The sequence below is a fragment of the Hypanus sabinus genome, chromosome 30 (assembly GCF_030144855.1).
Source record: "Hypanus sabinus isolate sHypSab1 chromosome 30, sHypSab1.hap1, whole genome shotgun sequence".
In the NCBI taxonomy this organism is placed as follows: Eukaryota; Metazoa; Chordata; class Chondrichthyes; order Myliobatiformes; family Dasyatidae; genus Hypanus; species Hypanus sabinus.
The window spans coordinates 37,878,939-38,023,117 of NC_082735.1; the positions used below are offsets into that span (position 1 = coordinate 37,878,939).

Genomic DNA, 144,179 nt, shown 5'->3' on the forward strand with positions numbered 1-144,179 from the left:
ACTATCTTTGCCCCTCTGCACAGTTCCAATGAAGCTTAAATAAGAACTAATCATCTGTGCAAGTACATCGAATCCCACAATTTCACATTTCCAGCTTTTCAGGTCCACATCAAAATTAGCCAGTTCTGGTATAAGTTCTCCACCTCAGCTCAGTTTTCTCCCTCCTCACTTGCGGCCTGTTCTGCTGAACCTCTCTGACTTTCCAAAATACCTCACTTCACGATACAGTACTGCATCTACTAATACTTTCTCCAACTTTCCACCTAATTGACATCCCTCTCAACCTTTCTCATTATCTACAATACCATCAACTTCCATGCCATCTGCAAATGTACTCTCCAGGTTGTTAATATATATCACAAACGACAAGAGTCCCAGCACTGATTGGGGACTTGAGGACCTGAGGTATAGGGAAAGGTTGAATAGATTAGGTCTTTATTCCCTAGAACGTAGAAGACTGAGGGGAGATTTGATAGAGGTATACAAAATTATGAGGAGTTTTAGCTGGCTAAATGCAAGCAGGCTTTTTCCACTGAGGCTGGGTGGGACAACAACTAAATGTCATGGGTTAAAGGTAAAAAGTGAAAAGTTTTAGGGGAACATGAGGAGAAACTTCTTCACTCAGAGAGTCATGAGAGTGTGGAATGAGCTGCCAGAGCACTGGAGGACGTGGAGTTGATTTCAACATTTAACAGAAATTTGGAGAGGTACATGGGTGGGAAGGGTATGGAGGGCTCTGGTCTGGGTTCAGGTCTATGGGACTAGGCAAATTCTAGTCCCATAGTCCCTTAGTCTGTTTGGGACAGACTAGATGGGCCAAAGGGCTTGTTTCTGTGTTGTTGTAGTGGCTACTCAGACAAACAACTCCACTGCTGGAAACCACATGGGTTGTTATCCTTCTTGACACACCCTTGAATCAATCCAACGATAATGTGCAAAAAGTCGAAGAAATGTAATCAATCCTTTATTAGCAACGAGCAAATCAAACAATCTTGAAGTGATGAAACTTACGAAAGTAAAGCTAGTTATATTAAATGTACTTAAGTGGACTTAAACGAAGTTAAAGAGTGTGAAGTGATTTCAATTGTAATTAAGTGGTCAACAAAAGAAATGATAGCTAGCAGTTCCCAACACTAAAATTAACTAAAATAAGCATGAATTCATAACTTAATCCCTTTGCTTTTACCATGCCCCAACCCAAGTGACTACCTACCAAAATAAACACAACACACAGAATATAATGCAGACAGAAAACAGATGCGTGGCTCCTACAGAACTGTTCTATGACTCAATGATCCCTGTGGTACACCACTGGATACAGATTTGTAATCAGAAAAGGAAATTTCCATCGCCTCGTTCTGCCTTCTGTCACCAGGCCAATTTCTGGATTCGGTTAATCAGTTTGGCCCTGGATCCTATGTGTTTTTAATCATCTGCACTGATCTACCATGTGGAACCTTGTCAAATGCCTTGCTCAGCTCCAGAGAGATTACACTTATCATCCTAACTTCATCAGCCTTCTCAAAAAAACACAATCAGAGGACTTTAACTTGAGGACCAACCTCATTTCTTGAAAGTTATTGAATTAGGCTCACTATTCCCAAAATTTTACCGCACAAACACGTCCACTAGCTGTATAATTTTGATTCCTAAAGTCAAGTTCTGCCTCATCTTTTGTAGGACTCTCTATATATTGCCCCAAAAAACACTCTCAGGTGCATTTAACAAATTTTACTCCCTTTGATACCCCTTGCACTAAAGCCATCCCAGTCAATATTTCAGAAAGTGAAGACCATACTCTACTATAATAATATTCCTCATATATTTATGCAATTTGTTTATATGTCTGCTCCTCTAATTCACACTATTGAGAAGCCTCTAGTATAATATCCACAAAATAATTGCCACAGCACCCCACAACCCCACATTCATCAATTCAATCCAAAATGTCTTAAATGGATGATCCCTCCAGGATAGCCTTTCTGTCTTCTCCTGTGATGCTTTCCCTAATCAGTAGTGTTCTTTTGTGTCTTCCTCTGACAAAGAGTCATTGAACTGAACCTGAAACTCATTTTTTCTCTCCTCAGATGCTGCCTGACTAGTTGAGAACTGCCAGCATATTTCTTTTATATCTTAGACTCCCAGACTCTACTGAGTTTTGATTTTACTGTTGTAATCCCTGTTGATAGGTAGCTAATTCTCTCCAACCTTCTCCCCTGAGGGCATGTTTCTCCCGGAATTTTGATCTTCTTCCAGCACTCTTGAAGTCACATTGCCAAGATAGGGGTCTCAAAGTACAAAGGTCAAAGTACATTTATTCTCAAAATATGTATAAATTATGCAAACTTGAGATTCATCTGCTTACTGGCAGCCACAAAACAAGAAAACCAATTTAAAAAAAGACCAACACACAATGTACAGAGCGAGAGAGAAAAAATACACGAATACTATATACAATAAAAGCAAGTAACAGTATTCAGGACGAAATTGGATCTATAGGCACATAGCACACAGTAGGACAATAGCCTCAATTTCAATTCATCACACAGTGGGGCAAATCACCGTGAACATAAGAACATAATAAATAGGAGCAGGAGTAGGCCATCTGGCCCATCTAGCCTGCCCTGTCATTCAATAAGATCATGGCTGATCTGTCCGTAAACTCAGCTCCATCTACCTTCCTTTTCCCCATAACCCTTAATTCCCTTACTATGTAAAAACTTATCTAACTGTATCTTAAATATATTTAGTGAAAAAGCCTTAATTGCTTCCCTGGGCAGAGAATTCCACAGATTCACCACTGTCTGGGAAAAACAGTTTCTCCTCATCTCCGTCCTAAATCTTCTCCCCTGAACCTTGAGGCAATGTCCCCTAGTTCTAGTCTCACCTACCAATGGAAATAACTTTTCTACTTCTATCTTATCTATCCTTTCAAAATTTTGTATGTTTCTATAAGATCCCCTCACATTCTTCTGAACTCCAGAGTATAGTCCCAGGCGACTCAATCTCTCCTCACAGGTTAACCCCTTCATCACTGGAATCAACCTGGTGAACCTCCTCTGCACTGCCTCCAAAGCCAGTATCTCCTTCCTCAAGTATGGAGACCAGAACTGCACACAGTACTCCAGATGGAGCCTCACCAGTACCCTGTATATTTGCAGCATGACCTCCCTGCTCTTGAATTCAATCCCTCTAGCAATGAAGGCCAACATTCCGTTTGCCTTCTTAATAACCTGTTGTTCCTGCAAGCCAACTTTTTGCGATTCAGGAACAAGCACTCCCAAGTCCCTCTGCACAACAGCATGCTGCAATCTTTCACCATTTAAATAGTAATCTGCTCTTCTATTATTCCTACCAAAGTGGATGATCTCACATTTACCAGCGTTGTATTCCATCTGCCAGACCTTGGCCAACTCACTTAACCTATCTATATCCCTCTGCAGACTCTCCACATCCTCTGTACAATTTGCTTTTCCACACACAAAGCCCAGAGCAGTCTCAGCCACAGACACGTGTTACAACACATCGCAGAAGTCAATCTAGCAAGTATTTACTGTGGATGTGAACTGTGAAGCCTACTGAGCCTCTGTGCTCAGGAATGGCCATCTGCTCTTTGAGGAAGTAACTCAGACCTAAGTCATAAGGATTTCTCTCTTTTTGAGAGTACCTGCTTCAAATTTCACCGTCTGGTACAGTGATGATCTAGTAATATTTAATTTGCCTATCTTTAGGCAGACAAGATCACTGGGGATGTATAGGGTGTCCAGGGAGAGGAAGCATCTCTGGTGAAGGGGCTTGGCATAGCCATTCCTGGACAGCTCACTCATCTTTGATCCTCACCAGACACTCAGCCCTCACTTGCGTCTCCAAGTAGCACGTGACAGTGGCCAGTCCCAGGTACATCGCCTCAACAGTTGGGCTAGACCAGATGAGGGTAGCTGACGGCTACCCAGGTAGGGACATGCCCGTCCCAGCATGCAATGTCAGCTCTGGCGGACTTGGTGGATGAGATCCACAGTGAGAAGGCAGTACTGCAACGTTCTGTGGAGAGCAGACGAGGCACAGAAAACATTATGGTCATCCACTGCAACCAAGGTTTGTTACACTTGTTTGCACCACTAGACTCGGACTCCTGAGTGGAAGTGTCCCAGTGCAATGACCTTTCCACTTTAAAAACTCTCCTGCACAGCTTTTCTATCATCGGCAGACATGACCAAAAACCAGCGTCACCATGATACGCAAGGATAACCCACATTGCTGATCTAGAATCCAGGGTTTTGCACAGACAAGATTCCCCGAGGTAGGGATACCTTGGTAAGCACGCCACTCGGAGTACAGCATAAATGAAGGAAAGACTACTGGCAAAACAGAGCACAATACGCCAAGAAGGCGGGTAAGAGAGAACACAATAATTAGTTGGCTATATCTTTACAAGGGACAGTGCGTAAGCTATCTGAACTGCAGTAAGGGTTCCTTTGTTCCTTATGGTTGATTCCAGAGATGAGGGGGGTAGACTATGAGGAGAGATGAGTCGCCTTGGATTATACTCGCTTGTATTTAGAAGAATGAGAAGCGATCTTATAGAAATATATAAAATTATAAAAGGGATAGATGAGATAGAGGCAGGAAGATTGTTTCCACTGGTAGGTGAGACGAGAACTAGAGGACATAGCCTCAAGATTCGAGGGAGTAGATTTAGGATGGAGATGAGGAGGAACTGTGTTTCCCAGAGGGTGGTAAATCTGTGGAATTCTCTGTCCAGTGAAGCAGAGGGGGCTACATCTGTAAATATATTTAAGACAAGGTTGGATAGATTTTTGCATAGTAGGGGGATTACGGGTTATGGGGAAAAGGAAGATTAGTGGAGATGTGTCTATGATCAGATCAGCCATGATCTTATTGAATGGTGGGGCAGGCTCGACGGGCCAGATGGCCGACTCCTGCTCCTATTTCTTATGTTCATATGTGCCGTGTCATATGATGTGGACGATCCTGGTCTTTCCATGACCATGATTGTTCTTGGAAAATGTTTGCCATTGCCTCCTTCTGGGCTGTCTTTAGAAGAAGGGGGACCCCAGCCATTATCAATGCTCTTCAGACTGTCTGCCTGGCATCAGTGATCACAAAACCAGGACTTGTGATATGCACCAGCTGCTCATACGAACATCCACCACTTAGCTTCATGTGACCCTGAGCGGGGGTCTAAACGTGTGTTACACCTTGCCCAAGAGTGACCTGCAGGCTAGTGAAGGGAAGGAGCTCCTCACACCTCCTTTGGTAGAGATGTATCTCCACCTGCCACCAAGTGAAGGTGACCACACTAAAATCTGTTAGCCACCTTGCACCTTCACTTTAAGAAATAGAGCAAACCTTTAAGCAACACAGATTAGTTTTACCAGTTGGTAGACTTTCACAATTTTAGGCCCTCTATTCAATACTTGCAAGCATTTAAGAAAGCTGATTCGTGCTGATGTATGTTGCAATTCTGCTCATTAGCAGGCTGCATAAAGTTGGCATGGTATTGCATCATGGGTGTGTGTTAATCCTGCACTGTATATCTGTACCTGCTTTTAGGACCAATTGAATTGAACTCTTGTAACTTCAGCTTGTTCCAGCTGATCTTGAAAACATCTTTCATCACACTTGAGCAACCAAAGACTGGGTAAGTTGCTAAATAATGCTGCATCAAAAGCTCATTGCAAAACTCATTTTTACCTAACTTTACAAGATGTATTCAATTCTGCTGTTTCAGCTTATTTACTGCTGGCCAATACCCAGAGTGGATGCCTCCCCATTAATCATCTACATTTCAGGTTATTAGGAGTAGGAATTGATTGTATGCTACTTCACATGAGAAGCAATCAGGTTCTCAGCTTGAAAGAAGAGAACTGCTGAGACCAGTAATTCAAACATGAAGTGAATTCTGGAGGCTCATCACTCAAGGATCATGGGGGAAGTCAGTGAATGAATTGAATATGGGTAGAATGATCATGTCAGAGTCTGACATCTGTTACATGCTCCTGATGTTCTGCAGCTCTTCACAACTAATTAATTATTTTCAAAAGCTAGTCGCTATTCAAATGTGTTAGAGGTTTATAAGATTTTGGGAGACATAGATAGAGTAGACAAGGAGAATCTTCTTCCCGGGGTACAAATGTCTAATACCAGAGGGCATACATAGTAGGTGAGAGGGAGTAGGTTCAAAGGGAATGTGAGGAGTAAGTATTTTTACTCCGAGAGTGGTGGATGCCTGGAATCTGCTGCCTGGTGTGGTGGCAAAGGCAAATACATTAGACATTTTTAAAAGACATTTGGATAGGCACATATATATGAGGAAGATGGAGGGATATGGACATGGTGTAAGTAGGAAGGATTAGTTTTGGGGTTTTTTCTTTTACTTTTTAGCTGGTTCCGTCCAACATCATAGGCCATAGGGCCTGTTCCTGTGCTGTACTTGTCTGTGATCCATGTTAACAAAATAACTAACTTTGACATGACAAAGGAGGAAAATAACCAAGTAACAGTCCAACATCCAAGATCTGCTTTCCTAAATGAGTTAGAAAAATTAGCAGCATAAAGGGGAACATGCAGGAAGTTTAACAAAATACAGGAGGAACTTGTTCTCGTCAGATTAATCTCTCCTCTGTCCTTTGTTGAAAACTCTACATGTTAGTACAATACTTTCACCAAGATTTCTTGTCTGTTCATTGAACCATACGATAACATAGCACTGGAGAAATTCATTCTCCCTGGCTGGAGATGAGCTAAGACAAACCTACATTGAGTTAATGCTGACTGGCAACTCCCGCAATGCTGCTGGTATCAAACTGTATCGGTCTCTCCAGTTCCTTTGGGTTTATCATCTGCATGGAGAGAGGGAGCCTGCTGCATGAGCAATAGGTTGCTCCCCATATAGTACTGCCCTGGCTTGCATATCCATTCCCATTCCAATGTGTCAGTCCATGAGGTCCTCTACTGCCACGATGAGACCACACTCAGCTGGAAGGAGGAACACTTTAAATGCCATCTGGGTAGCTTCCAACCTGACAACATGAATATCAGTTTCTCCAACTTCCAGTAATTTCCTTCTTCTCATTCCCCTTCTCTCCTTTCCATTCCCTTTCAGACTCCAATCTTGCCCCCTCTCTTCTCCCTATCTGTCTATCTCCTCCTCTGGTGCCCGTCCTTATTCCCCTTTCCCCATGGTTCACTCTCCTCTGCTATCACATTCCTCCTTCTTCAGCCCTTTCCTTTTTCCATCCATCGCCTCCCAGCTTTTCAGTACATGGTGACGTATATGTACTTTGATAATAAATTTATTTTGAACTTCATCCTCCTCTTCACCCACATGCCCACCTGGCCCCTCACCTGGTCTCACCTATCACCTTCCAGCAACCCTCCTTCCCCTCCCTTCTTATTCTGCTTTCTTCCCCCTTCTTTTTCAGAACTGATGAAAGATCTTGACCCGAAACGTTGACTCTTTATTCATTTCCACAGACGCTGACTGAACTGCTGAGCTCCTCCAGCATTCTTTTTGTGTTACTAGGCAAATACAATGGCTATGGAGGAATCTGAAAGCATGGATGATTTTTTAAGTAATCAATGGGAGTTAATTCAGGTCAATAAGCATAAGGCCGATAGGATTTGTATTCTGGATTACCTTAAGTCTATAATGGGTGGAAGGAAGGCCGCTTTGAAAGGTACAGTATTGTGATCAGTGTTCTTCAATCAGAAATGGTAGTTCTGTCTCTCATTCCATCTCTCTTCCTCTTGCCTGTTGCTCCTCCCCGCATTCAAATGGTCTCTCTCTCCCTCTCGCTCGATGCCGCCGGAGTCCTGTGTTTTGGGCAAGGTTTAATCGACGCAGTTTATGGATTGGACTCTGTAATTCATGTTATGATGGGTTTGAGGTTCCGGTTGTTCCTTTAGTTTTGCTGTATTGGGTGATTTTTATCAGGGCCGCCCACAGATAACAATCGACATGGTGCTAGCATGAACTGAACTGAGCTGAGCTGAATTTTCAATTACTTTTGTGGTTTGGTGTTTTATATTCTGTGTTTTTTGCTCTGTTTTTGCCATCTGCATGATTTGTCTTTTTTTGTACGTTCGGGGGATGGTTTGTTGTTTTTCTTTGAAGGGGTTCCATGGTTTTCTTTGTTTCATGGCTGTCTAAGAGAAGATGAATCTCAGGGTTGTGTACTGCACACATAGCTGATGAAGGACTGTATTGCCTGGAGTTCATGAGAATGAGGGGGGATCTCATAGAATCATTCCAAATTAAAAGGCCTGAACAGATTAGATATGGCAAAGTTATTTCCATGGGAGGTGATTCTAGGACAAGAGGACACAACTTCAGGATTGAAGGACGTCCATTTAGAACTGAGATGTGGAGAAATTACTTTAGTCAGAGGGTGATAAATCTGTGGAATCTGTTGCCACATGCAGCTGTGGAGGCCAAGTCATTGGCTGTATTTAAGGCAGAGACAGATAGGTTCTTGATTAGCCAGGACATCAAAGGATATGGGGAGAAGGTAGGGGAGTGGGGATGACTGGAAGAATTGGATCAGCCCACGATTGAATGGCAGAGCAGACTCGATGGGCTGAATGGCCTGCTTCTGCTCCAAAATCTAACGGTCTTATGGTCTTATACTTTGATAATAAATGTACTTTGGATCTCTTCCATCGCTGCCTGACCTGCTGTAAAATTCCAGTACTTTTTTGTTTATTTTGCTCTTATTTCAGACTTCCAGCATCTTCAAATTTTTGATTTCCATTCACTGCTTTGGAGCAGTTCCAGGCAAAACTAACAGAGGCATGACAAAGGTTCTAGCTGAAGCAGGGATGAGTGAGCCAGTGCTAAAGAGGTGAATATCTCAGCATGACACAGAAACACAGTCCATGACTGAATAATCAACTTTCAGGATTCTCAGAACACAATTGTAAGGTTGAACACAGTGATTGTTACTCCAGATGTGATGCAGCATAAAAAACATAATAAGTGTAAATATAAAAGCAATCGTATAAAACACAATGTACAAGTGACTGTTTGAATGTGGTGTATATACAATAGATTAGCTTATATACATAGACTGATTGTTCGTACATTCAGTGACGCTAGGTGCAAGGATATCCGTATGTAAGGTGACTGTCAGAAAATGATAAACTGTCAAAGTGACTGCTAGCAAGAAGAACTCTTCTAGGTAGCAGCTGGACAGATGAGAACACAATGGGACAGGGACTGTCAGTGTAGGTTTGAGGTGTGGAGTGTAAGTGTAGAGTGGAAGTGCGTGGGGGGGGGGGGATGAAAGGTGCTGAGGGGTTGTGGAGAGGAGTGGCGGATGTGTATGTAGTGGTGGTGGGTAGGTTAATGATTGGAGCTGTTGGTTAGCCTGACACGGGAGAGAAGTAACTGTTTTTGAGCCCAGTGGTCAGGCAGGGATGTCACGTAGCCACTTCCCTGAAGAATTTGTGAGTCGTCTGCTTCACTTTGTTGCAGAGTCCCTTTCTGTCCTCTGGTGTCGATATTGAAGATCGCTTGGCATTATTCAAATTTCCTTTGATTTCCTGTCCAATACCTATCCATCACTTAACATCACGGAAACGGATCATCTGCCCTCAATCACAGTGCTGACCATAATTTGTGAGGCGCGGGAAGCGGCTGTCACGCCTCCATTCCACAGTACTAGCTGCACTTTATCAGTATAAGTGATAAGTTTTGGGAGGTTGTGAGAGACACAGCATAAGTGCAGCTATCTGATTACATGGAGATGTCACTTCAAGCACTTGAACGTCCCGTCACCAAGCCTGAACCTTCCATCAGCTTCCATCATTAAGGACCCCCATCACCCAGGACATGTCTTGTTCTCATTGCTACCATCAGGGAGGAGGTATAGGAGCCTGAGGGCACACACTCAGCGTTTCAGGAAAAGTTTCTTCCTCTCTGCCATCCAATTTCTGAATGAACTCATGAATTACTTTTTAATTTTAATTTTATTTTTTTATTTCTAGTTTTGCACTACTTACTTAATAGACCGATTTAAATAAATAAATAAATGTTTACTGTAATCCACAGAATTTTTCTCTATAATTATGTGATGCATTGTACTGCTGCCACAAAGACAGCAAATTTCAGGACATTTGCTGGTGATTCTGATTCTGAACTCTAGGGCACCCATTGAAACCCAGCTGGGTGAGTGGATGTAGGTCTGTACCAGGCGGCGCAACCTGCCACTGGGCAGACGCATCAAGCACACCATCACTTTCATGTGTGTTCATCTTATTATGAGGTGTAAATTAGCAAATAACGAAATGGCTAAAATCAGCTTTTTCATTACAGCAACTGCAATTGCCAATGGTAGAGAACAGAACAAAATGAAGTGCTTGTGAAATTCTAATTAGCAATGAATCTTAGCAATGGTTCTCTCTGCAAGCTTATGACTACAAAGAACCAGATGAAATGGAGGCAGTCACCAAATGTTCGTGAGAAAATTATCTTGAAGTGTACATTAAACCCTTTATCTAGTTTTTTTAAAATAGTAAACCACAATGGTTTAGATTAGTAGGATGGTGATGGAGATCCATCAAGAAATAATAATTAGGTACTGTCAAGAAAGTGTTTTGAGGCCTCAGGATCGTTGGATTTCAAACATAAAACAGCCCATTTGACATATTGTGTCTGTAGGGGGCAAAAGTTTAGGGGTAACACGAGGGGGAACTTCTCTACTCAGAGAGTGGTAGCTGTGTGGAACGAGCTTCCAGTAGAAGTGGTAGAGGCAGGTTTGATATTGTCATTTTAAAAAAATTGGATAGGTATATGGACAGGAAAGGAATGGAGGGTTATGGGCTGAGTGCAGGTAGGTGGGACTAGGTGAGAGTAAGCATTCGGCACGGACTAGAAGGGCCGAGATGGCCTGTTTCCGTGCTGTAATTGTTATATGGTTTATATGGTGATATAGTAGCAGCTCTTGGAATAGAGTCCAGTCAGCTCTGTTCCTCTGTTCTATCGTGAACCTATAGGAGCAGGTGGTGGATGGTCGTATGAGCAGCCGGTGCATATCTCAAGTCCTGGTTATGCGAGCACTGACGCCAGGAAATCTCTGAAGAGTCTTGATAATGGCTGGGGTCACCTGTCTTGTAAAGTCACTGCCCAGAAGGTGGCAATGGCAAACCACTTCTGTGGAAGAATTTGCCAAGTACAATCATGGTTATGGAAAGACCATGATCACCCATGTCATACGACACGGCACATAACCATGGTGAAGGTATACAGAAGGTGTAGCAACAACATGGAAGTTAGTAGATTTTTTTCAACAAAGTTTAATGAGTCTGGAATAAATACCTTGTGATATAATGCTTTTACTATTAGCTTGTATTTAGTGAGTCAAGATAAACAATATAAACAGTGTCTGGGAATAAGGGGTAACTAGCTGGAGATATAGTGGGATATCGGGGTCTCACACAGGGACAAAGAAGCATGCATTGATTACAGGGAAACATATAGGACTGTACAGAACACACTGGATTTACAGGTAACACAGGAATATCAGAATCAGGTTTAATACCATCAGCATGTGTTGTGAAATTTGTTAACTTTATGGCAGGAGTATATTGCAATACATTTTTTAAAACTGTGAATTAGTAAGTGTATAAATGAGTGTGTATATATAGATATATATCTATATATAGGCAGAAAGCTTGAAGTTAATAACTCATCTCCTTCTACCTTAGGCCATGAACATATCAATCAGCCCTGATCAGTTATCACTGATGAGTTATTAACTTCAAACTTGCTGCATAATCACTCAAAGAGTTGAACAGCATGTTTGTAACGAGAGCTGTATAACTCATCTCCTTCTACCTTAGGCCATGAACTTATCAATCACCCCGTTTACTTAAATAAGTAGTGCAAAAGAAGGCTCAATTAGAATATTTGCAGGTAACACAGGAATATCACAAACTATCTGCCTGATTTCCACCCCTGACCCATTAAGCACTATCCTGGAAGTGTTTTTTTCATAAAAGGCATCACATATAACTAATATACTACAGGTTTATAGCCAACTAGAACTTCTACCACCCACTGTCTGCCCTACTACAGCCACACAAAGTGGTTTGCTGAATCATAGGAACATAAAATGTAAGAAAAGTGGCAGCAATTAGCACACAGCAAAGAAACTAGGACAACATCTCATATGCTTCTAATCTAAAATTAATATACTTCCCAGTACTGCTCCCATTCTTCTGTGCATTAACATTCATTGAAATCTGAAAATTAACATCTTCAGTACAATGCATCAGGTTTACTAAACTACTTAAGTTATTAAAGTGTGTCAAACCTTTTCCCTTTGTGATGGGGTATGGCTCACGGTTGAGCACAGAATAAATCTTTAAGCCTATCAAAGCAACTTTATTTCATTGTTGTCTTTTATGAAGTCAGTATGTTGTTAAGTATAGAATCAAAATCAGAACAACAGTTCAATATCACCGGCGTGAAATCTGGGGTAACTGTGGCAGCAGTACAATGCAATACATAATCAATGTAGAAAAGCGACTGAATTACAGTTAAGTATATACACTTACATTAAATAGTTAAAATAAGTAGCGAAAGAAACAGAAATAAAGAAGTAGTGAAGTAGTGTGCATAGGTTCAATGTCCATTCAGAAATCAGATGGCAGATGGTAGCAGTGAGATGAGGGCATGTCCTGGTTGGCGGGGGTCCGTAGTAATGGATGCTGTCTTCTGAAGCACTGCTTCCTGAAGATGCCTTGGATACTATTGAGGCTAGTACCCATGAAGCAGCTTACTAATTTTACAACTCTGTTGTGAAGTCTGGTGTTTCTTTTTTAGCGGCAGTACATTGAAGTATGTTACAATTTTAAAAGAAAGATATTGAGTTAGTTTTCCTGGGGTCAATGTCCATTCAGAAATTGGATGGCAGAGGGGAAGAAAGTATTCAGGCTCCTGTACCTCGTCCTTGGTGGTAGCAAGGAGAGGAAGGCATGACCTGGCTGAATGAGCTCCGTAATGATGGATGCTGTCTGTTACGTCTTGCAACTCCAAAAACTAATTGAAAGTAAAATGTAGGAGCTGGGCTATTTGTGTTCTTATTTTTCTTTCTTTTTCTTTTAGTCAGGTGAGCACCTATGACATGATTGCATACTAATGTATTCCATTCACATATAACACATAAGGAATTGTATAAACAAACAAAAAATGCTTAATCAAACAATATATTTACAATATTACTGAAATACTAAATACCACACCATATTTTGGAGGCAGCGCCTTTGAAGATGTCCTCAATGTTGGGGAGGCTGGTGCTTGATGGAGCTGACTGAGTTTAAAACTTCCTGCAGCTCTTCCGATCCTATGCAGTGGCCCCTCCATGCCAGCTGGTGATGCATCCAATTGGAATGCTCTCCCAAGCATGAATCTAAATCCCAGAAACCATGTCGCCACTGCTCAATACACTGCAGCTTACCATTGTCCTGATCTTTACGTAATCACACTTACGGATTTGAAAATAAGAGGGACGTTTAACAAAAGGAATGGATGGATATGGTCTCATACAGGTTACAAAGACAGAGAGCCGGCAAGCATATAGGTGGATCTGAAAACCAAGGTGAATGGCTATAGTTCATGCGGTCCGTTTCCCATTCTGCCCAGTCTGTCTGGACTGAATATAAGGCACCATGGCATCTATTCCAAGTTGCCCCTGCTATTGATTCCTGTCGAGATTGTGCTCTAAAAACTGATAGAAGGAGTCGGCCATCTGGCCCGTCGAACCTGCTCCGACATTCAATAAGATCATGGCTGATCTGGCCATGGACTCATCTCCACCTACCTGCCTTTTCCCCATAACCTTTAGTACCCCGTATCTCACTACTAACGCTTTAAATATACCTTTGGAATGTTGCAGGAAACCACAGCACCCAGAGGAATCCAATGTGGTCATGGGGAGAATATACAATCCCCTTGTAGACATTGGTGGGAATCGAACCCCCAATCTTACGGCAGGCAAAACGATGAGCTAAGAGCTACACTATGCTGCTGTAATCTCCACAGTCTATTGGCTGAAGCTATTGAATCGAGAACAGGTATTAATTGGTTTATTGTATATTCCTGCCTACTTACAGTCTATTTTCCCTGGCCCAGTTACAGATGGACAAGACCCCTTTATTTCAGCATCATTACTTTAACCTCCTGCTGCCCAAACCTGCAGCTACACTAAAGATAATTTTAATAATCAAAATCATCCAAATCATATGTTGCTGGTGTGATGTGTTATTTGATTCTATTATGACTTTATTGAGTATGCCCACAAGAAAATAGATCTCAGGGCTAAATATAGTGAGATATATGTATTTGGATAATAAATTTACTTTGAAGTTTACTCGGTGTCTGCAGGGAGAGAAAAACTGAGTTAGTATTTCAGGTCAATAATGCCTGATAGAAACTGGAAAGGCTGGTTATCTGAAGTTGTTAATTCAGTGTTGCTTTCTGATCACCGCGATGTGCTCAATCAGGACAGACGCTATAGGCTTTGCTTGGCTCATTAATTGATGGAATGTCATAGATTTCATCTCCTATCCACGTCTGTGTCTCTGTGTCTAAATGTAAACAGGCAGCAAACAAAACCCCAGGAAGAGGGGAGGGGAGGGGAGGAGGTACAGAATTTGACCCTTGGATTGTGGTATGGGATGGATGAATATCTTACAGGTTACGTCACCGTCAGATGTGCAGATATTAGGACTATAAATCAATTTTCACCATTCACAATTTACTGCAGGATGCACAATTAGATAAGTGACATAGAAGTGCTAAAATTTGCTTCTGCCATGTTATTTTCCCACATAAGGAGGCAGCCATGACCCTGTGAGTGTATTGTTGCTTTTCTACCTCATGACTCATTGCTCACTTAACATCTGGTATTGCATGTTGATCACTCGCTGAATGTACAAATAACTACTACATGCTGAGATCAGGATTTAGATATTATGTCATTGTTGAAGCATTTTTTCAGTGATGAACCCCCCAGCTCCTCACAGAATTGTGGGGTTGGCTTGAGGAAAGGCATGAAACAGGAGCTTCAGGGATGAGGAGAGAGCGTCAAGTTCATTATCATAGGCAATGCATACACAGGGTATGAACGCCACGAAAATTAGCTTTTGACAATAGCAGCACAGTACATTACAAAGACAAACAACAGAAGTTAATATAAACATAAGTCAACATAAAATATTCACAACTTTCTTAACAAAATAAACATCAGGACATTAGTGTAAACTGAGAACGAGAGAAAGAAATCTGATCCAGTAGCGTTAGGTCCTTTCAGATTGGTTCAACATTCTGAAGACAGTGGGGAAGAAGCTATTGTTGAACCTTGAGGTATGGGTCTTCAAGCTTCTGATGGCAGCATGGCGGTGAGGGCCTGGCTCTTACGTTGGATGTCTCTGATGATGGGTACCATCTTCCTGAGACATCAACTCTTGTAGATGTCCTCAAAGCTGCAGAGAGCTGTACTCTTAATGGAACTGGCTGAGTCCATTACTCTCTGTAGCCTTTCACATTCCCATGGATTGGAGTTTCCACACCAGGCCATGATATAACCAGCAAGAATACAACTGTATAGATATCACAGAGTCAAGCAGCATAGGAGACAGCAGGGCTTCGCTTCCAGATGAGCTCAATGCCTTCTATGCTCACTTTGACCATCAAAACATGGGGGAACCAACTTGAGCTCCCACATCCCCTGATAACCCTATGATTTCATTTTGCAAGTGGCCTTCAGGACAGTGAACCCTCAAAAAGCATTGGCTCACATGGGGCACCTGGCCAAATACTAAAGACCTGTGACACAAATACAAGAAAATCTGCAGATGCTGGAAATCCAAAGCAACGCACACAGAATGCTGGAGGAACTCAGCAGGCCAGGCAGCATCTGTGGAAAAAAGCCAAGTCAACGTTCAGAGCACCAACCCTTCATCAGGACTGAGAAGGAAAGGGGAGAAGTCGGAGTGAGAAGAGTAAGAGTTTTCTGCTCTCTGGTTGAACGTCCTAGTTGTGTGGCTTTCATTGATTCTGTTATGGTTATTATTCTATAGATTTATTGAGTATTCCTGCAAGAAAACAAATCTAAGGGTTGTATATGCTGACATATATGTACCTTGATAAAAAAAATTACTTTGAACTTTGTGTCTTCAATAACATACTGAATCTCATTACAATTCCATGAACGTTGAGAGAGTGGCACATCATTATCATAGTTACATCTATGTGCTGGGCCCAGATTAGGTTCTCTGTGATGTTGACACCCAGGAACTTAAAGTTACTCACCTCTCCATGCAGAACTTTCAATGAGGAGTGGTGTGTGTTTGAAAGGAAACAGACATCATTGTCAACAAACACAAATGGCATAAATGATGAAATCTGATGGTTGATGATTTATATAGACCAGGAATCCTATATTCTTCTTGTCAAAATAAATTTGGGAAAACATTCTGCAAGGCAGTGTTTCAATATTTTCTGGATTTATTTCAGGTTCCAGCAATTTCTTGGGCTTTCATTTAATCCTGGGGGTAGACATAGCCCTAATTTAAAAGTTGATCCAAAAAGTGACATTAATGCCATTATTGAATAACATCACACTTTCAGTGGGATATGGAGGTGTTGTCGCCAACCAACTGGATTCTGAAAACTCATACTTGTTCCCCAATCACATTTTATTTTCTTGAACACAAGGAGAACAGCATGTCACTAAACTGCTCTTAAGTCTAAACAGAGAAATACTATTTTTATACAGAATTGACTGGCATTTATGAATATCGACCATTTGGTATCCTTGTGTATGTTCAAATTCCTGATTTGCAAGATCACAAGGCAGGTGCTAACCTTCAATATAAGCTACCAACTGATGATACATTGAAGTTAGTAAAGTAATTGTCCCTTAGTTGGTTATGTATGGTTTGCATTTATCAATTACACCCTTATCTTGTCTCTGTATGCCAAATGGCTCCAGTTCGCTGCTGTACAAAGAGAAGCTATGCTCTTCAAAGACTTAACTTCAAAGACATCACTTGCCTGGGCAGACTGCACACTATCTACCAGCCGGCCTTGCCTAGACATTATCTTAACTCTTCCCTTGCTGCAACTTCCACAGAAGTGTGAACTGATATCTGTTCTTTTTAACTATTGGAGGTCCTGTCCCTTGAGCAGACTTGGTTCATTATTGTTTTGCCGTTAAGTAGCAGCTTGCCACACACGGTTGTGATGCACGGAGCAATTGCACTTATCTAAATGCACATGGCATTTGTGACAAAACAAACACATCGACAGCACCACCAGAAACGGAGCAGAATGACGTGGTAGCCATCACAAAGGCACGCCTGTATGATGTCAAAGATTGGGTTCTGAGTCTTGAAAGGTACATGACAGTGGGAAGGAGAACAAGCTATGAAAATGTGAAGGAATCACATAATTCTCTTCATTACAATGGACAACAAATTTTTTTGAAAGAGTTGCTTCCTCTCCTCAGAATTTTTTTTTGGTTTATGATAGACCACTTAAAAGAGAACACAAATATAATTTCAGACTATTTGTATCACATATGAATTTGGAGAAATGAGAAAATAAGTTTTATTAAATATAATGTGTTTAATTGTACAATGGTGCTGATGCTTTGCAATATTCAACTACGCTAAAAGTGTTTTGTTGATGATTTTCATTTGTACCCAGTGTCTGAGGCTTTTCATTTAAGTGTCCAACAATAATCAGCCAGCATTGATGGATTCCAGTTGCCCTGATACCATTTCTCCATAACCACAAGATTTGCGAGGAAGAAGCCTAATTGGGAATGCAAGAAAATGACATGTTGCACTTCATGGTTTTGTATGCTTGATGCATGTTGTCAACCAGCTGCACATAATTTGATGCTCTGTGGTTGCCAAGAAAATTTTCAACAACATCCTTGAACACCTTCTATGTAATTTTCTCCAGTCCCACGAGGGTTCTTCAAATTGTCTGTCATTGATGACCAGTTTGATTTGTGGACCAACAAAAATGCCTTCTTTAATCATGGCATCAGTTATTCTGACTTAATTTATGAATTGAAATAACAAATACTGTACAAGGGATATCAAAAAAGGGTACGTGATGGAGAACGTTCATGGTGGTTTTTCTGATCAGCAGCACAAAATCCATAAGATACATGCCAGTGATAAAAAACCTGATTCTGATTCAAAAGTACTCAGGAAATCTTTGTTATCCAGTGTTAATGTTGGCCTTCATGCAGTAGAGAGGAATAACGTTTTGTCAGGAAAGCAGAATGTGCGTAGAAGAAGTTTCAGTAGATGCAATAAATAACTAAGGCAAGCATTCACTTGAGGAAGTGCTGAATGAACTCGTTCACTGTAATCTCTCTGTAGGCGAGGAGATAAATGAAGAAATATTCAGATCTCACAGCAGCAGTCTGTGATTGAATTTTATGTTTGATTTCAGGGAGAGAACTATGGGCCCTACACTAATGTCTTAAACTTATGATGATGATGATGATTAAGCCTGCAATTTACACTGCTGGCATTTAGGGCAACAGTGAAGTTCCTCCACCTTTGTCTGTCCTTGGCCATCTCCTCTATTGTGCCCCAGGTGTGGTACAGGATCTTCATCTCTGCCTCTATGTTTTTTGCCCTTAAACTTCAGTAAAGGCAAAAAACAAGAGTTAACTGAAGTGAAGTTACAAATTAGATTTAGGGATCAGTTAATGGAGATGCAATGAGAGGTATTTCAGGGTACATTTCTGAATGCTTAATTTGATTGAAAAACAGAGGGCTCTGTGGGAGGGAAAGGTGAGGTTGATCTTAGAGTAGATAAAATGTTGACACAACATTGTGGGCCGATGGGCCTACACTAAGATGCAAACAGTCTGGATGTCCTCATACATAGCTGGCAGAAGGCTAGTTTTCACGTACAGCAAGTTCTAAAAATGATATCATCCTTTTACTGAGAGAATTAAATGCCCATGTAGGAAGATTATGTTACGTTTCTATTTTATTGATTAAACCATATGTGCATTGCCCTTCTTACAGAAGGAAGGATGGATTTTCGAAGCAGTTTCCAGACTAATAAGTGGAATAGACAGGTTATCTTATGGGAAAACTTGGGCAGGCAGTGTCTGAGTTTAGAACAGAGGGAGTGAACTTGATTTAAATATTTATGATTCTAGGGATGACAGGGTTATTTAGTCGTAGAGACACGAGGGACTGTTGATGCTGGATTGTGGAACAAAGAGGGAACTGTTAGAGGACCTCCGTGTGAAATATCAGGACTCTTGAAAACAACAACTGGCAATTAGGCAGCTTCAGTGTGCTTCTGGTAAAGGGACGTCATGTTAGGTCAATTTATTTACTGTGGAGGGAAAAGGAGAGCCAAAATTTCAGATCCAATCCAGATGGAGAGTCGCAGCCTGAATTGTCAACGGCCCACTTCCTTCCTCAGATGCTGCCTGATCAACTAAGTTCCTCTGTCAGCTCCTTAATTATTGAATAGGTGCTTCCTCTCATGGGACACAGCAGGTGTTCCCAACCTGGGGTCCATGGACACCTTAGTTAATTATAAGGCCCCATGGCATAAAAAAGGTTGGGAACTCATTATCTAGAGGGAGTAGTTACAGTCTGAAATAAAGCTTCGGCCATTTAAGACAAAGGTGAGGTGAAATATTTTCTCTCGGAGGGTGGTAAAGCCCCGGGACTTTCATCAGTAGGTGGTGGAAGAGGACTTTTTGAATATTTTGAAGACAGGAGGATATATAGTACTGTGCAAAAGACAGGCGCATACACATGGCTAGGATACCTAACACTTTCGTACAGTACTATTTTTGTATGAATTTGTAAATCTGGTGGGAGCAAAGGATGTTCGGTATAGTGAGGATGGAGTGCTACAGGAACATTGCGGGATAGATGGGAGAGAAAGTGTGCTAGGGCAGGAGGGGGCCACAGATGCAGACATACCCAACCCTGAGACACCAGGCAAGGTCATTTGATTCCAAACAATTGGTTTATTGATCATTACAGAATGACTCTCTGGTGCTTCAGTATCCCTCCCCTTTTCCCAACCATGATTTCCCTCTCCCTATCCCCTTCTTGCCCTCAGTCCACAATAGAGACCCATATAAGAATCAGTTTTATCATCACTTACATATGTCATGAAATTTTTTTTGTGGCAATAGTACAGTGCAATATATAAAATAAAATGTGTAAAAGTCTTAGGCACACTAGCTATATGTGCCCAAGGATTTCACACAGTTCTGTAAATTCTTAATTTGCAGGGGTTGAAAGTTCAACAGGATGCAAAGTTGAGGTTAGAAAAATACCAGCCATGATCTTATTAAGTGCAAAGCTTGTTTGAAGGTCTCAGTAGCTTGTTTTCAGAAGGAAGTGTTCAATAGCTGTATAGTATCTTGTCATCTGTGGTTACAGAAGGCTGAATAAAAGAATAACTCTTTCTTTTGTTCATATTTACTTATGTACCTTCTCTGGCATCCATCCCAGTGGCCAATAACATTGCCTTGTTGGATCAGTTCATGTTGATTTTTCCTTCCCTCAATGGATTCCCATAACCTTTTTAAAACTTTTTTTATTGTTCCTTCAAGATGGTTGCTATACCCGAATGCTCCGGATGGCTCTTGATGTGAGTTGGCAACAGCATATGATGAACATCGAGCTCCATGGCGACCTACCAATGCTCACTACTAAAATCGAGGCGAGAAGACTGCAACTAGCGGGGCACTGTCTAGGCCACCCTGAGCTACCTGCCAGCCCAGTCATCACATGGGAGCCCAGGCATGAGAGGATAAACCCTGGGCGCCCTCCCAATACTATGTTCAACACGCTCCTAGAAGATAGCAGGACGGCTAATGTAGATGAACTGAACACTGATGAGGGAGAGAGAGGAGTGGAGAGTCCGTCGTGCCCGACACCGGCCCCCTAGGCCTGAATCGATGTAGTAGAAAAAGTTCAAGATGTTTCATATTCTTAATAAAAATACTTTGAAATATTGTGTGCAATTCTGGTCACCTACCTACAGGAAATATACTAATAAGGTTAAAGAGTACAGGGCAAATTTACAAGGACGTTGGTACAAGAGCCTCAGGACTCACACCACCAGGTTCAAGAACAATTACTATCCCATATTTGCCCATCCACTGAGATGTTCCGCAAACAATGATCTTACTTTAAGGACTTTTTGTTCTGTTGTCTCATGTTCTCATTATTTATTGCTATTTATTTATATTTGCATTTGCACAGTTTGTTGTCTTCTGCACTCTGGTTGATCTTTCATTGATCCTGTTATAGTTAATATTCCATAGATTTGCTGAGTAAACCCACAGGAGAATGAATCTCAGAGCTGTATATGGTGACATATACTGTATGTACTTTGTTAATAACATTGAACTTTGACTTGAGGACTTTAGTTATAGGGAAAGGTCGAATAGGTTAAGATTTTATTCCCCGGAATGTTGGAGTATCATCACCATTATATGCCGGGTCATGGTCACATGACCAAAATTTGGTCTTAGCAATTTTTTCTACAGAAGCAGCTTGCCATTCCCCTCTTCTGGGCACTGTCTTTACAAACCAGGTGACCCTGCCTGACAAGACTCTTCAGAGATTGCCTGCCTGGTATCAGTGGTCACACAACCAGTACTTGTGATATGCACCAGCTGCTCATACGACCATCCACCACCTGTTCCTGTGGTTTCACATAATCCTGCTCTGGGGGTGGGGTGGGGGTGAGGGGGGTGTGCTGAGCAGGTGCTTCACCTTTCCCAAGGGTGACCTGCAGACTAATAGAGGGAAGGAGGGCCTTACATTGGCAGAGATGTATCTCTACTCTGCCACCGAGTAGGAGAATGAAAGGAGATTTGATAGAGGTATACAAAATTATGAGGGGTATATATAGTGCAAATGCAAGCAGTTTTTTCCCCCACTGGGCTTATCCAAGATTAGAACTAGAGGTCATAGGTTAAGGGTGAAAGATTAAATATTTAAGGGGAACATGAGAGTAAACATCTTCACTCAAAGGTAGTGAGAATATGGAATGAGCTGCCAGTGGTGAATTTGGGTTCAATTTCAAAACTTAAGAGAAATTTGGATGGGAGGGATCTGGAGAGTTATGGTCCAGGTGAAGGTCAATGAGACTAAACAGAATAATAGTTCAGCATGGTCAGCGTGGGTCAAAAGGTCTGTTTGTGTGCTGTAGTCCCCTGTGACTTTGAATCTATTTTGCTGAAAGGTTAAGTCACAGGTATGCTTCTGTGACTGACCTGCCTGGCCATGACCACACCATTAGTCAAGTTTGACAGGACCTGCTTCTCTTGACACTGTGTCACCTTCTGGGCTGTGCGTGTTCCAGAATGAACTTGTGGAATAATGAAGGTTGTCTTAGCTTTGCCATTCATTATTGATGATGTTTTTAAACCACAGAACCTTCCCCTGAAGCATTCAAACTCATTTTCAAGGGCTGTGCTTTTCAGAGGCTGGAAAGCAAATCAACATCAACTACAAGGAAAGAGGTTTTGCAATAATTAAGGGAATACAAAACTTTTTCTCTCTGCACTCCCTCTGAAGAGAATTTTTTTTTACTCATTAGTCTCCATTTCCTTTCATCCCACCAAATGCAGCCCTGCCTCAGCTCAAGAACCCCATCTGAAATCATCTGTCTCCTTATGTGTCCTTTCTTCTCAATTAATCCTCAATGCCCAGCCTTTTGATCAATATTTTATCCACTCGACCTACTATCTGTCCCTGTGGCTTTTTGGTGAATTTTATTTGATGGTAATATCATGGTATATTCTGAAAGAAAGATAGAAATGTGGATAGTTATTATTTTATTTTAATTTTAGAGATATAGCACAGAATCTCCCCTTCCAGCCCTTCGAACCACACTGTCCAGCAAACCTTGATTTAATCCTAAACTATTCACAAGACAATTTGCAATGTCCCATTAACCTACTAACCAGTCAGTATGTCTTTGGACTGTGGGAGGAAATTCTCATATTATTTAGCGATTCATTGTGGTATAGGACCTTCTGGCCCTTCAAGCCTTGACAAACCTGATTAACCCTAACCTAACCACTGATTCCATGGGGAGGACATACAGAAACTCCTTATACAACAGCACCAGAATTGAACTTCGAATTTTGGCACCCCAAGCTGTAACCAAAGCACCCGGCGAAAACCCATGCCTTCCATGGAAGGGAAGTACAGGCTCCTCATAGATGATGTCAGAATTGAACTCTGAACTCCGACGCCCGAGCTGTAATAGAGTTGTGCTAAACGTTACATTACTGTGGTGCTCTATTAGTAAACAGAATGCATTAAGTAGTGCTGGCTCAGATCACTATCACCTTTGTTAATGTTTTTACTATAGATTTTGGGAAAGTACCTCATGGAGCTGTTTTCCTTTCTTCACTCAGTGACCATCTAGTCAGACTAAGTCCGCTGCCTGGCTCAGCAGTCTTACCCTCAGAAGATTAATGGTAAAATCCATGCAGAAGGCGCAGGCCTGGTGACTTGGTTCAAGGTTGACACTGTTGTCACTTTTCCTACAAGTTTATTTTTGCATCAGCACATTCCAAATGATGAGAGTCAATAAATTTTGCACCCAAGACTGGAGTACCCAATCTGGGGTCCATAGATCCCTCGCTTAATAGTAGGGGTCCATGGCATAAAAACGGTTGGGAACCCCTGGCCTAATATTGCATTGTAGAATAATACAGCACTGAAAGGCTTTTATTTTGTTGTCCTTTAAAAGCGCTTGTCAAATAATCATTCAAATACCCCTTACTACTTAGCCTGTACACCTGACTGTAAGGCCATAAGACATTGGAGCAGAATTAGGTCATTTAGCTCATTGAGTCTGCTCCACCATTCCATCATGGCTGATTTATTTTCCCTTTCATCTCAATCTCCTGCCTTCTAACCTTTGACACTCCTATTAATCAAGAATTTATTAACATCCACTTTAAATAGTCCCAATAACTTGGTCTCCACAGCCATCTGTGAGAATGGTTTCCACGGATCAGCACCCTCTGGATGAAGAAATTCCTCCTCATCTCTGTTCTACAGGGCTGACCTTTAACTCTGAAGCTGTGCCCTTTGGTCCTAGACTCGCATGCTAATGGAAACTTCTTCTTTATGTACACTTTGTGCAGGGCTTTAAATGTTCAGTAGATTTCAATGAAATCTCCCCCTCATATTTCTAACGTCCAGCAGGTATAGGCCCAGGACTGTACCATCAAATGCTCCTCATATGTTAACCCTTTCATCCCCAGGATCATTCTTGTAAACCTCCTCTGGACTCTCACCAGCGTCAACACATCCCTCCTTAGATATGAGGCCCAAAACTGCTCCAGATGTGGTTTGATCAATGCCTTAGAAAGCCTCAACAATACATGCTTGCCTTTATGTTCTTGTCCTCACAAAATAAATGGTAATATTGTGTTTGCCTTCCTTACCACTGACTCAAACTGCAAGTTAATTTTTAGGGAAAGCTGCAAGATTACTTAAAAGTCCCTTTGTACCTCCAATTTCTGAATTATCTCCCCATTTAGAAAATAGTCTATTTCTTTATACCTTCTACCAAAGTGCATGACCCTACACTTCCCTGAACTATATTCCATCTACCGCTTCCTTAGCCCATTCTGCCAACCTGTCCATGTCCCTCTGCAGACTCCCTGCTTCCTCGACACTACCTGCCCCTCCACCTACCTTTGCATCATCAGCAAATGTGACCACAAAGCCATCATTAACATATAATGTGAATATTAGCAGACCCAACAGTGATCCCTACAGAACAGGACTAGTCACCTAGAGCCAACAAGAAAAAGTGGAGTGACATTTGCAATTTTCCAGTCCTCCGGTACCATTCCCGAATTTAGTGATTCTTCAAGATTATCACTAATGCCTCCATAAGCTCTTCAGCCACCTCTTCCACAACCCTGGAGTTCAGCTTGTCTGGCCCAGGTGACATACACTTTCCCAAGCACCTTGTCTTTAGTAATAGCAACAACATTCACTTTTGCTGCCTGAAACTCTTGAATTTCTGACATGTTGTTGGTGTCTTCTGCAGTACGGAGTGACACAAATGGTCAGTTCATCCACCACTGCATTGTTTTGAATTATCATTGTTCCTGCTGTCACTGGATCACACACACTGGAAGGAGAGTTCTAACAACACTATGCCTTTGAGAGCTATTGAATCCATACCACTCACCTATTCTGATCTCCCTGTCATTTTGTTTTGCTCGCAGATTGTCAAAGAGCACCACAGTACAGAAGTAGGCCATTCATCTAATCTGTGCCTAATTATTAAAATGCCTAGTCCCATCACCCTGCACCTGGACCATAGCCCTCCATACTCCTCTCTCCATGAGCCTACCCAAATTTCCCTTAAATGTTGAAATCAAACCCTCATCCACCACTTGTGCTGACAACTTGTTCCACTCTTCCAACATCTACCTTTTACACTTAATCTCAAAAACCTCCAGTTTTACTCTCAAACATCCCCAGTGGGAAAGCCTGCTTGCATTTACCCGATCTATACCCCTCATAATTTTGTTTACCTCTATCAAATCTCTCTTCACTCCCATACGCTCTACGGTATAAAGTCCCAACCTATTCAACTTTTCCTGATAACTCAGGTCCTCAAGCCATAGCAACATCCTTGTACATTTTCTCTGCAATCTTTCAATCTTATTTACATCAGGACAGTATGCTTCATACTGTCCTCACTAATGTCTAACACAATTTCAACATAACATTCCAACTCCTGTACTCATTACTTTGATTTATGAAGGCCAACGTGCCAAAAGCTTTCTTTATGACCCTATCTACATGTGCTATCACTTTCAAGGAATTCTAAATATGTATCCCAGATCCCTCTGTTCTACCGTACTCCTCAATACCCTACCTCTCACTGTGTTAAGACCTACCCTGGTTGGTCCTCCCAAAGTGTAACACCTCACACTTGTCTGCATTAAACTCCAACTGCCACTTTGCAGCCCATTTTCCAGTTAGTCCAGATCCTGTTGCAAGCTCTGATAGTCTTCTTCACTGTCCACTCCAGTCTTTGTGTCATCCATAAACTTGCTGATACAATTTATGACTTTATCATCCAGATCATTGATACAGATGATAAACAACAATGGACACAGCACCAATCCCTGCAGCACACCATTAGTCATTATCTGTATACTGTAACTCTATGATCGAGGCTGGACTTAGCTTGGCTCTAGAATCAGAACAAATATTGAACAATTTTCTTTTTATCATTTAGATGCTACTCTGGCAGAAGGCTTATTGGAGAATTGCAATAAGAAAGACTGATAAATATGTTGAGAGACAGAGGGGTAACCATCTGCAACCACTCTCTGGCTTTTCCCACAAAGCCAATGTCTAATTTTCTATCTCGTCTTTAATGCCAAGCAACTAAACCTCCCATGTGATACTTACCAAATACCTTGTAGACCAACATCCACTGCCTCGCCTTCATCTGTACTCCCTGAAGAAGGGTTTTGGCCCAACTTTAACTGTTTATTCTTTTCCATAGATGCTGCCTGACCTGTTGAGTTCATCCAGCACTTTGCGTGCATTGCTCAAAACTTACTGCATTGAAATAAACTCAACTCAGAACATTAGTCCCACCATGTTCAATATTTTAATTCTTGAATTTGTACATAGGCTTAAAAACATCTTTCTCCACAACCACTCTACTATCTGTTCTATCTGCTCTATCTAAACCCCTTTTGAAAGTTATGATTGAATGCAGTTTTTCCAGCTTATCAGACAGTACGTTTCAGATGAGAGTTCATGTATTTAGTTCTGTAAATCCTACTGCAATCAGCCTTTTAATTATTAAAATACCACTATCAGCTATCATCTTTTGCATCTTCCCACTAAGCAATCTTGGATGGAGCTAGCTCCTCTCCCTTACCTGATCAGTCTGCCATGTTGTAAACCCATTGAAAAGCAGAAGAAATACTCCTACCCACTACACACATTCAAGATGCAGACTGATCCACATTTGGATCTCAAGGGAACTCATTCAGGACAGTGAAGCTGAGGTAAAAGTTCACCCACAGTCGTTTTGAATGACAGCACAATTTGAAAAGGAAAAATCGTTGAACTACATAGTCAGATTGGTTTATAGATTCTGTGGCCACTTTTATGTGTACTTCCTGTACCTACAGTAACATGACCATGAGTGTATGTTCAACAGTTCCTTTTAACATCAGAGAATATAAACAGCATACAAACTGAAAGTCTTCACAGACATCCATGGGAACAGAAGAGAACCCCAAAGAATGAATGACAGGAAGGTGTTAGAGCCCTAAGGCCCTCCTCTCCCCCTCCCCCAGATATTTCAGCAGCAAGCATCAGTGCCCAGCACCCACCAAGCAAGCAACAGCAAAGCCCTCAAAGAGAGGCATGACTTGCACGTCTTGTTAATGGGAGAGGCCAGAATTTGCACTATTGTTCACCTGATCATTTGATACACCACAGGCTCTCTCCCTCTCACTAACAAGGGACAGAAAGGAGTCGCTCTTTCACAGCGAGAGGAGAGACCAACAAAATAAACAGCTTGCTGATTCCGATGTTACAGTCTGCCACGTGGCATTCCAAGTTTCTCCGACTTGAGAATCGGCAGCAACTCCACCCCCACCATTGAGAAGGGGAGAAAGAGATCGAGCGATTGCCTGAGCACAGAGGCCTCCGACAGCCCTGTCCACTGTTGCAATGTGTTGGTTTGTGAGTGGTTGTGGCTTTCTGCTGTTGTAGCCCATCACTGCAAGGTTGCGCATTCAGAGAAGCTCTTCTGCCCACTGTTGTTGTAATGGATGACTACCGTCACCTTCCTGTCAGCTTGAACCAGTCTGGCCATTCCCTTCTGGCCTCTCCCATTAACAAGGCGCTTTCACCCACAGAACAGCTGTGGTAGGTAGGCATGATGCAATTACCCTTTGGGGCATCAGAATTCAATTTCAGCATCCTCTGTGAGGAGTTTGTTCGCTCACCCTGTCAGTGTGTGGATTTCCCTCTGGGTGCTCCCATTTTTTCCCATAGTACAAGTGTTCAGTAGGTTAATTGGTCACGGTAAATTGTTCTGCAATTAGGCTCGGGTTAAGTAGGTGGGTTGCTGACTATTGCAGCTCTTTGGGCCAGAAGAGCCTGTTCTACAATATATCTCTAAAAAAAATAGAAACTGCTACTCACTGTATGGTTTTCAGTTCACACCATTCTCTGTAAACTTTAGAGATTCTTGTGCATGAAAATCCCAAGAATTCAACACTTTCTGAGATATTTAAACCACTCTGTCTGGCACCAACAATTATTCTATGGTCAAAGTCACTGAGATCACGTTGCTTCCGCATTCTGATATTTGGTCTGAACAACTGAGCCTCTTGACGATGGATGTGTTTATGCATTGAGTTGCAGCCACGTGATTGGCTGATTAGATATTTGCATTAACAAACAGGTGTGCAAGTGTACCTAATCAGGCAGCCACTGAGTTCTCCAAGTTGATGGTCTTGAAATGATTTTTTTCTAATTCTCAGGCAATGCAGTTGCTGATTGATCCATAGTTGACCATTAGCAACTGGTATTGACACTGTTGCAATTTCTTTTCACTTTTCAAAGGTTGTATTTTTGAAGCCAAGTGGCAAAGTTCATATATTGTCAAAAGTCAGTTTACAAATAGAACTTAGTAAATTCCAGTTCACCCATTGTAAGGGTATTTCTTACTTCTAACGTAACACAATGCTAGCAATCACATGTAGCACCTAGGTCAGAGGTCGGCAACCCGTGGTTCCGGAGCCGCAGGCGACTCTTTCATCTCTGTGATGCGGCTCCCCGTGGTTTGTTAGATTTTGAAATGTAATTCGAAATTTGAAGATTATGGTGATCTTGTACAATCTAAAAACTTTGTGGCGACCCATTTCCTGGCACATCCAAACCGGCTCACAATTAGCCACCGTTCCGGCTAAGGGAGATAGCCTACAGGGGTTTGTGAGTACTTGTCTTTTGGAGCATCCACGCCCACGGGGACGGGTTGAGGGAGGCTTTAAATCAAGGCTGTTTAGTTCGAATAAAGCTACCTTTGACTGCAGTGTCTTTATTTTAGCGCTGCGTGTAGCACACCGCTACAACGTGTTTTTTATCGCTATTAATATACATCACCATTGCCAATGCCTGACACCCGCCAGTGTGCGCTTTCTTTTAATTCTTCGATCCAACGTAGGCTAACTATGGAGTAACCTTCAACCCAACGTCTTTTTTTCGGAGTTCAAAATGTTTTTGTTGCATGCAGAAATGTAATTTCGTTTTCTCTGCAGGAGTTCATCAATTTCATAAATGCAACACATTATAGTTTGTTTATACATAGCATAAAGGCAAAAAAAAAAAAACGTTGTATGCAGTATTATTTCATTTTAAATGTCAAACGGGTTTTGTGGCTCCCAGTGTTTTCTTTTCTGTGGGAAATGGGTCCATATTGGCTCTTTCAGTGGTAAACGTTGCCGACCCCTGATCTAGGCACATGTCACTAACATCCTTTGTAAGTAATCCGGTGTTTTAATTAGGTATAAATGATCCCCCTTCATAAATAAGAGGTGGGTTCTCCCACTCATCCTCATTAATACACCCACCCTCGACAATACTTCCCAAAAATGACCATTAAGGGCATTCATCGTTTTCAGGAATCAAAGCAAAACCAATGCTGTGTTTGCTACGAAATATCAGGGGTTCAATCCCAAGTCGTTAACTGAATGTGATGTGCTTGGGATACCTGATAGCATGCAACAGAAACACAAGTTCCTTCTTTTGTGAGCGAATCAATGGTGTTCCTCTTCTAGAAAACTTCACCTTCTGTGATAATAAATCAGGTCACTGAGCTGAACTGCCAACTGTTGTTTCCTACTCTACAGATGTTGCTGAATATTTATAACATTTTTCTGTTTTTATTTCAGATTTCTGGTGGGTTTTTTTTGCTTCCTGACTTGTGTCTAACGTTAGTTTTTAATCAGTTTCCAGGAATGTATGGAATATGTATTCATCATCATCGTCATGTCCTGCGTCATATGACGTGGGTGATCATGATCCTTCCATGACCATGATTGTTCTTGGCACATCTTTCTACAGAAGTTGATTGCCATCGCCTTCTTCTGGGCAGTGTCTTTACAGGATGGGTGACCCCAGCCATTATTAATACTCTTCAGAGGTTGTCTGCCTGTTATAACCAGGGCTCATGATTTGCACCGATTGCTCCTACGACCATCCACCACCTGCTCCGACGGCTTCACGTGACCCTGATCCGGGGGAGTGGGGGATTAATCAGGTGCTACACCTTGCCCAAGGGTGATCTGCAGGCTAGGGGAGGGAAGGAGCTCCTTACACCTCCTTTGGTAGAGACATATCTCCATCCCACCACCCCCAAAAAATGTATTAGAGGCTTATTATGTCAAACTCATTTTTTCAAAATTAAATTTGCAATTCTCAAATCAGAGGAATATTAACTGGACTCATAAATTCAGAAGTAAAGTAAAACCGATGAAAGAAAATTCTTCCTCTATTGGATCAATAGATGGCATGGCAACCAGTTACCATGGGATGTATCACAGTCTATAAAGAACACGAGAGATTCTGCAGATACTGGAAATCCAAAGCAACACACACAAGATGCTGGAGGAATTCAGCAGGTCAGGCAGCATCTATGAAAATGAAGAAGCAGTCAATGTTTCAGGCTGAGACCCTTCCTCAGGACCTGTTGTTGTCGTTCCTTTTTGTGCCTTGTGGCACATCGGGCGGCATCTTTTTGCCGTTTCTGTAGCATTTGACTGTTTTTACGAGTCCAAGTTGCGAGCTCGATGCTCAACCCAGCACCGATGGAAAGCGTGCAAGGAGCCGGTTGGATTTGAACTTGGAACAATGTGACTCAAAGTCCAGTGCTGATGCCTCTACTCCACTGGCCAGCATTCTTCAGGACTGAATGTGCTCATCATGAATGTTTCCCCCAGTAGATTACTTGTCGCTTCAGATTCCAGCTTCTTCAGAGAGAATTTCCCTGCCCACACACCCCTCGCACCCAAAACTCTTAACCAGCGGAGTTCATCCAGCAGATTGTTATTTTTAAGTTTGTTCTTGGGATAGGAGAAAGATAACAAGGCCGTTTTTATTGCCAGTCTGGAACCATCTCAAGATAATGTTAGTTAATACCCTGAATGAACAGGGGCAATGTTTTGTCTTTGACAGCTAGCTCACTGATATAACAAAGTACGTTAGCTGATTGGAATGGCTGTTTCCCAAGAGAGTTGCTCAGAAGCTAAAACAAGTCTAACTGTTCTCTCTTGTCTACTAAGCCAGAGATTGCACAAAGTACAAAGACACAGACCCAGTAAGGGCGCCATATGTTATATAATGTCTCTGGGTTTTTGAAGTGTATGATATGAATAATATACACAGCGAGCAGAGAGCTGGAGAGGAAAAGCTATTGAAGTTTGATGGCTGGGCTACTGATCAAGCAACTTAGCCCTTTCTCCAGGTAAAGCTGGAGCCTGACTCATTCCTAATTAACTCCATTTGTCTGACTTGATCCTTATTGAATTGACAGACTTACACCTATCCTGCCTCACCTTTCATTTCCGTTGTTCGAAAATTCTTGCAGAGCAATGGAGAAGGGAGAGCGAAAGCGAAAGCTGGTGAAATCATTGCAATTTCCCCAATGCAAAAAAAAAAGTAATGTATGAAAGAGCTTGTCTGATGAAGTCTCCAAACACGTAAACTAGCCAGTATCTGATGGGAAGCAGAGTTTGAATGCAAATATGTGAGACTGGCAAACTGCAGTGATTCTCTAATTAGAAGAAAGCCATACAACAGTCTGTCTCAGAATATGAGAGTGATGGGTAGAAGCCTAAGATTTAGCAAAGAGTAAACGACAGAGAAGACACCTTTCCTTTTGAAGAAAGCTGAGAAGTAAGTTTAACAAGAATGCATCCTTAAACTCACTGAAATGAGTCCAATCAGGGTTAAAGCAGCCGAGTCTATCCTACTGGATAATTTCAGTACTTAATTCATTGTATTTTTAAAGCCACATGTCCTCTGAGTGCACTATACCCATCAAAATGAGAATCAGGTTTAATATCACTGCCATATAAGACCAGAAGATATAGGAGCAGAATTAGGCCATTTGGCCCATTGATTCTGCTCCACCATTTCATCATGACTGATTCAATATTCTTCTCAGCCCTAATCTCCTACCTTCTCCACATATCCCTTCATGCCCTGACCAATCAAGAATCTATCAACCTCTGCCTTAAGTATACATACAGCCTCCACAGCTACCTGTGGCAATGAATTCCACAGATTCACCACTCTCTGACTAAACAAATTCCTCCTCACCTCCGTTCTAAAAGGACATCCCTCTATTCTGAAGCCATGTTCTTTGGCCTTAGACCCCTCCACGACAGGAAACATCTGTTCTACATCCTCTCGATCAAGGACTTTCACCATTCTGTAAGTTTCACTGAGGTCACCACTCATTCATTGAATTCCAGTGAGTTCAGGCCCAGAGCCATCAGACACTCTTCATATGACAAGCCATTCAATCCTGGAATAATTTCTGTGAACCTCCTTTGAACCCTCTCCAGTTTCAGAAAAACCTTTCTAAGATAAAGTGCCCAATACTGGTCACAATACTCCAAGTGAGGCCTCACCAGTGCTTTATAAAGTCCCAACGTTACATCCTTGCTTTTATATTCTAGTCCTCTTGAAATGAATGCTAACATTGCATTTGCCTTCCTCGGCACAGACTCAACCTGCAAATTAACCTTTAGAGAATCCTGCACAAAGACTCCTCAGCTTTTTTTGTGTTTTCTCTCCATTTAGAAAATTGGCAACCCTTTCATTTCTTCCACTGAAGTGCATGTCCGTACACTTCACAACACTATATTCTATCAGTCCTTTCTGTGCCAAGCACCAACCTGACTTTCTCAATCTACCTGCTTATTGCAGTCCCCTATTGTAACATTGTCTTTTTGTGCCAAAGAAGAGCTGTGGACCTGCTCAGGCTGCCTCGAGCTTCATGTCTGAGAATTCACTTTCATTCTAAATGTTAGTTGCTTCATTTTATTGTTTGTGCAATTTGTTTCCCTCTCTCTCACTCTCTTTCTACATGTTGGGTGTATGTCAATCTTATATTTTTTAATTCGTTCTTTTGGGTTTCTTGTTTTGTGGCTGTCTGAAAGGAGACAAATCTCAAGATGGTATAATGTGTACGTACTTTGATCATAAATGTACTTTGTACTTTTGAACTTTGAAGTGGTAGATACAGACATATCTAGAGCTGTGCTAATTGGTTCAAGAACTGAATGGTAGCTATTTTTGAACCTGGTGGTGTGGAACTTCAGGCTTCTAAAACAGCCCAGTAGCAGCTGCGAAGAGCTGTATTGGTCTCCGATGTGGCCTGCAGATGCTGGCAGAAAACAGGGGATGGTAAAAATGCAGTTTGGAACCACCAAAATTATCACAGGAAGCTATCTAGTCAAAATCATCCAGAAGGAATTTCAGGAGATATTTTTCACTGAGAAGGTTTTAAGATCTAGAATAAATGTTTTGTCAAGGAGCTGGAGGCAGCTTCAACAGTATTGTTCAAAATGGCGTTGAATGTTTATTTGGAGAATTATTGCAGGGCTGTAGGGAAGAGGTAGAGTAGAGAAGCTGGATTAGTTGAAGAACTCTTTCAAAGATTCAGTACAAGAATGATGTGCCAATTAACCTCCTGTTGAGCTTGTGTTTATGATTTTATGCTCTGGCAAAGTTGGAGCCACACTGTCAATGCAGGTTTGCAGCTTTGCAGCTATGAACCATTTGGTGATGAATGGGTAAAACATATAAATAATCTGTTGCAGCAACATCATAATTCATAGGTGGGAATTAGCATGCAAAGCCTAAACACAATCCCCACTGGTCAGATTACTGTCAAACTCTTTATTAATGTGCTATGTTTAAGATTCTAACTGTGAAAAATTTACTAATTAGTACAACAGAATAGGAATCTCCTTTGGGACTGGTGTCCTTATCTATACTTTGACTATACTTTCTGATTCTACATTCTGACTCAAACTTCCTCTTTACAACTTCTCCCAGCTTATCATAGTCTGCCTGGTACCATAACTGGAGACCACCGGTGTTCTTGTGCAAAGCAAGGTCATTCATTTCCCCCATCAGGAAGGCTGCAGTGCTCTCCACTTTCTTCTAGACAACAGACCTAACAACACCCTCCTCTGTCCTCAATCTCAGCAATTTTTCTTTCATCTCCTCTGTCTTACCCCAAACCCCAGGTGTAGCCATGGGCACCCATATGGGCTCCAACTATGCCATTTTCGTTGCCTGTGTGGAACAGTTCCAACACTACATGGGAACATGCTTGAACTCTTTCTGCACTACATCAACAACTGCATTGGTGCTGGTTCCTGCACCCACACTGAGCTAGTAAATTTTATCAACTTTGGCTCCAACTTCCACCCTGCACTAAAATTAACTTGGTCCAGCTCAGATTCCTCTCACCTTTCTAGATCTCTCTCTTCATCTTAGAGATAAGTATCCAGTGATATCTTTTATAAATCCACTCACCATACAAACCTCTTCCCACTCTGTCACTTTTAAAACTGCTGTTCCCTTTTCTCAGTTCTTGCGCTCAGCCACATCTGCTCTCAGGATGAGGCTTTCCAATTTAGAACATATGAGATAACTTCCTTCAAAATACTGGATTTCCCTTCCTCTGCCATTGATGCAGACCTCATCTATATCTCCTCTGTTTCCCAGTTATCTGACCTCACACCATCTTCTCACTGCCTTAACAGGGATAGAGTTCAACACGGGTCCTGATGAAGGGTCTCGGCCCGAAACGTCGACAGTGCTTCTCCCTATAGATGGTGCCTGGCCTGCCGTGTTCCACCAGCATTTTGTGTGTGTTGTAGGAATAGAGTTCCTCTTGTCCTTACCTACCACCCTGTGAGCTCTCGCTTCCAACGTTTCATTCTCCATAGCTTCCACCACTTTCAATGGGGTCACATCTACCAAGCATATCTTCTAACGCTCCCCCGCCCCACAAGGATCGTTCTCTATTTGAATCCCTTGCCCACTCATCTCTCCCCACAGATCTTCCTCCTGGTGCCTATCCCTGCAAGGAGGATACTTGCCCCTTCACTTCCTCAGCACCTTTCAAGGCACTTGCTTGGCCATTAGACACTGCACTGTCTTTAGAAGGAACAGTTTTTAAATAGCACCAGATGCATGCATTTGTGTTAAAAAGCAGTGATTTTTGTCACTGATAATTAGTGAGAAATGAGCAGTAAGACAATTCAGAACTGTTTCGCTCACTGCGGTTCGGAATGTTCAGACTTGGAGATACCAGAAACAGCTGAGAGTGAAAATGAAACAATTTCGCTACTTCAGCAAGTTAGGAACCATGAAGAATTTGAAGATATCGACAATTATCTTGAATGTTACATGAAAATGCAGTTTTGGAGGATGTAATTATTAAAAGTATTGTATGAAGACAGTCCATTATCAACACTAGAGATCTGCACTGATTTTGTTCATTTACAATCAATCAAAAGAACATGGCAATGTACACTGGATAAATTCTTCCATTGATAACTATTGGGCCAAAATTCTGTATGCTCATCCTGATATGTCCAGATTAATATGAATCTACTGTATATATACTATTGTACAAATGCCTTAGGCATATATATATATCTAAGACTTTTGCACAGCACTGTAGTAATTTTATGTATTGCACTGCATTGCTAGCACAAAAAAAAAATTTCACGACACATATGAGTGATGATAAACCTGATTCTGATGTGGGTCTCTATTGTGGACTGAGAGTGGGAAGGGGGCAGGGAGAGGGGAATCATGGTTGGGAAAAGGGGACGGGAGCAGAAGCAGCAGAGAAACATTCTGTGAGGATCAATAAACTAATTGTTTGGAATCAAATGACCTTGCCTGGTATTTCAGGGCTGGGTGTGTCTGTACCCGCACTGACACCCTCCTCTGGCACTCCTTTTCTGCTATCCGTCTAACACTCCTCCCATGGCACTCCACCCTCACTATTCCCAACATCCTTTGCTCCCACCAGATTTACAGACCCGTTCTCCGCTGCATGTTGAGAAATACAGTACTATGTAAAAGTTTTAGGCAACCTAGCAATATGGATGTGCCTAAGACTTTTGTACTGTGCTGTATATATAGTATAAAATATATATATGTATTATTTATTTATGGTTATAAATATGCATAAATAAGTCCTTATTTATAAAATAAAATAAACACTTTTATTTTTATTAAATTGTATTTAGAGATGTAGCGCAGTAACAAAGTCTTCCAGTTCCAGCCCAGTGAGCCCATGTTACTTGTGTGTGTTGCTCATGCATTGAGATAACACACATTATAAAAAACTGTACAAGGAACGAGGAGAGATGACCAGATGGTTGGTTAAAGGTGGTACTGGACTTCAAAGAAGGTCTTAAAATAAATAAGGGAGGCAGAGATGAAAGTGACCTGAAGGAGCAATTACTGACTTGCTGCCAGCAGTGATGTGAAACCAAAGGGAATTCTGGAGATGCCAGAGTTCGAAGAATAAAGAGGTCTGTGAAGTAGGTTTGGAATGACTGGTACACTGGCAAAATTACAGATTCAGGGAGAAGAGAGGTCAGTAAAGAAGTAACTTTAAATAACGAGTTGCTTGCCGGATTGTATTGATTTCTTTATTGTCAATATTGGTTCATTTTACCTTCTGACGTTGAGCACTTTGAGTTTGAGCATTTCGAGGACAATGAGCCATTGCAGGTTTGCAAGTGTAATCACACCTTGGACAAGGACAAGTTTTGGGCAGTGAAACTCCTGATGAGCTGCATTCTCCGAGGAGAAGATTAAAAGGAATCTTCAAAATCAGGAAGGGCTTTGATGGGATAAATAAGGAGGCATTGGTTCAGTTGTGAGAATGGTCAAAACCAAAGCATACCAATACATTCAATGGCCAGTTAATTAAATACCTCCACTACCTAATAAAGCAGCCACTCAGTGTATCTTTGTGGTCTTCTGCTGATGTAGCCCATCCACTTCAAGGTGCGACATGTTGTGCAGTCAGAGATGCTTTTTTGCAGACCACTGTTGTAACTTGTGGTTATTTGAGTTACCGTCACCTTCCGATCAGTCTGAAACCACATAACCATATAACAATTACAGCAAGGAAATAGGCCATCTCAGCCCGTCTAGTCCGCGCTGAACGCTTACTCTCACCTAGTCCCACTGACCTGCACTCAGCCCATAACCCTCCATTCCTTTCCTGTCCATTTACCTATCCAATTTTACTTTAAATGACAATACCGAACCTGCCTCTACCACTTCTACTGGAAGCTCGTTCCACACAGCTACCACTCTCTGAGTAAAGAAATTGCCCCTCGTGTTACCCTTAAACTTTTGCCCCCTAACTCTCAACTCAGTCTGGCCATTCTCCTCTGTCCTCTCTCGTTAACAAGGTGTTCTCTCCCACAGAACTGCTATTCTCAGGATGTTTTTTTTAAATTCTCCCAACATTCTTCATAAAGTCTGGAGGCTGGTGTGCGTGATAACCCCAGGAGATCAGCAATGTCTGAGACACTCAAACCGCCCCACCTGGATCCAACAATCATTTCACAGACAAAGTCACTTAGATCACATTTCTTCCCCCATTCTGATGTTTGGTCTGAGCAACAAGTGAACATCCATGTCTGCAAGCCTTTATATATTGAGCTGTTGCCACATGATTGGCTGATTAGATATTTGCTTTAATGAACAGGTCTATTGATGTAAAGTGGCCAGCTCGAAAAAGAACCACAGACAGTTTAAGAAAAATTATTTCTTATATATCTAGTATAATCTGGAATGTATTGACTAAAAGAATGAAGGAACAAGATTCAAAAATAATTTGAGAAGGAAATAAATACTTAAAAGAAAATGTCTTAACAGATGTAGTGGAAGAGAAGTTAGATGGAAAAGCAGCTAATAAGAGCTGGCATGTTAGCAGAAAGCCAGCATGGGTTCAGAAAGGGGAAATGATGTTTTACTAATATGTTGGAGTTCTATGAAGAGGCAACTCAAATTTTTGGTAACAATAGCACAATTGATATCATTTACTTGGACTTTCAGAAGGCTTTTAACAATGTACTCCACAAGAGGTTAATAATCAAATTACAGAGGTAGGTGTTGAAGGTAAGGAGTGCGAATGAGTGCAGAATTGGTTGAAAAACAGAAAACAATGAGTTATGGTGAGAGGATCATTTTCACATCTAGATGTTAAAAGTGGGGTTCTGCAGGGATCAGTATTGGGGTCACTGCTGTTTTTAATTTACATTAATGATTTGGATAAGCACATAACAAATAAACTAGTAAAGTTTGCAGATGACACAAATTAGGGGGATGGGCTGATAACATTCAGGCAGCAGAATCAATACAGTTAGATTTAAACAAAATCCAGATGCAGGGAAATAAGTGGCAAATAACATTTACCTACATTAAATTTCAAGTATTATATAGGAAGTAGAAATATTAGATATAAGTATACAACGGGGGTCTTGAGTTAGAAAGTGCACTGAATGAGAGGGATTCAGGCATCCCAGTAGACTCATCACTATCAACGCCTGGACAACGCACATAAGCCATTAGGAAGGCTAACAGAAATGGGCTATATAATGCACTCAGTGGAGTTCAAGTCTGGAGATGTTCTCCTTAAGCTGTATAACGCACTTGTGAGACCACACGTTGAGTACTGTGTACAATTACGATCTCCATATTCTGTAAGGGATGTGAAGGCACTGGAGGGAGTCCAGAGAAAGGTGACGAGACTCATCCCAGGTCTGCAGGGGATGAGCTATGAAGAAAGAATGAAGGAATTAAATCTTTATTAGCCTAAGTAGACATAGAATGAGAGCAGACATGTTAGAAGTGTTCAAAATCATTAAGGGTATAAGTAAGGTGGATGCCGACTGGTACTTCAGAATTAATCCATCAAGGACAGGGAGCCCAAGGTGGAGACTGGTTAAGGAGAGATTTCAGATTAACATCAGGAAGCATTTCTTTACACAGAGAGTTGTGAACAAATAGAACAAACTACCTAGTCATGTAGTTGAGAGTAGTACCTTGGAGACTTTCAAATCTAAACTCGATAGTTATTTCAACACACTTATCTGAATGGGAATTTGGCCAGCATTGTTGGGCCGAATGGCCTGCCCTTGTCAAAATTTTCTAATGTTCTAACTTATTATCTAATTCCCTCATCTGCAATTGCTCTGAGTAAGTTATTGACTAAAGTATAGGGAGTCAGATCAAAGTTCAAAGTAAAATTATTATCAATGTACAAATATTTCACCATATACAACCCCAAGGTTCAGTTTTTTTTTATGGGTAATCACAGAAAGTACAATAACCAATGTGCAAAAGACAACAAACTGTGCAAATACAAAGGAAAAAATAATAAAAAATAAATGAGCTATAAATATGGTGAACATGAGATGAGGAGTCCTTGAAAGCAAGTCCATAGGTTGTGGGAACAGTTCATTGAGGGGGCAAGCAAAGTTGAGTGAAGTTATCTCCTTTGGTTCAAAAGCCTGATGACTGAGGGGTAATCACTGTTTTGGAACATGGTGGTGTAGGTCCTGAGGTTCCTGCACCTTCTTCATGATGGCCACAGCAAGAAGAAAGCATGTCCTGGGTGATGGGGTCTCTGATGATAGGTACTATTTTCCTGTGACAACATACGGTGTAGTGATCTATTTATGGTATCATAGGGTGGTACAATGGAGGAGGCTATACTATCTGTCAACTAACAAGCCAATCTTTCCATTTCTCTTTTTCACGTGCTATAAAAATGTTTTCTTTTTGTATTTATCTATCGTCTACTGTCAGATTAATGAACCAAGTTTCAAACACTCAACCTTGGGAGAAAAATTTGAACAACCGTGCCTTTCAAGAAACCAATTAAAGATCCTTCATTGGGGAAAGAGAAGGGTATTCTGGAAAACAGACAATATTTGACCAATATAGTCAAATAGATTATTTGGCTGTTTGCTTCATTGTTTTTTTCTGGGATATTTCAATGCTTGTTGGCCTGGATAACATAAGTTATTGCATCTGAGAGTATTCAGCATATGAGCAAAACTGGGCATTCGTTGGGTTGTTAAATGTAGTCTGTTATAGACAATACTGAGAACATATACTCAGCTCCCATGGTCACCCAAAAGAAGCATCTAGAATGTGTTGAGTGATTGATTAATTATCAACGACCCATTCAAACCTGAACCTTCTTATTGATACCAGCCAGTAAATCTCACCCCCCTCCCCCAGTAATTGAACCTGAATCATAACTGAATGTTATCTGGACATTTACTTTAAAACTTACACATTCTTAGAAAACATGGTTGAGTTCCTACTAATGTGCTGACTGTGTATCAAATAGTTATGCTCTGCCACCGAGATATTTAGTGTCCATTCTGCTGATTAGAATAGCCTCCTTCATACGACTCCACAGAGAAATCATTTTTTCTGTCATAACAATGTAAAGACTTATTGGCTCTATTATGGGGGACAATAAAGATTCTGTGGCACAAGTAAATGAGATCCCATCTGGAACACCAAAGGAAAGATGGACATGAAATGGATCAGAAATGAGCAGAAATGTTTAGCAAGGTCAGGCAGCATCTGTCAAGATGTAGGAAAGACAACATTTCAAATCAATCACCATTTTGTCAGAACCGGGAGGTTAGAGACAGCTAGTAATTGGTTTATAGTAGTCACACGTACTGAGTTGAAGTGAGAATATTTGTTTTGCATACCTGGTCATTCCAAACATAGAGATAATACAAAAGGAAAAGCAAGAACACAATGCAGAATGTTGTGCTGATTTAGATTTAAATGAGTAGAATGATTACAACAGAAATGAAGGACTGATCTGTTTTCAAAGGGTCACGAACTTTAAGATGCAGTGAAAGAAGAGGCAAGACGAGGCAGAGTAGCAGTCAGTGTGATGCTCTTACAGCCCAGGGCACCAAAGTCCACTGTTCGATTCCCGTGCTGTCCGTGAGGAGTTTGTATGTTCTCCCCGTGAATCTGTGGGCTTCCTCCGGGTGCTCCGATTTCCTCCCTCCCTCCAAAGAGGTCAACTGACAACGACCAATTAACCTACTTAATTTGTCATTGTAAACTGACCTGTGATTAGGCTAGTGATAAATAGGTGGGTTGCTGGGCAGCACGGCTCACTGAGCTGGAAGACCATCCTGTATCTCTAAATAAAAGAACAAAGATGACATTTAAAAGTAGCAGATTAAACCAGTGAATCCATTGCACCTGCTCCACTATTTAATGCAGCACTTCCCAGCGCACCACATCACTTGATGTTTCCAAATTTCCAAAATTTGCATATTTTTAATATAGAAAAATTTCTGTACAGAGTAAGCGAGCCCTCAAAGGTGGAGCTCACTGCTTTCTGAGAAGAATTTCTTCTCATCTCAGACATGCAATACAGCAGAAAGCAGCGAATATTAGGTAATGAATAAAGGAGACAGGCAGCATTTTGCAGAAGTTCACTGACTCCTGGAGTAAGGAATAATGTCTTTTGAAGAAGCATTAAGTAATCCAGGATATATTTCAAGGATTTTCAGGGATAATCCAGGGGTTTTGAAGAACAATATTTATCTCTGCAGAAGCTTCACTAAAAGAGATAATGAGATTATTCATTGCATCCTTTTTCTCTTGTGATTTGCTGTGAATAAATTAGTTTACATGTTTCCAACACGAAGAAAGCTTCTGTCCCATTGGCCTTCATAAATCAAAGTATTGAGTACAGGAGATGGGATGTTATACTGAACTTGTATAAGACATTGGTGAGGCCTGATTTAGAGTGTTGTGTGCAGTTTTGGTCACCTACCTACAGGAAAGATGGAAGTAAGCTTGAAAGAGTGCAGAGAAAATTTCCAAGGATGATGCTGGGTCTGGAGAACCTGAATTACAAGGAAAGAATAGGTTAGGAATTTATTCCTTGGAGCGCAGAAGATTGAGAGGAGACTTGATAGGGGCATACAAAATAATGAAGGGTAGAGATTTGATAAATGCAAGCAGGCTTTTTCCACTGATTTTCCACTTTTTCAAAGTTTGAGAGAAGTTTGGATAGGTACATGGATAGAAGGGGTATGGAGGGCTATGGTCCCAGTGCAAGTCGATGGAGCAAGACAGTTTAAATGGTTTGGCACGGACTTGATGGACAAATGGGCCTGTTTCTGTGCTGTGTTTTTCTATGACTCTATGAATCTAATTCAGTGAAGTCATTTGGGCCATCCAGATATTGAATCATGTGAAATATTGAACTGATAACGATATAAGGGAGCAACAATCTCTTTGTCCCACAATGCTTTAAAGACCTAATTAAACAAAACACTCTGTCTACACAAGTCCATGACTCCACCTGGGAAATTTTTCAATTTGCTTTTGAGATGAGGAAATTAGAAAAAATACTGCAGCTTTCTCACTGTGTGTACTACACCCCAGATGTACAGTTCCACTTTAGACAATAAAGAAAATGACTGTCCTATTGGCAATGATTTTGACTTGATCAGAATTGGATGAAAAATAGCCAAGCACGAAGGCAGCAGTGGTGATGCAGTCAGTGAAACATGTCCAGCAGACTGGACACACTTGGGCATTAGTGAGAACTAAACACCGAATCAATATACTGAGCAGAACAATCAATGGTAATCAATTTTCAGCCAGAACAGTTCTCCCCAACGTCAGAAACATATGATGGGATTGTAGGCAAGTAGGCCATTCTTTGACTTCAGAATCAGGTTTCATATCACTGGCAATTTGCAAAATTTGTTGTTTTGCAGGAACAGTATATTGCAATACATAATAACAAAAACTTAATTACAGTAAGAATATATTTATTAAAAAGCTGTTAAATACATTGTGCAAAAAAAAGTGAGGTAGTGCTCATGGGTTCAATGTCCATCAGGAATCAGATGGCAGAGGGGAAGAAGCTGGTCCTGAGTCATTGAGTGTGTGTCTTCAGGCTTCTCTACCCCCTCCCTGATGGTGGCAATGAGAACAAGGGTGATATGATGGACGCACACTCCTTGAAGATGTCCTGGATGCTGGGGAGCCTGGTCACCATGACGGAGCTGACTGAGTTCACAACTTTTTGCAGCTTATTTCAATCCTGTGCAGTGACTGCCCCCCCCCCCCTCCGCTACCTCCGTACCAAACATGGTACAGCCAGTTAGAATGCTCTCCACAGTACACCTGTAGAAATTTGTGAGCATCTTTGGTGACGTACAAAATCTCCTCAATCTCCTAATGAAATATAGCCACTAGTAACTGCATCAATATGTTGGGATAGATCCTCAGAGATATTGACACACAGTAGTTGCTAAGAGAGCACTTACTAAGTTACTAGTCACTAGACACTAGAACTACAGCACAGTACAGGCCCTTTAGCCCTCCATATTGTGCAGACCCATATATTCCTTTTAAAAAAAAGTCCTAAACCCACACTACCCCGTAACCCTCTATTTTTCCTTCATCTATGTGCCTGTCCAAGAGGCTCTTAAATACCCCTAATGTTTTAGCCTCCACCACCATCCCTGGTAAGTCATTCCAGGCACTCACAACCCTTTGTGTAAAAAAACTTACCCCTGATGTCTCCCCTAAACTTCCCTCCCTTAATTTTGTACATATGCCCTCTGGTGTTTGCTATTGGTGCCCTGGGAAACAGGTACTGACTATCCACCCTATCTATGCCTCTCATAATCTTGTAGACCTCTATCAAGTCCCCCCTCATCCAAAGAGAAAAGTCACAGCTCTGCTAACCTCACATCATAAGACTTGTTTTCCAATCCAGGCAACATCCTGGTAAATCTCCTCTGCACCTTCACCATAGCATCCACATCCTTCCTGTAATGAGGTGACCAGAACTGAACACAATACTCTAAATAAAAACACAAAATGCTGGCAGAACTCAGCAGGCCAAACAGCATCTATGGGTCCTCCAGCAGTGGCGGGATCTCCCTGTGGCCACACACTTCAATTCCACAGACCACTCCCACTCCGATGTCTGTCCATGGCCTCCTCTACCGTCAAAATGAGGCCACACGCAGGTCGATGGAGCAATACCTTATCTCCCGCCTAGGTATCCTCCTACCTGCCGGCATGAACATTCAACTCACAGACCTCCGTTGATACCCCTGCCCTCCCCTTAGCCATCCCTATCTATAATTTTAGTCTGGTTCTCTTTCTCTCTCTTTATCCCCCCTCACTATAATTTCCCCCCAGCCCTACCTTTCTTTCTCTTTTATTTCCCATAATTCTCCACCTTCCCCCTAGCCCATTTCCCTTCAGCCTATCACCTCCCAGCTCTCTACTTCATCTCTCCCCCCACTTCTTATCCCCCCTCGACCATCCCATATTACTTCACTCCTGATGAAGGGTTTCAACCCGAAACGTCGTCACTACCTCCTCCCATAGATGCTGTCTGGCCTGCTGAGTTCTGCCAGCATTTTGTGTTTTTATTTATTTCCAGCATCTGCAGATTCACTCGTGTTGCCTTTGACAATACTCTAAATGTGGTCTCACCAGAGATTTGTAGAGTTGCAACGTAAAGCACTGTAGTCTTGCTTTTTAATTTGATTCAGTGGGCTCTGACCACAGGACATACATACCAACAGCAGAATCACTTGGTTGAACTTAAAATTAACTTAACGTAATTAAAGTAAATGGAGCAGTGAAATAACTTGACGCTGCGAAGAAGGCCCAGCAGCGGATGTACTTCCTGCGGCTCTTGAGGAAATATGGTCTGCCTCAGGAATTGCTGCTGCAGTTCTACACTGCAGTCATTGAGTCCGTCCTGTGCACCTCCATCACTGTGTGGTTTGGAGCCGCCACCAAGCAGGATAGAACCAGACTACAACGCACAGTGAGGACTGCCGAGCGCATCATTGGAGCCTCCCTGCCCTCTATTGTGGACCTGTACTCTTCCAGTTTGAAGAAGAGGGCGGGGAACATCATAAAGGACTCCTTCCATCCTGCGCACGGACTGTTTGAACTGCTTCCGTCTGGTAGGCGCTTCAGATCCCTCCAGACTAAGACTAATAGGCACTGGAGAAGTTTTTTCCCTACTGCGGTCACTTTGCTGAACAGTTAACTGCCGGTTAACTGTTGGCTAACTATTACTTGGATTGCACTACTTGTATGTATAATCTATATTTTCATTCATATTTATCATTATTATTGTTATGAGCAGAGAGACAACATCTGCTGGAAGTAAATTCCTTGTATGTGCACAGGTACTTGGCGATTAAAGTCTGATTCTGATTCTAATAATACTCTGGATTCTTGTAACATTGTGTGTTGGAGTTTCCTGGCACAATATCATAAACACCCCAAGTTAGGGAAATCAGCAGAACCCCTGGCCTAAGTATGGTCAAGGTTATATGGGGCCACTTCAACTAATGGATTAGTTTCCTCAAGCAAAAGCTCTACCCACTGACTCCACCACCACTTTATTATCTCCCATCAGTTTACAGCCTGGCATCACTTTAAGGAGATACAATCAATCTATGTATATATGCTATCCTGTATATTTATATCTATTGTGTGCCTTTTAAATTGTTATTGTGTTCTTTACCTTTGTGGTTTTTTCTGCTGCTTCAGCGGAGCCAGAGTAAGTGTTATTTCAAAGCAACACATTTAAAATGCTGGAGAGACTCAGCAGGCCAGGCAGCATCCATGGAAAAGAGTGAATTGTCGATGTTTTGGGCCGAGACTCTTCATCAGGACTGAAAAAAAAGATGACAAGTCAGAGCAAGAAGGTGGGGAGGGCAGGAAGAAGCACAAGGTGGTAGGTGATAGGTGAAACCAGAGGAGTGATGGGGTGAAGTAAAGAGCTAGGAAGTTGATTAGTAGAAGAGATAAAGGGCTGGAGTGTCATGATCCCTGCGGGCCTCTGCACCTGTACTTGTTCATTGTTGTCTTATTTAGAGTTGTTAAACCCTTGTGCTTTCTGTTTAATCTTGTCAAATATATTTTGACTGGCACGGGTTTTCTGCGTTCCATGATTATTTAAAGTGAACTCCCAATTAGCACTTATTGCAGGTTCCTTGTTTCGAGAATGATTTGTCTCCTGGTAGCTCCATTGAGCTACCAATGTACTGTTGAATAAACTTTAGTTTCTGTCTCTGCATGTCGTTCCTCTGCAGATGAGCTCAGTCCTGTCAGTGCACACTGTGACATTCTCCTGCTCTTCTCCTCCTCTCTCCTTTTCTACTTTTTCAATTTCTCACCCATTCTCATTTTTAAAGATTAAAAATTAGTTTTATTTGCCACATATACATCGAAACATGCAATATTTACATCAACAACAAACACAGTCTGAGGACGTGTGGGAAGCTGCCTGCGAGAGTCACCGCGCTTCCGATGCCAACATAGCATGACTACAGCTTACGAACTCTTTCTAATCTGTACATCTTTAGAATGTAGGAGGAAACTGGAGCACCTGGAGAAAGCTCACTTGGTCACGGAGAGAACTTACAAACTCCTTACAGACAGTGGTGGGAATTGAACTCTTATTTTAAAGTGGGCATTGTAAAGCATTGCACTAACTGCTACACTGCTGTGTTGCCCACTCCTACTCCAATACCTGCTTTGACTCCTACTCTCACCTCTCCAACTCACTCCTCTCTTCTCCCTTTTCCATTCATTACCTTCAGAAATTGATGTTCTGTAAGTCAACAAAGATGAACAAAATGTAATGCACTAAACCACAAAAATTTCTCAACGTGATACCAACAAGAATTCTTTTTTGAATAACACAGCCCTGGTAGCGATTAGCACATTGCTGTTAAAACTTGGAGCAACGGAGTTTGGAGTTCAATCCTGGCTTCCTCTGTAAGGAGTCTGTACCTCCTCCCCGGGGAACGCATGTGTTTCCTCCGGGTGCTCAGGTTTCCTCCCACAGTCCAAAGACTACCAGTTAATCGGTTTATAGGTCATTGTAAATTGGCCTGTGATTAGGCTAGGATTAATCAGGAGCTGCTGGGGATTGCTGGTTATCACAGCTTAAGGGCCAAAAGTCTCTATTCTGCACTGTATTGCTAAATAGATAGATAGATAGATAGATAGATAGATAGATAGATAGATAGCTTTGTTTGACTAAAGGTGAGGGTGATAGAATTAAATTCAGGCCTGGGTTCTCCCCTCCTCCCCAAGACCTTGTGCAGTTACAGATAGGTTCACCCATGTTCACCTGGTGATATTAGAGATGTATGCATATGACGCTCCAGCATTTGACAAATTTAGTTCTACTGTATGCACTAGCATTTCCAAACACATTCCCTCCTAAGCCAGCCAAATCCTCTGGCTAAATTGGGCTGAGATTGCAATTACCCACGTGCAGAACCATTGGCTTTGTTTTCAGTTTGGAACATTGGACTGGAGTTTAACAGATTGCAAAAGCAACCTCACATTTACCCAGTACAGTTCCAATGGAAAGCTTCAGTGTGGGGCTATTTTATTGCACCAACTAATAATACTAATGTGCTGTCACATCCACAGCAAGTGTGATCATTTTAAGAGACTCTAAGCCTATCCTGAAGATATTTTCCATTACTCCTATCATTAAAGTTATAACATGAGCATTTGCATTGAGATTTGTTTAATCTTCATATAGCTTTTTGCATTTCTAAACTAAGAGTATCTGTATTATTTGATTATCAGGCTAAATATTGATTGCTTTATCCAATTAGAGAAGCTATAGTTGTTTATCCTTAGGATTTTCTCTAGAAATTCCTTCTTCCCTTTCTGTTCTCTTTCAATATCTGACCCATTCTCACACTTCTTTTCTTTTTTTAAGATTAAAGATTAGTCTTATTTGCCACGTCATCAAAACATATAGCGAAATGTGTTGTTTTCAACAACAACCAGTACAATCCAAGGATATGCTTGGGTGGCAGCCCACAATTGTTGCCATGATGCCAGCACCAATGTAGCATGCCCACAACCTACTAACCCATGTGTCTTTAGATTGTGGGAGGGAACTGGAGCACCCAGTTGAAACCCAGGCAGTCACGGAAAGAATGTACAAACTCCTTACAGACAGTGGGAGGGATTGGAACCTTGATCTCTGGTGATGTAAAGTGTTATGCAAACGGCTACACTACCGTACCTCAGAAGCTTGGTGAGCTTTGTTGGAAACTTGCCCACATAGTTCCACAACCAGGAGAAAAGCTGCACACCCAACCCGGTCTTTAGCTAATGACTCCCAAAGCCAAGCCTTCCTCTCTCCCAGTGAGCAAGACTCCATCTTTTCAGGGAAAGACATCCTATAAATGCAAAATATCCTCATGACTAGGAAGAGAGCATTGGACCAGTGCCCTTTCAGCACCTTCCACACCTTATCAATCATATCCCTCCATCTCTTTGCCTGAAAAAGGTATCAGTTCCTTAATTCTAATCTGATTCATTGGCCTATTCCAGTCACTTCAATCAGATCTTGAGCATATCTCAAATTATGCAATCTATTTCACTTTCTCAATGCAGTGTGCTGAGTACAATCAAACACAGTATGGAAGGTTTTATGCGTGAATTATGTTGTCCAGTGGGGTGCAGATATGCCTCTATCGAAGGAGGTGAAAGGTTTTGCTTCCCCTCCACTAGTCTGCAAGTCACCCTTGGGCAAAGTGTAGCACCTGCTTTGCCCCCCCCCCCCAAATCAGGGTCAGGTGAAACCATGGGAGCAGGTGGTGGATGGTCGTACGAGCAGCTGGTGCATATCACAAGTGCTGGTTATGTGACCACTGACACCAGGCGGAGAATCTCTGAAGAGTATTGATAACGGCTGGGGTCACCTGTCTTGTAAAGACACGGCCCAGGAGAAGACGATGGCAAACAACTTCCAAAGAACAATCATGGACATGAGATCATGATCGCCCATGTCATACAACACAGCACATGATGAATGTTGTCCAAACACCTATTCCCTTGAGATGTGACTGTTATCTGCTAATTTAACTGCCTTCTGTTTTGTTTGGGGCTGTGGTAAACCAGGTGGCCGTGGATAACACACAAGAGACGGAGAGGTGAAGAACAAATGTGCAGTTTTTTTTATTTTGCTTGTAAGTCATCTACCCAGAATTCCCTCTCCCATGGCGTTCAGTATGTAGCACACAGGGAAACTCGATGGTAACCCATAAGGGTCAAATACACATGACTACATATCAACTTATTTTGATCTTCATTCTTCACACTGGAAGGGCAGGTGTTCAGTGTACATTCCTAGCTCCCACTGAGAGGCTGATAGTGAATCTTATTGAATTACAGAGGCTTTACCATACTATGCAAAAGGCTTAGACACGTACAGCATATGTGCCTAAGACTTTTACACAATGCTGTAGAGATTGCAGACTCTTACATGGCGTGTTGCGAGGGACTTCTAGGATTTTGTTCCAATATCGATGAACTAATGCCATAACCACATGGTGCAAGGTAATTCTGCTGAAAGAACTCAGATGATCAAGCAGCATCTGTAGGAGGAAAGATACTGATGTTTTGGATTGAAACCCTATGGCATTACATAGTTGTCATGGGAGTTAGTGTTTTGATATTTTTGCTGTCAGTTTTTTCTAAGTGGTGGAGAACACAGCTTTATAAAGTGTTGTTGAATAATACTGTGGCAAACATTCGGCCTGTAATCACAAATGAGGAAGTTTGTTTAACTCAACAGCCATTTTCATTGTGATAAACTCAAAAAAACAGACAGGGCGCTACGACCCGGGGAGAGCACCCTCTCAGTCACCTATAGAAGGGGGAAGTTGTCATCACACACCCCGGTTACAGTCGGTGACCCACAAACACACAGGTGAATAACTGTATAGCCCAAACTAGAATGTAACAATAAATGAACTTGAACATCCCACCATAATGCCACAAGAACAATAAACAGCGCTGGGGCGGGCTGTTGACCACTCCACCCTGCTCTCACCTGAGCAGTCACCACAGTGTCCGCAACAAAGTCCAATAGCCCCGGTGGTGGTCAACCCTCCGGCTTTAGGGTTGGGGGCAGTCCGGAGACCCCCAGGGGAGGCACCGTTTGATGAGGCAAGAGGTAGGGCACCCGGAGTATCACTTTCTTCCTCGGCCTCGCTGGTCGGTGCTGGCCAAGGTCCGATACGAGGCCAACCTTCTACCACTCAGGCAACCGCACCCGAGACACCACATCGGGCATGCGGTTGAGCACTTTTCCCTGCCCCTTTCAGTGGCTTCCCAGTTTGGGGGATATTCCCTTCTTCCAAAAGGGGCGGTAGACCACACTGGAACACCACAGTAATGTTCTGTCCCCAACTGCGGGCATCATAAGCCTGTTCTTGGTGGCTGCTGGCTGCCCTTTGTTTCTGCCGATCTGCATCGTGAATGCCCCCTCCCCCCGAGTTGCTGCCTCCCCAGGAATCCCTGGCTTGGGGATGGGCTAACACCAGGTCCACCGGCGTGCACAGCTGGCATACACCTGGTGCCCTCCGGAACTGCTGTCCGGTTCATCCACAATACCAGGGGCAAGTAGCGATGCCAATCGCGCTGGTGGGGGTACGGCAAGCCAGGGTGCGGTTAAACGCTCCGCCAGCCCACCACTTTGCAGGTGAAGGGGGGTGGTCCCGGTTTTCGTGATTCCCAGTCAGCTGCAGACCTCTCCAAACACCTGCGCTCGGAGAGATGCGCCCCCGGTCACTGTGCAGTCCCCCGGTGTTAACGTGGTGTTTTCTACAACCCTCGTCCCGGGCATTCAGGATGGTCCAGGGGCTCCGTCAGCTGCCGCCCCCGGTCACTGTGCAGTCCCCCGGTGTTAACGTGGTGTTTTCTACAACCCTCGTCCCGGGCATTCAGGATGGTCCAGGGGCTCCGTCAGCTGCCGCCCCCGGTCACTGTGCAGTCCCCCGGTGTTAACGTGGCGTTGGACAAGCCCTCGTCCCGGGCATTCAGGATGGTCCAGGGGCTCCGTCAGCTGCCGCCCCCGGTCACTGTGCAGTCCCCCGGTGTTAACGTGGTGTTTTCTACAACCCTCGTCCCGGGCCGTGAGGATGGTCCAGGGGCTCCGTCAGCTGCCGCCCCCGGTCACTGTGCAGTCCCCCGGTGTTAACGTGGTGTTTTCTACAACCCTCGTCCCGGGCCGTGAGGATGGTCCAGGGGCTCCGTCAGCTCCCGCCCCCGGTCACTGTGCAGTCCCCCGGTGTTAACGTGGCGTTGGACAAGCCCTCGTCCCGGGCCGTGAGGATGGTCCAGGGGCTCCGTCAGCTGCCGCCCCCGGTCACTGTGCAGTCCCCCGGTGTTAACCTGGTGTTGGACAAGCCCTCGTCCCGGGCCGTGAGGATGGTCCAGGGGCTCCGTCAGCTGCCGCCCCCGGTCACTGTGCAGTCCCCCGGCGTTAACGTGGTGTTTTCTACAACCCTCGTCCCGGGCATTCAGGATGGTCCAGGGGCTCCGTCAGCTCCCGCCCCCGGTCACTGTGCAGTCCCCCGGTGTTAACGTGGTGTTTTCTACAACCCTCGTCCCGGGCATTCAGGATGGTCCAGGGGCTCCTTCAGCTGCCGCCCCCGGTCACTGTGCAGTCCCCCGGTGTTAACGTGGTGTTGGACAAGCCCTCGTCCCGGGCATTCAGGATGGTCCAGGGGCTCCTTCAGCTGCCGCCCCCGGTCACTGTGCAGTCCCCCGGTGTTAACGTGGTGTTTTCTACAACCCTCGTCCCGGGCCGTGAGGATGGTCCAGGGGCTCCGTCAGCTGCCGCCCCCGGTCACTGTGCAGTCCCCCGGTGTTAACGTGGTGTTTTCTACAACCCTCGTCCCGGGCCGTGAGGATGGTCCAGGGGCTCCGTCAGCTCCCGCCCCCGGTCACTGTGCAGTCCCCCGGTGTTAACGTGGCGTTGGACAAGCCCTCGTCCCGGGCCGTGAGGATGGTCCAGGGGCTCCGTCAGCTGCCGCCCCCGGTCACTGTGCAGTCCCCCGGTGTTAACCTGGTGTTGGACAAGCCCTCGTCCCGGGCCGTGAGGATGATCCAGGGGCTCCGTCAGCTGCCGCCCCCGGTCACTGTGCAGTCCCCCGGCGTTAACGTGGTGTTTTCTACAACCCTCGTCCCGGGCATTCAGGATGGTCCAGGGGCTCCGTCAGCTCCCGCCCCCGGTCACTGTGCAGTCCCCCGGTGTTAACGTGGTGTTTTCTACAACCCTCGTCCCGGGCATTCAGGATGGTCCAGGGGCTCCGTCAGCTGCCGCCCCCGGTCACTGTGCAGTCCCCCGGTGTTAACGTGGTGTTTTCTACAACCCTCGTCCCGGGCATTCAGGATGGTCCAGGGGCTCCGTCAGCTCCCGCCCCCGGTCACTGTGCAGTCCCCCGGTGTTAACGTGGCGTTGGACAAGCCCTCGTCCCGGGCCGTGAGGATGGTCCAGGGGCTCCGTCAGCTGCCGCCCCCGGTCCTAATGCAAGCCCTCAGCACCCGGGCGGCCTCGCTAGAGGGTGCTACCGATGCGGTTACTGGTGACAGGGGCACGGTGCGCTCACTGGGGTGACCAGTGGTGCTTGTTGCCACGTCTGCCTAATCCCCTTCCTGGAACTGCCCCGCCGGGGAGCACAGCAGGTCCAGCCCAATGATGCAGGGCTCCCGGGCTCCCTCCTGCTCCGCCGTACTTTCCCCACTGCCACCCCTTCCCTGTCATGGCCGGTGACCGTGGCCAGCTGGACCCTGGGCGGTGTTGGGGAGGACATGCAGACAGATGAGGCAATTGGTTGATCCCGTGATCCGATGCCCTCCACCACACAGTGACGACCCACCCGGGGGGGCGACAACGGAGGGATTCTGCTGGAGGCTCCGGGGCGACGCTATAGCGCCTTGGGGTGCTACAGTTGCTTCTGTCCTCCCCGCTTCGGCCAGCGATGAAGATGATGTCAGTTGAACAAGTTGCCCCGGCATCAGCGCCTTTACAAAGGGGTGGGTGGCAAACTCTTTGAGCTGTGGGATGGACCGGAGGAGGTCTGCTGCGAACGTCCCCGGGCTTTCTCCCACATGGCGCCATCTGCTTAACACTTCTTCCCCCAACGGCATCGACCGAAAACACGGCTCCAGATCCGCTACAAGGACCCGGTGTTCACGCTGCTCAGCCCGCGTTGGGTCAAGGAGGGCCGGCAGGGCATCTCCTTCCAACACCAGGGCAAGATGCACCACCCGTTTTGCCGCGCAGAAAGTTTGACTTTTGCACCAGTGTATCTGGGTCGCTTCAGAGTGGACCGTGTGGCATGAGGCCCGCTGGCCTTCCTCTTGCCCCGGCAGCGTCGCAGGCCACGAGGGAGATGGGGGAGCCCAGAGGGGTTCCCTGGGAAGGCTCGACTCGGAGCTGCTCGCTCCGGGTTAGCATCCCGATTCAGGGATGCGGGTCGGTCCCTTGGACCCCAGGCCTTAAGGTGCTCTTCCATTCTGCTGTCAATTTCTAATCCTACTCCTGACACCAGTGAGGCGAGCATTCAGCCGATAATGACAGATGAGGAAGCTCGTTTAACTCGACAAACATTTTCATTGTGACAAACACAAAAAAACGGACCGGTCGCCATGAGCCAGGGAGAGAACACAGCCTCTCACATACAGACGGGGGGAGGTGATTATTGCACACCCCACTTACAGTCAGGGTGACCCTCAAACACCAATGATAACTGTATAACCCAAGCTAAAATGTAACAGTAAATGAACTTGAACATTCCTCCCGTAATCCAAGGAAAGCATTTTAACACAAGAACAGTACATAACGCTGAACATTGTTTATCCCAATCTAGATGTTGTGAAGGCTCGCTCCAAGAATTCAGGAAATCTGCACAATTAGATCAATCTACAATCCCTTTTCTCCTCTCCCATCTCCTTTAACTACAACCTCTTTTCCTACCTGTAAGGCTCCATTAGTGCGTTAGTGATTTCCATCATTGATTGGAGACCATCCCACATTCACTCTAAGCTCTTTAGGTTATAATGTAAACTTCCTCTGGTCCCTGAAACTGCTTATAATTATAACCAAGCTTTTGGGCCATCTTCATCAGCCGTATCATTGGCTGGCGGTCAGTTATGCCCCACTGAATACAACCCTTTAAAGCAGGGGTTCCCAACTTGAATTTCACAGACCCCTTGGCTAATGGTAGGGATTCATGGCATAAAAGAAGTTGGGAACCCCTACTTTAAAGCAAGAGAGGAAAATCTGGAAAAGCTCTGCAAGACAGGCAACACCTTTGGAGGGAAGTGAACAGCTGACATTTTGAATTGATATTTCATTCCGACTGAAAGGAAGGTAGCTCGTTTAAAAGGGTGAAGAGAAGGGGTGTAGCCAGAGCTGGCAGGTGATATGTAGATCCAGGAGAGGAAGAATTATAGTTAAATGGAGGAGGTGGTTGGAGAGCAGAAATAATGCCAATAGTGATGGAATTTTTGGTTGCTTTGAAGGTGTTTCATATGTAAAAGCTGTTGTTATTGTTGTAACTGATTTATTCTCCCTCTGGAATTGAGCATGTACTTAGCCACATGCACAGAATGAAATTAGTTTCACAAATACCATTTTTAGTATTAACAAGTTGCATTGGCCCACATCAAAGTTCCAAGGTTCAAAGTAAATTTATTATCAAAGTGCATATACTGTATGTCACCAGATACAATCCTGAGATTCAGTTTCTTGTGGACATTCACAGTAAACACAATAGAATCAATGAAAAAACCACATACAACTAAACAGGCAAACAGCCAAAGTGCAAAAGACAACAAACTGTGCAATACTAAAAGAAAAAAAACTAAATAATACTAAGTCAGGCAGCAACTAAGGAAATGAATAAACATTCGACATTTCAGGCCAATACCCTTCTTCAGAACTGTAAGGGAAGGAGGAAGATGACAGAATACCTTTATTCTGGCGTCTTCCCCTCTTCCTTTCCAGTCCTGAAGAAGGGTATTGGCCTGAAATGTTGACTGTTTATTCATTTCCACAGATGCTGCCTGACCTGCTGAGTTCCTCCAGCATTTTGTGTATTGCTTTGGATTTCCAGCATCTGCAAAATTTCTCATGTTTATAAATAGTAATAATACATAAATAAGCAATAGATATTGAGAACATGAGATGAAGAGTCCTTGAAAGTGAGCCAATAGTTGTTGGAAGAGTTCAGTGTTGGGGTGAGTAAAGTTGAGTGAAATTATCCCCTTTCGCTCAGTAATCAAATCTGCGTTTCCACTGAACAGAAATTCATCAACCATTACCACCAGTAACAACCACTTTCACCCCAGCCACAGCTTGCACCTAAATCCTCTTCTCCTTCAGCCTGAAAGCTTATGCCTGTATCAGCTTATTGTCACTGACGCTTCAGGTCAGTAATCCCTCATCAAAACTGGAAAATCCTAGTAATCAACAGTTTAATGTTGCAGACTAAATAGTTGAGACCAAGAGGGAAAGATCTGTGACAGGTCAGAGTGCAGTCCCATCGTGTCCTGTCCCTCAGTGAGCCAATATAGAATTAATCAGCTGAGGACCACTCTTTGGTTTTCTGGAATGAAATCATAATATAAGACTTTACCTATATGCGTATAATTCAACCATGATTAAAAGTGATGCCTGGAAGATAAAATCCAAAATGAAAATCCTCTTTCTCAGTTCAGATTGAGAAACACATGATGTTCAGTGGAAGCTCTAATGATGTCTTAAAGTTATTAGTAGCAGTCATGATCTTTGAAGACATGAAAATAGTGAAGCCTTCAAGGCATTTTGGACTCTAATGGAAATTTCTCAGAACTCTATTCTGTCTGGAACAGCCTGGAAATATATTAAATTGAAGGAATGATGCTGGAAGACGTTTGCAACCTTTGGAGGTCAGTGTAGTGATGTTAAACCTTGCTCCATATGTTGCTCACTTCCCTTGTCATATCTTATCTGACTCAATCTTTCTTCCCTCATCTGCCGGAGGTATGTTGAAAAAAATCTTTCTGGATTTCACTCTCAAGTGGTCTGACCCTAATCATGTGATTTGTCCTCCTTCCCCGTGTCTGTTAGGCATCAGATGGTAATGCTGAGATGAAGACGAGGCTGGAACACTGAAACCCAGGCTGACACAGAGTCAGTGCTTTGCCGTCTATTCTAATGAGTCAATAACAAAGACCCTAGTGGTTAGCATGACCCTATTACAGCTCGAGGCATTGGGGTTCAGAGTTCAATTCCGATGTCACCTGTAAGGAGTCTGTACGTGGAATGCATGGGATTTCTCCGCAGGCTCCAGTTCCCTCCCATAGTCCAAAGGCGTATCGGTTAGTAGGTTTGTAAATTGTAAATTTATTGTAATAGATCATTGTAAATTGTCCCGTGGGTTAAATCGGGGGTTTCTGGGTGGTGTGACTCAAAGGGCTGAAAGGGCCTGTTCCACACTTTAACTCAAGTAAATAAAGATGGTCATTTGAAGTAAATCTTCCCATGAAGCAGCTAGTTACTCTAGAAGTTAAAACTCTGATGTCCATTCTTCCCTCGACTAAGCTTTCAAATGGTACACTCTTTCAAATGATTTTCAGGTCTTTCTACATGAAGGGAATGGTGGTGATCCGTGTGCTGGTTAGTGAGACTAGGCAGAATACCCATTCAACATGGACTAGATGGGCAAAAGGGCCTCTTTCTGTGCTGCAGTTCCTTATCATGCTATGGCACATCGACCACTCATGGCATTGAATCTCTCTCCAACTTGAGCCAGTCCACATTGGAGGATCAGAGGTAGAAGGGGTCCTCCATTTTATTATTTTGGAGAATCTGTCCAATTACAAGTGCAATTACAGAGAAAGCACAGCAGCACCTCTACTTCCTTAGGAGTTTGCGGAGATTCAGCATGACGTGTAGAGCTTTGGCAAACTTCTATAGATGTATGGTGGAGTGTATATTGACCGGCTGCATCACAGCCTGGTGTGGAAACACCAATACCCTTGAATAGAAAATCCTACCAAAAAATATTGGATGCAGCCTAGTCCGTCACAGGTAAGAAACATAGAAACATAGAACACAGAAAACCTGCAGCACAATACATTCCCTTCGGCCCTCAATGCCGTGCCAAAAATCATTAGGAACATCTATGTACATATAATGCTGTCACAGGAAAGCAGCACCCAGAACATGTTCCTTTCTCACTGCTGCCATCAGAAAGGAGGTAGAAAAGCTTCAGGAACAGTTAATATCCCTCAACCATCAGACTCCTGAACCAAAAGGGATGACTACACTCTACTTGCCCCATCACTGAACTGTTCCCACAACCAATGGACTCACTTTCAAGGACTCTTCATCCTATGTTTTTTGATATTTATTGCTTAGTTATTTAATATTATTAGTTCTTGTATTTGCACAGCTTGATGTCTGCATTCTAGTTGAACACCCTAGATGGGCAGTCTTGCATTGGTTCTGGTATGATTACATTTCTATAGATTTATTGAGTGGAATAACGAATCTCAGGGTTGAATACGATGACATATATGTACTTTGATAATAAATTTACTTTGAACGTTGAACTTCAAACTGTCAGAGATCTTCCCTGTTCTTCCTTCCTCCCCTTCACCGCCCACCCTGCAACTTACAACTTGCTTAATTTCTGACTATTTCCAGTTTTGATGCAAGATCAACAATCTGAAATGTTAGCTCTCTCTCCATCAGGTTAACTTACTCTTTATCCTTCAACCAGCACAAATGAATGATATCCTTCTCGTATCATTGGGCACAGCAGTTTTGTACTGGTTAGAGTTACCAAGCTGGTATCCTACAGACCTGGGATAATGTCACAGACTGGTCCAAATTCCATCATTACAGCTGAGGAATTTAATTTCAGTAAGTGATATAGAATTTCTAAAAACCTAGTCTGAGCAATATATAAATAGCTATAGAATATATAAAAGGCTCCTTAATGTTGTAATAGTTTTACAGTGGATGGTAGTTAGGAACAGCTCCCACTACGTATTAAATGCTCCCAATGGCGTGCGACTCAAATAGCCTCTGACAAACAAATCCAGCTCCTGGCCTTCATGTTAGTTTTAGCGACTAAGCCCAACTTAGTTTTTACTAACACAAAAAGAGGCAAAGGCAGGTTACTGGCACCTGTCATACAGTGCAGATGGGGCTCACCAGCCGGGACTGGCTGCTCATCGAAGGAAAACTCCAATCTCAAACCTCGGTGCCTTGTACTATACCCATTCATAGGGAAGCCTTCAGGAATAAACTCAGAGGAAGAATCTGAAGCTGGAGTCCCTAAGGCAGTCCGACATTGAGTTCAATGCTCTCTGGGGACTCCTACAATGCTGTATTGGACTCTGCCGTTCTTTTGGATTCATCAGATGCGTGGAGAGGGGGAAACTGCTAGATGGGCAACAGCTTGCTTTCTTTGTTGTACTGCCCTGTCTTGTGTATCACGTAGATGGCCAGGACACAACGTTCCAACCAAATAAATTTCACATTCTTTACAAACCTTGTTATTATCTACAAATTACCTATTTGGCTGGAATTCTAATCCCTCTTTGCAATTCATTTTACTCACCACTTTGGACCTAAACTTGAGATCTGGACACGGCACCTTAATGCCAATATTTGACCAGCATTCAGAAATATGATGACATAAAGGATGGAACTTTTCCTAAAACTTTGAGTGTGAGTGTTGAGGCTCCTGTACCTCTTCCCTGAAGGTAGTATTGGGAAGAAGGCATGTCCTGAATGGTGAGGCCGTTCAAAGTTCAAAAGTTCAAGGTAAATTTTATTATCAAAGTACATACATGTCACCATATACAACCTTGAAATTCATTTTCCTGTTGGCATTCTCAGCAAATCTATGCAACTAGAACAAGATCAATGAAAGATCAACCAGAGGACAAAAGACAACAAACTGTGCAAATGTAAATAAATAGCAATAAATAATGAGGACATGAGATAAAGGGCCTTGAAAGTAAGATCATTGTTGACGGGAACATTTCAATCCCGAGCTTGATGGTTGGGGGGTAGTAACTGGACTTGAACCTGGGTGGGGTGAGTTTTGAGGCTCTTGTACCTTCTACCTGATGGCAGCAACAAAAAGAGAACATGTCCTGGGCACTGAGGATCTTTGATGATACAGCTTTCCTACAACAGCATTTCATGTGGATGTGCTCAATTGTAGGGAGGGTTTTACCCATGACGGACTGGGCCAAATCCACCACTTTTTTTTTTGTAGGATTTTCTGTTCAAAGGTTTTGGTGCTTCCATACCAGGCTGTGATGAAGCCAGTCTAGAAACATAGAAAACCTACAGCACAATACAGGCCCTTCGGCTGACAAAGTTGTGCCGAACATGTCCCTACCTTAGAAATTACTAGGCTTACCCATTGCCCTCTATTTTCCTAAGCTCCATGTACCTATCCGAAAGCCCCTTAAAAGACCCTATCGTATCTGCCACCACCACCGTTTCCAGCAGTGCATTCCACGCATTCAACACTCTCCACGTAAAAAACTTACCCTGACATCTCCTCTGTACTTACTCCCCAGCATCTTAAACCTGTGTCCTCTCATAGCAACCATTTCAGCCCTGGGCAACAGCCTCTGACTATACACATGATAAACACCTCTCATCATCTTATACACCTCTATCAGGTCATCTCTTATCCTCCATCGTTCCAAGCAGAAAAGGCTAAGTTCACTCAACCTGTTTTCATAAGGCATGCTCCTCAATCCTCAATCATGCTACTCATCCTTGTAAATCTCCTCTGCACCCTTTCAATGGTTTCCACATCCCTCCTATAGTGAGGTGACCAGAACTGAGAACAGTACTCCAAGTGAGGTCTGACCAGGGTCCTATATAGCTGTAACATTACCTTTCGGCTCCTAAATTCAATTCTACGATTGATGAAGGCCAATCACCGTATGCCTTCTTAACCACAGAGTCAACCTGCACAGCTGCTTTGAGCATCCTATGGACTCGGACCCCAAGATCCCTCTGATCCTCCACATTGCCAAGAGTCTTACCATTACTACTATATTCTGCTATCATAGTTGACCTACCAAAATGAACCACTTCACACTTATCTGGGTTGAACTCTATCTGCCACTTCTCAGCCCAGTTTTGCATCCTATCAATGTCCCGCTGTAACCTCTGACGCTATCCACAACACCTCCAACCTTTGTATCATCAGCAAACTTACTAACCTATCCTTCCACTTCCTCATCCAGGTCACTTAGAAAAAGTATCACAGAACAGATCCCTAAGCACACCACTGTTCACTGCAGCCTTTTGTCTCATTGAAGCAGGGATGGCAAAGTTACTGTACTATATCTGTTCCATTGACAGAAAACGATCACAGTTGAAAATACTGTAAGATGGAAATAATGAAGCATTTGGAAAGAGGTGAGATGCATTCGGTCATTGGAAAAGCGTTAGGCTGCAGTCAGTCACCAATGGGAACAATTTTAAAGGATAAAGTGAGAATAAGTGAGTACAGTATGTGAAAGGCCCTGCCCTGATGAAAGCTACAATTATTACTAAGCAACGTAGTGGTTTAATTTTTGTAATATATACTGTATATTTCTTATGTGAAATATATTTCTTATGTGTTTTATATGCATAGAAAGGTAAAATATATACTATATACCAAGACAAATGTTTGGCTAACTGACGCTAAATAATACCGGATGTACCTATTCCGACTTACGTACAAATCCGACTTAAAGACGGACTCAGGAATGGAACTCGTACGTAACCCGGGGACTGCCTGTATTTGTAACTGCATTGGTCCAGTGAAATAATGGTCACACAACAAACAGATGTCCTTCAAGATTTATTTTATTCCTCTCTCTTTCTTCAGTAGACACCGTGAAAACTACAAGAAAATAAAAGTCATAAAAGGTTTGAAACATACGTCTCTCAGCCTTCTAAAGTCTCTCAAGCTAGTGTCCGCCGATAAACAGGCCCAAACACGTTAGCACAACAGAAGTGTGCTGAAATCAAATAAATCACTAAAAACATATCACACTGTCCATATACAGGCACATCAACAACATTGTACAGAATATATAAATAAGTAAAACAATTACCGTGAGCGCCTCTTGGACCACGTGCAGAATAAGATTATTTTAGGGCCATGTGTCTTACTCTGCTTCCATATTGGTTCTGACCCATAATACCACAGTCAAGCCTTTGTTAAACTGTGGTCATGTGACCCATTAAACTCTGGTCCTTAAATAAAACCTTACATAAAATATTTTAAGATGATAAAATAATCATATGTGACAGGTAAACATCTCAATGAAACCTGTTGCACTCCCACCAAATTGCTATGATTTATGATCACCTTTATTCAAAATTTTGAATAAATCTAGTAATTTCCAGAACCAAATAATTGATATTTGTAGCAAACTCTGAGATCAAACCTTAAACTCTTCACACCGGTAGGAATTTAGAAACTAGTTCCATTGAAACACATTTTAGTTGTTTTCTACAAGGACAACTGATTAATGGATAGGACCTTCAAGAATGGATGGATTAATCAGTCATTGACCCTCTTTTCCTAGCTTTTTATTTCCTAATTGTATTGTGGCTCTTCACACCAGTCCATCTTCATCTTCACAAACATCAAGCACTCTTCCAAGTCTCCATTCACTGCGAGGAATCTCTTCCTCTTTTACAATGACAATATCTCCAGTCTTCACATTTCATCGTGAAGAGTGCCAGTGCTGTCTGAGGGTGATGTGTGCTAGATATTCCTTCTTCGGTCTACTCCAGAATTGATCTGTCAGATATTGCACTCTGTGCCTCCTTTTCCTAGCATACAGATCTTCTGCCATAAATTTTCCTGGGAGGCAGCGGGACAGAGATTTTCATGATAAGTAAGTGATTTGGGGTAAATGGTTCTAGGCCTTTGGGATCATTGATACTGTCAGTGGTGAGTGGGCGGCTGTTTATAATTGACATGGCCTCATAGAGGAAGGTTCACAAAGAAGCATCATCTAATCCTCCAGCAATCTGTGAGAGGACTGAACTCAGGACGCTCCTAATTGTTCTGATCTGCCTTTCCCAAACACTTCCCATGTGACTGGCATCAGGTACGTTCATGGTGAAGTCACATTGCTTTGTAGCCAGATAAGCCGTCAATCTGTCTTTGTCCACTTCCTTTACAGCTTTTGTCAGTTCATTTTTTGCCCCAGCAAAGTTTGTCCCTTGATCCGATCTGATTTGTCTTACAGCTCCACGGATAGCTATAAATCAGCGTAAAGCATTTATGAAGGCATCAGTTGTTAAATCTTCCAACACTTCTATGTGAATTGCCCTCGAGGACAGACAAGTGAATATGAGAACGTATCTCTTGCACTCTTTATGACCTTGCTCAGTGTGAAATGGTCCAAAACAATCCATCCCACAGTATGAGAATGGTGGCGCAGGATCAACATGGTTGGCCAGAAGATCCGCCATCTTTTGCGTTTCTGTTGGCCTGCGAGCTTTCCTGCACATAACACATTGTTTGATGTAGTTCGCCACAACTTTGCTGCCATCAACAACTCAGTAACCATTCACTCTCAGTTCATTAAGTGTTTGTCCTCTGCCTTGGTGCTGAGTTTTTCCGTGGCAGTAATCTAGGATCAGACGTGCGACCACACCATCTCTTGGTAGGATTACTGGATGCTTCAAGTCGAGAGGTAAAGAAGCCTTCTTTCATCACCCTCCCACCCTGAGAACATTATCTTGCAATACTGGGTCAAGTTGGAACAATGGATGGTTGTGTGGCAGTTTGTCATGACTCAGTATTTGCAGTTCCTCTTTGAAGGCATCCCTTTGTGCCAATTTTACAGGCACAAGACTGGCCTTTCTTCTGTCTTCGACATTCATGGGTTTTGCTGGTTTGGCTCTTTTTACTAGTTGCTGGATCCAGGCAACCATATTCAATGCTGTATGCCATTTTGAGAACAATTTAAGTCTCTCCAAAAAATTGTCCTCTTTCACCAATTTTACTTGCTGGGCTTCTCTTACTTTGATCAAATGATGTTTGTCTTCTCTGAAGCAATCTAATTCATTGAGAAGTGAATTATTCTGCGTATGATGTGTCTTTAGTGCTTCAGTTAATTGATCAATCTTGTCAACATTTTTTAGTAATTCTGCCTCCAGGTACTCTCTCTCATTCTTGACTTTGTCTGACATTTCCTGGACATTTTCAAGTTCTTCCTGGAGGAGAGATTTGTCATCCTCTAAAATGTTTACTTTTTCATTCTAGTTTATAGTCTCTTGCTGGCAAGTTTTCGTTTCCTGCTCAAGCTGTGTAATTATTTCACCTTTTTCACAAGTCTCCACTCTGAGACAAAACTCTACCTGTTGAAGCTTCTCGGGCAGTGAGTGTCTTACTTGGCCCAAGTTGCAAACCTCTCCTTTCTCGACTGTAAGTGTGTTCTCCAGGGATTGCACTTCCAAAGACTGTGACTCATTGACCTGGGACTTGTGATATGCTCTTTTCCCCAAGGTTTGTATCTCTGAAGTCTGATTCAAGGGCTCTATTGACAGTGGCTGGTGTCAAGATGCACGATGGCACAGACCTGTCACTTCGGTTGACTTTGCGACCCATGGTGAGCTGCCGACAGTGCTCCAACCCAGGACAGTCTTGACGGCTCATCGTCACCTCCTGTGATGACGTGTCGTGGTGACAGTGTTCTCGCGCAATCGTAGCCTATCAGGAGTCTGACCTCGCAATCCATCAGCTCTGGTATTTTCTGTGCTATTCCATTCAGATGTTTCCACCTTTTAGCCGTTTCAGGGGTAGAAATGTGGGAACATTCGAGTGGCATGAAATCTCTGGTATAGGCAGGTGGCAAATTGATGAAACTTTGTGAGGAAAACCCTCTAACTCTAAGCCCACTAACTCTTCCACTCTGAACAATGGGATCTTTTCCCATCATAGTGGTAAGGTTTAAATTGACTGGCTCTAATCCTGCCCCCATCTTCTCACATACCTCTTGGTCTACAATAGTGTTGCTACTCTGTGTATCCAGTAGGGCATACATTAAGGTCTCTGTTTTAGGGTGGTGATTGAAGAAATCCATACAGGCACTGTCATGGATGTGCTCCCATCATCACCTCTGTTTACGCAGCAAGAAAGGGAGATGTGTTTTCTTCCACTTGCATAACATGAGAAGATGTGTGAAGGACGGTCTTCAGGAAGTGGTGTTGGATGGCATTTCTCACATATGCCACAAGTAACTTTGCTCTTACAGTCCTGATGCACCATCAATAACTCTCCGAGACGTGAATTGTGTCCTCTCCTACAACAGCCAAAGCACAGGTTATTGTCTAATATGAACCTTCTCTTGTCCTCCAGTCTTATTGGCAAGCTTCTGGCATCTGTGGATGGAGTGGCTTTCTCCACATCACGTGCATGTGACTGGGTTTGAAGATAAAAATGAAGTGTTTACCTTCTTGGATCCATCTGTATCCTTTGAGCTGTTCTCCACAGCACTGTATGTTTCCATCACTGTACTTGATTTATCCGGTGCCTTCACGTTTGTGATGAACGCATTAGCCTTTGTGCGCTTCATGTCTCTAGACGGTTTTTCTTCAGTAGGCTTCAAGGCATGAAAGGATGTTACAGGATTGCACGCAATTTCTGCACAAAATCAGCAAACTCCTTGAAATTAGGAAATTCCCCCGTTTGTCGCAACTGTGTTGTGGCATGACGATTCCAGCCAGGAGTCACCCAATCAGGGAGTTTTTGGAGTATCTTTTGATTCTCTTCACAGTTAACACCTGAAACCCTTTAATATGTGGCATGGCATTGCTACAGGCTGTGAGAAAATCACTGAATTGTCTCAGTTTAACTGAATCTTTGGCCAGTTATTCAGTTTTTCTCTAAAAGCGTGCTGGTTTTCAAGGGGGTGGCCGTACTGAGCATTCAAAGCCTCCCGTGCTTGGTCGTAGGCTTCATCATCCCTTCTGTAGAAGCTTCCTCCCAATACAGATCGTGCCTCGCCACTGATGTATTTTTGTAGGTAGAACAACCCGTCAGCTGGATTTGTGCATCGCTGTTCTATCAATGCCTTGAAACTTGTGCTCCAATCTATGAACCTAAGTGGGTCCCCTGAGAAGACTGAGGGCTCGGGTGTAGGAAGTCTGATGAGAGCCATTGTGTCATGTAGGGCTTGTACTAACGATACTTCATTGTTAGTATTGTTTGTTCGTTCATTGTTATTGTTCTTACTTGTTTGTCCCTCTTTAATTTCTTTATAAGGTATTGGAAGACAATTAACCAGCTCACTGCTTGCCGTTCTACTTTCCTCCAAGGCCTCAGCTGAGTCAGCTTCAGAGTAAGTCTTAAGCTTTGCAGCTATTACTTGAAGATCTCTCTGACTTTCCAGCCTTTTAAGTTCTTGTCTTTGTACAGCGTTAGCCTCCTCCACCTCCATTTCGGCCTGCTTTGCCGCAAACTGTGCAGCACTCTGCTCTTTTTGCTGTAATGCTTTGCTGTTCTGATAGACAGCTTGAATGGTGGCTATGAGCCGTGGGTTTGTAGACCCAAATATTGACTGGGCATATTCCCCATCAAGCAACATACGAAATCTTGCGTTTTCTGTCTTAGCATCAAACTCCTCTTGCCTCATTTCACTCAAACGTACTTTCATTAGCCCCATCAAATCCGCTGTTACTGCTATGCAGGAACCCATCTTTCTTCTAATCTCAGTAGAAGGTGCCGATTGGGAGCATATACTTTCATACACCTCTTTCACTTGTCTCCAGCCATTCAACAGCATCCATCATGTCTCCGAAGTCTTGGTCGGAGCACTCATCCTTAGAGTTTGGTACATGTAGCTCTAACTTGTTCTTTCCAGCTTTCATATAGCTTGATGAATTTACTCTCCCTCTGAGAAGCCTCTTGTTCCTTAAGCTCCAGCATTTTCGAGGTTAACTTTCTTTCCCGTGAAGATTTCCTAGGCTTGACTCTCCTTGAACATGTTTTAGAAAAAGAAACACTGATCTATCACCAATCTATTGCTGAGTATGCATATAACCCTTTGCAACCATGTAATGGTCAGTGCAATCCAAGTACTAATATTTGGTAACTGTTTACTCAATAAACCTCCCAATACTCTTTTGATTATGTGTTTGAACTCTCAGATCAAAAACACCATTAGAAACATTCACAACCATGCCACTAGTAAAGCAGGAACAACAATTAGGCTATCATGATAAATCAGTTACTTTTCTCATCATTAAACCAGTATTTTGACAAGTATTTTTCAAATTTTACAAATGTCTATAAGATGGTAAAGGTAGCACAGTCAAACCTGACGCCAGCCGCTGAGCTACGCTGGAAAGCGTTGCTCTCTCTTGGTGAAATCGTGGTATTCTCAACCCGACGGTGGCTGGAGAAAAACACTCCCGTTTTCTCTGGTGAATCGACAAGCCTGTTCTTTAACGACTTCTCGGCCACACGCTGCTCCAGCGATCGTGCTTCTCAACACGTACAGAGACGCTGGATGAACTCAGCAGGTCGGGAAAGCACCCGTTGATGGGAGCAGTCAACGTTTCGGGCCGAGACCCTTCGTCAGTACTTAGTGTTTCCTACCTCTCCTCTTCCCCAACCATCAACGCTCGACCGCTCTGGCTGCGCGTTTTCACTGTAACTGCACCGGTCCAGCGACATAACGGCCACGCAGATGTCCTTAAAGATTTATTTTATTTCTCCCTCTCTTTCTTCAGTAGACACCGTGAAAACTACAAAATAAAGGTCATAAAAGGTTTGAAACATACATCTCTCAGTCTTCTAAAGTCTCTCAAGCTAGTGTCCGCCGATAAACGGACCCAAACGCGTTAGCACAACAGAAGTGTGCTGAAATCAAATAAATCACTAAAAACATATCACACTGTCCATATACAGGCACATCATCAACAGAATATATAAATAAGTTAAACAATTACCGTGCGCGCCTCTTGGACCACGTGCAGAATAAGGTTGTTTTAGGGCCATGTGTCTTACACGGTTTCCATGTTGGTTCTGACCCATAATACCACAGTCAAGCCTTTGTTAAACTGTGGTCATGTGACCCGTTAACCTCTGGTCCTTAAATAAAACCTTACATAAAATATTTCAAGATGATAAAATAATCATGAATATGTGACAAAAACAGGTAAACATCTCAATGAAGCCTATCTCTGAGACAGTTACAGTATTCATTAAGTACCTCTGCTATTTTCTCTGGTTCCATACACACTTTCCCACTGTCACACTTGATAGGTCTTATTCTTTCATGCCTTATCTTCTTCACGTTCTTCACATTCTTGTAGAATGCCTTGGGGTTTCCCTTTATTCTGCCCACCAAGGCCTTCTCATGGCCCCTTCTGGCTCTCCTAATTTCCTTCTTAAGCTCCTTCATGTTAGCCCTATAATCTTCTAGATCTCTAACAGTACCTAGCTCTCTGAACCTGTTGTAAGCTTTTCTTTTCTTCTTGACTAGATTTATTACAGCCTTTGTACACCACGGTTCCTGTACCCTACCATAACTTCCCCGTCTCATTGGAAAGTCCCTATGCAGAACTCCACACAGATATCCCCTGAACATTTGCCACATTTCTTCTGTACTTTTCCCTGAGAACATCTGTTTCCAATTTCCTTCCTGATAGCCTATTAATTCCCCTTATTCCAATTAAACATTTTCCTGTCTGTTCCTATCCCTGTCCAATGCTATGGTAAAGGAGACAGAATTATGATCACTATCTCCAAAATGCTCTCCCACTGAGAGACCTGGCACCTGACCAGGTTCATTTCCCAATACCAGATCAAGTACAGCCTCTCCTCTTGTAGGCTTATCTACATATTGTGTCAAGAAACCTTACTGAACACACCTAACACACTCCACCCCATCTAAACCCCTTGATCTAGGGAGATGCCAATCGATATTTGGGAAATTAAAATCTCCCATCATGACAACTCTTATTATTACACCTTTCCAGGATCTGTTTCCCTATCTGCTCCTCAATATCCCTGTTACTATTGGGTGGCCTACAAAAAACACCCAGGAAAGTTATTGACCCCTTCCTGTTCCTAACCTTGGCCTCGTAAAATAAAACAGACAAAACATTCTAAGGAAATGGCAAGGTTACTGCCCAATGTGCCAGATGGTGTGGAAAGGAACAGTAACAACATATTGCAAGATGAAATGAATGCTTTGAATGGCAGATAAGGTTCCAATTCACTAGGCTGTTTGCCTGGATATTGTAGAAGCTTCTTGAATGTTGACAGAGCTGCATCCGTCTGGGCAAGAGGAGAGTGTTCCATCACATCCTGCTTCCTGTCATGTGGACAGTGTAAACACTATCGGGTTCCAGGGCATGAGACATGCTCCAAGATATCTGGTTTCTTTCCAGTCTTCAGTGGTGCCCTGATGTCAAGGACACTGATTCCATTCACACTTTGCAACTCAGATATTCCATCTGTACCAAAGTTGTAATGAAGTCTGGGCTAGTCTTTCTTGTGAAATGAGGGCAACAGGAGAGGGAGAACAAAGGAAGTTTGTTTGGCCAGTGCTGTTGAATTGAATCCAATTGAACTGACTTATTTTCTTAAATCCTTCTCAAACGTGGGGAGTAAAAATCTTCACGTTACATCTCCGTCTGAATGTGCAATATGAAAATTATAGTAATTTGTAATAAATAGTAATACAGTAAGATATGCAACAGAACAGCCAAATTTGCTTAGAAATCCAGTTGTGTCAGTGTGAGTTAATCAGTCTGGTGCCTGGTGGAGGAAGCTGTCCTGAAGCCTGTTGGTCCTGGCTTTAATGTTGCAGTGTCATTTCCCAGATAGTAGCAGCTGGAACAGTTTGCAATTGGTGCAGATCATCGATCTGTGATAGAGTCATCGAGTCAAAGAAACTGGTCTCTCCATCTATCTAGTCTAGGCTGAGCTATTACTCTGCCCTGTCCCATTGACTCACACCTGGACTATAGCCCTCCATACCACTCCTATCCATGTACATATCTGAATTTCTTTTAAATATTTTTTCAGTTTCCCATAATTATCAACCACACGACTTCATCCACAACATTTCCCCACAGTGACTCCGGCCTCAGTCTTCTCCTGCCCATCCTTCCCCACACTCTCTCTAACTTAGAACTAAGTTACTTTGTCTCTTCCCTGGTTCTGTCGAAGGGTTTTTGACCCAAAACCTTAACTCTCCATGGTCAATCCATGACCGTGATTGTTCTTGGAATGTTTTTCTACAGAAGTGGCTTGACATTGCCTTCTTCTGGGCAGTGTCTTTACAAGATGGGTGACCCCAGCCATTATCAATACCCTTCAGAGATTGTCTGTCTGGCGTCAGTGGTCACATAATGAGGACTTGCAATGTGCACCGGCTGCTCAAACCACCGCCCGCTTACATGGCTTTACGTGACCCTAATGGGTGTGTGGGTGGGGGGTTGCTAAGCAGGTGCTACACCATGCCCAAGGTGACCTGCAGCCTCGCGGAGAGAAGGAGCACCTTACACCTCCTTTGTTAGAACCAGATCTCCACCCCGCCACCCACAATTGCAGCCAAGTGACCAACGCCAATTAAACTGCTAAACTGTAGGTCTGTGGAATGTCGGAGGAACCTCATGTGGTCACAAACTCTGTACAGAGAATGGCAGGAGTTTTCTCTGGATCAATTCTGGAAATTTCCCAAGTCTATATTTTACTAGATTAGACTGCATACAGTGTGCTGTGTATTGTTGAAAAACTCAACGCTTATAAACGGTAAAATAAGACATAATGAGAAGTTAGGCAGTTCTCAGACAAAGTTCATAGAGGGCGCAGTTCCCATTTCTCTGTCCAATAGGCTGCGAAGCCGCTGAACCAATGGGCGGACGGGAGCGCGCTGCCTTATGGGTGATGTAGTCCTCCCCGAAAGCGGTCGTTGTGAGGTTGCGTAATGGAGATCACGGCGGCCAGCGTTCCTTGTTATGTTAGTGTCGGGTGAAATCGGAGCTAGAAAGCTTGATGTGACAGTCCAGTAAAGTTCAGTGACAAGGAAGGTGTGGGCAAGCCTAAGGTAAGGACGTGTCCAAAGTAACTAGCATCGGCACAGTGAAGTGTTTCTAAGCAAAGTTGGTTCGGAAAGTTTACTTGTGTTGTGGAGTTGGAGACACCTTTTATTTATCCGTTCAAGGAAACGCTGTAGAGCGGAGATATTATTTGAAATACTCCGCAATTTTGCACATAATGTTTCGCATTCGAGTTTGGAGAGATGTATCACCTGGGTGCTTCCTGGTTATATGCAAGTGCCGCTGGGAAAGAGAGGGTAACGAGGGGCGGAAAGGAATTGGGGGTAGAAGGAGGATTTGGAGAGGTGGAATAGTATATTGGAGATGATTGTTCTGAGTTTGTGCAGACTGTCAAAGTTAGTCGCGTTTATTGCCTTATGCGCAAGTACATATATACACAGTGCAATGAAAAACTTACTGCTCATGGCATTAGATGCACATTTGCAAAAAAAAAGTACATTAAAATTCTATGCGCAATTTTTGCAAGAAATAACTCATTTAAAATAGGAAGTTTATTGTAGTGCAGAGTGTTGCTGTACTGATTAGGATTATGGGGATATGTTCAAGGATGAAATAGTTGAAGGAAAGTAGCTGATGGTGTGGGTGTCTACCTCCTGCCTGAAGATGGCATGGTCTAGTGGTGGAGATCTTTAGACTACCTGGAAGCACCATTGTGGGTGTCCATGGGCCAGGGATTCCTATGGGCTAGACTGGGTATTACATTTTGTCATGGGGAGTTTGACAAAGTCCTTGAAACATTTTCTGTTTCCCTTGAGGTCTCTTTCATTGGTGGGGCACAGGGCACTTGTTTAGAGGATCTGGTGTGCAGCAAGTTGTTAATCCTACCACAGAATTTGGAGACTTTTGTTAAGTGCTTTGGTTGCACACTAGGTAGTTGCTGTGTGGATATGCGGTAAGCAGAGATCATCGTTGCTTGGTAAGCCACAAATTTGGTGTCAGGTCCGAGGTCGTGGTCTTTGACAGCTTCAAACATCTAAAATTGCACTGGAGGTAAAGTTCATCACTGACACTTATTGTTCAGAGATTATCTCTGAGCTATACATGGCAATCTAGGTTTTCTAAAGCTTACTGTACCAACAGTTGCCAGAGATCTTAGTTAGAGGAGACCTTTACCATCTGGATGTTTGCTGTGAATTCCTTGTGTATGGATCTGTGGAAGGATCAGTGATAACCTGGTATTCTCTGCTTCTGAACGCATGAACTGCAACTCAACAGGATACAGTGTCATAGACACAAGAGGTTCTGCAGGTGCTGGACATCCAGAGCAACATCCAAAATGCTGAGGAAACTTGGCAGCTTGGGCAGCGTCTATGGAAGTGAATAAAGAGTTGATGTTTTGGGATGAGACCCTTCTGCAGGACTGAGAAGAAAGGGGGGAAGATGCCAGAGTAAAAAGGTGGGGGGGGGGTTGGAGAGGGGAGGGAAGCTAACTGGTAGGCGATAGGTGAAGCCAGGTGGGTTGGAAAGGTAAAATGCTGGGGGGCAAATGAATCTGATAGAAGAGTGGACCATGGGACAAAAAGGGGAGGAGGAGGGGACCTGGGGGAATGAATTGGGTGGTAAGAGGCCAAAGTAGGGAATAGAAGAAGGGGGTAATTTTATTTTGGCTCGTCAACTACTAGTGGGTATGATCCTGTGGGCCTGGTAGAAGTGGAAAAAAGGAGAGGGGAAAATTAGCAGAATGAGAAATTGATGTTCATGCCATCAAGTTGGAGGTGATCTGGATGTTGCTCCTCCATCCTGAGAGTGGCTTCGTCATGGCAAAAGAGGGAGCCATGGACCAAAATGTCAGAATGGGGATAGAAATTAAATTGTTGCTCACCGGGGAAATGCTGCTTTTGGTGGACGGAGTGACAGTGCTTGACGAAACAGTCCCTTACCTTACACCAGGTCTAGTCATTTGGCATGGAATCAGGCCTTGCTGTCCCACTTGTCCATACTGACTCTGCTCAACGAGCTAGTCCTATCTGCCTGTGTTTGACGTAAGTCCCTCTAAACAAAGAGTGACATTAATTCTGCCGAGGAGACAATGGAAGTTGAACATCCACTCGTTCTGTGGACAGATTCCAACCCATCTGGGGGCTTGGGAGGTCCAAGGTGCGGTATTGGAATGTGGGAAATTGAGAAGATGGTTGAAGAGATGCTGGATTCATGACATGGTGTGATAAATATAAAAGAGATGAATTTCCATTCTCAATCATATTTTAAAACAGCTTTTCTACAATTGTTCTGATAAATTTTGTGCTTATTGGGATTGAACAAAGCCAAATTTAGTAATTGGTGCTGTTTGTAATCATTGAACTGTAATTATGACTTTTGTCCTTAATGCAGGGGTCCCCAGCCTGAGACATCCATGAATACATTACTCAATGGTGTTGGTCCATGGCAGTAAAAAAGCTTGCGAACCCCTGTTTTAATGAATGGTCTATATTCCCTCCTTCAGCTACTGAGATGGTGGTTGAAGAGAAATGTTGTGGTGACCATATTTGGTATCTAAGCTTGCAGCTTTGTGCAGAAATTGTGAAAATTTGCATCAAGCTAAAGCCAAATGTGTTTGTTTTTGATGTTGCACTCCAGCAATAAATGGCTCATTTTGAGATACACAGGGAGATTAGGAAATGAGACATGGTACCTTGGCTTTGTTTTAATTCTATCCTACACAATCTATCTTTGTTCCGAAACATATTGGCAAACTGTTCTTGTCCTGACCATTTATAACTAAATGCTGTCACTCAAAATTGTGCATAATGTACTGAAAGTTTCCCTTGTTGTTGTGAAAGACTGCCTATCAGTGGAAACTCATTATTGACATGAGCATGGTGAGCTGAATGCAACCTTCAGTGGTGTAAATTTCAGTGATTACCTGAAAGAGATTTTTTTGTAAGCTAAGATGTTGGAACTTGGAATATTCATCAATAAATGAGGAAGTGGTACCCAAGAAAGCTTGATAAATGTTTCTGCCCGTTACACTGCTGGTGTTTTGGGCAGCAATGAAAGTCCTCCATCTCTGGCAGTGTTCAGGACTTCCATCATCTTGTCTTTTTCACATAGTCAGTCATGCAGGTCCTGGGTGGAGACTCGGGAATGCTGTTGCACTCAGATGTAGAAGGTTTCTTCATTGCTGTTTCTGTAATTGTTTTGTTTGACCAAGCAGGGTTGTTAGCTCTGAGCTGAACCCCTGAACCTGGAGGACCAATGGACCACTGTTAGTCTGGTATGGGTGACCCTACCAAGAGCCAAAGCATAAAGCCCTGACTCTAGCCAACATACTCTCTGGGTCATTGAGGCACACAAGCCTCCAAACCTGGGCAAGGCTGTGGACATCTTGGAGGTTGATAAATAAATAGTTAATAATTTAGAAATGATTGTAGAGATTGTGGACTGGGCCCACCAAGAGAACTCTTGCATAGATGCAGTGATATCCCTTTCTAATTTGGTGCTCTCTACAAACTTTTTCCAAGATTGCAATTAGCAGAATGTTAATTAAAAATGATATTTTCTCTCATTTCAGTAGTTAAATTTGCCAGATTCTGGGCCCTGTGGTGTTGATTTGGTCTCTTGAAGATTAGGCTATTAAAACTCAAATTTCAAAGTAAATTACAGTACACGTATGTCACCATATACACCCCTGCAGTGCATTTTCTTGCTGGCTTTGACAGTAAGTGCAATGGACACGTTAGAATCGATCAAAGGCTGCACCTAACAGGTCACACACACACATGCAAAAGACGACAAACTTTATTTATTGAGATATTGTGGAATAGACCCTTCTGGCCCTTCGTGCAGCCCAGCATCTCTGGATTTAACCCTAACATATTCATGTGACAGTTTACAGTGCCTAATTAACCTACTAATCAGTATGTGGGATGAAAGCTGAAGCACCCAAAGGAGCCCCACTGGGAGAACATGCAGGCTCCTTGGAGGATGCCAGGGTTGAAATCTGAGCTCTTGACACTACCGTGGCACCCAAACTGTGCAAATACCAAATAATAAATCATCACAAAATGAGATGAAAGGTTCTTGAAAGTGAGTCCATAGATTATGGGAACAGTTCAGTGGTGAAGTTGAGAGGGGTTATCTCCTCTGATTCAAGAAAATAGATAATCTGTTTTGTGTTGTGAGCGAGGACGTGTGACATGCATCTACTGAAGTCACGGCATCCAACATTGCTGACAGATGATTTTCTCCAGATAACTGATAAGAGGCCAGATTACTACCTTAATGAATACTTAATCTTAGGGACTGAGAATAGCAGCTCTAAGCAAATGCCACAGTAGCGGACCAGTTAGCACGATGCAATTACAGCTTGCAGCATTTGAGTTTGGAGTTCAATCCTGGCATCCTCTGTAAGGACTCTGATTGTACACTCCATGGAATGTGTGGATTTTCCCCTGTTCCTCTGCTTTCTTTGCACAATCCAAAGACGTATCGGTTGTTTGATCGGTCATTGTAAAATTTTCCACAATTAGGTTAGGTTTAAACCAGGGTTGTTGGGGCCTATCGGATGTTGTGACATGCAGGCCCTGTAAAGGGCCCTGTATTCTGCCCTGTATCACAAAATAAAAATCTTCCTTTGTATGGAAATGCTCTCCTTGATGGTGGCTTCACCAGGTAACACTTTTAAATTCCTGTGGAAAACGTTAGGTTTGATCCATTGATAAAGATAATGGATGAGAAGCCGGTGTTGCTGGATTTTCTTACAGTAATTGGATCAGACCGGGGCCCATGGACCCGTCGGCTAATGGTAGAGGTCCGTAATATTGGGAACTGTGGATCAGAGGAAAACTGAAGATAAGACAATTCCTGAGAGAGTATAACTGTTGAAGATCCTTCATGATTTTTGCTGCACAGGTTTGTCCCAGCTGTAACACTGTTATAACAAATATTTCCTGCACGGGAGCTACCCAAGGTAGGAACTGATGTTTTAGGATAGTTGAATTAACAGATGAAACTACCTTGTGATACATGTGAAGGAACAAAGGCAAATGTGCCAGTGACCATAGTCTCGGGTACATTAAGGAAGATCCTTGAGACAGGAATGTTGCTTGTTTGTGTGCATCTTTTAAGATGCTACATTCCAAGTCCTACTGGTGACTTTGTTCAAAAAGATATTCGTGCTTTTTCATTTGGTAGATAGGAATGCAAACAGGACCCACACCTCCAGGTTCAGGAATAATTATTACCTCTCAACCATCTATCAAACTATGGATTATCAAAATCACCAGTAAATATGGAATTTTTTAAAATTCTGAGCATTTTTTCTGCATTGTCTGGATTTGCATCACAATCTTCTTGTCTTGAGCAATGACAATGGAGTTCTATTCTATTCTGGCTCTTGAACTGGAGTGGATAACTTCATTCAACCAAACACTGAACTGTTCCAACAGCCTATGGACTCACTTTCAAAGACTCTTCATCCCATGTAGTTATTGCTTATTAGTATTTATATTTTCTCTTTGTATTTGCACAGCTTGGTGTCTTTTGCACATTAATCATTTGTCCTTCCTGTTGGGTGCAGACTTATGTTGATTCTGTTTCTTGTTTTACTCTGCCTACAAGAAAATGAATCTCTGGTTGTATATGGTGACATATGTACTTATAATAAATTTACTTTGAACTTTAAAATGGCAGTACTCATGTAGTTGAGGGAGAAGATTTTCATCTCAGTCTAGAAGCATGTGGCTTCCAGCTTATCTTAACATTCAGAGGTTTTGGTGTCCCATTCCCACATTTAAAATTAGTAATGGGTTCAACTTCTGTCTTGGCCCTAAACTTCCAGCGGCTTTGGAAGTTGAGGTATTTTCTGCTTTCACTTCCAAAAGACCTGGATACCACACACCATGGCGAAACTGTTTTCCTCTATGTTCCGCTCCCCTTAACCTTTTTAAGTACTTTGAATAATTATTAACTTTCTGGTTTCTGGAGATTAAAACCTTATTATACAGCACAGAGCCACGCCACCCGGAAGTCCCCTCAATTTAACCCGAACCTAATCACGGGACAACTGACCAATTAACCTGCCAGCCTAGATCTTTGCACGGTAGGGGGAAATCAGAGGATCTGGAAAAAACGTATAACCTCCTTGCAGGCAGGAACAGGAAATGAACCCGGATCAACCCTTCCTCATAATTTAATACACATTTATTTTGAAAAAGGTATTTTGCGAGGTAACTTCAATCCTTCCTCAGATTGGCTTCAGCAAAGCTTTGCATCACTTGTATTATACCTTCTATACTGTAATCCAGATCTGTAATTTTAAAATCATTCTACGACTACTTGACTATTTTGTATACTTGTCCGTTTGAAACTTCAAAGACTTGTTCAAGTGAGCTTCTGAGTGTCTGTGGTCACGCTTTAGCTTCTCATTATTTATCCTTACCTGGCCAGAGAGAGACTGATCCCAGGACGAGGTTGTCCCATTGCACTTTGTGTGTGTTGATGCCTGTAATGTCCTCAAACGTGGGACACTCGACTGCAAAATTTGTGGTGGCGGGGGACTCTGTTCATGCTCTAAAGAGTTGAACTGTGCCCAGTTAGTCAGCAGGAGCATGACAAGCGATTCATTTTCACGGCTGAAAATTAATTCTCTGACTTGTCATATTTTAAAAACAATGTGTGCAGACTTACTGCCAATGAAAACTGCTTATTTCCATTTTACCAGTTTGCATTCTATTCGTATTTCCCTGCTTGTTATCCATCCAGGTCAGTCACTTTACTGCCTATCTTTGTGTTATCAGCAAACTTGAACATCTGGCTTTCTATAGAACAGTAGAGCACAGGAACCGGCCCCTCAGATCACAATGAACTACTTAAACTAATATCGCCTGCCAGTTGAAAATCCTCTGACTGCCTCTGCCTCCACCACAATCCCTGGTATCTCATTACAAGCACCACTAGTTACTGCTCATAAAACAAAACTTTCCCCGCACATCTCCTTTTCAACTTCTCTCCCCGCTCCTTTATCCATGCCCTCTGATATAAGATCCGTATATGTCTATGTCTGTTGGGATTCCTCTCAATCTCCGCCATTCCAGAGAAAATAACCCTAGTTTGTCTAGCCTCTCCTTGTAGCACATACACCTCCTGATTTTATATGCCTCTGTAAGATCGCCCCTCATTTTCCCCTTTGCTCTAGTGAGTAAAGTTCTTTTCCATTCAACCACTCTCCATAACTCAGTTCCTCAAGTCCTAGCAACATTCCTACAAACTTAAATTTGTTTCTTAAAAAATCGAGCTGCATTCTTGCCCGTGTCACATCATGATCCCGTATTCTCTGACAGTACTGCATTCTGCAGATTCAGCACCTATTACTGAGCTGCTGTCCTTGATTCAAGGTCGTGGCATCCATCACAAAGGGCTCTCGCCATCCAGGACATGCTCTTGTCTCATTACTGCCGCCAGAACAAACACACTAATATTTCAGGACTAGCATCTTCCCGTCAAACATAAAACTTCTGAACAGACAATGAACCCATGAACATTATCTCACAAATGTGCTCTTTTTGAAATTTTGAAAAATGTATTATGTATTTTATAGTAATGTTTAATGTATTTCACTGTATGATGCCATAAAATTTTGTGGTGTCAGAGAGAATAAACTGAATTCTGATTCTACATTTTGTTCGGTGTATTTGTAATGCAATGTAGTTCTTTCCTGGTTGTCTCCCATTTGAATGTCATCAGCAATAAATTTATTTTTATCTTGTCCATTCCAGAGAGGGTTGCGTGCAACCGGATCATGGGGTCCAGCCAGTCGTTGGGAGTGCCGAGTGGGAGCGGACCATTTAAAGTGGGATGTACAGATGTCATGGTTGATCACACAAGGCAGGTAAAGTGGAATCATGAGATGGAATACACTGATCTTTCTTTCCAGCTCCTCTGCTCCATCCACAAAACCAGAATTTCCCAGTGGTCTGCTATTTTAATTCCCATTCTGACATGTCAGTCCATGACCACCTCTTCTGCCACGATAAGGCCACTTTAGATGGAGGATTAACACCTTGTATTCTCTCAGGTAGCCTCCAACCTGATGGCATGATAATCGATATCTCCAACTTCTGGTAATTATCCTTCTCTTCCCCTTTCCCTTTTCAATTTCCTACTCCAGCATCTTAATCTCCTCATCTACCTATTGCCTCCCCCAGGTGACCCTTCCCTTTCCCCCATGGTTCATTCTCCTCTCCTATCGGATTCCTTCTCCAGCACTTTACCTTTCCAACATATCATCTCTCAGCATCTCTCCATCTTCCCCCTCTCCCACCCACCTATCTTGTCCTCCTTCTCTCTCCCCCCCTCCCACCTTTTTATTCTGGCATCTTCCCATTTCCTGTCCAGTCCTGATGAAGGGTCTCGGCCTGAAACATTGACTGTTTATTCATTTTAGCAAATGTTGCTGGATCTGAGTTTTTCCAGTATTTCATGTGTTGTTTTTGCAGTCAATATTGTCACTTGAACACTTTCTGTCCAATGTGTGGAAACTTACATAATGAATGAGGACTTAAAACCAATTTTTATGCACTTGGCTTAGAAGTCTTGTAATCTGGTACAATCTCTCAGGTTGAAATATTTTGCCAGAAGAGAAACCATTCTCTGATTTGGAAACCTTCGGAAGAAAAAAAGACACTCAATGTTTTAGGAACAGCATCAAAAGTTCAGTGTAAATTTATTATCAAAGTACATGTGTCAGCCTACACAACTCTGACATTTGCTTTTTTGCTGGTATACTCCGTAAATCCAAGAGCCATGAGGGAATCAGTGATTGGCAAATGACCAATGTGCAAAAGGTGACAAACTATACAAACACAAAAGAAAAAAAATGAAGTAGTAATTTAAAAAAATAAGCAATAAATATCAAACATGAGATGAAGAGTCCTTGAAAGTGGGTGCATAGGTTGTGGGAGCAGTTCTGTAATGAGGTGAGTGAAGTTAACCCCTCTGGGTAAAGAAACTGATGTTTGAGGGGTAGACCTGTTCCTGAACTTGGTGGTGTGAGTCCTGCGGCTGCTATACCACCTTCTTAATGGCAGCAACGAGAAAGCCTAGCCTGGGTGGTAGGGTCCTTGATAATGGATGTTGCTACCCTGCAACTGCATTCCGTGTAGATGTACTTGTTGGTGGGGAGGGGGCTGTAATCACTACTTTTGTTGGATTTTTCCCACTTGGGGGGGATATTAGAGTTTCCATATCAGGCTGTGATTCAACTTCCTCTCTGCCATCACATTTCTGAATGGACAATTAACCCATGGACACTACCTCAATATTTTTGCTTTTTTTTAAGCACTACTCAATCTTGTACATTTCTTACTGTAAGTTTTCAAATTGTATATTACGCTGTACTCCTACAAAACAGCAGATTTTGTGACATGTCAGTGTCAATAAACCCAATTATTTTTCTGAGGTAGAGGGAGAAGTCTTGCTTCACACTTTCAAAGTAGGTGAAAATATTGATAAAGATCTTGTGAACAGAAAGCTAGCATTAGCAGAATTTGCTTTGACAGCTGCTGGAGTAATATCTTGAAAAACATAATAGATAGTATAAAGTGATAAAGAATGTTAATAAGCAAGTAGAAAATCATAAACATGCAATAGCCTGCAGTTGCTGGAAATCTAAAGCAACACACACACAAAACACTGGAGGAACTTGGAAATCTATGGAAACTTGAAAACATCTATGGAAATGTATATACAGTTTCGGGCCAAGGCCCTTTTCAGAAATCATCATCAGGAATGATTCCTGATGATGATTTTTGAGAGAAATGAAAGGGGTTCGATGGGCAATATCGTAAGGTTGCCTGCAGCGCTGAACTGAAAGGAGGTTAGCGAGTAATGCCCCATTTCCCTTAGAATTGTCGAGGAAAGGTTTCTGGGCCAAATGCAGACCAATGGAAGCAGGTCAGGAAGAGTATGGTCTGGAGGGCATATGATGCTAATTTTCTTGACGTTAACACACAGGAAGCTTGAGTTCCAGACTGGGGGGAAAACCCAGTGAGCAGGTATCTTGCTGAATCAGATTTACTGTACTATCACTAACATGCTGTGAAATGTGGTGCTTTGTGGCAGCAGTACAGCTGGCCGCCTGCAAAATTATTTGCCTTGAAGTGAAGAATCTTCATGAAATCTTTATGTAACCAGTCATAGGAAATTACAGCACGGAAATAGGCCTTTCAGCCCATCTAGTCCATGCTGAACCATTTAAATGACCAAGAAATATCCACCTGAATGAACCGGTACCATAGCCCTCCATATCTCTACCATTCCTTTACCAATCTCTTAAAGATTAAAATGAACCCCGCATGTTCCGCTTGCACTAGCAGCTCATTCCACACTCTCTCAACCCTCTGAATGAAGAAGATTTCCCTCGGGTTCCCCTTAAACTTTTCACCTTTCACCCGTCACGACGAGTTATAATTCCCCCCCCCCCCCGTGGAAAAAGCCTGCTTTCACTTACCCTACTTGTACCCCTCATGATAAATCCTTTGGGGTAGAACTCAGACCTCACCTATACCAAGCCCCACCCAAAGCTGCCTCTGCAGCCATGTGAGTAATGCATCGCCCACAGTTTCAGAGCCCCAGCTGCAATCCTGATCCCTGGTGCTACCTGTCTGGGATTTGTGCCTTATCCCTGCAACTGCATGGGTTTCTCCCGGCTGCTCCAAAGTTCAATCTGTTCCTCCTGGCCAATGGTGGTAGTGAGAGGAGGGCATGATTGGAATGGTGGTCAAACACCATTCAGTTTCCACCCACCTCCCAAAGACAAGGAAGTTAATTGGCCAATGTAACTTGCCCCTAGGATAGGAAGGTACTAGGGTTGATTAAAAACAGGTTAAACTAGAGAGATTTGAATTGAGCAGGTATAGACTTAATAGATCAAATGCAACTTTTTATTTGAGAGTAAGTATGGGAATCAGCATCTAGTGGTTAAAGGCCTGACTTTGCCCTTCAATTAGATTGGGAGTATAGCTGTAACTATCAGAGACTAACATGAAGTTCATGGTTTTGATATTGAAGGGTTTCTCACAATCTATGGACTTGCTTTTAATGGCTCTTCGTCTCATGTTCTGCACACTTATTGCTTATTTACATTTCTTTCTTCTTGTACTTGCACAGTTTTTTGTCTTTTATGTACTGGTTATTTGCACATCCTGTTAGCTGTGGATATGTACAGCCTGTTGGGTGGAGAATCCCATTGATTCTATTGTGTTTCTTAGATTTACTGTGAATACTCACAGGAGTGAATCTCAGGGTTGTATATGGTGCTGTATAGTGTATATATTTTGAAAGTTTACTTTGAAATCTGCCAGTATTCCCATTCTGGATGAGAAACTTTGTATCAAATATGACGTGTAATACCTCTATGATTTGCAAATATTATGTCCAACCTTGAGCTCATAACCAGAGAGGTGTGCCCATGAAAGTCTCGGCTGACTGTCTCCACTCTCACCTGCCAAACACAGTAGCTGGATCTTGCTGTTAACAGCTTGCACTGTCAGATCTCATGCTAGCCCTCCAGAGCACCTTTGGAATGAATCAGGAACCAGCACCTTGGAAAAACCCACCCTGCTGGCATAACTAGGGAATTCCAGATCCTAACAGGCAAGGCAGAACAAACCTCTCCCACAACCTACCCTTTAATTTTCAAGGATGTTTTTGGCAAACCCACCATAATGTAAAATTTGTGATGCCTTAGAAACTTGAAACTAGTCCTGGTTTGGAAATGTACAGTGAATGGTCAGATTCGGGAGAGCCAAGTTAAACTCCTTGGAGCAGAGAAAGGGACAAATACAATGACCTGGAATAATTTCCTGAGACAGTCAGCCTAGATTTGCTCAGGAAAAGCTGCCTAGAGTTTGAAGCTACCACTCATTGTGATATATCTCGTGGCTATAAACTCACTGAAGCAGGCCCATTTTGAGCATAAATATTAGTGTTATAGTGTGGCGAGATGTGGGTCACGGGTGGGGGGGGGGGATCAGCAATCTAGATGGAAGAAGCAAGAGGGCAGAGGTAGAAAATAGGATTTGGGGGCACAAAAGTGGAAGGGTGGAACGGGGGAAGGGAAGGGGTGGAGTGGGATAAGGAGGAAATTAGATGAGAGTGGTGGGATGAGCTGCAGAAGTACTGACTCAGACAAGTTAGCACAGAGGCCAAAGAGCATCTTGGAGGGAAGTGAAGTTTGTATTTTGCTGAGTTTGTTTGCTAAGTGGCCACAGATCTATGGTTCACAGAGATGAGATGTGATGACTGACCAGAACAGATCTGCTCATTGTGGTTAGGCTTCAAGATTTTTGACTGCTGCAGCTGTGGAAGCTGCAGTAAGGCAGGGTTAAAGACAATGACTACGTGAGGATGACCGCGGCAGTGTTTCAAAGTATATATGTAGTGTCCAACCCTGAGATTTGTCTTCTCACAGAAGCCATGAAACACAGAGACACCATGGAACCCTTTAAAAGAAAACGTCAAACAGCTGACACGCAACAAAAAGGAACAAATCACTCAAACTGCAAGCAGGATATAAAATATCAAATCACAAAGTCATTGAAACAGTCTGGCAGCATTCAGTTCAGCATTGTGTCGTTTATTGACTGCAGGCTGCTGTCGATAATGGGGGGTGGGGGAAGGAGTAGCCAAAGCCAGAACAAGAACTACAGAGTCCAATCCACAAACCGTGTCAATTACACATTGCCCAAGACCCAGGACTCTGGCACAGTCCTTCAGCAGCACCAACCCAGAGGAAGAGAGGGGATATTCAAATGCAGGCACTTTACTCTGGGAACAGTGAGCAAGAGAGATCGGTCACACACGAGTACCTTCCTCTGGGAGCAGCGAGTGAGAAGCTGGTCAAACACAAGCAGGTGGCACTGAACACGCATGCTCGTCTCCTGCACTCGCCTCTTTGATTTCAGTCTTGCTTGACTTCTTAATTTGAGAAAGCTGAAGAAATTTGGCCTGTCCCCTAAAACCCTCACTAATTTTTATAAGTGCACCATATAAAGCATTCTTCTAGAGTGCATCACAACCTGGTATGGAAGTTGTCCTGTCCAAGACCGGAAGAAGCTGCAGAAGATTGGGACTGTATTGGGACCACAGCTCTTTACGATTTATGTCAACGATTTAGATGAGGGCATTGAAAACTATATCAGCAAGTTTGCTGACGATACTAAACTGGGTGGCAGTGTGACATGCGAAGAGGACGTTAGGAGAATACAGGGAGACTTGGATAGGCTGGGTGTGTGGGCAGATACTTGGCAGATGTCATTCAATGTGAATAAATGTGAAGTTATCCACTTTGGAAGCAGGAACAAGAGGGCAGAGTATTGGCTGAACGGTGTAGAGTTAGGTAAGGGAGAAATGCAAAGAGATCTAGGAGTCCTAGTTCATCAGTCAATGAAGGTGAATGAGCAAGTGCAACAGGCAGTGAAGAGGGCAAATGGAATGTTGGCCTTTATTACAAGGGGAATTGAGTACAAGAGCAAGGATGTCCTTTTGCATTTGTACAGGGCCCTGGTGAGACCACACCTGGAATATTGTGTACAGTTTTGGTCTCCAGGTTTAAGGAAGGACATTCTGGCAATTGAGGAAGTGCAGCATAGATTCACTAGGTTGATTCCTGGGATGGCAGGGCTGTCTTACGCAGAGAGATTGGGCTTGTACACACTGGAATTGAGGAGATTGAGAAGGGATCTGATTGAAACGTTTAAGATAATTAAATGATTTGATAGGATGAGGCAGGAAATATGTTCCAGATTTTGGGAGAGTCCAGTACCAGAGGGCATGGATTGAGAATAAGAGGTCAGTTATTTAAAACAGAGTTGAGGAAAAACTTCTTCTCCCAGAGAGTTGTGGAGGTGTGGAATGCACTGCCTCAGAAGACGGTGGTGGCCAATTCTCTGGATGCTTTCAAGAAGGAGTTAGATAGATATCTGATGGATAGGGGAATCAAGGAATATGGGGACAAGGCAGGGACTGGGTATTGATAGTGAATGATCAGCCATGATCTCAGAATGGCGGTGCAGACTTGAGGGGCCGAATGGTCTACTTCTGCACCTATTGTCTATTGTTTATTGTCTAAGATCGTGAACATAGCCCAGCACATCACACAAACCAATCTTCCATCCTTGGACTCACTTTACACCGCACGCTGTCGGAGCAGTGCTGCCAGGATAATCAAGGACAAGACCCACCCAGCCAAGATACTTTTTGTCCCACTTCCCTCCGGGAGAAGGTTCAGGAGCTTGAAGATTCATAAGGCCAGATTTGGGAACAGCTTCTTTCCAACTGTGAAAAGACTGCTGAATGGATCCTGACCCGGATCTGGGCCGTACCTTCCAAATATCCAGACCTGACCTGCACTACCTTACTTCCCCTTTTCTATTTTCTAATTATGATTTATAATTTAAATTTTTATTATATTTAATTCAATTTGTACTTCAGGGAGCGCGAAGCGCAGAATCAAATATTGCTGTGATGATTGTACGCTCTAGTATCAATTGTTTGGTGACAATAAAGTAAAGGATTGGCAAGAAGTGGAATCAATCCTGGGCTTGGGCTTCTTGGCTTCCAGGCTGCCCACTCTGCTCAAATCCTCACTGAACCCCCTTGGAGACAAAGTGCCAAATCACTCAATTGGTCCAGAAACACACCAAGATGTAAAGCACAGGTTCCAATAGTAGCAGAATCCTATTTGAAAGAAGAAGTAATAAAAGTAAATTTGTGAACTTTCTGAAGGATGTCATCTTTGGTCATGTTGTTGGTTGGCACCATCTTCGTCAGCATGTAGTCAAACCCAGTCAAGGGAGATCTTTGAAGTGAGACCAGTAGAGCCAATCTGCGTAGTGAAGATGCAGGTGAGAAAGACCATGGCAGTATCTAATCTCCCTAGAACATGCCTTCCCTATACACAGTAGTGGGTGCTGGAAACAGACAAGATGGAAGTAACAGGAGGATATGAAACACCCAGCAACTAAGGGACAATTGCTTTACTAACTTCAAAATATGATTGGTTGTCAGCTCAAAGTTTCGATTGACTTTTAACATCTCTATCGTGAATGGCCATTGGTCTTGCAAGTAATGAATTCAGACATGTACAGTTTTCCAAATGGCCAATATCCATAACTGAGCCAATTCTGTATAAAAACAGCAGTTTTCTGTTCTGACTTCAGAACAATGTGGGTGACGGGGGCCATGCTGTTGATGTGATGTTGATAAGACCATATGACATGAGAGCTGAATTAGGCCATTTGGCCCATTGAGCCTGTTCTGCCATTCAATCATGGCTGATACTTTTTTTCCCACTCCCTGGCCTTCTCCTAGTATCCTTTGATACCACGGTTAATCAAGAACCTATCAATCTCTGCCTTAAATGATTTGTCCTCCACAGTGTGGTGTGGTCACAAGTTCATCACCATCTGGCTAAATAAATTGCTCCACATCTGTTTTAAATGGATTCCCCTCTAGATTGAGCCAGTGCCCTCTGGTCTTTGACCCTCCACCATGGGAAACATCTTTTCCACATCTATTTTCTAGGCCTTAAAATTTTTGAAAGGTTTCAGTGAGATTTCAACCCCCCCCCCCTTCTAAATTTCAGTGAGTACAGACTATCAAATGTCCTTTGTATGATAATATTTCATTCCCGGAATCTTCCTTTTGAACTTTTAAAACCCTCTCCAGTGCCAGTGCATCTTTTCTTAGATGAAGAGCCCAAAACTGTTCAGTACTCAAGGTGAGGATTCATCAGCGGCTGAATAAGCCTTGGCATCACATCCCTGCTCTTATTTTCTAGACTGTTTGAAATGAATGCTAACATTGCATTTGCTTTGCTCACCTCTGACTCTACCTACAGTTGGACTTTTGGGTTGTTCCGCACAAGGACTCCCAAGTTCCTTTGCATCTCAGATTTCTGGATTTTTTTTCCCTGTTTAGAAAATAGTCTGCACATTTATTTCTTCTACCAAAGTGTATGACTGCATTTCCCAACATTGTATTTCATTTGTCACCTTCTTACCCATTCTCCTATTCTAAGTCCTTCTGCAGACTTCCTGTTTCCTGAACACTTCCTGCCCCTCCACCAATCTTTGTATCATCTGCAAACTTGGCAACAAAGCCATCTATTCCATCATCTAAGTCACTGACACACAGCATAAAAAGTGGTCCCAACATCAACTCCTGTGGAACACCACTAATCACTGGCAGCCAATTTAGGGGATCCTTTTATTCCCACCTGCTGCCTCCTGCCAGTCAGTCAATACTCTTAACTATGCCAGTAACTTTCCTATAATACCATGGGTCTTAACTTGGTAAGCTGCCTCATGTGTGGCACTTTGTCAAAGGCCTTCTGAAAGTCTAAATTTCCAACATCCACTGCATCCCTTTTATCTATTCCCCTTGTAATCTCCTCAGAGAATTCAAACAGATTCGTCAGCCAGGTTTTTCCTTAAGGAAACCATGCTGACTTTATCCTATCTGTCCTATGTCACCAAGTACTCCATCACCTCATCCTTAACAATTGACTTCAACATCTTTCCAACCACTGAGGTCAGGTTAACTGGTCTTTCTGCTGCCTCCCTCCTTTCTTAAAGGGTGGAGTGACACTTGCAATTTTCCAGTCTTCTGGAACCATGTCTGAGTCAGTGATTCTTGAAAAGTCATTACAATTGTCTCCACAATCTCTACTGTTATCTCTTTCAGAACCCTAGGGTGCAGTTTGTCTGGCCTGGCTAACTTGTGCACCTTTAAGTCTTTCAGCTTTCTGAGCAACTTCTCTCTTGTAATATTAACTGCACTTGCTTCTCTTCCCTCGCATCCTGAACACCTGGTGCACTGCTGGTGTCTTCCATTAGTGTTTTGCACTGATGAAAAATACTCATTTAGTTCATCTGCCATCTCCTTGTCCCTCATTATAATTTCTCTGGCCTTGTTTTCTAGAGGCCCTATATCCACTCTCATCTTTTATTTTCTGTATAGTTGAAAAACCTTTTTCCATCTCCCTTGATATTGTTTGCTAGCTTGCTTTCATATTTCATCTTTTCCCTCCTAATGATGCTTTCAGTTGCTTGCTGTAGGTTTTTAAAAGCTTGCCAATCCTCTTTCTTTCAGTTCACTGTGCCCTCTCTTTTGCTTTTACATCAGATTTGACTTCCCTTGTCAGCCACGGTTATACTATTTTGCCATTTGAGTTATTTCTTTGTTTTTAGAATATATCTATCCTGAATCTTCCCCATATTTTCCTCCCAAAAACTCAAGCCATTTCTGCTCTGCTGTCATCACTGCCAGCATTTCCTTCCCGCTTTCTTTGGTAAACTCCCCTCTCATACCACTGTAATTTCCTTTACTCCACTGAAATATTGCTACGTCAGACTTTACTTTCTCCCTATCAAATTTCATGTTGAACTCAATCATATTGTGGTCATGCCTCTTAAGGGTTCCTTTACTTAAGTTCCCTAATCCCCTCCATTTCATTGCATTGCACCTGATCTAGTATAGCTGATCCCCCAGTAGGCTCAACGACAAGCTGCTCTAAAAAGCTATCATGTAAACATTCAACAACTTCACTTACCAACCTGTTTTTTTCCCCCCAATCTACCTGCCTGTTAAAATCTCCCATGACTATCACAACATTGACGTTTTTACACACCTTTTCTATTTTCAATTGTAATCTGTAGTCCACATCCCAGCTACTGTTGGGAGGACTGCATGTAACTGCCATCAGGGTCCTTTTACCCTTGCAGGACACAACAGGATTCAATGTCTTCTGATCCTATGTCAAGTCTTCCTTCAGATTTGATGTCATTCTTTACCAGCAGAGCCTTGCCAGTCCCGCCTATCCTCCTGTCCCTCCAATACAATGTGCTCCCAACTACAACCACAATTCACTGATGGCCACATCACACCTGACAATCTGTAATAGTGCAACAAGATAGTTCACCTCATTTCTTATACTCGGTGCTTTGAGATATAACACTTTGAGTGCTAAATTTGCTCCCCTTTTTGATTCTGCATCCCTAATACACTGATACCATGCTGGCTGCAATTTTGTCCCATCGTCTGCCTTCCCTTCCTGACAGTCTGGCTGTGTGCTATCTTTGCTATTTTAACCTTCCATCCTTTCCTGAGTCTCTTCACTCTGGTTCCGCCCCCCTCCCAACCAAATTAGTCTAAACCCTCCCCAACAGCTCTAACAAACCTACTCAAGAAAATATTGGTCCCCCTCGGGTTCAGGTTGCCACTGTGTCTTTTGTGCAGGTCATAGCTCCCCCAGAAGAGATCCCAATGATCTAAGAACCTGAAGCCCTGACCCCTGCTCCAGCTTCTCAGCCATGCACTTATCTGCAAATCATCTTGTTTCTACCCTCATCAGCGTGTGGCACAGGTAGCAGTCCAGAAATTACTATCCTGAAGGACCTGCTTCTCAGCTTCCTGCCTACTCTCTAAATTCTCTCTTCAGGATCTCCGCTTTTCCTTCCTATATCATTGGTACCAATATGTACCAAGGCATCTGGCTGCTGCCCCTCCCTCTCCAAAATGCTGTGCGATCCAAAGCGACCCTGACCCTGGCACCTGGGAGGCAACACACCATCTGGGTGTCCCGTTCATGTCCACAGAATCTCCTGTCGGTTCCTGACAATTGAGTCCCCTGTCACCACCGCTCCCCTCTTCTCCCTCCTTGATGTGCGCAAGTAAAATAAGCAAGTCACAAGAGCTTAAGTTCAGGGCCCAATTATTTTAGTTATTTTATTATCAGTAATGAATGGCCTTCATTAAATGGTCAGCTTCAACACATGACACTTGCTATCAGCATAATGATGGGACAGGTCTGAGAGCTTTATTTTTCCTTGCCCTTCATCTCCCCTGCTCCCTGCCCCCTCCTCGCCTCTTCCTCTTTATTTAATCTAGATAGGGTGGATGAGAAGAGGATGTTTTCTTTGGCGGGGGAGTCTAGGACCAGAGGGCACTACCTCAGAATAGAGGGAAGTTAATCTGTGGAATTTGTTGCCACAGACAGGTATGGAGGCCAAGGCATTGTGCATATTTACAGCAGAGGTTCTTGATTAATCAGGGTGTCAAAGGTTACAATACAAGTGCAGGAGATGGCGTTGAGAAGGAAATTGATTGGCCCTGATGAAATGGCAAAGCAGACTCAATGGGCCAAAGAGCCTGATTCTGCTCCTATGTTTTATGGTCCTGTGGTCTTAACTCTGCTCCGTATTTTTTGCCTTCATCTCCCTGTATCCTCTCCTTTGCACAATTTCTATCTTGCTCCCCATTCCTGCCTCTATGATCCCAGTATCCCCTCCTCGGGTACTTTAGTAATGTCTACGCATTTGACACAAATAGTTTTGCTTTAAAATGATACTGGCTGTAGATTTTACTGCAGTCACAAACGTTCTATAAAGAAATGTGGAACAATTCCAAAGACCAATTTCTGTAACAGTGAACAGCTTCAGTTTATCACTGGGCCAGTGTAACTTGCTCAGCCACAAGCTCTGGCAGTCAGATGATGGGATTTGCTGGGTCAGCTGATTAAGAATTTCACCAACCACAGCTGGTTGACTTTTCACATTCGTCAGAAATTTATGATATAAACAATAGATGGAGAAATACCATCTGTGGGTCGCATGGAAGAGATGGTTAACCAAGATCTGTTGCAAGTAGGCAAAGTCACAAGTAGCACTGGTAGGGCATTTTGTCTCATTGTTTGTGAGATCTTGCTGTGCTCAAATTGTGTTTTACACTTCAGCAGTAATTCAAGGTTAGGGTTGGATTAGAGTCTAAAATTGCTGTTTTTCTCGCAAGTTAACTTTTCACGTGTGTATATTGTATAGTCACCTTATATGTGAAATTTTGGTTAAATGTTTGGATTTTCCAGCAATAGTACAGTAATAGAAGCTTCTTTAATTTTTCTGCAGTAGGTGTCATACTGCTAGACCCTGGCTACTTCACATGTTATTTGTTCTTTACTGTTTGAGCCAGTTTTGGTTTAAGACAATCACAAGCTTTGTTTTTTCACTTTTTGTTTCCTCTTTTTTTTTCTCTCTCCATTAAAAGAGTGAGTTAGTTATTGTTTTTGTTATGAACGCCCAATAAAACAACTATAATTACATGATTGGACCATTATTCTTGACTTCTGAGAACCTCTGGATCGGTAATAACTATGATCCAAGTTTGTGGAAGATCTGATGTATGTAAATCTGATTTAATGCTTAAGTACAGACAATGTCTGTGAAAACAAAGCTGTTATACTTGCTCACGGATGTTTGCTGTAGACTGTTCAAAGTTTAAAATAACACTAAATGATTTATGCTGGAAATGTCTGTACAGGCCAACATTCCAGTTGCAACAAACAATTCGCTGGAGGAACTCCAGGGTGAAGTGCATCTGAGAGGAAGAATCTTGTCCAAGCCCTGCATCAAGACTGGGTGTAGAGGCAAGATTGCCAGCCTAAAGAGAAGTGGCAAGGAAGGGTTCTGAGGTGGCTGGTAGGGGCAGAGCTGAACAGGTGAACGACAGATGGAGACAGACAGGCGAAAAGAGGAAACAGATAGAGCAGGGTAAGGAGAGGAAGTGTGAAATTGGAAGACAACTGTTAGAGGGAACTGACTCAGCTAAAAAGAAATTTGTTACCTCCTCTGAGCGGGCCCCTTTAAGGCCTATCCATGGCAATGAGTAAACTTCTGTTTCTGTTTTCCTTTGTCTGAGAAATTGTTCATTTCCATAAGTCGGTTTATGGGTAGTTCTCCGAAATGGAATTTGGGAGTGCCTGTACTTGGGATCACCCCAGCACCTCCGTTAAACACCAGCCACTTCTCTCCGCAGCACGTCAGCAGCTTTCGTCATCCCACCACCCCCAGGCACTGGCACTTCGCACCCCGTACCAGCACTGACGCTGACTGTCCTGCTGTGGACCCCTATGCGCTGTCACCGCCTAGTTCCTCACTTTGTCACTGTCACTTCTCCTGTCAGAAATCTTTCCGAGGGGAAGAAGCTGTTCCTGAATCGGTGTGTGTGTGTGTTCAGGCTCCATACCTCCATCCTGATGTTAGCAGTGAGAAGAGGACATGTCCTGGGTCATGGGGTCCTTAATGATGGATGTCACCTTTTTGAGGCATCAATCCTTGGGAGCTGACTAAATTTATACCTCCTGCAGCTTATTTGGATCCTGTGTAGCAGCACCCCCCCCCCCCCATACCAGCTGGTGATGCAGCCAGTTAGAATGCTCTCCACGATACATCTGTAGAACTTTGAGTGTCTTTGGTTATATATGAAATCTCCTCAAACTCCTAATAGTAATAGGGGTCAGGTGTAGTGCGGAGGGTTAGCTGTGTGCAGTGTGGGGCATGAGTGAGAGGTTGAGAGAGGAGTTGGTAGTGGGCCTAAGGTATCCCCAGTTGTGTCCGAGCCTGAAGGGTTTAGGTGAGGGGGTACGGAGGCCTCAGAAGGGTTAGGGAACTCCCAGATAGTTGGCCTAAGTAGCGCCTGAGGAACAGGGCGTGAGGGTTACTGTGTGGGGAGGAGATGTCACTGTTTGTGCTTGGGTTACGGTGTGTTGGCAGGAAAGGTGGCGAGTTATTTAGTAGTCATGAGGACATGACTTTTATTTGGTGGAGGGAGAGTGTAAACAGGGTTTCTTCTTTTTTGTTAACTAGCAGGAATGCTAATTTACTGATAACGAGAATGGTATTCCTTTGTAAACCAAATGGGGATTAATGTTCTTTCTTCTGAGTCTGTAAGCTTTTGTTGACGGGCTTTTGGGGAGATCGGGGCGAGGGGGTCGAGAGAGAGGACGCAATGCTCTAAGCTGGGTGAGGATCGGACCCCAAAGGGGGGTCCGAGGCCGGGAGATTCTCCGAGGAGTGGGGGGGATGAAGCTAGATGTGCTTGGTTGACCACTCGGAGGGTCCTGAGCTGTTTGGAGAGTCCGAGGAGTTCGGAGGGGATCGAATGGTGGCCAGAAGACTTCAGAAATTGAGCTCCAACGGCTGTGCACGAAGTGGTTTGGACTTTGATAAGTTTGGCGCCTTTTCTTTAATTTTCTCTTCATATATACTGTATCGTTATTAATCACTTAGTTATAGTAACCTTTATAAATTGTACTCATTTAATCGCATATGGTGTACTGTCTGTTTTTGGGCGAGGCGGGGACATCACACAGCATCCACACCAGCTGATTACCCAGTTTGGCGGGGCCGAAGGCTGCTCCCCCTAGACAAGAACGAGCTGAGCGAGCCTGAGGCGACCCAGGGGGTTACAGTTGTTTGCCTCCCGGGTGCCAGGGACCGCTGTGTTTCTGAGCACATCCACAATATCCTGGAGAGGCAGGAGTCATGGTACATCTTGGTACCAAAGACATGGGTAGAAAAAGGGAGGAGGTCCTGAAAACAGAATGCAGGGAGTTAGGAAGGAAGCTAAGAAGCAGGACCTGAAGGGTGGTAATCTCAGGGATTACAGCCTGTGCCACGTGACAGTGTGGGTAGGAATAGACTGGGGTGGCAGATAGATGCATGGCTGAAGAATTGGAGCAGGGGGCAGGGATTCATATTTCTAGATGATTGTGACCTCTTCTGGGGCAGGTGTGACCTGTACAAAAGAGATGGGTTGCATTTGAATCTGAGGGGAACCAACAATCTTGCAGGTAGGTTTACTAGAGTTGTTTGGAGTGGTTTAAATTAATATGGCAAGGGGATGGGAACCAGTATGATGGATCTGAGGATGAGCCAGCAGGTTTTCAAGTAGACGATGGGAGTAACATGAATGTAAGGAAGGACAGGCCAGTGATTGGGTACAAATGCAGACAGAGCAAAGAGTTACATTATACCACAGCGGCAAAATACAAAAGGGTGAAGAATGCAGGACTGAAGGTACTGTATGTAAATGTGTGTAGCATTCGGAATAATATGAACAAACTTGTGGCACAATTAGAGATTGGTCAGTATGATGTGTGAGCATCAGTCGTGTCTGAAAGAAGGCCATAGTTGGGAGCATACATCAAAGAATATACTTTATCTCGAAAGGACAGGGCAGGAAGGCATAGGCAGTAGTGTGGCTCTGTTGGTAAGAGATGGAATTACATCTTTAGAAAGAGGTGACATAGGTTCAGAGAATGTAGATTCTTTATGGGTGGAGTTAAGAAACTGCAAGGGTGAAAAACCATTATGGAAATCATTTATAGGTCTCGAAATAGTAGCCAAGATGTGGGGCTGAGATTGCAAAGGGAGCTGGAAAAGGCATGTAACAAAAGTAATGATACAATTGTAGTAAGGGACTTCAAAATTATTGGGAAAATCAGGTTGGTGTCGGATCACTTTGTTGAATGCCTACGAGATGGGATTTTAGAGTAGCTTGTGCTTGAGCCTATTCAGGGAAAGGCTATCTTAGATTGGGTGTTCTGGAATAACCCAAATCTTATTACAGAGCTTAACGTAAAGGAACCCTTAGAAAGCAGTGATCATAATATGATTGAATTCGTACTGCAGTTTGAGAGGGAGACGCATAAGCCACGTGTATCAGTATCCCAATGGAATAAAGGGAGTTACAGAGGCATGAGAGAGGAGCTTGCCCAGGTGGATTGGAGGAGGATACTGGCTAAAATGTGGCAGAACAGGGATGGCTGAAGTTTCTAGGAATAGTTCACAAGGTGTAGGATAGATGTATCCCACAGAAGAAGTTCTCAAATGGCAGGGACAGGCAGCTATGGCTGACAAGGGAAGTTAAGAACAGCATAAAAGCCAAGGAAAGGGCATATAAGGTAGCAAAACTGAGCAGGAAATTGGATGATTGAGAAGCTCTTAAAATCTAACAAAAGGCAACTAAAAAGCTTTAAGAAGGGAAAAGATGAAATATGAGAGCAAACTAGCCAATAATGTACATCGAGATACTAAAAGTTTTAGTTGTATAAAGAGTGAAAGGGAGATGAGAGCTGAATCAGAATCAGGTTTATTATCACCCGCATTTGATGTGAAATTTGTTAACTTAGCTGCAGCAGTTCAATGCGATACATAATACAGAAGAATTCTCATTACCACATGATGGTTGTGTCGTCAGCAAATTTATAAATGGTATTTGAGCTACGCCTAGCCACACAGTTATGTGTGCACAGAGAGTAGAGCAGTGGACTAAGCACACACCCCTGAGGTGCACCAGTGTTGATCATCAGTGACGATGAGTAACAATCATTTCATCCTCCCCAACAATCTTGCCCTGAAGAAGAACAATAAACAATCTTGAGTCTTGAATGTTTTGAAGAGAATGAGAAACCTTCCTTTCTGTCTCTAACTCACCCATGTTCTTGTCATTTTATTACAGGGAAGCTTCTTTCGTCTTTATTACCCATGTGAGGATGAGCAATTAAAGCCAGTGTCTTGGATACCACAATATCAGTATTTCATTGGCCTTGCTGATTACCTGGATAAGAGCAAGATGTGGTTTCCTCCTCTGTTGTCCCTGGCATTTGGTGAGTGACTCTCAATGCTTGTGCGTGGCAGGGCTACAGTTCCAAAATTATGGAGTAGGGGCTCCCAAACTGAAGCAAGGTGGAGGGGCAAGGAACTTGTGCCCACAGGAGAGAAGAGTTTGTGAAGATCTTTTTGGGGATGGGGTTAAGGGAATCTCAGACTGCCTTACCAAAATAGCGAAGTGCAGCCAAAAGTAGTCTAAGAAAATGCCTCGGAGGTGAGTTTGATGTGATTTTGGGACATCTGGTTAACAGGTGACAACACCTATGGTACATCAATCATTTTTGGATGGGCTCCAGGGTAGTTTAGCTGTTAGTGTAGCACTATTACAGTGCCAGTGGCAGAGTTCAATAGGCAATAGACAATAGGTGCAGGAGTAGGCCATTCAGCCCTTCAAGCCAGCACCGCCATTCAATGTGATCATGGCTGATCATCCACAATCAGTACCCCGTTCCTGCCTTTGCCCCATATCCCTTGACTATCTTTAAGAGCTCTATCTAACTCTTTCTTGAAAGCATCCAGAGAATTGGTCTCCACTGCCTTCTGAGGCAGAGCATTCCATAGATCCACAACTCTCTGGGTGAAAAAGTTTTTCCTCAACTCCATTCTAAATGGCCTACCCCTTATTCTTAAACTGTGGCCTCTGGTTCTGGACTCCCCCAACATCGGGAACAATTTTCCTGCCTCTAGTGTGTCCAATCCCTTAATAATCTTACATGTTTCAATCAGATTCAGTTCAGTTCCATCACTGTCTGTAAGGAATTTATCCATTCTCCTCAGACCCTGTGAGTTTCCTCTGGGTGCTCTGGTTTCCTCCCATATTACAAATGTGTGTAGGTTAATTGGGTTCGATGGGCTGGAAGAGCCTTTTACTAATCCGTATCTCTAAATAATTATCTCTGTAAACTTATGTGGGATCAAAAATACCCACCTTGATCTCCCACTTTAAGGCATACAATGTGATGAAGTAAATTGTACAATCACGGCTTCTGAATTTGAGTGCAAAAGATAGATTTGTAAACCTTGTGCCAGTGTTATGGCACAGAGCAATGCTGGTGTTAGGGTCATTAACCCAATCCCCTCTCAGTCATGTTTTCAAAAGGAAAATCAGTTTTATTTTGAGGAAGAGCAGGAAAATTCTCAACCCTGGCCAATACCTATCCTGCATTCTACATCGTGATCTGGCCTATCAATGCCCTTCTTATAGCTGTGCATTTGCAACTGTTGCATCACAACAGTAACGAGCTTGCAAAATTAAATTGTTAAACCTGCATCAAGGCCAGTGAACAGTTGTTTAAAGGGAATGCCAGGTACCTAGAACCTGCTGGAAGTGGAGGCGTATAACAGTACTTAAAAGCCTGCTAGAAAGGCACATGAATGTGCAGAGAGTGAGGATGTGGACATTGTGTAGCGATACAGGGTTTGTGTCTGAGAGTATAATAGTTAAGAAGCCTTGGTAGTTATGGCAAACTTGTACTGGAATGACTCAAAGCACGGGAGGAGATTGGAGAGACACTACCCTTTCCTACTTTTTCCACCACTCCTTATACTCATCATTCCCTGGGATTAATGAAGCAAAATTCCTAACTCAGTATGTTATTAGTCAGAATCTGGAAGTTGTAATATGCCAGGATGTAATATCTTGGCCCACCCATCTGCTTTGAACTTGTCCCTTCTCACCTTAGACATTTGAGGCCTGGGGTGGGGGGGAATATATTGGCCTTCTACCCTGTCCAAACATCTGCTTTGAACTTGTTCTTTCTCACCTCAAATGTATCAGACATTTTGGACAGGGTGGGGTGGGGGAGGAAATATTGGCTATCTACTGCCTACACTTAATGTTATAAACTTTTATCAGGCCCCCCCCAACCTCTGCCACTCCACGAAAACAACCCGAGTTTGTCCAAGCTCTTGTTGTAGCACATGCCCTCTAATCCAGGCAGCATCCTGGTAAATCTTCTGCACTCTCTGGAAAGCTTCCAAGGCCTTCCTATAATGGGGGCCCAAAATGGAATGCAATTCGAGACCAAACAGGACTTAATAGAATGTGATCAAAATCTTGGCCAGAGGTTGGTGATTTGAGGGAAAATTAGTGGGGATAAGGGAGGCATCTCCTGAGCTTGGGAACCTGGCAACTGAACTGGGTTGTATAATCAAAATTAAGGATGAGGTTAGTAGAAATGGGTGATAGAAGTTCTTTAAGGTATAGAACGCAAGATCGTACGAAGGGTAGGAGTAGGCCTCAAGCCTTTTGGGCCTTCAAGGATGCCCTACCATTCAATATGATAATAGCCGATCTTCTCACCTTTTCTGTTAGTTCTGCATAGCCCTCAACTCCCTGATCTTTTAAGATGTATCCCCTATGATCCAGCCTCCAAAGCTCTTTGGGATAAAAGAATTTCAGAAAATTTGCTATCCTCCACAAGGATGACGAGAACAGTATATCCTGTAAAATTAAATGCACGGGAACTTGAGGTTCGTGGTTCTGGCGAATAAAATTAGGTTTACTGAAGATGCCAAATGGTGTAGGATTGGAAGGATCATGTGCAGAACACAATATTGGCATTAATGAGAATTTACCACCACAGGAAAAGGAAAAACTAGTGGCTCCATTTTATTTGGGGAAAATGTAGCTGTGATGGGGCCTTTGCATTCTTCATCCAGTTCTGGTACTGGCCCAGAGGAATTTGCTTTCAGTGCTCCATATGAGGTGGAAACGGAGACAAAAACATGGAAATGAAGTAGACAGTGGTGGATTTGGGCAGCATCAGGGCACTATGGTAGCATAATGACTATAGAGTCACTATTACAGCTCGAGTCGTCTGAATTCAATTCCAGTGTCCTCTGTAAGAAAGCTTGTACAATCTTCTTGTGAGCAAGTGGATTTCTTCTGGGTGCACAGGTTTCCTCTGACATCAAGATACTGGCATTACTACAGGTTAATTGGTGATTGTAAATCGTCCTGTGATTAGGCTAGGGTTCAGTTGGTGGTTGCTGGGTGGCATGGCTTGTTGGGATGGAACAGCCTGTTCCACAGGATCTGTAAAATAAATCTGTGGAGAAATAATATTTCAGGTCAGTGGCCTCTCAATTTCAGATTTACAGATTTGGATTTGTCTTGCTTTGGTAACCTGGAGTTGGGTAATCCATTAATTGACATTTGGGGAGTGACAGATTCTACCCAGACAAGAGCAAAGAAAGCTGAGCTATTTTTGTACGAATTACAGTACTGTGCAAAAGTCTTGGGCATACACACACATGTATAGTTAGGCCTTTACAGTGCTGTAGTAATTTTATGTATAGCACTGTACTGCTGTTTTAAAAAAAAAACAGCAAATTTCATGACGTGAGTGATAAAATCTGATTCTGATATGGGTCTCTATTATGGACTGAGAGTAGGAATGGGGCAGGAAGGGGGAAATTATGTTTGGGCGAAAAGGAGAGGGGAGCACCAGAAAGACATTCTATAATGGTCAGTAAACCAATAGTTTGAAATCAAATTACTTTGCCTGGTGTCTCAGAGCTGGGTGTGTCTGCACCTGTGCCACCCTCCTGCCCCAGCTCTCCTTTTGTGCCCCCTGTCCCACACCCCTCCCGTGGCACTCCACCCTCACTATTCCCAACATCCTTTGTTCCTGCCAGATTTACAAACTCACTCTCTGCTCCACGTTGACAAATGCAGTACTGTGCAAAAGTCTTAGAGTGTGTGTGTGTGTGTGTATTTATATATGCACCATAGCCTCATCATGAGCGTGTATATTAAAAAGGATTAAGTATTTTTGATTGTTTTTTAAACTAACTATTCTCCAGTCCTGGACATTGGATATGCTGGAAAATTAGTTTTACTAATGGAATCCCACACCTCAATCAATGTCAATATTTAGCGCCACGTTTGTTAATCCTTTAGGTCATTATTCAGTCCCAGTTGGATGGAATGCTTCTTTCAGAGCTGTGGAGAAATATCCAGTGATTATATTTTCGCATGGTCTTGGGGCATTCAGGTAGAGTGTGATCACATCTCTGACCCTTCAGCTTATGTCAGTCCCACTCCACCTCGCATTCTGGCTCTGGCAAAGGTCCACCTGTTGACCTTTTTTTTTCTCCCTGATTCCCCTAGCCTTAAAGTGTGTTTTGTTTCTTGGCTACTCTGTTATTAATTTGGTTTGTCATTCTTGTTTTCAGTTCCCTTGCCTACACGCCACCTTCCTCTTGTCCTTGCCTACCACCCATAAGCTTCCACATGCAACACATCATCCTCTACAACTTCTGCCATCTCCAAAGGGATCCCACCACCCAGCGTACCTTTACCTCTCGCTTCTCTCCACTTCACACAGAGCTGATTCCCTGGTCTGTTTGTCTCTCCCCACTGATCTCCCTCCCATGGCCTTTCCCTGAAAGTGCTACACCTGCCCATTCACTACCTCCCCTCCCCTCCAGAACAGTCCTTCCACATGACGCAACACTCCTTCACCTGTGAATCCGCTGGCCCCAGAGGTTCATCAGACACTTCTGCTCCATTGCCACAAGCGGGACTTCCCGGGGCCAAATATTTTAATTCCCGTTCCTGTTCCAATGTGCCATTCCATGGCCTCCTCCTGTGCCAAGATGAGGCCACCCTCAGGGTTGAGGAGCAATACCTTGTATTCTGTCTGGGTAGCCTCCAACCTGATGGCATGAACATCAATTTCTCCTTCCAGTTTAAAAAAAATTCCCTTCTTTCCCCACTTCTATTCCCCATTCTGGCCTCTTATCTCTAATCTACCTGCCTATCACCTCCCACTGGCGCCCCTCCTTCCTTTCTCCTATGGTCTACTCCTCTCCAGCCCTTTTCTTTCCTACCCACATCACCTTTTAGCTATCCTCCCCCCACCTCATGTTTTTTATTCTGGTATCATCTCCCTTGTTTTCCAGTCCTGAAGGAGGGTCTCAGCCTGAAAAGTTGTCTGTTTATTCATTTCTACAGCTGATGCATTTTGTGTGTTGTTTTCAGTTTTTAACTTTTTCTCCCCCCTTCTTTCCTTGTATGCCCCATTTCCTTACATCCTTGAAGGTCCATTTCCTTACATCCTTGAGTTTCTGCCTGTTGTCAGAGCGTCTCCATTAGTCCCATCTTCCCACCTGTTTTCCTGCAACCCATTATTTCTGATGTGCTTTCTTGTGTTCTACTGGGGGAATTTACAGTAGTTGATTAACCTGCCAGCCAGCCAGGAAGATGTTGGAGCACCTGGAGGAAACTCCCATGGTCATGGTACTTGTGTGTGGACAGCACCTGAACCCTGGGTTGAACCCATTGAGGCTGCACTGCCTCCTGTACAACTCTTTTCCTCATTTGCTTTCTCTATCTTGCTTCATAGGATAACACACGGACCCATATCACCCACAAAATGCCAGAGGAACTCTGCAGGTCAGGCAGCACCTATGCAGGAGAATAAATGGCCAACGTTTCAGGCCAAGATCCTTCATCAGGACAGAGTTCCTCCAGCATCTGCAGGATCTCTTGTATTTGACTCCCTAATAAAACTTGCTCATTTTGCTTTGTCCCACTCCCAACCTCAGGTCCAGGTCCAGTGGTCACAAACTGGGGTCTTCCTTGGTTGCTGTGGATAACCACGGCGTCTTCTGTGCCTTGTCCTGCCCTTCAGTCCCCATGCAATGTTGCAGTACCACCTTCCTAGCCATTGGACCTCACTAGACCTCACTCATCCACCCCGACTGCCGAAGCTGTCTTCGATATGAGGTGCAAAAAACATTGTGTCCAGCGTAGGTCCATGGTGATCAGAGCTCCACACAAGCCTTATCCCTTCCTTCATCTCGTCCCAATGTAATCCTTCCTCATTTCTGCCGACTTCTATCAAAGTAACTACAATAATCATCTTTAAACACTGAGTTTGGCCTTCTGTCCACCCTCTGAATAATTATTTTCACTTGTATTGAGATGCAGTGAAATGCCTTGTTTTGCTTGCCATCCACACATCTCATTCCAAACATGTGAGATCTCTATCACAATTTTTCCTGGATTTATTACTGACCACCGTGTATTTGTGGTCGATTGCTCGGAACCAAACTTTTCCATAATCTTCGTCTACTCGCTTCTCTGTTTCTGCAGAAAATAACTCTGGCTTTTCTGAATGTCTGTCCAGTCGTTTCTGGTATATTATTAGAAACGGTCTTAGTATTTTTGGTAGTTTTGTATCTCTTCAAAAATCTAGAAGAGCCAGAATTATTTACAGTTCTGAACAGTTATTTTTAAATTTCCTATTTCAATTGCATATTCTGCTTCCCTTTTAGTTACACCCTTGTGCCTTTGCAAAGTGTCTACGGTCCATTGTTCACTTACTAAATCAAAGTTGCTGCATGTTCTGCTCTCCCCTCGATTGCGGGTACAAGGATGTAGTTATTTTCAGATCTCTGACAGCGGGTACTCTGTTTGGGCATCTCATTGTTCTGTTTTTCCTCAACACAGGACTGTGTACTCTTCCATCTGTCTCGAAATGGCATCGCAGGGGTTTCTTGTTGCCGCCATGGAGCACAGGTATTTCTGTGGACGTTGTTTCACTGCTTTCCGTTGGTGAGCACCAATGCCTTTCAGTGGAAAACCCTACAACAGGTAGTGAATTCGCCAGGTAAAGCCATTCCAACCTCTGAGCATATCTACGTGAAACATTGTTATAGAAAAGCCGCACGCATCATCAAAGATCCTCAGCACCCAGGCTGTGCTCTTTTCTTGCTGCTGCCATCAGGTAGGAGGTACAAGAGCCTCAGGACTCGAAGCACCAGGTTCAGGAACATCGGCCATTAGGCTCCCGAACAAGAGGATATTTACTTTGACCTATTGAGATGTTCCCACGACCACTTTAAGGACTTTATTTTGTTATTTCTTGCTCTCGTTATTTATTGCTATTTATTTATATTTGCATTTACAGTTTGTTGTCTTCTACGGTCCACTTGATCTTTCATTGATTCTGTTTACATTTGCTATTCTATTACAGTAGATTTGAGTATGCCTGCAGGAGAAAGAATCTCAGGGTTGTAGGTGGTGACAGTTCCTCTATGTGCTCTGATAATTTTTTTTTTAATTTTAATTTTGGGGGATGGGTCCACATTGTTTGAAAACATGCTAACTGGGTGGCATCCACTGGGCATTTTCTCTGGCATTCCTGGGAGAGGGTATCCTGTTGTTAACTTTCTGAAGTTTTTTCTTCCCATCATTGATCCATGAAATATTCCCACAGAGTTTGGGTGAGAATACTTGATGGGTTAGTGAGGAAGAATTTTTTTTGCTTTATCTGTCACCATAACCACAGGAGCAGAATTGGCCCATTCAGCCGATTGAGTCTGCTCTGTCATCTCGTCATGGCTGATCCCTTTTCCTCTCCCCAAAACCTTCCACGGCCTGACTAATCAGGAAACCACCAACCTCTGCCTAAAATGCACCCAGTGACCTGGCCTCTCCAGCTGCCTGTGGCAAAGAATTCCACAGATTCACCACCCTCTGGCTTTATGTAAAAAAAAAAAAATCCCTCCTCCTCTCTGTTCTAAATGGAGGCTCCTCTGTTCTGAGGCTGTAAACTCTGGTCCTAGACTCCTCCACCTCTTTACATCCACTCTATCTAAACCTTTCAACATTTGATAGGTTTCAGTTAAGGGAAAAATGCTGACTTTGGCCTATTTTACCACGTGCCTCCAAATACCCTGAAACCTCATCCTTGACCTTGACTCCGACATCTTCTCAGCCACTGAGGTCAGTCTACATGATCTCTAAGTTCCTTTCTTCTTCCTCTCCCCCTTCCTGAAGAATGGAGTGACGTTTGCAACTCTCCAGTCCACAGGAACCATGCCAGAACCTAGTGATTCTTGAAAGACCATTACTAATGCCTCCTCAATCTCTTTAGCTACCTCTTTCAGAACCCTGGGGTGTCATCCATCAGGTCCAGGTAACTAGTCTACATTCAGACCATGCAGTTTCACAAACACCATCTCCTTACTAATAGCAACTGCACTCACTTCTGCCTCTTGACGCTTGTGAACTTCCGGCACACTACTAGTGTCTCTCACGGTGAAGTCTGATGTAAAAGACTTATTCAGTTCATCTGTCATTTCCTTATCCCCCATTACTATCTCTGTGGTGTCATTTTCCAGGGGTCCAATCTCTGCTGTCTCCTCTTTTGCTCTTTATTTATCTTTAAAAAAAGACTTTCGGTACGTTTTTGATTAGTATCATTTGTTTTTGACTCGCTTGCCTTCATGCTTCATCTTCCCCTCCCCCATGGTTTTTTTTTGTTGCCTTTTGTTAGTTTTTAAAAATTTCCCAATCCTCTAACTTCACACAAGTGTTCACTCTATTAAATGCCTTTTTTTTTGCTTTTAACCAGAGTGCTGAATGATGGAGGAGCTTCATTCTATATCTCGCCCCATCTTGTACACGCCCTGAGCGTTTTAAATTCATGAGTTTTTTGGAACTGTTGCTTGGCGTTAGATAATTCTGGATGTTTGTTTTGAATCAGAGATGAATCGGCTGCCTGTACCTATTACTTCAAGTTGCAAGCGGAGGAACATTCTGCAGGTGCTCACTCCAAACTGGAAGAAGTGTGGCTGCCCGTCAGAAAACTGAACGCAGGCGAGGAGGAGTTCCCCCTTCGGAATAGCCAGGTGCTTCCAAAATGTTGTTGTTAATTCAGCAGTCCAGTAAAACTTCAGCTCTGCCGTGAGAACATCCACTGAATGGATTGGAAAATTTTCTGCAAGTGCCCCTGGACGTAGTTCAAAACGGTGTTACGTATTCAGGCAACAATAAATATATGAGTTCGGCAAGGGTTTATATAACAAATGACACGTTTATTAAACACAGAAAACAAACCCCCCAAAAGTAAACAAACACTAACGTAACCGGAAATCAGCTGCTGTGCGGCAGCTCAAACAGTTCTTAAAGCGATGTAGCTCAAACAGTTCTTAAAGCGATGTTGCAAAAACAGTTCTTTTAAGTAGTATTGCCAAAAGTTTGAAAATGCTCACAGTCCATTTAAAAGGAGAGACTTTATGAGACGATTTAAATTCTCTTTCACGTCGCTTTGCTTCGATCCCCGGCGTCGAACTTCCCACGAAGAATTTACGAAACAAAACGGCTTAAAGACACTGACCTTTCCTTTATCACACTGTCCTCAATCTTCTGCTATCCTGCAGAGATTAACACGAGAACAGTCAACGAATTCCCTTCAAATAAGAATTAAATAAGGTCGAACCCGTTTCACCGTCGAAAATAGATTCTCCTTGATCTTTAATTCCCGAACTCTGATCTTCACTCTCCACTGATTCTCAAACTAGCAGTATTGTAAAGAAACTGCTGGCAATGACCTATTAAACTTTAGGCATTAGATAAAAACTTCATCCTTCAACTAAACTGCGTCATCACATTAAATCACGCAGTGGCATGAAGTCAACATGGCAAATCCAGCCACGAACTGCCCCTCCTCACAGGGAGGGGTCTTCCTTTTATAACCTGTTTATATTAAAAAAAAACCTGTCACGTGATCTCTACTGGCGGGAAAATGACATCACTCCACCATCACGAGACCATTACCTCAAGTCCAGTACAGCTTCAACCCCAGTCACGTGATAAGGGTACCACTGTCATGTGTCACGAGTACGTAACAATGGGAACAGGATTCTCAACCAACTGATTTAGAAGATCTGTTTTAATCATCACTTATGACTGTGTACTTGTGGGCTCAGTCAGTTTCTAAGCTCAAGTTTGTTCTGCAGAATTTTAGACACTGGAAAATCAAAGTGGCCCATGTAAGCAGAGCAAACCTTTCTCCTTGCTGTCTGCCTGAGTGGCAGCATTGTGACCTCAGCATGTGCCAGACTGGTTTCCAATTGGTAAACTAATTTTAGCACTGTGGTTGGAGTGCACTGAAAGTGATCTGTCTAACTGTTCAGCAAACTCCCACAAACAGTAATCCTTTCATGAACAGTGATACTGACCACAAGCTCCCAGGAGTGGTGCTTGCTCATTTCCAAATTCACAATGCTTTGGAAAGTAGCAGGAGGGTGGCTGAACGGAAGAATGGTGGAACAGTTTGTATAGGGCATGGGTTCCCAACCTGGGGTCCAGCATCATTTGATTTTGTGTACTTCAACCCTTGTTCTCTGTCCATTTCTCTCCCTTTTTCCTGGTCTATACCAAACAACCCCAACTAAAGCTGTTTGTGAGAAACTTAGCAGGTGTCCATAAGAGGTCTAGAAGTACTGAAAGACATGGATGAAGGCTTCAGCTGCAGGTCTGCCGAAGAGTGGTAGGATCAGGTGATATCACTGAGGTGAAAACAGTATCTGTGGTTAGGTGTTCTTCTCAGAGTCAAACGTAGCAAACAGATTTCGCTTGATTCCGTAACAAAAGAAATGGGGAATAAAGAATGGTCTTTGGCCCCCGGGCGTTCAACTGGAGGAAGATTTTTTCCATCTGAATGTTGCACAACACATTGTCAGTTTTGTGACAGAGAATGATTCCAGAGTGATGAGAATGGGGTATTAGTGGATGTCGTTAGTGGGGTATTGGTGGGTGTCAATAGTGTGCATGTGGAAATGGAGGGTGTGTTTTTGGCCAGTGTTGCTGTGGAACAGCGTGCAGATCAGAGATCAAAGGCACCTTGAACTTCACTGGAGGTAACTTGTGTGTGGGAAGAGAAGCCATTGCTAGGGATTGTTTGCAATTGGATATAGACATACAGTACAGAAACAGGCCCTTCTGCCCATTCTGACCAAGATGCCGATCTAAGCTGGAATCATTTGCCAAGGTATATTTGAATTGAACCAACTGATTAGAGTCACTGTTGTCTAAATGCTTGGGACAAGATATTGGTGGAGGGTGGTCCGGCAGGCTGACTGTTTGATATGCCACAGTTCTGTTAAGGACAAGGATAGACCAAATTGGACTCTTCTATGACTTTATCAGTTAGTTTGAGTTGCTCCATAATTTTGCAGGGCTGTGTTGACTTACTTCCTGCCTCTTAATAAAATGTAGCTGCTTATTAAAGCAACCTTGATTGGTTTGAAAGCCAGGATATGGTTGTCAAAGATTAGAAAAAGACATATGCAGTTTGGGGGACAGTTTTCACAAAAGTTGGAGAAGTGAACTTATTCATATAGGAAAATCACAGAGCAAAATGGTACGAGACAAATCGATCTGTTTCTTGAGAGATGGAAGAGGTGCTGTCACTGGAAAAAGTGAGAATGTTACTGGGTCAGAGGTTCAAGTGGAAGCCTTTGAATCCAACAAGCCTGTTCTGCTAATCATTCTAGTCACAGCCAAGATGTAACCAGACCACTTTTCCTGAATTTTCCCTCACCAGATTAAAAAAAATCAGTTCCATCACAAAATCTCCCTCTTTTTTGCCAGATTCCACAGTTGCTTCATAAACGAGAAATTCTACAGATCCTGAAAGTCTTGGGCAATGCACACACCATGTTGGAGGAACTCTGCAAGACAGGCAGTATCTTTGCAGGGGAATGCACAGTTTCCGAATAAACGTCGACTGTTTATTCCCCTTCATAGCTGCTGTCTGACTTGCTGAGTTCCTCCAGCATTTTGTCTATGTTCCACAACTATTTATTTTTGAGGGGCAGGTGGAGGAGATGTCTACGCCCCTTTGCCTGATTCTTAACACGGTTTCCTCTTTGCTTTTCCCACCAGTGTAAATTGTTTCTCTGTACCTAACTAATCCATTAAACCGCCAATTGATACTCAACATTTTAAATTTGAGGAAATGTGAACCCAACTCAAGCAACCTGGCTTCAGAAGTTGAGCCTATTGGCCTTGGTAGTCTGCTGGAGAAGATTCTAGATTGTTTGCCATTATGTAATACACAGGTGTAAAGGAGAACGAAATGATTGTTACTCTGGATCTGATCCAGCATAAAAACACTAAACACGAGTAACATACAAAAAATGCTGGAAGAACTCAGCAGGTCAGGCAGCACCTATCGAAACGAATGAACAGTTGACATGTTCAATCGAGGACACCCACCCCCCACCCCCTGCACTTCAGGGCTGGAAAGGAAGGGGCAAGATGCCAGAATAAAAATGTGGGAGAGGAGAAGTAGGATAGCTGGAAGGTGATGGGTGAAGCCAGGTGGGTGGGAAGGGTAAAGGGCCGGAGAAGGAATCTGATTAGAGAGGAGAGTGGACCATCGGGGAAAGGGAAGGAGGAGGAGATGCAAAGCATAAAGAATCTAATTTTTTTTGAAAATGCACACAATAAATGTAAAACATAAAAGGAGTCCTATAAAATACAAGTAAATCTTGTATACACAGGTCGATTGCTGCTAGGTGATTTGTATGTAGTGGCGGTGGTGTGTGTTTGTGGGTAGTGGTGTTGATCAGCATTCCTGCTTGGGGAAAGTAACTATGTTTGAGCATGGGGCTCCTGGCAGGGATGCTGTGTAACTACTTCCCTGATGGGAGTAGGACAAACAGTCCATGAGCAAAGTGTGTGGGATCTTTCGTTATATTTCTGGCCTTTCTCTGGTAACTTTATGTATGTACTTGCGGGTGGACTGGTGCTGGTGATGCATTGGGCGGTTTTAATTACCCATCGTAGATCCCTCCTGTCTGCCGCAGTGCAGTTTCCATAATGAATGGTTTCAATCTGTGCTGTAAACATTGCAGCTAGGAAAGGAGCCTGTAGGCTTTACCATCCATCGCGCTGAGCTAAGACAGTGTGATCCATTGGTTAACTAGCTTTACATTCCAATACCAGGCAAATCAATGGCATCTGTGGGTTAAAAATACCTCACTGCTGACACCTGGTGGCTGAATCCAATACTGCAGCAGGGCAATGAACTCCAGAACTCCACTGGGATAGTAGAGAACACAAAGTGGCTACTGAGCTGTCAGATCAGGGAAAGTGTCGCTTTCATTCTCAATTGAATAATAACTTTCAAAGAAGATGCTTTCTAAAAGGGAAATGCTTCTGAGAAAGCAATTCTGAATGCTCTAGTATTCTAGAAAGCAATTCTAGAATGCTCAGTTCCATATAAATCTGAAATTGAGTGGCCAAATGCTCTGTGCATTATACTGCCAATGAAAAGTCAAAACTGTTTTTGACTTTTTTCTTCTGTTTTGTCCCGGTTTATATCGAGCAGGCAGAACCTCAAATCCACAGTTCCTGAACTCTGAGCACTAACAAAATATATAGGTCTTATATCAAACTCCATTAATGCATTGTCTTGTTCCCCCGGCCCACTCTTCCAGCTGTCTCAACGAGTAAAGGAATGTGTTCAGGTTTTGGACATCCTTTCCGATATCAACAGTGGGACGTCCATCAACAACGTCCTTCCCGATCGCTTGGACCTCTCTGATCTGAAGGTGGGTATGAATCTGTTTTAAGCGAAATTTGGATAGGTCCATGGATGGGAGGGGTATTGAGGGCTATGGACCATGTGTGAGTCGATGGGACTGGGCAGTATAACAGTTTGACACAGACTAGACGTGCCAAATGGATTGTTTGCTGAGGTGTAGTGCTTTGTACTCCTGCAGCTAATAACCTGGCCACTCAGTGTATGTTTGTGGTTTCTGCTGCTGTAGTCCATGCATAACCACACCCATGAATACAGCCAAATGAAACAACATCTCATTTGCCAAAATGCAGAAGCAAGTTGCACACAGGACGAGGAACGTAGCAGATATAAGAGAGGTAAAACAGTCACACAAACAAAAGTCCAAGTCACTGAGTTCAGGAATGTTGCAACAGCCTGCAATGAAAAACGATACAGCTTGTTTTATGCCGAACACTGAGGGTAGCACGAACTCCAGCATGGACGCCACACCACCCCACCTCACCTCAGGCACTGACACCTCTGCCTCACCCCTGAGCGGCTGCAAATAGGCCACACCGCAGATTGGAGCTGAGTCCTCGGTGACTGACGACGTGCAGCTCCCCTGCCATCGGTCCCACTGAAGCAGATTTCCAGCATTCCACATCACCAATGTCCGTCATAGTAACAATTCTATTCAACCCATCTGTAGTTCCATTCCATGAAGAGTGTCTGTTTGAGCCGGGACTGGGAGCTGCATCTGTGTCTTTGAGGACCATGTTGAGAATTTGAGATGGTGCTCTTCTCGCTACAGGGCTACGTTGACCTACAGAAGGTTGCAGTGATGGGCCACTCATTTGGAGGTTCCACATCGATCTTGGCGCTTGCCGAGGACAAGCGGTTCAGGTATGTCCACTGCTTTGGTTTCTGTCAACGGAAGAGTGTGCTCAGGGAAAGTTGCCACTGAGAATCAACAAAGGGATTCAGTGTGCCAGCTTCCTGCCCTAAAATGAGGCAGTTATCATCTGTGTTGATGCCTGCAGGTGATACCTCCCTGAACTTTAATAAAGTGGCCACTTTGTGTATGTTCAAAGTCCTCTGCTGCTGTAGCCCAGCCGCTTCCAAGGTTTGACATGTGTGTTCAGAGATGCTCTTCTGCACACCACTGGTGTAACTCATTATTTGAGTTGCTGTCTGCATTTGTCAGCCTGAACCAGTCTAGCCATTCTCCTCTGACCTCTCATTAAGGGGTTTTCACACACAAAGTTGCTGTTCACTGCATTTTTATTTATTTTTTGCTTTCAACATCATTCTCTATAAATGCATAAGACTTGTGTGTGAAAATCCCTGAAGACCAGCAACTAGAGATATTCAAACCACCCCATCAGACAGCAACAATCATTCCACAATCAAAGTCACTAAGATCTCATTACTTCCCCATTCTGAACAACACTGTGAAACTGAATCTAAAACAATTGCCCATCTTTTTACAAGATAGAGTACAATACGTTTAACTGGACATGGTTCTCAATAGTTTTTGCTATCTATCAGAGCAAAGCATCACTAACGGTGAGGGACATTATGAAATACTAATCACTATTCCTCTTCGATTAGATAGCTGCAACTTCCCAGGGCCTAAGTGTATTCCTTTCCTACAGGTGTGCCGTGGCACTGGATGCCTGGATGCTGCCACTAGCAGAAGACGTTTATTCCAAGGACCTCGGTCCTCTATTTTGTATTAACTCTGAAAAGTTCCAGACAGAGGACAGCATTGAAAAGCTGAAGAGGCTGCAATCCACTAACAATGCTCTCAAAATTATCACCATCTTGTAAGTAAGATCAGTCTGAATTCCATAATAGAGAAAGAGCCCAGTACAGATTCTGTGTTGCTGCTCGGTGTCAGGGAATGGAAGTACAGTGGATCCAGTTAATTGGGACACATCAGGACCAGTGCATTTTGGCCCAAGTAAGTGGCTGAAGCTGAAGTGATTAGCTGAAGCTTCATGAAAATAGTTAAAAGGGTGTGAAAGACAAGCTAGTATTTAGCTGTGTAACAATTTTTGCATTTAAATGAAATACAGAACAAATTAGAAAACTGCCACTATTACTATAGTAATTTTATTATAAAGGTTAGTACCTAATAGTCATTGATGGAGGAATTCCTCCAGTGTCCATTGCCATGTATGCTGCCAGTTGACTCGGTGAACAATCGCACAGGCACCTAAAATAAGAACAAATTTATCCAATCACTGCTTTCGAATCCGCATCTCTCAGCCTAAATGGACAACTCAAGCTCACGTAAACGTTGATATTTTAAAAACTGGTCACTTCAATTACGATGTAGTGTCCAACAGCCACACAGGTAGCTGGTATCTCCAAGCCTGAGTGCTTGAAACCACAGTCAGCAAAACAGTTCCAAACTGATTTGGTGCTTCCTTCTCACCAACTTTCAGTGACAAAAATAACTGTTTTTTGAACACAAACACGCAAGTGATGCTATATTTAAAAACTTTGCTCTAAGTATGGTGTAGTGTCCAACAGTCACATAACTGAAGCTAGTTAGAAACTGTTTAACAGTTACCAGCCCCAATTGAGCAGCAGGGTGTCCCAAATAAATAAAGGGAATCCTGGCTATTTTCTCAATTGGTTTTTGTTCTTTGATAATTAACCCAAATAATCAAATGCCCCAATTTGCCAATGGCCCAATTACCTACTGGATTTGTAACAACAAAAATTAGAGAACAGTAAAGGAGAAACTTCTCCAAGTGTGTTGGAGATGAGGTTGTATATTAGATTTTCTTTGAGATCCTGCATGCTAACAGGGCCTTCTGGCTCAATCACACCCATCTGACCAGTGACCCAGCTACCCTGCCTCTTTATTGGTTATGTAGAACAGCCTATGTTCCAAACCTTCCCTGGTGGGGCTCCCAACTCTTTCTCACTGCTTCATGCACCCAATTTCATCAACTTTGCCTCTAACTTCCACTCTGCCTGTAAATTCACTTGGTCCTTTTCTCATGCGTCTCCATCTCTGGAGGTGATCTGTCGACCAACATCTTTTATAAACCTGCCGTTTCCCACAGTTATCTTGACTGCACCCCTTCCCACCCACCTCATGCAAAAATCCCATTCCCTTCCTTCAGTTCCTTTGCCTCTACCACATCTGTTCCCAGGACACAGCGTTCCATTCCAGGACATCAGACAGTGTGAACTTCCTCTACTACTGACACTATCCTCACTCTCGTCTCCATTTCCCAGACAACTGTGCTCACTCCATCTTCCTTTTGCCTTAAAAGTGATTGAGTTCCTCTGTCCTTGCCTACCAACCCACAAGCCTTCGCATCCAACATATTTTCTGCAAGTTATGCCATCTCAATGGGATCTTACCACCAACTTATCTTTCCTCCCCACCACTTTCCACAGGGATTTCTCCCTCTGATTTCCACGTCCATTTGTATCTCCCTCCCGGCACATCTCAACATGCAGCCAAAGTGCTACACCTCCCCATTCACCTTCTTCCCCCCCCCCCCCGCCTCTGTTCAGGGTGCAAACTGCTCTCCCCAGTGAGGCAACACCTCACCTGCAAATCTGCTGGTGTATTCTATTGTATCTGGTGCTTTCCTCTACATTGAGCCCTGTCGTAAACTTGGGGACCACTTTGTCCAGCACCTCCGCTCCATCTGCCAAAAGCTGACCCTCCTTCCCAGCCAAATATTTTAATTCCAATTCCAACATGTTGGCCCATGACTTCCTGTGCCAAGATGAGGCCACCCTCATGGTGGAGGAGGAACACCTTGTATTCCATCTGGGTAACCTCCAACTTGCCAATCCTCCATGGAGATCAGAAGTGGACAGAGTGAACATTTAAGTTACTGGGTGTCTGCATCTGAGGATGTAACCTGGTCCCAAAATATCGATGCATCTATAAGGAAAAGATGACAGTGGCTATATTTCATTAGGAGATTGAGTGTGATGAGGGAAGCTCCAGTGTTGTCATATACTCTGCTGCTAATGTATTCAGCTGACAATGCTCAGCTTAACAACACAGAACACAAAATGAGCAACATTAGTAAAACGAGCCCTGCTGATCCCTCTTTCCCCCACCTACACGCAGCCGTCCAACCCTCAGGTAAGCTGTCATCCTTAATCTTCACGGCCAAGGCCCTCCACTAGAGCTCATGAAGGGTCTTGATGATGCCTCATGAGTTCAGTCCAGACCACTGTTTCCTCCGAACTGCACGGGTGCACGGCCACACAGTAACTGAAATGCTGCCGTGCATGTAGCCTTTGTTGACGTGCGTCTGGAATTGGATGCCGGTTAGAAAATGTTTGAAACATTAAAGATTTTCTTTGTAATGTGTTTTGATTTTCTTTATTAATTGAAGACAGATTTTTCAATTTACATTCTGCATATATTTATAGTATGTATATTAAAAAAAACTTTAAACCCCATACAGTTTTCAGACTATGCTTTTTTTTAAAAATAAGATTGGTCCACTGCTTTTAAAACAAATGGTTATTAATTTTTTAAAAAGGGGAAACATTGGCTCACTATTGACTGTTTATCCTCCACCACAAATGCTGCCTGGCCTGCTGAGTTCCTCCAGCATTTTGTGTGTGTTGTGGACTAAGAAGAGTTGCTGTACCACACACCTCCTAAATGTTTCAAACACTAGCTCTGACTGTATTGTGAATAAACATGGTGTTAACTTAATGATCCTATAAAGAACAGCATGGCCATCTCCACATTACCAGATTTCAGTTGACGTGGTTTGGTGCTTGTAGGAGTGCTGTTAGCAATGTTTTGCTTTTGCCATTTGTCAAGCAGAGGTTAGATCACTGGGCATCTTGTCGGGACCGGAGACAAAGGTCAGGCCAGTTCTGCTCCCTGCTGCATGACGTTTACTTGGCTTTGTTCTGAACTGAAGCTGTGGTCTGCTCCAGACTTCATACCTAAGGACTCTCTATTGTTCTGAATGCTATTTGCTTTTATTGTTTGCTTGATTTGTTTTTTTCTCCCTCTCCCTCTCCCTCTCCCTCTCTCTCTCTCCACATTGGATGTCAGAGCGGGTTCTTTTAGGGTTTCTTTATTTTACAGCTGCCTGTTAGGAGATGAATCTCAAGGCTGTACAATGTATACATTCGTTGATAATGTACTTTGAACTTTCTGTACATGAATTCTAACATTCGCAGTAATTGTTCTGGTTATCACTTCCAGGGGTTCAGTTCATCAGAGCCAAACAGACTTCACTTTGCTGACCGGAGACATGCTCAGCAGGGCATTTGAGACGAGGGGAACAATCAATCCGCTAAAGGGTCTTGAAATCACCAACAGGGCAGCGTTGGCCTTTCTGCAAAGACACCTGGGTAGGTTCTAAAGTACCATCATACAAAATATTATATTCAGCCCATCAAGCCTGTGCTTGGTTCTTCAAAGAACTGTTCAGTTAAATCCTCTCTGCTCTTTTCATGTACCCCCACAATTTTATTCTCTCGAGTTACTGAATTAGCTTCTGTCACGTTTTTCAGGCAGTGCTTGTCAGAATATAACTCATGATTGATAACAAGCTAATTATTATTTTTTTTTTTACAAACCCTCCCTTCCCCTGCCCTCGCTGGTTTTCCAGTTGCCTTTTTGTTTCCTCATTTTGGAGTATGGGCTTCCCTAATAAAGTCTTCATTCATCACACTTCCATAATTATCCTCTGGGAAACAGATCTCTGTTTTTAAGAGATCCAGTATAGAACTGAGCCATGCCATCCAGCAACCCACCAATTTATTTATTTATTTTAAACACCCCCCCCCCCCCCCCCCCCGTCGCCTAGTGGCTCCAAACCCGTGGTCCACAGACCCGTCAGGTAATAGTAGGGGTCCGTGGCGTTAAAAAAAATCTAGCCTTATCATGGGACAATTTACAATGATTAATTAACCTGCCAACTGGTACATTTTAGGACCAGAGGAAACCCACGCCCACATGGGAGGAATGTACAAACTTGGAGGACTCCGGAATTGACTTTGAACTCAGCCCCAAGTTGTAATAGAGTCACACTAACTGCTACACTACCGTGTGGCCATCTTCAGGAACAGCTGCGGACTCACTGGTGAAGGTGTCTGGAAAACATTGGCTTTAGTTCCTTGATGCGAAGATGATGGGTTGGTGATTGAATTTCCACAATGGGGTTCTTCTGTTTTTCATTGATGTCTTTGAAGACAAGAATTTAAGGTTGTCTGCTGTGTACATTCTCTGATATTAAGCAGAACCGTCTGAACCATGTGCGACTTGGAAGGAGATTTGTGGCTAGTGGGATTCCCAAGCACCTGCTGCTCTTTCCCCTTTTTGTGGTATCAGAGGGTTCAGTAATCAGAGTAAATGTGTGTGGTACATTTTATTCATGGTACAGACTGCAACCACAGTGCAGCATTGCAGGAATGTCTGTCCTGTTGTCTTCTCTCCTGTGGTTACTGACCTTCATAACAGAATAAACAATTATTGCTAATGTATAGACCAGGGCCCCTCCACCTATAGGTTCTGGTACGTGAAATGATACAGAAAGTGGTGGACATAGTCCAGCCCATCGTGGGCAAATCACTCCCCACAATTGGGCATGTCTATAAGGTGCGCTGTCACAGGAAAGCAGCATCCATCATCAAGGACCCCTGCTATCTAGGCAATGCTCTCCTCACTGTTGCCATTGGGAAGCAGGTATACCATGCTCGGGTCCCACACCATCAGGTTCAGGGACAGTTACCATCCTTCAACCATGGTGAGCCGGTGTGGGTAACTTCACTCACCTCAACACTCAGCTGATTCCACAACCAATAGACTCTACAACAAGTACTATCTACTTTTTTTTTTGTATTTGCAAAATTTGTCTTTTGCACAGTTGGTTGGTTGTCAGTCTTGATGCACAGTTTTTTCATTGATTCTATTGTATTTCTTCAAATACCTGCAGGTAATGTATGGTGTACGAGCTCAAAGTAGGTTTATTATCAGAGTATGTGTATGTTATAAAACCTTGAGAGTTGTTTCCTCACAGGCAGCCACAAAACAAACCCAAAAGAACCCATTGGGGGGTGGGGGGGGAAGGAGGTCCAACCTACGCCCAATGTGCAAAGAGAGAAATAACAAATCGTGCAAGTAAACGACATTCAGACCAAAAGTGAGTCCGCATACACAAAGCTCGGAGCAGACCCACAGCCTCGGCCTCGGTTCACCACACAGCGGAGCATAATGTCGCGGAGCCCGCAGTCACGAAGCCAGGAGCTGCTGGAGCAGGCCCACGGCCCTCCACTTCTCTGCAGCAAGAAGCAGAGCAAACTCTGATAATACATTTACCTTCAGCTCGGAGGGCAGCAGATGCCTGGAAAAACATCACCACCTACTCCCTTCCCAGTCGTGAACTATGGAGTCGACGCAACAGAGTCCAGATCCTTGAAGTTACTTCTCGTAGTACAATGGGAGAAGATGATGGAAGGCTCAGGATGGGCCGAACATCCCAGACTTGTCAGCAGTGTGTGATGCAGGAATCTGGAACAACTGCCAATGTGCTGCAGGAGCTCAAATTGGGTTGAACAGTATCAGATAAAATTAATTGTTAATGCTGTGCATATCATTTTTATGAAATAAAGTACTCAGTTCATTGGTTTTCTCAAAGTACAGGCAAAAGCATTACCGGAGTATGTTATTTAGTGATACAGCATGCTATAGGCCCTCCTGAGAGCCACACTGCGCCAGCAAACCAGAATAACCCGAGCCTAATCACAAGATAACTTGCAGTGACCAGTTAACCTACCCAGTACATCTTTGGACTGTGGGTGAGGCCCAGGGCACCTGGAGAAAACCCACACCTTCCACAAGGACACGTACAGAACGGAACACTCCGAGCTTCAATTGTGTTGAGCTTGCCACTACTTCAAACTGGGAACTGGGACAAAAAGTTTTCAAACCTAATGCAGGGTTTCAACCCAAAACGTCAACATTTCCCTTTTCTCTCAGAGACGTTGCGTGACCTGTTGAGTTCCCTCAGCAGACAGCCCGTTCTGCAGGTTATTTTTTAACTGTCCTGTCTCAGCTTGCTGTTGAGTGCCATCTAGTGGCCGGTGCTGGAAGTGGATGTCAGGATGAGTACTGCCTGTGAGGGGTGTAGTTCACCACGTACTGAGGAGATTCAATGGGTGGGGGGGGGGGGGGGGGTGTCTGTGTCCGTGTCCATGTCTGTCCAGCCAGAGTGTGAGAGAACCAGTTCAATTAATTTTTTTTCTGACTCAATTTTTAGATCTACAAAAGGATTTTGATAAATGGGACGCCCTTGTTGAAGGAAATGATGCACATTTGGTTTCTGGGCCTGACCTTTCAACTAAACCTGCTGCTGACTGACGGAGCCCCACCAGTTCCTTAACGTGAAGGAGAATGCTTCAGAAGTTTTCTTTCCAAGACTGAAAGAATACCTTGTATGAAGGATCTTAAATATTGACTGCAAAGGTTGCACTAATATGATGTCAAGTACAAGCAAGCCAATAAATTTGACCCTCCTAACAGGCTCCTCTTGTACTGCCTCCTTAACCTGTAGCCGTGGAGTGGAAGTAGACTTGAGCTTTATTGCACATCTGCTTCATCAATCTCACTACATAGCTTTAACCTTGTTTGAACTTGAAAAAGTCTCAACCTTCTAAATGGAGAAATTTTGTGGAAAATCCTTGCAAATTTCGTAAATGCAGCGACTTGTCTCCATACTGTCCGCTACATGATAGCATGAAGTGTGTGCTTAACAATATTGTTTAAAAATGAACACTGATGGTTTAGTTGTGTCGTCACCTCCAAGGCTTCTCTCAGTCCTAATTGATATAATGCTGTATGTCAGCGAGGTTTCCACTTGCATGCAGTTCATTTACTGGTCTACTTAATCTCGTCATCTGCACTCCAGAACCAGAGTTGTTCAATGTAGAGTAGTACAGCAGAGGAAGCGTGATGCCTGCTCCAAGCAGTATGCCAGATTAAGCTAATCCTCTCCACCCGCACATGATGCGTATTCCTCCATTGTCAGAATATGATGTGGACAATCGTGGTCTTTCCATGACCATGATTATTCCTGACAAACCTTTCTGCAGAAGTGGTTTGCCATTGCTATCTGGACAGCCTCTATAAGATGGGTGATCCCAGCCCTGATTAATATTCTTCAGAGATTGTCTGCCTGGTGTCAGTGGTCACATAACCAGCACTTGTGATAGGCAGCAGCTGCTCGTACGACCATCCACCACCTGCTCCCATGACTTCACATGACCCTGATCAGAGGGCTAAGCAGCTGCTACCCCTTGCCCAAGAGTGACTTATAGGTTAGCGGAGGGGAGGAGGACCTTGCACCTCCTTTGGTGGGAACGTATCTCTACCCCACCACTCATTCCCTCCATTCCTTGCATATCCATATATCAACCCTAAAGCTTCTTGATTGCCACTGTTTCAATTGGGAACCCATTCCAGAGTTGTGGGGTGGGGAGGGGAAATCTTTCCACCTCTCACCTTAAAGCTATGTCTTCTAGTATTTCTTGGAGAAACTAATCTGGCTGTTTACTCATTAAATTTTATAAACTTCTAACAAGTCTCCACCCGGCCTCTAACATGCCAGAGAAAATCTCAGTTGTTGAAGCAAAGTTTGCAGAGGGTTGAAGACTGCGCAGTAAGTCATTATTGGCTCAACACAGCTATATGATAAATGGGACTTAAAGGTCTGCAACGAGCCCCCACTCAACAATACCACTGGCCAATCATAGGGTCAGTAATAGGAGCAAAGAAAGCCTGTACTGTTTCCCATATCCTGAGCACCATTTCTCAACAAAGGCAGGCAACCATTATGAAATTCACTGCTTTCTTCACTGCTTTTTTCTATAGCTTATGGCATTGAGGAAAAGAGTGAAGAGCAAGAGGTTCCTGTGCAAAGTTCATGGTCCATTGCACAACGGTGATCTCAGCTCACCTGGATGTTCAAAAGCAGACATCTCAAAGGAATTCATGGTGGCATAGCAGTCAGTATAATGCTATTACAGCTCAAGGAGATAGAGTTCAATTCCAGTGTCCTCTGGGAATCTCTGCATCCTCCCAGTGGAATGTGTGGGTTTTCTCTGGGCGCTTCAGTTTGCTCCCACGGTCCAAAGACTTGCTGGGTAGGCTAGTTATTGTAAATTGTCCTGTGATTAGGTTAGAGTTTGATCAGGGTCATGTGAAGCCATATGAGCAGCTGGTGCAAATCACAAGTCCTGGTTATGCGACCACTGACACCAGGCAGACAATCTCTGAAGGGTATTGATAATGCCTTGAAGGGTAAGGATACTGCCCAGAGAAGATGATGGCAAACTACTTCTGTAGAAAAATTTGCCAAGAATAATCATGGTCATGGAAAGACCATGATTACCTATGTCATATGACATGCATGTAATGAAGTCATACTACATGGCATGTAATGATGATTCAATGAAATGCCACAAGGCTGTGGCACAAGATGGGTCCAGGGTATTGAGGGGATGGGTGTTAACATGGATTTAAGATGGGTTATCTGAGACTCTGATGATATGACAATAGTAGAGGAAAGTGGTACTGCTGATGGTGGAGTAAGCTCAAAACATAGATGGCCTAACACAGATGCTATTTCTTGTGCCCCAATTGCAGTGGGAATTGGGATCTTTAACAACATTAACTCAAGCAGGATTATGAAGATGAGGAGGAACTGCTTTTCCCAGAGTGTGGTGAATTTGTGGAATTCTTGCCTAATGAAGCAGTGGAGGCTACCTCAGTAATGTATTTAAGACGAGGCTGGATAGATTTTTGCATAGAAGGGGAATTAAGAGTTATGGAGGGGAAAGGCAGGTAGGTGGAGATGAGTTCATGGCCAAATCAGCCATGATCTTACTGAATGGCAGAGCAGTTTTGAAAAGCCAGCTGGCCTACTGAGAATAACATCAGCAAATTTGCTGATGATACTAAGCTGGGTGTCAGTGTGACATGTGATGAGGATGTTAGGAGAATTCAGGGTGACTTGGATAGGCTGGGTGAGTGGGCAGATACTTGGCAAATGACGTTTAATGTGAATAAGTGTGAGGTTATCCACTTTGGGAGTAAGAACAGGAAGGCAGATTATCTGAACGGTGTAGAGTTAGGTAAGGGAGAAATACAAAGAGATCTAGGAGTCCTTGTACATCAGTCACTGAAGGTGAATGAGCAAGTGCAACAGGCAGTGAAGAAGGCTAATGCAATGTTGGCCTTTATTACAAAGGGAATTGAGTACAAGAGCAAGGATGTCCTTTTGCATTTGTACAGGGCCCTGGTGAGACCACACCTGGAATATTGTGTACAGTTTTGGTCTCCAGGTTTAAGGAAGGACATTCTGGCAATTGAGGAAGTGCAGCGTAGATTCACCAGGTTAATCCCTGGGATGTCCGGACTGTCTTACGCAGAGAGGTTAGAGAGACTGGGCTTGTACACGCTGGAATTAAGGAGACTGAGAGGGGATCTGATTGCAACATATAAGATTATTAAGGGATTGGACAAGATAGAGGCAGGAAATATGTTCCAAATGCTGGGAGAGTCCAGTACCAGAGGGCATGGTTTGAGAATAAGGGGTAGGTCATTTAGGACAGAGTTAAGGAAAAACTTCTCCCAGAGAGTTGTGGGGGTCTGGAATGCACTGCCTCGGAAGGCAGTGGAGGCCAATTCTCTGGATGCTTTCAAGAAGGAGCTAGATAGGTATCTTATGGATAGGGGAATCAAGGGATATGGGAACAAGGCAGGAACAGGGTATTGATAGTAGATGATCAGCCATGATCTCAAAATGGTGGTGCAGGCTCGAAGGGCCGAATGGTCTACTTCTGCACCTATTGTCTGTTGGCTTCCATTTCTTGTGAAGCCTGCTGTCATAATTGTAAATCATTCCTACAAATGCAAATTCAACACTAGCATTGGAGGATCTACATGTTTATGTTTCTGAACTTTAAACAATAGGAGTTTTTAAGGACTTGATCTCAGCTTTGATCTGTTTGCTTGTTTTGTCTTAGTGACTGTGAGAAGAGAAGAAAGGGATTTGATGCATACTTGGAGCTGATTGGCTTCTTTCATTAATCCTACAATTCACTGACATCTTCTGAGGGTATTAAACTTGCAAGTCAATCTGGTATGCAGAATTAGTATCACTTAAAAGTAAGGACTCATTCGGTTGTACATCCTCAGGATGTCCCAAAGGCACAACTGGCAGGGAAGACCTTTTTGAAGTTGTTCAAAGTAAATTTTATTATCAAAGTCCTTGGGTGTCACCATATACAACCCTGAGAAACTTTTTTCCTATAAGCGTACTCAGCAAATCTAGTTCAGCAAGTTGACCACTTAAGTTAGGCAAGTGTAGTTGTTGATGCAGTTTAGCCAGTTTAGCTCCCACAATAGAGATGCTGACAAGATAATCTGATTTGGTGATGTTGACATTTAAGTTGCATTATTTTTCTGGAATAGTATGATCTTTTTCTTTGTCACCCGCACAGACTGCCTGAAAGGTTTGCTGCCCCAAAAGATGATATTGCACTTACTGTTTTCACAGCGGATATAGGGTTATAAAGTCATACTCGTGTAGCACAGGAAAAGGCCCTCCAGCCTAACCAGGCCATGCTAAGATCATCTAGCAAACAAGAGGAAATCTGCAGATGCTGGAAATTCAAACAACACACACAAAATGCTGGTGGAACACAGCAGGCCAGGCAGCATCTATGGGGAGAAGCGCTGTCGATGTTTCGGGCTGAGACCCTTCGTCAGGACTGATCTTTCCTTTCGATTAGTCCTGACGAAGGGTCTTGGCTCAAAACGTCGACAGTGCTTCTCCTTATAGATGCTGCCTGGCCTGCTGTGTTCCACCAGCATTTTGTGTTGTGCTGTCTAAGATCATCTAAGCAGGTCCCATTTGCCTACATTTGGTCCATATCGCTCTAAGCCAGGGGTTCCCAACCTGGGGTCCATCAATCCCTTGGTTAATAGTATTGGTCCATTGTATTAAAAGTTTGAGAACCCCCCAGCTCTAAACCTGTCCTGTCCGAGTGCCTTTTAAATGTTAATGTATCTTTCACTTAATGTGGCTGCTCGTTCCACATATGACCACCTTTTGTGGGGAAATATCTGTCTGTCAAATTCCTATTAAATCTCTCCTCATCTTGGTAAAACACCTGTGTTTATTCACCCTATCTGTGCCCCACATAGACTTTGTCCACCTCTATAAAATCACCCCTGAATTTCCTACACTTCGATGGATATAATTCCAACCCGCTCAGCCCGATCCCTAATTCAATCCCATGATTCCCGATAACATCCTTGTAAATCTCCTCAGGGCTTTTTCCAGCTTACTGGTATCCTGCAGCAAGGTGAGCAAAGCTGAGCACAGTGCACCACTCCCCAGTGTATTAACAATCACGGTGCAAGTCCTACCCAGATATCAATGACCAAAAGCCATTGGCTTAGCACTGACCCCTGAGGAACACCACTCGTTACGGGCTTTGGTCTACCATCACCCTCTGCATCCTACCATCCAGGCAATTGGTTAGCTCTCTCTGGATCCTAATCTGATCTAACTGTCCCTTAGAAGCTTAACATGAGGAACCAAAGGCCTTTCAAAAGGCTTATACATATTGCTATCAAAGTCCTTACTTAAATCCACACAGACTAGATCTACCACTCTGCACTCAATGACACTTTTGTTACATCTTGAAATAAACTATCAGATTCATGAGACGTGATCTCCTCAGCTGACCTAGACTTAAACAAATGCTAAACACAAGATTCTGCAGACACTGGAAATTCAGAGTAACACACACACAAAGCTGGAAAGACTCAGCAAGACAGGCAGCAGCCATGGAAATGAATAAACAGTCATTTCAGACTAAGACCCTTCTTTAGGACTGGAAATGAAGAGGGAAGATGCCAGAAAGGCATCTTCTTCGTCTTCCCCTTTCCTTTCCAGTCCTGGCGAATGGTCTTGGACTGAAACGTTGACTGTTTGTTCATTTCCACGGATGCTGCCAGCCCTGAACAAAGCCTGTCTTCCAAATGCAAGTGTGCCTAATTCCTCAGAAACTCCTCGAGAGTAGCACAGTGCTTGGCGTGATCTCTTACAGCTCAGCTTTCTGGAGATTGGAGTTGAATTCTGGTGCCATTCTGCAGGACCTCCCCATGAAATGTGTGGGTTTTCCTCCCACAATCCAAAGACATCTCAGATACGTTAATTGGTTATTGTAAGCTGTCCCGTGGTTAGGTCAGGGTTAAATGGGTCTGTTGGGGGTTGCTAGGGTAGTGTGGCTCAAAGGGCTAGAAAGGCCTATTCCACACTGTGTGGCTAACAAACAAATTCAGCTGCCACAGGTGTTAGGTTGTCCTATTAGTTATTCCTGTCTTTTGAATTGTATTCAATGAAATGATGAGGTAGGGTTTCATTTTTCTCATTCTGGCTTTCCAGACATTTCTGGCCTGGCTGGTATTTATTACCTGTTATCAGTAACCAGTGAGAAAGTGCTGATTGGCCACTCGTTTAATAACTAGGTAGTCAGATGCTTCACAGGGGTAGCAATGAAACACCTACATTGGGCCAGGTCTTTCGCGTGGAACGTACTGTTTTTGTCACCTGTCATTCGTCTGGGTTTACATTGCACAGACCTCCAGATTTGTCGTGCTATTTTACTGTCCGTTACACTGCTGGTCTTCGGGCAGCCGTGAAGCTCTTCTATCTCTGGTGTTATTCAGAGCTTACTTCATCATGTCGGTAGCTTCTTCTCAGTTTTCACTACTGTCAGTCATGCAAATCCCAGGAGGAGACTCAGGAATACCGTCGCACTCAGATGTAGAAGGATTCTTCATTGTTGTTTCTGTAAGAGTTTTGTTTTACCGGTCAGGGTTGTTGGCCCTGAGCTGAACCCTGAACCTGGAGGACTGGTAGGCCACTCTTAGACTGGCCTGATTGACCCTACCAAGAACCAAAGCGTAAAGGCCTGAATCCAGCCAGTATAACTCTCCAGGTCATTGAGGCACGCAGGACTGCTTAGCACAACAGTGTTGTGGTCCTCTTGGAAGAGATTTGGCACTTAGAAGGAGATTACTGCTATTAGGACATTTGACAGAGCATCTTCAAAACTCAAGACACGGGAGTCTTCAGAATGTCACAGTATTTTAGAGATAAAGATGATGATTAGCTTTGTTTGTCAAATGTACTTCTAAACATACAGTGAAATTTGTCATTTGCATCAACAACCAACACAGTCTGAGGATGGGCTAGGGCAGCCTGCAAGTTTGCCTCACTTAAAGTGCAATCCCTGTAGCCCAAATCCACAGCTTACTAAGCCTAACCCATATGCCTTTGGAATGTGGGAGGAAACTCGGGCAGTCCTGGGGAGGACGTACAAGCTCGTTGCAGACAGTGGAGGGAACTGTTCATAACTCCTGCAATGGAGACTGCAGTAGTCACGAGTGGGAAGTAGGTATTCCAGGAAGGTTGGTGGTGGGCATTGAGGGCAGAGTCTTCGCTTCAGCAGCTGCACACATCCCCGTCAGATGAAAATGGGATTTCCTGGAGAATCTGCAGCATATTGGAGGGGACTGTGCCTTTAAGAGTTGATGCCTTATGGGAATGACGAGCTGAAAGCACATTATGCAGGCTCACTCGTAACATCTGATGCTGGTTGCAAAACACCATAACCAATTTTGAAATGCACTTGCACAATCTCCTATTTTTTTTAAGAGAGGGATAAAATTTATGGGCATTATGCTGAACACGGTAACTAATTAGCAGACCAAAACAGGATGAAATTTCTGGGCATGCTTTGGGTAAGAGCAAACTCCAAGATGATAAGGAGTTGGTGTCTGAAATAATGGGCAAGTTATTAAAAACAGGTGCACACCAGGAGCCCAGTCAAAGCTGATCAGCTTGGGTCTGAATTTGGTACATCTTTTACATTCCTGTTTGATGAGATTGCCAGTAAAACTACATTTTCAGAAGAGAATGGTGGCTACAGGAAGACTTCATTAAGTAATGGACTAGATTCTGATTACAGAATAATATACTTGTCCACAGGTCGAACAGTAAATCCAGTTTTCTATTACAAAGATGAGTACATGCATATAACACAATGAAACTCTTGAACCTTGGATAACATTGCTGCTGTATAACATGTCTCTACATCTAGGCTGTGTCTGTGGTTCCCTGTTACCACTTTTGGACCATCCACGTCATGATTTACTGGTTACTTGCCCTCAATGTACTAACCTCTACGACACCAAATCTCAGCTTGCCCGATGAAGCAAGATGCAACCCATTCAAGATCAGATGTCCACAAGCAAATGCCTGACAACGTGGTGAGAGAATTCACTGGGCGAGTCTATGGACAGTGAAGATGAACATTGACTGTGTATGGATGGCGTCGCTTCAAGTGGTGCTGCTGCAGGGTTGTGGACGGAGAGGATGTGATTGTGTGCGCACCTGCATGTTTGTGTGGGTGCGCACACGTGCATGAAAGTGCATCCTTGACATTGCTACACCTGAGAAAGTGAGAGGTGGGTCAAAGGGCTGTGGGAGTGAGGGGAAGTTGTCAACGGAACCGCGGGGTGGAAAAGAGAAACCAATTCTGGTAATGGTCTGGCTGCACGGGGAAATATCAGCACGGGATTCAATAAATGCTGTGCTGTGAAGCTCAACATCAGGTCTGCTGGCTGATACAGGGTCAGCCATGGCACAGAAAGCAGAGAGATCAAGAATATCATGTGAGAAGATGCGCCTCACTTATCACCACTGAATTTTGGGAACCAAAGTGGCACGGATTATATGATCATTTATCACCTACCAGTTTATGGATGCTTGTGTATAAATTGCCTGTTAATCCCCCTCCACTGCACCAGCACTTCACATCAAATACTGGTCTGGCTTTAGTCCTTCCTTGCAGGCCTCAGAGGAGAGGCGGGTAATTGGCCTAAGATTTAGGTTACTGCTCGGTGCCGAGTTATCGCTGCTGGCAATGCTTTTTACTGTGGCTAGGAGTACACGGGAAGTTAACAGCATTCGTGGCTGAATAGCCTGCAGATGTCTGGGTTCACAGCTGGAGAATGTATCTTTCAGCTGAATTACTGCCACAGTTAATGAAAAATGTTTTTTTTTGAAATCTTCTCCAGTATTGATTGCTACTGCATAATATTAAAGTATATTAAACCCCTTGGCCAGAGCAGATAATTAACAGTAATTCCACACGGCAAGTCCTCACTGCATTTTTCATTTATGCCTTGATATGAAAACTCCAGAACTATTAATACAAAAGTACCTTCTCCAGCTGTCGGAGGCCTAATTAACTTAAAGTTCCCAAAGGATTAAAAAGTGCAGTGCGTAACAGTTCCCTGGATTAATCCTAACGTTCTGCAATGGCTGTGTCATAAACAAGGGTGTAATATGTCTCATCCCTGATTTCTAATGTGTCTGCCCATTGTTGAGCTGCCATCTGTGACTAATTCTCCCTGGAATATTGTCTAGTTGTTGACTTTCTGCCAGACATAGAGGCAGGCCTTCACAGGGGAAAGAGGGAGCTGTGTGCAGACACTAGCTAGAGCATTCTCAAGAAATGGAAAGTCAGGCAAGCATGTACGACATGTCTCTAGAGAAAGAGGCACACAAAAAAAGACACAAAGCAACATCCCCCCCCACCCCCTGGCTGTCCGTAAGGAGTCTGTATGTTCTTCCCGTGACCGCGTGTGTTTCCGCCAGGTGCTCCGGTACCCACCCCCCCCCCCCACAGTCCAAAGATGTAGGGGTCAGTAGGGTAATTGTCCTGTGATTAGACTAGGGGTAAATCAGGGGTTGCTGTGCATTGAGGCTTGTATGGCCAGAATGGTCTGTTCCATGCTGTATCTTTAAATTTAAAAAAACCTACAAACAGATGGAGGAGCATGTAGAACACACACACACACACACACAGTGTGCTCACAAGCGAAAATCAAGCCAAACGTGCAACCTTTCACGTGTTCAGGTACACCCACACGTAGACATAGGATTAAAAATAGAAATGGGTGATTAACATGCAGATGTCATGTGAGAACACGGGTACATGAGTCGTTCACGCTCTGTGTGAAAGCGGCTGAGTTGTGGCCGAGCCCTCGGTTACCGTGGCAACATGCTGCTGAGCGTGAATTTGCAGCAGCAAGAGGCTGCAAGCCAGCACAGAGATGAGCAGATCCTTAATGTACTCGCTCTGCACTCCAGTCTGAAAGAAAGATTATAAAAATAATACAGACCACAATTCACTAGAGGGGAGAATAATTAGGATTAGGTTATTGACTGGATGAAACACACAGAACACAAAAATAAGCCTGTACTAAGATGCAGAAATAAATGGGAAATAAATTAGTTACAAAGATCAGTGCGAAAGTCCAGGGAATAGCTTTAGTTCTGGAAATTTCCAGAAGGAAGGGGAGGCTGGGAGAGAAGGCATATTGAAGGAAGGCTGAGGAGAATCTAAAACCAGGAGAAAACAGGAGGCTGAAGATTTTAGACTTGAGTGGGCAATATAGAACATTTGAAATAATACCACGGACCCATGAGAATACAGTAATGTTCAAATTCTTGGTCATATTTTCACCATTCATTCCCACGTGGTGTTCTGCAGAATCTTATTTACATGGAGATTTGAGTATATTAGGGGGCTACAATAGCGTGACACTGTTCGGTGTCAGAGTTCGGGTTCCAATCCCAGCATCCTCTGTGCTCTGTACATCTTCCCCATGCAATGTGTGGATTTTCTCCAGATGCTCTGGTTTCCTCCCACAATCCAAAAACATACCAGTTTGTAGGTTAATAGGTCATTGTAAATTGTCCTGTGATTACACTAGGGTTAAATCAGGGGTTGTTGGGGGTTATTGGGCAGCAGGGCTCCAAGGAGCAGAAAGGCCTATCCTCCACTGAATCTCCAGATAGAAATATGATAGGAGCACCAGTGATTTTATTGGATTTCAGAGCTGTCGAGATAATGTCCCAATGGAAACTAGTGTTCTAAGTGGGGGATGAGAGATGAGCTAATTATAAAAGATAATTTTCTGCCTCGACTCTCCCCTCTCTTAATGAACAATGTCCTTGAAATAACTACACAGACAACTCCTTTGGAGTCATCATAAATAGGAATATAGTTTGGAAGGGAACAGTTAACCTTTAAATATTACCCCGAGGAGTTACAATACAAAAATTACAGTCTTCCCTTCATGAAGGTGCCACTGTAGGGTAGCAGTTAGCGTGACACTATTACAGCTTGGCATCAGAGTTGGGAGTTCAATTCTGGCGCCAATTGTAAGGAGTTTGTACGTTCCTCCCTGTGAATGCACGCGGATTGCTGAGGTTTCCTCCCACATTCCAGAGGTGTACCATTTAGTAGCCTAACTGGTTATTGTAAACATGAAAAAGTTTACAGAAGCTGTCAATCCAAATCAACACACACAAAATGCTGGAGGAACTCAGCAGACCAGGCAGCATCTAAAAGAGTAAATGTTTGATTGATGCAGTTGGTGGATTGGACTCATTTTCAGAGGACTACAGTTCACGTTGTGATGGGTTTTGTGTTTCTCGTTACTCCTTTTTTATTGCCGTTTTTATCGGGGCAGACTGACTCAGTGGCTGCTGTCAACGGCGACACATTGATGCATTGACCGAACTGGACCAAACGTTCCCAGGCTGTTTATCAAGGACTCTGTGGTTTGATGTTTAATATTTGCTCATTTTTTGCCATTTGCACAATTCGTTCTTTTTTAGCATATTGGGTGTCTGATCACAAGACAAAGGAGCAGAAGTAGGCCATTTGGCCCATTGAGCCTGCTCTGCCACTTCACCATGAGCTAAACTATTCTCCCGTCTAGTTCCAATTTCCGGCTTTTTTCCCATATCCCTTGATACCCTGACTAATCGTGATGTTTTCTTTGAACAGGTTCCGCTGTGGCTATCTGCGGGAAGATGAATTTCAGAATTGTATACTGTATACATCCTTTGATAAGAAATGTACTTTGAATCTTTGAACCTTATCATCTTCCTTTGTTCTAGCCTCCCCAACTCTCTGCCCCTGTCCATCCCATTCACCCATCACCCTTTCGGTTAATGTCAGCCGGTGGACCTGGGCTCAGTCCTGACCTCCAGCGCTGACTGTGCAGAGTTTGCACGTTCTCCCTCCCTCCCGGGGCTCTGGATTCCACCTGCATCTCAAAACCGTGCAGGTCTGCTGGTTAATCAGTCAGGATAAATTGGCCCAGGGTGTGCTCCCTCCCAGCTTAGACAAGACTTAATTTTAAAATGGTCATTTCTTTTCAAATCATTCCATTACCTCTCCCCTAAGACCATAAGACAGAGGAGCAGAAGTAGGCCATTTGGCCTATCGAGTCTGCTCTGCCTTTCCATCCGTTTTCCCTCTCAGCCCCATTTTCTTGCTTTCTCCCAATAACCTTTGAACCCCCTTACCAATCAAGCCAAATTAACCTTCAATTTAAATATACTCAATGTCTCGGCTAAAGAAATTCCTCCTCACCTCTGTTCTGAAGAGAAGTCCTTGCAGACTGGGACTGTGCCCTCTCGTCCTAGACTCCCCTACCGTGGAAATATCCACTCTATACAGGCCTTTCAATATTTGATAAGTTTCAATAAGATACCAGTCCCTCCCCATTATTCTTCTAAATTCTAGTGTGTGCAGGCCCAGAGACATTAAACACTCCTCGTACATTAACCCTTTCATTCCCAGGATCATTCATGTGACTCTCCTCTCTACTCTTTCGACATCTCTACTCTTAATGTCCATAATTTCCTTCACATCAGGGACTTCACAAGCCATTCAAACCCCATCATATTTGACTTGCATTTTCAAATTTTATATCTCTCCCCCTCCCCTCCCCCTCGTCCCTTCCCCCTCCCCTCATCTCTTCCCCTCTCCTTGTCCCTTCTCTCTCTCTCTCTCTCTCTCTCTCTCTCTCTCTCTCTCTCCTCCCCCCCCTCCCTCCCTCCCCCCCTCCCTCTTTCCAGTAAATGTCTGTGCACATGCATGCAGGTGTATCTGTTTCGTTTGTGTGTGCTCACAAGCCTCTCTACTTGTGTTGCACCCCTATCCATTTCGTTCCTATCGTCATTGTGTTCAGGGAATTGCCAATTCACCTCTCTCCCTCTCCATCTTCCTGCATGTGCAGATGTTCTAAGTGTTTTTCAGATCACAGTCGCCTCTCTGATGTACTGAATCACGGTTGGAGGAACGGGATCATTTCCTGACCAGATTCTGCCTTCCGGCTCTTTGTAAGGGATGGGAGGCTGGGTCTGGCGGCATCAATGCTGTCGAGGTGCAACAAAGCATTTATTCAAACAGCTTGTGGAATTTTCACATGTGGCACAGATAAACTGTTGCTGTGTCTGCTGGATGCACGAATCTCATCGTGCGCTACATTTTCAGACTACTGTGAAAAGCGCCTCTATCAAGGTGAAGATTTAAATTTAGATTCAAATTTATTGTCATTCAACCATACACACGTTCAGTGGTTCAATGGTTCAATTTAATATCAGAGAATGTGTACAGTATACAACCTGAAATCCTTACTCTTTGCAGACATGCATGAAAAACAGAGAAAAAAATCCCAAAGAATGGCAGAAAACCTAAGAACCCTAAAGCCCCCTCTCCCCTCACACAGCAAAGTCATCATCCCTCCCTCTTCCCCTCCTCCCACTTGCTCCAACAAAAGCATTAACCTCCCCATCACCCTCCATGCAAGCAATAGCAAAGCCCCATGAAGTAGAGTCTATCAAAAACTACTGTCCATCCCAACACTACGACATTTCAGACAGTCTCACTCTCTCACTCTCCCTCACATTCTCTCTCCCCCCCTCTCTCCCCCCCTCTCTCTCTCTCTCTCTCTCTCTCTCTCTCTCTCTCTCTCTCTCTCACTAGTGGGGAGGCGAATAGCTCACTGTTTCGGTTACAATCTGTCATGTCACTTGTCTGAGTCCCACAACTCGAAGACCAACAGACTCTCACTCACCTTTGAGAGAGAGAAAAAAGCTTGCAGTTCCTGTCCCAGACAGTGATGCATCCCTGTGGTCCTAGACATCCCCACTAAAGGAACCATCTTCTCAATGTTCGCTCAATATTCGGTAGGTTTCAATGAAACTCCCCCCTCATTCTTCTAAATTCCAGTGAATAGAGGTCACTGTACCTTGTCTGGTTGCATAATGACTTGATCTTAAAATATTGATTATCTTTTACCTTCCATGTCCTGCGTAACTCGGTAACGTTTCAGTTCTGAAATCCACACGATCACTGCATCCCACCAGTTTTGGCCAGTTGTGCAAACCTGCATTTGTCACTTCAGCAACAGGGGCCAAGGCCCTAATCTCTGGAATCCCCTCCCTCAACACCTCTGTCTCTGTCACTTCCTTCAAGACAATTCTTAAAATCCTACACTTTAACTGTGTGTTAATATACATCAGATGAGTGTCAATTTTGATAATGTTCATTGAATAAGCTACGTTATTTATCTGTGAATTCTGAGATGCGAACATCACAGTCCAGGATGCAGTTTATCACCGTTCTTTATTGCCCTTTGAACCAAGTAGTTTATTGGGCCATGTTGGTTATCAATCAATCACACTGACATGTGCCTGAAGTCACATAAACCCCTGGCCTTTATGCTTTTTACAGTAAAGTGATACTGGCAGCTTTTCATCCCATCTGCTGTGGCTGGATATGAAACACAGATGCTGGTGCATGAGAACAGTGTTATCATGTCATCATCCCCACCTGCCCAGTTGTCATTGAGACGTAGTGTGGAATATGCCCCTTCTGCCCTTTGAGCACCACCCCAGCAGCACCTGATTTAACCCTCGCCTAATCATGAGACAATTTACAATGACCGATTAACCTACTAACCAGCACACACAAAATGCTGGAGGAACTCAGCAGGCCACCTATGGAAAAGAGTAAACAGTCAACATTTCAGATCATGGCCCTTCCATAGACACTGCCTGGCCTGCTGTGCGTGTGTTGCTTTGGATTTCCAGCATCTGCAGATTTTCTCCTGTTTGTAAACCTACTGACTGGTATGTGTTTGGACGTTGGGAGGAAACCGGAGCACCCAAAGACAACCCACACATCTCACAGGGAGGACAGCAAAATTGAACACCAAACTGCAACACGCTAAGCTGTAATAGCATCGACTCTTCATTTCTCTTTGCTGAGCAAGAGAAAATGGTATTTTTATAGTCGCCCCATTTCAAGAACAATAGGAGCTAGTGGAAAGGTTCGTAAGTCTTTCTAACTTATCTCTGCTACAGATCTGTACATTCTCTCCCTCGTCATTGGTTGGGAGGAGTCTTTTGGGAAACCTTTCAACTGTATAATTCCCTTCATTGGTATTGGTCTATTATTGTCACATGTACTGATATACAGTGAAAAGCTTGTCTTGCATACAGTTCATACAGATCAAACCCTAACCCTAATGCATTGAGGTGAAACAAGGTAAAACAATGCAGAAAGAACAGTAACAGCAGTTACTTTGTCTCTTCAATATGTCCTTCCACACCTACTTCTACTGTCCCCCCAACCTTTCTTGTGTTCATCTTAATGATGAGTAATTTTGAGTGAAGATACATAATGATAAATACATAGTATTTGCATAATAAATGGGCAAATTGAAAAGGACATGTATGTCATCATGTACAACCCTGACATTCACTTTCTTGTGAACATGCTGAATAAATTTTTAGAATAGTAGCTATACTAGAATCAATGAAAGACTGCCCAACTTGGGCTTTCAATCAGAGTGCAGAAGACAACAAACTATAAATGCAAAAAAAGAAGAAAAAATAATATAAATAAGTAAGCAATGAATATGAAGAACATAAGATGAAGAGAGCTTGAAAGTTAATCCATTTGTTGTGAGAACTCCTTGATGATGGGGCAAGTGGAAGTGAGTGAAGTTATTCCCCTTTGGTTCAGGAGCCTGATGGTTGAGAGGACCTCAACCTAGTGCTGTGAGTCCTAAGGCTCTTGTACCCTCATTCTGATATCAGCAGTGAGAAGAGAGCATGTCCTGGGTGGTGAGTGTCTCTGAGACGGATGCTGGTTTCCCGCGATGGTGTTTCATGTAGATGTGCTCAATGGTGAGGAGGGCTTCTCCTGTTTTGGACCAGCTGTATCCGTTGCTTCTTATACGTTTGTAGAATGTACTGTTTAAGGGCAGTGATGTTTGTATACCAGGCTGTGAAGCAACCAGTCAATATACTCTCCATTACACAATTAAAGAAGTTTGTCAATATTTCAAATGTCGTGCTGAATCTCTGCAAACTACTAAGGAAGTAGAGGCGCTGCTGTGCTTTCTTCGTAATTGCGCTGCTGTGATGGGCCCTGGACAGGTCCTCTGAAAGGATAACACCAAGGAATTTCAAGTTGCTGAGCCACTCCAGCTCTACTCCTCTGATGAAGACTGCCTTTGCTTTCCTCCTCCTGAGGTCAATCGGTTTCTTGGTCTTGTTGACATTGAGGGAGGGGTTGTTGTTGTGGCACCACTCAGCTAGATTTTCATTCTCCCTCCTATATGCTGATTCATCACCACCTTTGATTCGGCTTTCAAAGATTAACAGTCCAATTTACCCGAAACATTAGTCATTTGAAGTGTTTATTTTAGACGTAGGTAACCAGATACTGACATCTTAGTCACATTCAGAAGGTATAAATACCAGAATTTATTAACATGCTACTTTCTGCTCAGATTGCTAACAATTACAAACCAATAATATTTCCATATTTAGAATGCATGGGATTACAACATTGTTTAATATTGCCTGAATTATGGAGTTGATCTCATTGCCTGGAATCGTTTCAGCACACGGTACTGGAAACTCAATAGCAGTTTGGATCTACATCAACATAAAATGCTATCATTAATTTTAAAACATTCATTGATTTACATATCAAATTACTAAAATTTGCAAGATTTTCCAACAAGATCCTCACCTGGGTGAGCTCTTAACGTTTTATTGAAGAGGGGGAGTTGGGGTTTGATGCTACTGTCGCAGTTCCTTTCTGCGAGTGAGGGGTCGGAGACTGTTAGTATCGCAGTTCCTTTCTGTGAGTGAGGGGTCAGAGACTGTCAATATCACAGTTCCTTTCTGTGAGTGAGGGGTCAGAGACAGTTACTGTCACTAGTTTTTGCTGCAGGGGAGAGGGGACTCTGGGATCTGCGAGTTTTGTTTCTTTTCTTTTTTATGCCCCGGGCGGAGGGGGATTTGTTGTCTTTTTTCTCATCAGCACCTACGCTCTTTCCGTATTTCATGACTATCTGCAGTAGACAAAAGTCAGAGTTGTATCGTACATGCATACTTTGACAATGAAATTAATCGTCTTTGAAGCATCCATGTTTTCAACTTTACAGTGTTTGGTTTTGTGGATTACATTCATTCCCTAAAAACCAGAACACATCATTGTTTCCAAATAAAGCTATTGAAAGTGGAAATTTCTCTTTGAAGTTTATACTGGACATATCACTCGTTTCTCCAGTACCATCTAGTCCACGTCACATCACTCTTGTTATTATAAACATACACGATGTAATTTCTAAAGGTTACAAATGGATTGATTGAAGTATAGAGATCAACAGATAATGACAGTTTCTAGCATCTTTCTGCATCCTTCTCAGTTCTGAAGAAGGGTCTCAGCCCGAAATGTTGACTGTTTATTCATTTCCATAGGTGCTGCCTGGCCTGCTGAGTTCCTCCAGTGTTTTGTGTGTGTGTGTGGATTTCCAGCCTCTGCAGATTTCCTCATGTTTAAGATATTGACAGAGCTGCTATTGGTATTTAGCATGTTGAAGAGGATGACTGGAGGTTAGAAGAGACTTCCAAAGGTTGAAATGTCTAATACCAGAGGGAGTGCATTTAAGGAAAGAAGGGTAATTCAAAAAGATGTGAGGGGCAAGTTTTTTTTAATAAACACAGAGTGGTGGGTGCCTGGAATGTGCTGGGTGGGGTAGGTGTGGAGTCAGATACATTAGGGACTTTTAATAGATGTTTATATGGACATTAGATAGGCAGAAGAGATTAGGTAATATGGCCATTTGATTACTAATTTAATTAGTTCAGCACAACATTGTGGGCAGAAGGGCCTGTTCCTGAACTGAACTTTCCTATGTTCTGTGCCCTTTGTAAAATAAATAACTGATCCAAGCAAAACACTAAACATCTCACAGGATCAGTAGACAGGATATGGAATTTACTTGGAAATGAATGGAGTTCCTTTTCATAATGAAAACAGGAATTTCCAAGGACTCCTCCTTACATATCCTTAACCAAATCCCAAGGCATTGTCTGTGGGGGAGAGAAAGAAACATCTCAGGCAAACAGAAACAAGATGTTGAATCTGACTGAGGGAGCTGGAATAATGTCAGCACAGAGGTCACAACATGGAATGCAATGGAATGATTTTCATCATCATTATGTGCCATGTCTTATGACGTGGGTAATCATAGTCTTGCATTGGTCTTTAACCTGTCTTTCCATCTGTTGTTGTTATTCAATTCTCTATTAATAACCATGATAGCTTTTGGGAAATTATTCTACAGAAATGGCTTGTCCTTGCCTTCTTCTGGTCAGTGTCTTTACAAGACAGGTGACCCCAACTATTATCAAGACTCTTCAGAGATTGTCTGCCTGGCATCAGTAGTTGCATGACCAGGGCCTGTGATATGCACCAGCTGCTCATACGACCATTCACCATCTGCTCCCAGGGCTTCATGTGACGATGATCGGGGGTTGGGGGGGTGAGGTAAGCAGCTGCTACAGCTTGCCCAAGGGTGACCTACAGGGTAGCAGGAGGTAAGAGTGCCTTACACCCCCTTTGGTAGGGACACATCTCCACCCCACCACCCAATGATTGTTTTCATTTTTTTAATTATTCAATGTTGAAAACATTCAGCTTACTAATGTGGATTGTGAGAGATAAGCAAGACCTGAAGGCCTTTCTTTAGATTCCCTTGTTTCACAGTAGATGCCTTGTTTTTCTTTCAAATTTCCAAGTAAATGTATTATCAAAGTACATACATTTCACCACATACAACCCTGAGATTCATTTTCTTGCAGGCATCCAAGAATCACAATACAATCAATGAAAGACAGCACCCAACAAGACAGACAAACAGCCAATGTGCAAAAGACAAAAAACTGAACAAATACATAAAGAAAGAAATAATTAATAAATAAATAAGCAATAATATCAAAAACATGAGATGAAGAGTCATTCAAAGTAAGTCCATAAGTTGTGGGAACATTCCAATGATGGAATAACTTCATTTGCCCTTTCTGGTTACAAATCATAAAGGATTTACCTCAAAGTCAGTTGAAAAGTAGTCTGACAGATTTTCTGGCACTAGGCGCAAGTTACAGGAGCATAATTAGGCCATGTGGTTCATCGGGTCTGCTCCACCATTTCATCATGGCTAATCAAATTTTCCTCTCAGTTCAGATCTGCTGCCTTCTCCCTATATCCTTTCCTGCCCTGAACAATCAAGAACCTATTAAACTCTGCCTTAAATATACATAAGGTCTTGGCCTCCACAGCTGGCTTTTGCAAAGAATTCCACAGATTCACCACTCTCTGGCTAAAGAAATTCCTCCTCATCTCTGTTCTGAAAGGACACCCCTCTATTCTGAGACAGTGTCATCTGGTCTTAGACTCTCCCATCATAGGAAACATCCTCTCCACACCCACTCTTTCAAGGCCTTTCACCATTCAATGAGGTTTCATTGAGGTTACCCCTCATTCTTCTGATTTCTAGCAAATACAGGACCAGAACCATTAAACACTTTTCATATGACAAACCATTCAATCCTGGAATCATGTTCATGAACCTCCTTTGAACCCTCTCCAGTTACAGCACATCTTTTCCAAGATAAGGGACCCAAACCAGCTCACAATACACCAAGTGAGGCCTCACCAGTGTCTTCTAAAATCTCAACATTACATCCTTGCTTTTATACTCTAGTCCTCTAAGAAATGAACAGTAATATTGTATTTGCCTTCCTCACCACAGATTCAATCTGCAAATTAACCTTTAGGGAATCTTGCACAAGGGCTTCCAAGTCCTTTTGCACCCTAGTTTTTTTTTATTTTCTCTCCATTTAGAAAATAGTCAACCTTTCATTTCTTCTACCAAAGTGCATGACCATACACTTCCCAAAACTGTGTTCCATCTGCCACTTCTTTGCCCATTCTCCTAATCTGTCCAAGTCCTGTAGCCTCTCTACTTCCTCAGAACTACCTGCCCTTCCAGCTATTTTCATATCGTCTGCAACCTTTGCAACAAAGTCATCAATTCCATTATCTAAATCATTGATATATAACACAAAAAGAATTTGTCTGAAAACCGTTCCCTGTGGAACACCTCTAGTCACTGGCAGCTAAGCCAGAAAAGGCTCCCTTTATTCCCATTCTTTGCTTCCTGCCTATTAGCCACTGTTTCATCCATGCTAGAATCTTTTCTATAATACCTTCAGCTCGTAGCTTATTAAGTAATCTCGTGTGTGGCACCTTGTCAAAAGCCGCCTGAAAATCCAAGTACACATCAAACAATTCTCCTTTGTCTACCCTGCGCGGTATTTCTTAAAAGAATTTCAACAGATTTGTCAGGCAAGATTTTCCTTTGAGGAAACCATACTGTCCATGGCCTATTTTATCATGCTTCTTCAAGTACCCTGAGACCTCATCCTTAATAATTGACTCCAACATCTTCCTAACTACTGAGGTCAGAATAACTGGCCTATAATTTCTTTTCTGCCTCTCTGGAAGAAGACAGTGATATTTGCATTTTTTCCAGTCTTCCAGAACCAATCCAGAATCTAGTGATTTTTGAAAGATCATTACTAATACTTCCACAATCTTCTGCCACCCCTTTCAGAAGCCTGTGATAACACCATCTGGTCCAGGTAACACATCTACATTCAGACCTTTCAGTTTCCCCAGAACCTTCTCTCTAGTTATGGTAACTTCACACTCTTCATGCTCCCTGATACCTGGAACTTCCACCAGACTGTTAGTGTTTTCCACAGTGGAGACTGATGCTAAATACTTGTTTCAGTTCATCCACCATTTCATTGTCCCCTACTACTACCTCTCCAGCATCATTTTTCAGCAGTCCAATAACTATTCTTGCTCCTCTTTTACACTTTATATATCTGAAGAAACTTTTGGTATCCTCTTTAATACTATTGGCTAGATTATTTTCGTATTTCATATTTACCTTACTTTTTTTTAGTTGCCTTCTGTTGGTTTTTAAAAAACCAACTTCCCACTAATTTTTGCTCTACTATTTGCTTCCTCTTTGGTTTTTATGTTGGCTTTGACTTCTGTTGTAGCCATGGTTGTCATCTTTCCTTTAGAATATATATTCCTCTTTGGGATGTATATATCCAGTGCCTTCTGAATTCCTTCCAGAAATTCCAGCATTGCTGGTCTCCCATCGTCCCTGCCAATGTTCTTTTCCAATCAATTCTGGCCAGCTTCTCTCTCATCCCTCTAATTCCCTTACTCCACTGTAATACTGGCACACCTGACTTTAGCTTCTTCTCACATTTCAGGGTGAATTTGATTATATTATGATTGCTTTCCTCAAAGGTCCTTTTACCATAAGCTCTCCAATCAATTCTGGTTCACTGCACAACACCCAATCCGGAATAGCTGATCCCCTAGTGGGCTCAACCACGAGCTGCTCTAAAAAGCATCTCATAGGCATTCTAGAAATTCCCTCTCCTGGAATGCAACACCAACCTGATTTTCCTAATCTCCCTGCTATTGTAACATTGCCCTTCAGGCTTGCATTTTTTTAAATCTCCGGTTGTAGTTTGTAGGCCAAAGCCTTACTACTGTTTGGAGGTCTGTATACAACTCCCATCAGGGTCTTTTTACCCTTGCAGTTCCTTAGCTCCATGCACAATGATTTAACACCTTCTGACCCTATCTCACCTCTGTCAATTGATCTGATTTCATTTTTAACCAAAAAAGCAATGTCATCCCCTCTGCCTTCCTTCCTATCCTTTCGACGTATTGTGTATCCTTGGACATTAAGCTCCCAGCTATAATCTTCTTTCAGCCATGAATCAGAGATGCCTGAAAACTCATACTTGCCAATCCGCAAATGTGCTGCAAGTTCATCACCTTATTCCATACACTGCGCACATTCAAATATAACACGCATATTCACCCTTTTCGATTTTGTCCCCCTTTTATGTTGCAATTCATCCTGTTGAATGCAATTCTGCCCTGTCAACATCCTCTCCTCACTACACTTTTTCTCTGTTTGTAAACCTGCTACCTCGTCTTCAGCACTATCAGCTGCCTTTCCTACGATACCTCTTGCATTGAAATATAGGCAGCTCAGGCCATGCTCAACCTTTTGATTACTAATTTTGTCGGAGCTCTTACCAACATCTGCCTCTGCAACCTCTCCACAAACTGTTCCGGCACTCTGGTTCCCAACCCCCTGCAACTCTAGTTTAAACTCCACTGTGCAGCATTAACAAACCTTCCTACTAGGATATCAGTACCCCTCCAGTTCAGGTGTAAACTGTTCCTTCTGTACAGGTCCCACCTTCCCTGCAAGAAAGCCTAATGATTCAAAAATTTTATGCAACTTCCCCCTGTCTACCCCAAAAGTATCCAAAGTGATATACCTGTTGTTGAGGGGGATAGCCACAGGGATACTCTGCACTGGCTCCTTAACCCTTTTCCCTTTCCTGACTGTCACCTAGTTTCCTACATCCTGCACTTTGGGTGTAACTACCTCTCTATATGTCCTATCTATCACCCACTCAGCCTCCGAAGGATCCAGAGTTCATCCAGTTCCAGCTCCAACTCCTTAATGCTAAGTGTTGGAAGCTACAGCTGGATGCATTGTAGTCATCGGGACACTGGAGGTCTCCCTGCCTTTCCTGCAAGAGGAGCATTCCACTATCCTGCCTGTTATCCCTACTGCCCTAGCTGAACAGATACAAGGAAGAAAATGAAAAATAAAACTTGAGCCTTCTCTGACTGAAACCTCTCTTGGCAGAAGATACGTTCTGATGATTTGATGAATTTCATTCTCAGTCTCAGATGTTATGAAATGAGTCTGCAGCACAAAAGGTTAATGCAACTTAAGCTCTACATAGATTACATTATCAGCAGATGGTATTTCACTGGTAGATCTACATTTCCTGCATGTTATACACGCCTCTGTGCCAAGGATGTGGTTAACAAACATAGATTTGTAGATAAGCATATTGACATTTCTGCAGATGAGCAGTGAGGTTTTAACGATAGAACTAGAAGTTTTGTTTCTGATCATAGGACTAGAAACACAGAAGGCAGCTATTTGGCCCATTGAATCTCTACAAGACATGGGCAATCTTTTGTTCCCAATTCCCACAAATTAATTCCCCTTGAAGGTTTATCCAATTCCCTTTTAAAGTCCCATTTGTGAAGACTGCAAATATCCCGGCATATAGCAAGTTCCAGATCACAGCAAGAATTTCTCCTCACCCATTTATTTATTCGGATACAGCACAGAATAGGCCCTTCAAGCCATGCCACCCAGCAATCCCCCGATTCAATCCTAACCTAGTCACAGGACAATTTACAATGAACTAGCAACTTACCAACCAATGTCTTTGAATTGTGGGAAGAAACCAGAGCACCCAGAAGAAACCCTCACAGTCACAGTAAGAGCATACAAGCTCTTTACAGGCAGTGACAGGAATTGAACCGCGGTCGCCTGTACTGTAAAGCATTGTGCTAACCTCTACACTGTCGTGCTGCTCTCATTATCGATGACTTTTGCCTAGAATTTTTTTAATCCTGTGCCTGGTTCTTGACACCTGTTGGTAACGGTTTCTACCTACTTACCCCTTGTAAACCAGCCTTGATCCTGAGTTTAGCTCTCAACTTCCTGTCCTCTGGCCTCTGCAGCACACAACCCAAGTGTTAAAAAACACAAAATTCTGGCAGAGCTCAGCAGGCCAGACAGCATCTATGGGAGGAGGTAGTGACGACGTTTTGGGCCGAAACCCTTCATCAGGAGTGAAGTAACATGGGATGGTTGAGGGGGGATAAGAAGTGGGGGGAGGGATGAAGTAGGGAGCTGGGAAGTGATAGGCTGGAGGGAAATGGGTTAGGGGGAAAGTGGAGAATTATGGGAAATAAAAGAGAAAGAAAGGTAGGGCTGGGGGTGGGGGAGATTGTAGTGAGGGGGAAAAAAGAGAGAGAAAGAGAACTAGACTAAAATTATAGATGGGGATGGGGTAAGGGGAGGGCAGGGGTATCAACGGAGGTCTGTGAGTTAAATGTTCATGCTGGCAGGTAGGACGCTACCTAGGCAGGAGATGAGGTATTGCTCTATTGACCTGCGTGCGGCCTCATCTTGACGGTAGAGGAGGCCATGGACAGACATGTCGGAGTGGGAGTGGTCTGTGGAATTGAAGTGTGAGGCCACAGGGAGATCCCGCCACTGCTGGAGGACTGAGTGCCGGTGTTCGGCGAACCCAAGTGTTGGTTGTTTTCTCACAATGAGGCTTCTGGAGGTCAATATGAGGCAATAGGTCACAGAGTCAGAGTACTGCAGAATAGAAACAGGCTCATCTAGGCCATGCCAACTTAATCTTCTGCCTTATCTCAGCTACCTACACCCTGACCATAGACATCCAAACCCCTCCCATATACTTACCCAAATCTCTCTTAGATGTTACAATTGAACCCACAGTTGTAATTTCAATTTGCAGCACATTCCACCCTCTGAGTTGAGAAGTTCTCCTCAGATTCCATTCCCCCCCCCCCCACCAAATCTTCCACCAGTCAGTTTGGATTGGCAATGACATCTTCTCCACCATCAGCGCAGGTGCATCACAGGGCTATGTGCTTAGCCCTCAGTTATACTCACTTTACACCTACGATTGTGAAGCTAAGGACAGCTCCAATACCATGTTTAATTTTGCAGATGACTCCACTACTGCTGGTTGAATCAAATGTGGTAATGAATTGGCATACGAGAGGGAGGCTGAAAATCTGGTTAAATAGCAAAACTAAACAGCTGATTATTGATTACAGGAGGAGGAGACCAGAGGTCCATGACCCCTGGCTGCTCAGAGAGGCAGTGCTGGTAATCATGGATGAGAGCTGGATCCAAAATGACCCAGCACCTCTCCTTGGGTCCAAGTCTTTCCTAGTGTACAAGGTATTGCTGAACACTAAACAGTTCATGAGTCCTAAATTCTTCTCACCATGATATACCTTGATATACCCGGGTGGCAGTGGGGCTAAAAGACTGGTGCAGACAGGTTTTAATTTAGAGATGCAGAAGGTGGGATTAATCTTTGGAGTCTTGGGGGAACTGCAAGGTGGAAGCCTCCGGGTTTACCTTCCTCAGGATTTTGAAGGGTCCAATGAATTTGGACACCACTCTAGATCCTAGATTCTGCTCAGAAGCAAATCTTGAGTGGGCAGCCAGACCAGTTGCCCAGGCTGTAAAGCAGGTCCCTGTCTTCACATTCTGTTCACCGTGGTCTCTGTTTTCCAGGTAGAGGCCAGCAAAATCTCTCTTGCCTTAATCCGTTTTAGCTTGCAGTGTTGGTTGAGATCTTCATCTGCAGGGACCCCAACCTCAGCTTCCTGTTCCAGAAAGAGAGGATGAGGATAACCAGACTGGCACTCAAACAATGACATCCCACGTGCCGAACGCGGTTTGGGGCTGTGGGAAACTACTGCCCACGAATGGTCATACCACTCATCAAGTCTTTCTGACGCCAGGTATCTCAGGGTATATCTAAATCTTGTTTGGTCCACTTCACTGGCCATAGGACTGCGGGTGAAGCCCAGAGGAAAGACTTGCTCTTCCACATTCAGCTTACAGAATACCCTCCAGAACTGTGATGCAGATTGTGGACCATGATCTAAGACAATCTGTGGATCCTGAAGACCTGGTCCAGGACAGTTTTGGCCATCTCTGCTGCATATGGTAGCTTATCCAAGGCAATGAACTTGCAGACTTTTTAAAACTGATCAGCAATTACCAAGGTGACAGTCTTCCCTTTGAATGGCAGAAGACCCATGACAAAGTCCATTGGGACGTCTGCTCATGGTCTTTGTGGAACAGGTAGGAGCTGGAGGAGCCCTTGAGGTCAGTTACGGGGCTTCTTCTTCTGGGTGCACAGCTTGCATGCCCGAACATACCGCCAAACCTACTTTGTTATTCCAGGCCACCAATATCTCCTCTTGTGTGGTCATTCTCAATGAATATTCCCATTGGAGTACCAGGGACTGGACAGAACTGGGGACAAATGCCGATCCAGAGGACCTTTTGTAGGAATCTCCCCTTGTGCTTGGGCCTTGCTCTTTGGAACAAGAGCATCGATTCCCCAGTGAATTGGCGCTACCACCTTTGATTTGGGCAAAATGGTCATAGGCTGCTCCTCTTGTTCCACTTCAACAAACTGATGGGACAAGGCATCTGGCTTCTGGTTCTTTGACCCCAGTCAATAGGTCAGGATAAATTTGAAGTGGTTAAAGGACAAAGGTCACCTGGCCTGCCTGGAATTCAGCCTCTTGGCATCCTGAAAACAAGCCAGGTTCTTGTGGTCAGTCCAAACAACAAAAGGGTTTTTGGTTCCCTCTTGCAAGTGATACCATTCCTCCAAAGCTAACTTAACTGCAAGAAACTCCGGATTCCTAATGTCATAGTTCCTCTTTGCTGGGGATAGTGGCCTGGAGAAGAATGCATACGGGTGCAGTTTCCCATCTGAAGATGACCATTGAAACAACACTGCACCCGCTCTGAAGTCTGAAGCATACACCTCCATGATGAAGGGAAGGTCCGAGTTAGGAGTTGGGAGCTGTTTATGAACCAATGTTTAATCTCTGCAAAAACATCCTCGCTTCTGTAGTCCAAACAAAAGGGCCCATGGATTTCTTAGTTTGCACTGAGAGTGGAGCTGCCACTGAGCTGAAGCTCCTGATGAACTTCCAGTAGAAGTTAGCAAACCCCTGGAATCATTGGACTTGTTAGATACTGGATGGCGGTGGCTAGTCTCTGTCTGCCTGCGCCTTGTTAGGGCCCATCTTGAGATTGCCATTGGAGATGATGAAACTCAAAAATGAAACAGTCATCACGTGAAAGTCAGACTTCTCCAACTTGACATAAAGTTCATGGTCCAGAAGCCTCTGTTATGTACCCCGTAAGTAGGTCACTTACCAGCAAAGTTAGAGAGGTCAGTTGAAGTCTGATGGTACTATTTTTAAAAGTCTTTATTTATAAAGGGGCATAAAAATAAGATTAATACAAACATTCAGATAATATACATCGTCACTACTCAATCTAAAAGCGCGGGTATAATAATAACCATCAATAAGAAACAGCTCGATCGTTTGTCTAGGGGATAATATATTGTCCGATGGAAATATAAAAGTCACTCAGTTCCGGCAGGCTTCAGCCTTTGGGGACCGCTGGGTTTTCACTTGTTGGAGAGAGAGAGATTTTTGAGAAAAGAAACTTGCCCGGGTCTTTTATGAAGCAAATCCGTTGAATCGGGAAAGTTGGTTCCCCGTTGTTAGTTCAAGAAAATCGTTTCTGTGGTACCCGCCACCAGATCCCAGGCGAGGGAACCAAATGCACGTGGCTTCCTTCAAATGGCTTCCCACTACTATGGGATCGTTAGCGTTTCTTCTGGTGCGTCTGAAGGGGTTGTCCCCCCCCCAGACCCTCCTTTATACTTCCTCACAGGGTCTCAGATGTCAATCAGGTTGGGATGATGCAATCCCTCTCTCAACCAGCCCACCTTGCCTGAGGGCTTGCACGTAGCATAGTCCCCAATCCACAAATGTGGTCTCCAGGAGACAATGGTCAATGTCGCGTTATTTTGCATCGCTGGGGAACGAGGCATCTGGCACATCTCTCTCCCATATCCTGGGTCTACTGACCCCCCCCACTAGTGCTCTTGCGATTCTCACAAAGGAGGGGGCTGCGGGCATAACACCTCTAAGTTGTCCCTGATGTGAGCAATGTGCTTCTACATGGAATTTGAAAAGGTAGGGATACTATCCAAGTAGACAGATGTATACCTATGGAAGGGTATCCTGGAGCAGGTGGTTTATAAAGGACTGGAAAACGGCTGGAGCATTCGCAAGGCTGAAGGTCATAACCATGTATGATGGCACGTGGCCAAGTGGCTA

General features: G+C 43.4%; 1 protein-coding gene and 1 long non-coding RNA gene across 4 annotated transcripts; one reads left to right on the plus strand and one right to left on the minus strand.

Annotated features, from left to right (window-relative positions):
• Window positions 1-36,858: 36,858 nt before the first annotated feature.
• Window positions 36,859-66,519, minus strand: LOC132383367 (uncharacterized). Its single transcript, XR_009508645.1, has 3 exons — window positions 66,430-66,519; window positions 41,299-41,374; window positions 36,859-37,271 (listed from the first exon to the last, which is right to left on the minus strand). It is a non-coding gene; the product is annotated as an uncharacterized LOC132383367 (long non-coding RNA).
• A 3,502-nt stretch (window positions 66,520-70,021) lies between these two features.
• Window positions 70,022-116,480, plus strand: LOC132383583 (platelet-activating factor acetylhydrolase 2, cytoplasmic-like). 3 transcript variants are annotated; one of them, XM_059954729.1, is made up of 11 exons: window positions 70,022-70,173; window positions 77,902-78,014; window positions 94,481-94,628; window positions 98,537-98,630; window positions 101,093-101,161; window positions 103,134-103,278; window positions 107,878-107,991; window positions 108,754-108,845; window positions 109,598-109,768; window positions 113,158-113,306; window positions 116,216-116,480. In XM_059954729.1, exons 2-11 carry the CDS (start codon window positions 77,925-77,927, stop codon window positions 116,314-116,316), a joined length of 1,173 nt encoding a protein of 390 aa, XP_059810712.1. In that variant the 5' UTR covers window positions 70,022-70,173; window positions 77,902-77,924; the 3' UTR covers window positions 116,317-116,480. The 3 variants fall into 3 exon arrangements, with proteins under 3 accessions (XP_059810712.1, XP_059810713.1, XP_059810714.1); XM_059954730.1 differs by lacking the exon at window positions 70,022-70,173 and adding an exon at window positions 76,244-76,353; XM_059954731.1 differs by lacking the exon at window positions 70,022-70,173 and having other exon boundaries at window positions 77,902-78,010.
• The last annotated feature ends 27,699 nt before the right edge of the window (window positions 116,481-144,179 follow it).

Excerpts from the sequence above, each read along its gene's own strand:
- LOC132383583 (XM_059954729.1), top strand. The coding sequence starts at position 77,925 with ATGGGGTCCAGCCAGTCGTTGGGAGTGCCGAGTGGGAGCGGACCATTT. Across the intron at positions 108,846-109,597 it reads GCCGAGGACAAGCGGTTCAG|GTGTGCCGTGGCACTGGATG; the intron begins GTATGTCCACTG and ends CCTTTCCTACAG. Across the intron at positions 109,769-113,157 it reads CTCAAAATTATCACCATCTT|GGGTTCAGTTCATCAGAGCC; the intron begins GTAAGTAAGATC and ends TATCACTTCCAG.